Below are 144,179 nucleotides of genomic sequence, written 5' to 3'. Positions count from 1 at the left end.
AGCATGGACAGCACGCTTCACATCATTCCACAGATGTTCAATGATATTCAGGTCTGGGGACTGGGATGGCTATTCCAGAACATTGGAATTGTTCTTCTGCATGAATGCCTAAGTAGATTTGGAGCGGTGTTTTGGATCATTGTCTTGCTAAAATATCCATCCCCTGCGTAACTTCAACTTCGTCACTGATTCTTGCACATTATTGTCAAGAATCTGCTGATACTGAGTTGAATCCATGCGACCCTCAACTTTAACAAGATTCCCGGTGCCGGCATTGGCCACACAGCACCAAAGCATGATGGAACCTCCACCAAATTTTACTGTGGGTAGCAAGTGCTTTTCTTGGAATGCCGTGTTTTTTGCCTCCATGCAGAATGCCTTTTTGTATGACCAAACAACTCAATATTTGTTTCATCAGTCCACAGAACCTTCTTCCAAAATGTAACTGGCTTGTCCAAATGTGCTTTTGCATACCTCAGGCGACTCTGTTTGTGGCGTGCTTGCAGAAACGGCTTCTTTCGCATCAGTCTCCCATACAGCTTCTCCTTGTGCAACATGCGCTGTATTGTTGACCGATGGACATTGACACCATCTGCAGCAAGATGATGCTGCAGGTGTTTGGAGGTTGTCTGTGGATTGTCTTTGACTGTTCTCACCATTCTTCTTCTCTGCCTTTCTGATATTTTTCTTGGCCTGCCACTTCTGGGCTTAACAAGAACTGTACCTGTGTTCTTCCATTTCCTTACTATGTTCCTCACAGTGGAAACTGACAGTTTAAATCTCTGAGACAACTTTTTGTATCCTTCCCCTGAATAACTATGGTGAATAATCTTTGTTTTCAGATCACTTGAGAGTTGTTCTTAGGAGCCCATGATGCCACTCTTCATAGGAGATTCAAATAGGAGAACTACTTGCAAGTGGCCACCTTAAATACCTTTTCTCATGATTGCATACACCTGCCTATGAAGTTCAAAGCTCAATGAGGTTACAAAACCAATTTAGTGCTTTAGTAAGTCAGTAAAAAGTAGTTAGGAGTGTTCAAATCAAGAAATTGATAAGGGTGCCCATACTTTTGCACGGGTCAAGTTTAGTTTAAATACGGATTGCACATTTTCTGTTAGTACAATAAACCTCATTTCAATCCAGAAATATTACTCAGTCCATCAGTTATTAGATATATGAAACTGAAATAGCTGTTGCAAAAACCCAAATTGTTATAAAGAAAAAAGGTTAACATTAATAGGGGTGCCCAAACTTTTTCATATGACTGTATATCAGTAGTAGGGATTAGGGAAAGAGGGATAGCAGCAGTCACAGCATGGGATGGGATTGGGAAAGCTGGGTGCTGTGCTGAGGGAAAGAAGCTCTTTTCCTCCTAATCATCCATCTTTTCTATGGTCTGATAAATATCCATCTTGTCCTCAGCTTTCAGCTTTCCCATTCTTTGATATCAAGTGTCTTATCCTGTCCCCCCCCAGTCTCAATGTCATTATCCTGTATCCCCAGTGCCAGTGTCAGAATCCTGTACCCCCCAGTGTCATTATCCTGTACCCCCAGTGCCAGTATCCTGTACCCCCCAGTGTCATTATCCTGTACCCCCAGTGCCAGTGTCAGTATCCTGTACCCCCCAGTGTCATTATCCTGTACCCCCAGTACCAGTGTCAGAATCCTGTATCCCCCAGTGTCATTATCCTGTACCCCCAGTGCCAGTGTCAGTATCCTGTACCCCCCAGTGTCATTATCCTGTACCCCCAGTGTCATTATCCTGTACCCCCAGTGTCAGTGTCATTATCTTAGTTTATATGTAATTACTTTTCAAGGGGCCTCTATATGTGATGATCGTACAGGAGGAGCTTCAGTATAAATACTGTATATGTAAAAAAAAAAAAAAAAGCCTGATCTGTCTATAGAGCAGTGTTGTCAGAATACACAGGACTAGAGAAGGGTTTTATCTAGCATGTAAGACTAGTTTGGAAACTATAGTGAAGACGGACCCCACATAGCCCTCCATACAGAATAATGGGGGCCACATTGCCCTCTATGCACAATAATGGGCCCCATGTAGTCCCCTATGCAGAGTAATGGGCCCCACATAGCCCTCCATACACAATATTGGGCCCCACGTGGTCCCCTATACAGAATAATGGGCCCCACATAGCCCTCCATACAGAATAATGGGCTCCACATTGCCCTCCATACACAATAATGGGCCCCATGAAGTCCCCTATACAGAGTAATGGGCCCCACATAGCCCTCCATACACAATAATGGGCCCCATGTACTCCCCAATACAGAATAATGGGCCCCACATAGCCCTCCATACACAATAATGGGCCCCACATAGCCCTCCATACACAATAATGGGCCCCATGTAGTCCCCTATACAGAATAATGGTCCCCACATAGCCCTCCATACACAATAATGGGCCCCATATAATCCCCTATACAGAATAATGGGCCCCACATAGCCCTCCATACAGAATAATGGGCCTCTCATAGCCCTTCATACACAATAATGGGCCCCACATAGTCCCCTATACAGAATAATGGGCCCCACATAGCCCTCCATACAGAATAATGGGCCTCTCATAGCCCTCCATACAAAATAATGGGCCCCACATAGCCCTCCATACAGAATAATGAGCGCCACATAGCCCTCCATACACAATAATGGGCCCCATGTAGTCCCCTATACAGAATAATGGGCCCCACATAGCCCTCCATACAGAATAATGGGCGCCTCATTGCCCTCCATACACAATAATGGGCCTCATGTAGTCCCCTATACAGAGTAATGGGCCCCACATAGCCCTCCATACACAATAATGGACCCCATGTAGTCCCCTATACAGAATAATGGGCCCCACGTAGCCCTCCATACACAATAATGGGCCCTACATAGTCCTCCATACACAATAATGGGCCCCACATAGTCCTCCATACACAATAATGGACCCCACATTGCCCTCCATACAGAATAATGGGCGCCACATTGCCCTCCATACACAATAATGGGCCCCATGTAGTCGCCTATACAGAGAAATGGGCCCCACATAGTCCTCCATACACGATAATGGGCCCCACATAGTCCTCCATACAGAATAATGGACCTCACATAGCCCTCCATACAGAATAATGGACCCCACATAGCCCTCCATACACAATAATGGGCCCCACATAGCCCTCCATACAGAATAATGGGCGCCACATAGCCCTCCATACACAAAAATGGGCCCCATGTAGTCCCCTATACAGAATAATGGGCCCCACATAGCCCTCCATACAGAATAATGGGCGCCACATAGCCCTCCATACACAATAATGATCCCCATGTAGTCCCCTATACAGAGTAATGGGCCACATATAGCCCTCCATACAGAATAATGGGCCCCACGTAGTCCCCTATACAGAATAATGGGCCCCACATAGCCCTCCATACAGAATAATGGGCCCCACATAGCCCTTCATACAGAATAATGGGCGCCACATTGCCCTCCATACAGAATAATGGACCCCACATAGCCCTCCATACACAATAATGGGCCCCACATAGCCCTCCATACAGAATAATGGGCGCCACATAGCCCTCCATACACAAAAATGGGCCCCATGTAGTCCCCTATACAGAATAATGGGCCCCACATAGCCCTCCATACAGAATAATGGGCGCCACATAGCCCTCCATACACAATAATGATCCCCATGTAGTCCCCTATACAGAGTAATGGGCCACATATAGCCCTCCATACAGAATAATGGGCCCCACGTAGTCCCCTATACAGAATAATGGGCCCCACATAGCCCTCCATACAGAATAATGGGCCCCACATAGCCCTTCATACAGAATAATGGGCGCCACATTGCCCTCCATACACAATAATGGGCCCATGTAGTCCCCTATACAGAATAATGGGCCCCACATAGCCCTCCATATAGAATAATGGGCCCCACATAGCCCTCCATACACAATAATGGGCCCCATATAATCCCCTATACAGAATAATTGGCCCCACATAGCCCTTCATACACAATAATGGGCCCCACATAGTCCCCTAAACAGAATAATGGGCCCCACATAGCCCTCGATACAGAATAATGGGCCCCACATCGCCCTCCATACAGAATAATGGACGCCACATAGCCCTCCATACACAATAATGGGCCCCATGTAGTCCCCTATACAGAGTAATGGGCCCCACATAGCCCTCCATACAGAATAATGGGCCCAACGTAGTCCCCTATACAGAATAATGGGCCCCACATAGCCCTCCATACACAATAATGGGCCCCATATAATCCCCTATACAGAATAATGGGCCCCACATAGCCCTCCATACAGAATAATGGGCCTCTCATAGCCCTTCATACACAATAATGGGCCCCACATAGTCCCCTATACAGAATAATGGGCCCCACATAGCCCTCCATACAGAATAATGGGCCTCTCATAGCCCTCCATACAAAATAATGGGCCCCACATAGCCCTCCATACAGAATAATGAGCGCCACATAGCCCTCCATACACAATAATGGGCCCCATGTAGTCCCCTATACAGAATAATGGGCCCCACATAGCCCTCCATACAGAATAATGGGCGCCTCATTGCCCTCCATACACAATAATGGGCCTCATGTAGTCCCCTATACAGAGTAATGGGCCCCACATAGCCCTCCATACACAATAATGGACCCCATGTAGTCCCCTATACAGAATAATGGGCCCCACGTAGCCCTCCATACACAATAATGGGCCCTACATAGTCCTCCATACACAATAATGGGCCCCACATAGTCGTCCATACACAATAATGGACCCCACATTGCCCTCCATACAGAATAATGGGCGCCACATTGCCCTCCATACACAATAATGGGCCCCATGTAGTCGCCTATACAGAGAAATGGGCCCCACATAGTCCTCCATACACGATAATGGGCCCCACATAGTCCTCCATACAGAATAATGGACCTCACATAGCCCTCCATACAGAATAATGGACCCCACATAGCCCTCCATACACAATAATGGGCCCCACATAGCCCTCCATACAGAATAATGGGCGCCACATAGCCCTCCATACACAAAAATGGGCCCCATGTAGTCCCCTATACAGAATAATGGGCCCCACATAGCCCTCCATACAGAATAATGGGCGCCACATAGCCCTCCATACACAATAATGATCCCCATGTAGTCCCCTATACAGAGTAATGGGCCACATATAGCCCTCCATACAGAATAATGGGCCCCACGTAGTCCCCTATACAGAATAATGGGCCCCACATAGCCCTCCATACAGAATAATGGGCCCCACATAGCCCTTCATACAGAATAATGGGCGCCACATTGCCCTCCATACACAATAATGGGCCCCACATAGCCCTCCATATAGAATAATGGGCCCCACATAGCCCTCCATACACAATAATGGGCCCCATATAATCCCCTATACAGAATAATTGGCCCCACATAGCCCTTCATACACAATAATGGGCCCCACATAGTCCCCTAAACAGAATAATGGGCCCCACATAGCCCTCGATACAGAATAATGGGCCCCACATCGCCCTCCATACAGAATAATGGACGCCACATAGCCCTCCATACACAATAATGGGCCCCATGTAGTCCCCTATACAGAGTAATGGGCCCCACATAGCCCTCCATACAGAATAATGGGCCCAACGTAGTCCCCTATACAGAATAATGGGCCCCACATAGCCCTCCATATAGAATAATGGGCCCCACATAGCCCTCCATACAGAATAATGGGCCCCACATAGCCATCCATACAGAATAATGGGCCCCACATAGCCATCCATACAGAATAATGGGCCCCACATAGCCCTCCATACAGAATAATGGGCCCCATATAGTCCCCTATACAGAATAATGGGCCCCACATAACCCTCCATACAGAATAATGGGCCCCATATAGCCCTTCATACAGAATAATGGGCGCCACATAGCCCTCCATACAGAATATTGGGTCCCACATAGCACTCCAAACAGAATAATGGGCCCCACATAGCCCTCCATACAGAATAATGGGTGCCACATAGCCCTCCATACACAATAATGGGCGCCACATAGCCCTCCATACAGAATAATGGGCCCCACATAGCCCTCCATACAGAATAATGGGTGCCACATAGCCCTCCATAAAGAATAATGGGCCCCATGTAGTCCCCTATATAGAATAATAAGCCCCACATAGCCTTCCATACAGAATAAGGGACCACACATAGCCCTTCATACACAATAATGAGCCCCACATAGCCCTCCATACAGAATATTGGGTCCCACATAGCCCTCCATACAGAATAATGGGCCCCACATAGCCCTTCATACAGAATAATGGGCGCCACATTGCCCTCCATACACAATAATGGGCCCCATGTAGTCCCCTATACAGAATAATGGGCCCCACATAGCTCTCCAAACACAATAATGGACCCCATGTAGTCCCCTATACAGAATAATGGGCCCCACGTAGCCCTCCATACAGAATAATGGACCCCACATAGCCCTCATTACACAATAATGGGCCCCATATACTCCCTTATACAGAATAATAAGCCCCACATAGCCCTCCATACAGAATAAGGGGCCCCACATAGCCCTCCATACAGAATAATGGGTGCCACATAGCCCTCCATAAAGAATAATGGGCCCCATGTAGTCCCCTATATAGAATAATAAGCCCCACATAGCCTTCCATACAGAATAAGGGACCACACATAGCCCTTCATACACAATAATGAGCCCCACATAGCCCTCCATACAGAATATTGGGTCCCACATAGCCCTCCATACAGAATAATGGGCCCCACATAGCCCTTCATACAGAATAATGGGCGCCACATTGCCCTCCATACACAATAATGGGCCCCATGTAGTCCCCTATACAGAATAATGGGCCCCACATAGCCCTCCAAACACAATAATGGACCCCATGTAGTCCCCTATACAGAATAATGGGCCCCACGTAGCCCTCCATACAGAATAATGGACCCCACATAGCCCTCATTACACAATAATGGGCCCCATATACTCCCTTATACAGAATAATAAGCCCCACATAGCCCTCCATACAGAATAAGGGGCCCCACATAGCCCTTCATACACAATAATGGGCGCCACATAGCCCTCCATACAGAATATTGGGCCCCACATAGCCCTCCATACAGAATATTGGGTCCCATATAGTCCCCTATACAGAATAATGGGCGCCACATAGCCCTCCATACAGAATAAGGGGCCCCACATAGCCCTTCATACACAATAATGGGTCCCACATAGCCCTCCATACAGAATAATGGGCCCCACATAGCCCTTTATACAGAATAATGGGTCCCACGTAGTCCCCTATACAGAATAATGGGCCCCACATAGCCCTCCATACAGAATAATGGGCGCCAATGGGTTAATCTAAAAAAGAGAATGATAACAAAAGATTTGTATTTAGTTTCAAGTTTGGCCCCCTGGACAGTGCAATAAGGAAAGCCCTGAATAACAATTGGCATATCTTAGAGAGAGATCCAGATTTAAGTATGATGACATGCTGTAGACCCTTGGTTACCTATAGACGCTGCCATAATCTGAGAGATTGGCTCGTGAGGAATAGGTTAGCCAGCCCAGGGACTTGACTTGACAGACAATCCCCAGTGAGGAATTATCATTGTGGCCAATGCAGGTTTTGCAGCCTACACCTCACGGGCGACTCTATTCAGATAGGATCCCATACACACCAGGTTAGACATTTCATATCATGCAAAACCAAATTTGTGGTATATGTTGTATTATGCCCATGTGGAAGGTTTTACATTGGTAAAACCATAAGATGCATGTATACACGCTTTAGAGAACACTATAATTCTATTTCCACGGGCAAGGGCTCCCCGAGATTAATTGATCACATACGTGATGAACACGGAGGCAGAGTGGATACCCTGCGTTTCGCTGGCCTGGTGAGAATTAACTTACCTCCTCAAGGAGGTGATCACCATAAATTACTATTACAGATGGAGGCCAGATAAATAATAAAGTTTGGAGCGCAGGGGAACTTAGGGTTAAACGACCGCAATGATATGACAGTGTTTCTATGAAATATTATGATTGTATATAATCAAAACAAAAGATTTTGAGATACTACTGTGTTCACCCTTTCCAGTGTCGTTTCTCGTTTGTATGTATTTTTGTTTTTAAATTATGGTATGACATAAGTATGTACACTTTTAATGATTTTTTTTTTTTGCACAGTGATGAAAGTGTTAAAATACTGTTGACATTCCCCCTGCTTTTATGTGTGGTGACGCGACCTGGATGCACTCCCCTTTTTAAGGAGTGGAGGTCCGTCCTCACATGTGGACCCGTGGAAGCCTGATTGGCAGGCGAAACGGCCATCGTCCTCAGGTGAGGGACCCCGCATCCAGGTCTCCTCTCGCCTCTTTTACTATGCACCTTTGAACTTCAATAAAGTACCCCCAGCACTGAAGCTGATTGCGGTCAGATTTCTTTCTTCCATGGAAAAAAAAAGATATTGCATACTTGCAGCGACATCACCGCTGGTCCCTGCTCTGGCACTAGAGAATCCTCACAGTGCACAAGATGTGTAGATTCACAAGTCTGCAGTCACATAGAGCGACACATAGAGCAACTGCAGACTTGTCATTTTAGACCAGACAACCCTCACTTCCTCCCAGTGATGGGGCCAGACATTTTAACCCTACATCTGCATGTAAATAGCGGTTTTGTACATGATAGGTTCCATTATGCCGACCCTGGCACATGCCCTGAATGCTGGGGGCTTGTAATGAGAAATCTAGGTGTGTGACATCAATGAATCCAGGAAGAGCGCAGTCAGCAGGCGAGGGGTTTACCCTAAAGGCCCTGTCACACACAGAGATAAATCTGCGGCAGATCTGTGGTTGCAGTGAAATTGTGGACAATCAGTGCCTGGTTTGTGGCTGTGTACAAATGGAACAATATGTCCATGATTTCACTGCAACCACAGATCTGCCAAAGATTCATCTCTGTGTGTGACGGGGCCTTTGTACCGCCCCGCGGGCTTGGCTGCGACCACCGAGTCGCTCGGATCAGTGCTCGTACTGCGGGTGGTGGCTCGAGCCTCTGACGGACCCGGGGGTCACGTCGCTCTGCAAGGGAGTTGGCGCTACACGCGGGGACTTGGGTGAGGATTTCCACGGCCGGGGCCGCGGTGGTTTGGTTTGGGATGATAGTTCATGACGCCACCCACGGGTTGTGGTGATTGTAGACACCACCGCTGCGGTGAAGGTATGGGGGCTCCCGGGAGTGGTGTAATGGCGCAGCTAGGTGTTGACCCCTCTGTGGGTAGGGGGTGTTGGTCCTGGGGCCCGGTTGGCGAGGGCCGGGGTGCAGGGTGAAGTGTTGCGGTGTGGCGCGGTGCGCGGCCCGAAGGCACTGGTGTACTCACTATGACACAAGACACTGGAGTCTCTGGTAAACTGAACGGAGTGATGAACGGGGCCCGCAGCCGGCTGCAGCTTCTCCCAGAATAGGGTGGTGGTTTCCGCCTTTCTCCTGCACCACTGTGTGTAAATGTTTGACTCATAGTTTCATAGTTTCATAGTTTTTAAGGTTGAAGGGAGACTCTAAGTCCATCTAGTTCAACCCGTAGTCTAACATGTTGATCCAGAGGAAGGCAAAAAAACCCCAATGTGTCAAATAAGCTCCAATGGGGAAAAAAATTCCTTCCTGACTCCACATCCGGCAATCAGACTAGTTCCCTGGATCAATACCCTGTCATAAAATCTAATATACATAACTGGTAATATTATATTTTTCAAGAAATGCGTTCAGGCTCTGCTTAAATTTTACTAGTGAATCCCTCATTACAACATCATACGGCAGAGAGCTCCACAGTCTCACTGCTCGTACAGTAAAGAATCCTCATCTGTGATTATGATTAAACATTCTTTCCTCAAGACGTAGCGGATGCCCCCGTGTTCCAGTCGCAGGCCTAGGTGTAAAGAGATCTTTGGAAAGGTCTCTGTACTGTCCCCTCATATATTTATACATTGTGATTAGATCCCCCTAAGCCTTTGTTTTTCCTAACTAACTAACCCCAAGTTTAATAACCTGTCTTGGTATTGCAGCCCACCCATTCCTCTAATAATCTTGGTCGCTCTTCTATCTACCTGTAAGATTATGCTATTTATAACCTTCTATACTTTTGCTAACAAGAAATGCATCCATTCCTCTCTTAAATTCATTCAGTGAGTTGGCCATCACCACTTCCTCAGGAAGAGAGTTCCAGAGCCTCACTGCTCTTACCGTGAAGAACCCTCTTCTATGCTGATGTAGGAATTTTCTTTCCTCCAATCGAAAAGAATGCCCCCTTGTTCTTGTCATAGTCCTTGGTACAAACAGATCATGGGAGAGATCTCTATATGGCCCTCTGATATATTTGTACATATTTATTAGGTCTCCCCTAAGTCTTCTCTTTTCTAGAGTAAATAGACCTAATTTTGATAACCTTTCCGTGTATTGTAATGCACCCATTCCATTTATTATTTTAGTAGCCCGCCTCTGAACCCTTTCAAGTTCAGTAATGTCTTTCTTCAGCACCGGCGCCCAAAATTGCACACAATACTCCAAGTGTGGTCTGACTAGTGATTTGTACAGAGGGAGAATGATGTTTTCATCTCGTGCCCCCAGACCTCTTCTAATGCATCCCATCACCCTATTTGCTTTGGTGGCTGCTGCCTGACACTGGGCACTCCAATTTAGATTCTTATTCACTAAGATGCCTAAGTCTTTTTCCATGTCTGATTTCCCCAGCAGTTTCCCATTTAGTAAGTAATCGTAGCATCTGTTTCTCCTTCCCATGTGCATAACCTTACACTTATCTGTGTAAACCTCATTTGCCATTTTTCAGCCCAATTCTCCAATTTACTCAAATCCATCTGTAGTTGCAAACTGTCCTCCTTTGTGTTAACTACCTTACATAGTTTTGTATCATCTGCAAATACTGATATTTTACTCTGTAAACCATCCACCAGATCATTAATAAATATATTAAATAGTAGGGGGCCCAATACAGACCCCTGTGGCACCCCACTAGTAACCCTGGCCCAATCTGAGTATGCACCATTAATAACCACTCTTTGTTTTCTACCACTAAGCCAGCTACCTACCCATCTACACACATTTTCCCCGAGCCCAAGCTTTCTCATTTTACTTAGCAGTCTTTTATGTGGGACAGTGTCAAATGCTTTACCGAAGTCGAGATAAATGACATCCAATGATTCTCCTCGGTCCATGTGAGAGCTTACATCCTCATAGAAGCTGATCAGGTTAGTTTGACAGGAGCGATCCTTCATAAATCCATGTTGATATGGAGTTAAACAGTTATTAACATTGAGACATTCCATAATAGTATCCCTTAAAAACCCTTCAAACATTTTACCCACAACAGATGTTAAGCTTACCGGCCTATAGTTTCCAGGTTCCCTTTTACACCCTTTTTTGAATATTAGAAGAAAGCAGTGGAAAAATCCAGCTGGACTCCAAAGGGATAAATAAAAATGCTTCTTTATTTATATCAACTCGATTAAAAATATATATCCATTTCTCAAGTAAAGACACCGGCTTGTTCACACTGATGCATGGCAGATGTATACTACTACGCGTTTCGGCGGAACGCCTTCCTCAGGTCATAGTCAGTACAAGATTAAGAGGATATTTATAAATGTTTTTCCTGAGCAGCGAAGTAACTCACATGTTCTCAATAAATTAATTATATAGGGGAGTATACACTGCTCAGGTAAAATCACAAATTCACAAGAGGAAAGTACAAAAAGACCATGAAGTATTTATCTAACCTTAAATTACATAGGTATCCATCCAGATAAAATACAGAAAAAAATATATATATATCAATTAACATCTAGGTATGAAAATCTTATATATAGATAAATATACATATCTTTTTTTCTTTCTTTTTTTTCCCATAAATGGACATGAAAATCAATAGACACAATAAAACCCCACTTTATAGATGTAGATAATCACATTCGTTTGTCAAAACACATTATAGGAAGCAAGACATATAAAAAGGACACTGCCCACAGGTATAAGAAGAGAGAGAGAGAAAAAAAAAAAAAAATTATAATGTCTCGCAGTTGTCAGCCGATGCCTACCCGTATATGTAAGGCTCAAACAGAACACATGTCAATATTAATGAGCGACAGAAATATCAGTGTTGAGATCTACAACAACAAATCAACCACGCTCATACAATGGAAGTGTAAAGTGCTGTTGTATTAGTCTCGCAGTTGTCAGCCAAAAAAAAAAAAAAAAAGTTAAATTTCTCTCTTTTTTTCAAAAACCTCAATAGCATAAGATCAAATCATGTCTGTTCTTGCAAAGTCAGAAAATCTTGTGAGATCACTTGGGAAGTTGAGACTGTAGGGGCACATATCTCATTGCTTTTGTCAAAGTGACATTTGACTGTAAGGTTCCTCACAAATTTATTAATGTCACATAGAGTATTAAATATATCAAAGTCTCTGGATGGGGAAAACCCCAATCCCTTCGATAAAACATTAATTTGTGTTTGTGACAATATATAACTGGATATATTCCAGATTGGAACACTCACCAATTCTTCAGACTCCGAGTATGGTATTTTCTTCCTGTGTTTCTTGCCTCCCCTTCGTCGTTTTTTGCACGCTTGCGGTTTTTATTGCTGTGGTTGGGAAACCACTGGTTATTTCCCACAGAAGTGGAGGTAGAGGCATTGGATGTATCAGAGAAATCATCTGAAGCATTGGAAACTGTGTGCTCTGAGAGAAAGCTGGAACCGGCAAATGAAACTTTGTTTCTCATAGATGATTTTCTTTTGTAGGAAAAAGATCTCTTATTCCAGCTGTATACTTGATTATTAGCATAGTCATCTTTGTCTCTGATAAATTTCTTTTTCTTCATCTCTGTAATGTGTTCCTCTAATTTTGCAAGGTTATTTGAGATATTCTCCTGTAATTTGCCAAAATGCTTGTTACCACGTGGTTAGAAGTCAAAGGTTTTTTTAAGTGCGGTGCCGCTAAATGTAAATGCTGCAGTTTTGTTAGCAAGAGTGATACCTTTGTATCTTTCCACAATGGTAATAGCTTTAACATTAATACTTTCATTAACTGTAATAGTGATCATGTGGTATATCTGATAGAGTGTGAACAATGCCAGATTCAGTACGTAGGCTGTACAGTGGGGCCACTTAAAAAACGTATACGCAAGCACATGTCCGATTCAGTGAACGCTAATACCATTGGTATCTCTGCGGTATCTAGACATTTTGCCACAGTCCACAAGGGCAATTTGACAGCTTTTAAATTCAAGGGTATAGAGAAGGTTTTTAAACCATTGAGAGGAGGCGACTATAGGAGAAAGCTACTTAATCATGAAAGTCGGTGGATTTTTATGTTGGATACCCGCCTCCCAAAGGGATTAAATAGCAGACATGATTTGATCTTATGCTATTGAGGTTTTTGAAAAAAAGAGAGAAATTTAACTTTTTTTTTTTTTTTGGCTGACAACTGCGAGACTAATACAACAGCACTTTACACTTCTATTGTATGAGCGTGGTTGATTTGTTGTTGTAGATCTCAACACTGATATTTCTGTCGCTCATTAATATTGACATGTGTTCTGTTTGAGCCTTACATATACGGGTAGGCATCGGCTGACAACTGCGAGACATTATAATTTTTTTTTTTTTTTTTTTTTTTTCTCTCTCTCTCTTCTTATACCTGTGGGCAGTGTCCTTTTTATATGTCTTGCTTCCTATAATGTGTTTTGACAAACGAATGTGATTATCTACATCTATAAAGTGGGGTTTTATTGTGTCTATTGATTTTCATGTCCATTTATGGGAAAAAAAGAAAGAAAAAAAGATATGTATATTTATCTATATATAAGATTTTCATACCTAGATGTTAATTGATATATATATATTTTTTTCTGTATTTTATCTGGATGGATACCTATGTAATTTAAGGTTAGATAAATACTTCATGGTCTTTTTGTACTTTCCTCTTGTGAATTTGTGATTTTACCTGAGCAGTGTATACTCCCCTATATAATTAATTTATTGAGAACATGTGAGTTACTTCGCTGCTCAGGAAAAACATTTATAAATATCCTCTTAATCTTGTACTGACTATGACCTGAGGAAGGCGTTCCGCCGAAACGCGTAGTAGTATACATCTGCCATGCATCAGTGTGAACAAGCCGGTGTCTTTACTTGAGAAATGGATATATATTTTTAATCGAGTTGATATAAATAAAGAAGCATTTTTATTTATCCCTTTGGAGTCCAGCTGGATTTTTCCACTGCTTTCTTCTATTATCTTCTCGGCTTGCTGCCGTAATCCGTGCCGGACCAAAGGGGACTAACAGGAGGATATATTCAGGCTTGTCTCTGCAGTGGTGAGCGGTTTTGTTTGTTTTTTGTACTTGTCTTTTTTGAATATTGGTACCACATTTGCTAGCCTCCAATCCAGTGGAACAGACCCAGTTTCTATAGAGTCTTTAAAAGGAATAGAGGCCTGTCTATCACATTACTTAACTCCCTTAATACCCGAGGGTGAATGCCATCAGGGCCTGGTGATTTGTCAATTTTAATGTTACTAAGTCGGTTCTGCACTTCTTCCTGGGTTAGGAAGGTCATACTTAATGGGGCATTTACATGATCACTCTGCATTTCCCCTGGCATATGCTTTTCCTGTGTGAACACAGTTGAGAAAAAAGTATTTAAAACATTTGCTTTTCCCACATCGCTTTCTATGATTTTACCCTCATTATTCTTTAAAGGGCCAACACCATCAATTTTAATCTTTTTTCTGTTTATATAATTAAAGAATAGTTTGGGATTTGTTTTGCTTTCCTTAGCAATGAGTCTCTCAGTTTCTACTTTTGCTAAATGTATTTGTTTTTTACACATTTTATTTTTTTCTCTATATATTTTTAATGCTTCCTCGCTGCCTTCTTGTTTTAGCTTTTTAAATGCCTTTTTCTTATTATTCATTGCCCCTTTTACATCCTTATTTAGCCACATTGGTTTTCTCCTGTTCCTAGCCCTTTTATTTCCGTACGGTATGGCTAGCTCGCAGTGGGTGTTTAATACCGATTTAAAAATTTCCCACTTATTTTCTGTGCTCCCATTTTTGAGGACATTGTCCCAATCAATTTGGCGAAGGTCTTCTCTAAGCTGATCAAACTTTGCTTTCCTGAAATTCAGCGTTTTTATAACCCCCCTCCAAGGCACCTTACTAAAGGACAAGTGGAATTGTATTATATTGTGGTCACTATTCCCTAGGTGCCCATCCACTCGTACGTCTGTTATTCTATCTGGCCTGTTGCTTAAAATTAAGTCCAGAAGGACTGCCCCTCTAGTTGAGCCCGGCACAAGTTGGGACAGATAATTATCCTTAGTTACTGACAGAAGCCGGTTTCCTTTCTGAGATACGCAGGTTTCAGTTTCCCAGTCTATATCGGGGTAATTGAATTCCCCCATAATAATCACCTCATTGTGATTTGCTGCTTTGTCTATTTGTTTCAATAATATATTTTCAGTAGTTTCTGTTATATTTGGTGGCTTATAACAAACCCCTATGAGGATTTTATCAGTTTTCCCTCCTTGTATCTCCACCCATAGAGACTCCACCTCTTCATTTCCCTCTTGAATATCTTCTCTTAGTCTGGGCTTTAAACTGGACTTTATATATAGACAGACTCCACCCCCTCTCCTTTTTTTACGATCCCTCCTAAACAATTCATATCCTTGCAGGTTAGCCGCCCAGTCATAACTGTCATCTAACCATGTCTCAGTTATTCCTACTATGTCGTATTTCTCCTCATACATTACCAGCTCCAGTTCCTCCATCTTATTGGTCAGGCTTCTTGCATTGGTCAGCATGCAGGAAAGAAGTTTTGCTCCCCTTTTCTTAGCTTCCTTCTGATTACCCTGTCTTGGGTCCTCTTTACGGCATCTAGTGCCCTTGATTAGTTTGTCCTTCTGTTGCATGTTCTTGTCTGCTGTTTTTTCTCCCATCCCCTCTTCTTCTAGTTTAAAGCCCTCCTGATGAGTGTGGCAAGCCTTCTGGTGAACGTGTGTTTCCCAGGTTTTGTGAGGTGTATCCCGTCTCTTGCGAGAAGTCCATCGTAGAGGTAATTCACTCCATGGTCCAAGAATCCAAATCCTTGCTGCCTGCACCATCGTCGTAGCCAGTTGTTCAAATCTAGTATCCTATTCCATCTTCTGACACCATGGCCATCGACTGGGAGGATTGATGAGAAAACAACCTGTACGTTCCGTTCCTTAATTTTCTTCCCCAGAATTTCAAAGTCTTCACAAATAGTTGGTAGATCATTTCTTGCCGTGTCGTTTGTTCCTACATGTATCAATAGGAACGGGTATTCGTCCTTGGATCCGAGGATAGTTGGTATCCTGTTGGCCACATCCTTGATTTTTGCTCCCGGTAGGCAGCATACTTCTCGTGCGGTTATGTCCGGCCTGCAGATAGTTGCCTCCGTGCCTCTTAGTAGTGAGTCGCCCATAACTACCACTCTTCTTTTCTTTCTGGATGCACTGCATTTTGCTCCTGAGTGTTTTTGAGTGTCTTTTGTTTCTGCTTTTGTTGACAAAGTAACTGCTTTTGATGATACTGTGTCTTCTCCTGTAGAGACGGTATCATCCTGAGCTGTGCCATTTTCGTTCTCCAGCATGAGGGCTTCATATTGGTTGCTAAGCTGTGTGGGTGGTGCCGACCACTTGATCCGCTGGCTTCTTTTGGTCACATGTGTCCACTTTTCAGCCTCTGTATGTGTTCTGAAGCTTTTCTCACTTTCCATATCCTGAATTGTTGCTTCTGCCTCGTCCAAGAAGTCCTCATGTTCTTTAATTAGCTTCAAAGTTGCTATTCTTTCTTCCAGTCCCTGCACCTTTTCCTCTAAGAGGGCAACAAGTTTGCACTTTTGACAGGTGAAGTTGGATTTTTTGTGCGGCAGATCCGTAAACATGTAGCATGTGTTGCAGGTGACCATGTGGATTTTCTTCTCTTCCATAATGCTGATGTAGCGTATGACAGGCGAAAGTCGCGAGCCGTCAGGCGCGCGGTTTTGCGATGTCCTCAAACAGCGAGACCCGGCAAGTCCCAGCAATCGATCAGCTTACGGCGACTCTTCTCTTCTTAAACAGCTACAGTTATCACCACTATGAGATTGTGTTAAAACTATGCCACACTTATCTTCAGTCGCCTCCCTTTACTCCTGTGCCTAGACACCGGTAGTCCGCTCCCCGACTTGTATATGCCGTAGGAGCCCGTTTGCCCGCAGACGCTGGCCCTTTGGGTCTCTATGCCTTGGCGGTGGCTTTACCCTGTATGGTTGGGCTGTTGTCTTCTAACGGGGCTTGTGTGGGATTAGGCCCTAAAGTCCAGTCCGCAATCAGTTGATTTGACTCGGCCCTGTCGGTTCAGGGCTTTGTACTGGGTTTGAGTACCCCTCCTGGTGCCCCGGTTTCCAATAGGTTCCCCGGTTCGGTACCGGCAGGCCACCGCCCGACCCCGGTCCCTACGGTTCCACCGGCTGTAATCTCAGCTCCTGCAGGCGGCCACCACCGTCTGCCTCCTTGCCAATGGTGACTGGGCTCCGACCCAGCCACTGGGTAGTCTCTTGGCAGCCTGGACACAGGACTGCCTGTGAACTTGACTGCTCTCTACCTCCTCCAGACTACTCTCCTCTAGAACTTCAACTTGTCTGTGTTTTTCCGCCTCCAGGCCTGTGAACTCCTCGGTGGGCGGAGCCAATCGCCTGGCTCCGCCCCCTCTGGTGTGGACATCAAACCTGGAGGGTGGTGACAAGGTTTTTAGTTTGACTGATGTCACCTAATCGGGAGGGGGTGCATACCTCCCAACCGTCCCGGATACAGCGGGACAGTCCCTCTTCTGAGCCTTTGATCCCGGGTCCCGCCCGTGAGGCTGTTTGTCCCGGCTCCACCCACCCACTGTAGCCCTGCCTCGCTGTTTCTCCCTTCTACTATTCATTACAGAGCCGAGCGCGCACCTACTCCTGTGACTGCTGCTGAGGTATGAATCACCCCCTGCAGCAGAGCGACCCCCCTGCAGCAGAGCGACCCCCCCCTGCAGCAGAGCCCCCCCCCCCCCCCTGCACCAGAGCCGACCCCCCCCCAGCCCCGGAGCCTGCGTTTCTCTGCAGCTGTTCTCTGACTCCCCGTGTGCGGCTTCTCACTGCTGCAGACACGCGGGGAGTCAGGAAGCTGAGGAGACCGTGCAATCAGCTCTTCTCTCTCCTGCAGATAGCACTGGCCAGTAATAACCTATGCAGAGTGGCATCTGCAGGCTTCTATTAGCTTACCGATCAGTGGTCTCCTGCCTGTGGAGCAGAGCTGCTGGGTCCTAGCTTCCCAACAGGTTCAGCTCTGCTTTATCCTGGCTCCCCTACCAGTTAAAGGGAACATGTCAACAGAAATTTCACAATAAAAATAAAAGATTCCCCTCTGCAGCTCCTGGGCTGCTTCTAGAAAGGTTCCTGTTGTTATTGTGCCCCCTTTGAGACCTACAAAAATACTTTATGAAGTCTTACCTTTTTGTATGCAAATGTGTTTTTATGGTCACGGGGGCGGGCTGTCTGGCGTCCGTTATTCCCCCTCCTGCCGCTTTACGCAGTCCCCCATTGCTCATTTACATACACAAGAACGCCTTCCTCATGTAACTGTCCTCCCGAAGTTTTACGCATGTGAACGCTTTTTCAGGTGATTGCGCAGGCACGAGATTATGGGCGGCGCTGTGATTGTCATCAGCAGCGTTAACCAAGTACCCGCCCATAATCTCGTGCCCGCACTTTTCCCTCTGACTCCACCGTTATGCGCAAGTGCTGGCCATATGAACCATGTTACCTATTACTGCTTGCACGAGATTATGGGCGGGTACTTGGATGACTTTGCTGATGACAATCACAGCGCCGCCCATAATCTCGCGCCCATGGTAATAGGTAACATGGTTCATATGGCCAGTGCTTGCGCATAACGGTGGAGGCAGAGTGAGAAGCGCGGGCACGAGATTATGGGCGGGTACTTGGATGACGCTGCTGATGACAATCACAGCGCCGCCCATAATCTCGCGCCCACGGTAATAGGTAACATGGTTCATATGGACAGTGCTTGCGCATAACAGTGGAGGCAGAGTGAGAAGCGTGGGTACAAGATTATGGGTGGGTACTTGGATAACGCTGCTGATGACAATCACAGCGCCGCCCATAATCTCGCGCCCATGGTAATAGGTAACGTGGTTCATATGGCCAGTGCTTGCGCATAACGGTGGAGGCAGAGTGAGAAGCGTGGGTACAAGATTATGGGTGGGTACTTGGATAACGCTGCTGATGACAATCACAGCGCCGCCCATAATCTCGCGCCTGCGCAATCACCTCAAAAGCGTTCACACTTTGCACAGTGCTTACTCCCGCGAGAGTGGCACTGGGCATGCACAAAACTTCAGGAGGACAGTTACATGAGGAAGGCGTCCTCATGTATGGAAATGAGCAATGGGGGACGGCGTCCAGCGGCAGGAGGGGGAATAACGGACGCCAGGCAGCCCGCCCCCGTGACCATAAAAACAGATTTGCATACAAAAAGGTAAGACTTCATAAAGTATTATTTTAGGTCTCAAAGGGGGCACAATAGCAACAGGAACCTTTCCAGAATGCAGCCCAGGAGCTGCAGAGGGGAATCTTTTATTTTTTTTGCTAAATTTCTGGTGACAGTTTCCCTTTAAAGGGAACCTGTCAGGTGCAATCTGCACTCAGAGCCAGGAGCAGTTCTGGGTGTATATTGCTAATCCCTCCCTAACTGTCCCTGTATACACTAGCATAGATAAAGAGATCTATAGAAAAAGTATTTTTAAAGAGCTTATATCTTATGCTAATTAGCGCGGGGACTAGTCCCAAGGGCGTTACTTCACTTGGCTAGTCGGCTCATATAGCGTGTTAGTACTCACACAGGGGCGTAATAACATGCTAACATGCTATGCGAGCCGACTAGCCAAGTGAAGTAACGCCCTTGTGACTAGTCCCCGCGCTCATTAGCATAAGATATAAGATCTTTAAAAATATTTGTTCTTGATCTCTTTATCTATGCTAGTGTATACAGGGACGGTTAGGCAGGGATTAGCAATATACACCCAGAACTGCTCCTGGCTCTGAGTGCATATTGCACCTGACAGGTTCACTTTAAAGGGAACCTGTCACCAGATTTGGGGCCTATAAGCTGCGGCCACCACCAGCGGGATCTTATGTACACATTCTAACATGCTGCATACCTCCCAACCGTCCCGGATACAGCGGGACTTTCACGCTTTACGTTGTTTGTCCCGTTGCCACGGGCGGGACGGCCGGCTCCCGGGCTCCGCCCACCCACTCTCTCTCCGCCTCCCTGCTTTTCCCTCCTACCATCCTAGTAGACGTGGCATAGAGAGGAGCGCTGCCTGTGCTGCTGCTGGTACAGTAAACTAATCTCCCCAGCGCTGATTTCCCTCCCTCCCCCCTCACCCCCGGCCGGAGCCTGTCTGTGCAATCGGCCGGCCGCCTGTCTGTGCGGTCGGCCCGCCACCTGTCTGTGCGGGCGCCCCCCGCCGCCTGTCTGTGCGGGCGCCCCCCGCCGCCTGTCTGTGCGGGCGCCCCCCTGCCGCCTGTCTGTGCGGGCGCCCCCCTGCCGCCTGTCTGTGCGGGCGCCCCCCTGCCGCCTGTCTGTGCGGGCGCCCCCCTGCCGCCTGTCTGTGCGGGCGCCCCCCGCCGCCTGTCTGTGCGGGCGCCCCCCCGCCGCCTGTCTGTGCGGGCGCCCCCCTGCCGCCTGTCTGTGCGGGCGCCCCCCTGCCGCCTGTCTGTGCGGGCGCCCCCCTGCCGCCTGTCTGTGCGGGCGCCCCCCTGCCGCCTGTCTGTGCGGGCGCCCCCCGCCGCCTGTCTGTGCGGGCGGCCCGCCGCCTCATTGTGCGGGCGGCCGGCCGCCTCTCTCTGCGGGCGGCTGGCCGCCTCTCTGTGCGGGCGGCCCGCCGCCTGTCTGTGAAGGCGGCCGGCCGCCTGTCTGTGAAGGCGACCGGCCGCCTCACTGTGGCTGCCTGCGTGTCCGTGCTGGAGGCCCGCCGGCTGCCTGCGTGTCCGTGCTGGAGGCCCGCCGGCTGCCTGCGTGTCCGTGCTGGAGGCCCGCCGGCTGCCTGCGTGTCCGTGCTGGAGGCCCGCCGGCTGCCTGCGTGTCCGTGCTGGAGGCCCGCCGGCTGCCTGCGTGTCCGTGCTGGAGGCCCGCCGGCTGCCTGCGTGTCCGTGCTGGAGGCCCGCCGGCTGCCTGCGTGTCCGTGCTGGAGGCCCGCCGGCTGCCTGCGTGTCCGTGCTGGAGGCCCGCCGGCTGCCTGCGTGTCCGTGCTGGAGGCCCGCCGGCTGCCTGCGTGTCCGTGCTGGAGGCCCGCCGGCTGCCTGCGTGTCCGTGCTGGAGGCCCGCGGGCTGCCTGCGTGTCCGTGCTGGAGGCCCGCGGGCTGCCTGCGTGTCCGTGCTGGAGGCCCGCCGGCTGCCTGCGTGTCCGTGCTGGAGGCCCGCCGGCTGCCTGCGTGTCCGTGCTGGAGGCCCGCCGGCTGCCTGCGTGTCCGTGCTGGAGGCCCGCCGGCTGCCTGCGTGTCCGTGCTGGAGGCCCGCCGGCTGCCTGCGTGTCCGTGCTGGAGGCCCGCCGGCTGCCTGCGTGTCCGTGCTGGAGGCCCGCCGGCTGCCTGCGTGTCCGTGCTGGAGGCCCGCCGGCTGCCTGCGTGTCCGTGCTGGAGGCCCGCCGGCTGCCTGCGTGTCCGTGCTGGAGGCCCGCCGGCTGCCTGCGTGTCCGTGCTGGAGGCCCGCCGGCTGCCTGCGTGTCCGTGCTGGAGGCCCGCCGGCTGCCTGCGTGTCCGTGCTGGAGGTCCGCCGGCTGCCTGCGTGTCCGTGCTGGAGGCCCGCCGGCTGCCTGCGTGTCCGTGCTGGAGGCCCGCCGGCTGCCTGCGTGTCCGTGCTGGAGGCCCGCCGGCTGCCTGCGTGTCCGTGCTGGAGGCCCGCCGGCTGCCTGCGTGTCCGTGCTGGAGGTCCGCCGGCTGCCTGCGTGTCCGTGCTGGAGGCCCGCCGGCTGCCTGCGTGTCCGTGCTGGAGGCCCGCCGGCTGCCTGCGTGTCCGTGCTGGAGGCCCGCCGGCTGCCTGCGTGTCCGTGCTGGAGGCCCGATGGCTGCCTGCGTGTCCGTGCTGGAGGCCCGATGGCTGCCTGCGTGTCCGTGCTGGAGGCCCGCCGGCTGCCTGCGTGTTTGTGCTGAATGGGTGTGGATGGGGAGTGGATATGGGCGTGACTGTGAAATGGGTGTGGTTAGGGGGCGTGGCCTAAAAATTTGCTTTGTCCCTCTTTTCCTTCTTTAAAAGTTGGGAGGTATGGGGGTGTGGTGTTGTGTGTGACTACCTGGGACGACCTGATTAGTCCAGGGCGTCACACCTTAAGGCTCAACGTGGATAATTACCTGCAGCTCATTGGGTTTACCACCATATCCCTGTACTGCCAGGCAGAGGGGTAGCAGGGAATGAATTCTGGGGATCTGGTCTGTGGTATTAGGGGTCTGGTCTGAGGTCTGGAATCATTTTGCTGTTTAGGGAAATTATTTGGGGGTTTAATATTGTTGGGATGTATTTTATTTTTGGGTCTGGAGTTCATTATTGGGGTCTTATCCGCACAGTAAAGCCTGCACATATGACAACATGGGCAGATGTGGTGAGGACACAACTCTAGGACATGTAGTGTGACAATCAGTTGTGCCCTACACTCCCGACATAAATCTCAGTTTAGAAGGGGCCCCACCTTGACACTACCAGCTATTGGAACATGGGGCACCCTACACCCTCTCCTCCTAGCCTGGCACTTACAAGGAAGCTTCTGCGCATGTGCCGTAGATTCACGCTATTCTTTCTGCTGGAAATTGCGCAGACACGTAACAAAGTATGGGATTGCACAAATCCACGCGAGATTCTCCGTGCACGCCTGTAATATCGCAGCATTGACACTAGAGGGCGGGGGCGCTGGAATGTAAGAACTTATGTCCAAGGCCTCCGTGCCTGCACATGCGCCCAGAGAACCAGGAAGAGCCGTTTCCATGGTAACATGACGCCTCGCCGGCAGGGAGGAGAGTGGGCGGAGCCTCTACCACAGTCCCCGGCTGCAGTGTGGCCTGGCATTCGGCATGGCTCCCCCGTGCAGCTGGATGTGGCGCCTTCCTCGCTGCCCGCTGCTTGGCACAACTAGACGTCTGGGTAAGACTCGTATGGATAAAGCAGGGCATGGAACTACAAGTGCCAGCATGTTCTATTACCATGGCAGTATTGTGGTAATGCCCCTCACTGGCATGGCTGCCCTGCGCTCCAGGGCCATGTGCTTGTGCAGTGTATGTGTACACAGAGCTGATGTGATGTCTGATGTGCAGGTGCAGCGCGGACACTTTCCAGCAGCCGCCAGCCGCCCCGGATCTGTATAGTGGGCAGCGGCCCAGCCGGATTTTACACCGCTCAGCACCTGTTAAAGGTAAGACCCATCACCTGACAACCCGACACCCGCCTGGTGAGTGTCGCCTGGCATGTACTGATGGGGGAGATGTGGTCGGGCATCTCTGCCCTGTGTGTGGGCTGGCAGTAATACAGACCTCTGCTATCTATATCAGTCCTATAGATGTTCCTTTAAGAAGATTGTCCTACTTGCACTGATAACTTGGAGCACCAACCTGTGTGTATGGCAAAGGGGAAGGGTCAGTTTACACTATGGGATCCTTTGTCAGAAATGACCCCAAATCAGCAACATGTTTGCCATTTGACAGTTGTCTGATCTGATTTCCACAGACCAATTGCACTTGTGATGCACACAGAACGATCAGTGATAGATAGTGAGGAGTGAGCACTACCATGCTCTGGTGCTCTGTACTAGTGATGAGCGAGCACTACCATGCTCTGGTGCTCTGTACTAGTGATGAGCGAGCACTACCATGCTGGGGGGCTCTGTACTAGTGAGGAGTGAGCACTACCATGCTCAGGTGCTCTGTACTAGTGATGAGCGAGCACTACCATGCTCTGGTGCTCTGTACTAGTGATGAGCGAGCACTACCATGCTGGGGGGCTCTGTACTAGTGATGAGCGAGCACTACCATGCTGGGGGGCTCTGTACTAGTGATGAGTGAGCACTACCATGCTCAGGTGCTCTGTACTAGTGATGAGCGAGCACTACCATGCTCTGGTGCTCTGTACTAGTGATGAGCGAGCACTACCATGCTCGGGGGCTCTGTACTAGTGATGAGCGAGCACTACCATGCTCGGGGGCTCTGTACTAGTGAGGAGCGAGCACTACCATGCTCAGGTGCTCTGTACTAGTGATGAGTGAGCACTACCATGCTCAGGTGCTCTGTACTAGTGATGAGCGAGCACTACCATACTCGGGTGCTCTGTACTAGTGATGAGCGAGCACTACCATGCTCAGGGGCTCTGTACTAGTGATGAGCGAGCACTACCATGCTCAGGTGCTGGGTACTAGTGATGAGCGAGCACTACCATGCTCAGGTGCTGGGTACTAGTGATGAGCGAGCACTACCATCCTCAGGTGCTCTGTACTAGTGAGGAGTGAGCACTACCATGCTCAGGTGCTCTGTACTAGTGATGAGCGAGCACTACCATGCTCGGGTGCTCAGTACTAGTGATGAGGGAGCACTACCATGCTCGGGTGCTCAGTACTAGTGATGAGCGAGCACTACCATGCTCGGTACTAGTGATGAGGGAGCACTACCATGCTCGGGTGCTCAGTACTAGTGATGAGCGAGCACTACCATGCTCAGGGGCTCTGTACTAGTGATGAGTGAGCACTACCATGCTCGGGGGCTCTGTACTAGTGATGAGCGAGCACTACCATGCTCAGGTGCTCTATACTAGTGATGAGTGAGCACTACCATGCTCGGGGGCCTGGTACTAGTGATGAGCGAGCACTACCATGCTCAGGTGCTCTGTACTAGTGATGAGCGAGCACTACCATGCTCAGGTGCTCTGTACTAGTGATGAGCGAGCACTGCCATGCTCGGGGGCTCTGTACTAGTGATGAGTGAGCACTACCATGCTCGGGGGCTCTGTACTAGTGATGAGTGAGCACTACCATGCTCGGGGGCTCTGTACTAGTGATGAGTGAGCACTACCATGCTCGGGGGCTCTGTACTAGTGATGAGTGAGCACTACCATGCTCGGGGGCTCTGTACTAGTGATGAGTGAGCACTACCATGCTCGGGTGCTCTGTACTAGTGATGAGCGAGCACTACCATGCTCGGGTGCTCGGTACTAGTGATGAGCGAGCACTACCATGCTCGGGTGCTCGGTACTAGTGATGAGTGAGCACTACCATGCTCAGGTGCTCTGTACTAGTGATGAGTGAGCACTACCATACTCAGGTGCTCTGTACTAGTGATGAGCGAGCACTACCATGCTCGGGTGCTCGGTACTAGTGATGAGCGAGCACTACCATGCTCGGGTGCTCGGTACTAGTGATGAGTGAGCACTACCATGCTCGGGTGCTCTGTACTAGTGATGAGTGAGCACTACCATGCTCGGGTGCTCTGTACTAGTGATGAGTGAGCACTACCATGCTCAGGTGCTCTGTACTAGTGATGAGCGAGCACTACCATACTCGGGTGCTCTGTACTAGTGATGAGCGAGCACTACCATGCTCAGGGGCTCTGTACTAGTGATGAGCGAGCACTACCATGCTCAGGTGCTGGGTACTAGTGATGAGCGAGCACTACCATACTCAGGTGCTCTGTACTAGTGATGAGCGAGCACTGCCATGCTCGGGGGCTCTGTACTAGTGATGAGTGAGCACTACCATGCTCGGGGGCTCTGTACTAGTGATGAGTGAGCACTACCATGCTCGGGGGCTCTGTACTAGTGATGAGTGAGCACTACCATGCTCGGGGGCTCTGTACTAGTGATGAGTGAGCACTACCATGCTCGGGGGCTCTGTACTAGTGATGAGTGAGCACTACCATGCTCGGGTGCTCTGTACTAGTGATGAGCGAGCACTACCATGCTCGGGTGCTCGGTACTAGTGATGAGCGAGCACTACCATGCTCGGGTGCTCGGTACTAGTGATGAGTGAGCACTACCATGCTCAGGTGCTCTGTACTAGTGATGAGTGAGCACTACCATACTCAGGTGCTCTGTACTAGTGATGAGCGAGCACTACCATGCTCGGGTGCTCGGTACTAGTGATGAGCGAGCACTACCATGCTCGGGTGCTCGGTACTAGTGATGAGTGAGCACTACCATGCTCGGGTGCTCTGTACTAGTGATGAGTGAGCACTACCATGCTCGGGTGCTCTGTACTAGTGATGAGTGAGCACTACCATGCTCAGGTGCTCTGTACTAGTGATGAGCGAGCACTACCATACTCGGGTGCTCTGTACTAGTGATGAGCGAGCACTACCATGCTCAGGGGCTCTGTACTAGTGATGAGCGAGCACTACCATGCTCAGGTGCTGGGTACTAGTGATGAGCGAGCACTACCATCCTCAGGTGCTCTGTACTAGTGAGGAGTGAGCACTACCATGCTCAGGTGCTCTGTACTAGTGATGAGCGAGCACTACCATGCTCGGGTGCTCAGTACTAGTGATGAGGGAGCACTACCATGCTCGGGTGCTCAGTACTAGTGATGAGCGAGCACTACCATGCTCGGTACTAGTGATGAGGGAGCACTACCATGCTCGGGTGCTCAGTACTAGTGATGAGCGAGCACTACCATGCTCAGGGGCTCTGTACTAGTGATGAGTGAGCACTACCATGCTCGGGGGCTCTGTACTAGTGATGAGCGAGCACTACCATGCTCAGGTGCTCTATACTAGTGATGAGTGAGCACTACCATGCTTGGGGGCCTGGTACTAGTGATGAGCGAGCACTACCATGCTCAGGTGCTCTGTACTAGTGATGAGCGAGCACTACCATGCTCAGGTGCTCTGTACTAGTGATGAGCGAGCACTGCCATGCTCGGGGGCTCTGTACTAGTGATGAGTGAGCACTACCATGCTCGGGGGCTCTGTACTAGTGATGAGTGAGCACTACCATGCTCGGGGGCTCTGTACTAGTGATGAGTGAGCACTACCATGCTCGGGGGCTCTGTACTAGTGATGAGTGAGCACTACCATGCTCGGGGGCTCTGTACTAGTGATGAGTGAGCACTACCATGCTCGGGTGCTCTGTACTAGTGATGAGCGAGCACTACCATGCTCGGGTGCTCGGTACTAGTGATGAGCGAGCACTACCATGCTCGGGTGCTCGGTACTAGTGATGAGTGAGCACTACCATGCTCAGGTGCTCTGTACTAGTGATGAGTGAGCACTACCATACTCAGGTGCTCTGTACTAGTGATGAGCGAGCACTACCATGCTCGGGTGCTCGGTACTAGTGATGAGCGAGCACTACCATGCTCGGGTGCTCGGTACTAGTGATGAGTGAGCACTACCATGCTCGGGTGCTCTGTACTAGTGATGAGTGAGCACTACCATGCTCGGGTGCTCTGTACTAGTGATGAGTGAACACTACCATGCTCAGGTGCTCGGTACTAGTGATGAGTGAGCACTACCATGCTCGGGTGCTCTGTACTAGTGATGAGTGAACACTACCATGCTCAGGTGCTCTGTACTAGTGATGAGTGAGCACTACCATGCTCGGGTGCTCGGTACTAGTGATGAGCTTTCTTGTGTTTGTAGTATGTGCTTTGCTACCGCCGCAGTGAGCATCTTTCTTGTGTTTGCAGCATCACACACAAGCTACAGTGGATATTTATGAGAAACTGCCGGTTCCCTTTGGCTTGGTCCGTTTTGGTGTGGCACCGGATCATCCCGAAGTAAAAGTAAGTGTTTCTAAGCCTTATAATCTACAGCTGTAATATTCATGTTTGGTTGCAGTTAACCTGTCAGCAGAAATTTTGCACTAAACCTACAAGATTCCCCCTCTGCAGCTCGCGGGCTGCATTCTAGAAAGGTTCCTGTTGTTATTGTGCCCCCTTTTAGACCAAAATAAATACTTTATAAAGTGGTACCTTTTCGTATGCAAATCTTGTTAATCGAACACGGGGGTGGGCTGTCTGGTGTCCGTTATCCTGCCTCCTGCTGCTTTACGCCGTCCCCCATCGCTCAATTTCATACCTCATGACACCGCCCAGTGCTCCCGAGGTCTCGCGCATGCGCCGTGCCACTCTAGCGGGACTGTGCACAGTGTGACCGCTGGTGACGTGTTGCGCAGGCGTGAGATTATGGGCGGCGCTGTGATTTTCATCAGCAAGTACCCGCCCATAATCTCATGCCCGCGCTGTCCCCTCTGCCTCCACCGTTCTGCGCAAGCGCTGGCTTACATTTTAACAATTAATAAAAGAGTAGCAATTTTAAATATTTTTCTTATAATTAATGATGAGCGAGCACCTCCATGATCGGGTGCTCGATACTCGTAATGAGCAGTTGGATGCTGGGATGGGCGCAACTTGAGTACCCGAGTATAATGGAAGTCAGTGGGGAACTCAAGCATTTTTCCTGAAGATTTCCCAGAAAAATACATGAGTTCCCCATTGACTTCCATTATACTTTGGTACTTGAGTCGCATCCATCTGAGCATTAACTGCTCATTTCGAGTCCCAAGCATGGTAGTGCTCCCTCATCACTAATGAGTGCTCACCACTGCTCAATACTCGATCTAGGATTGGGGTGCTCGGACGCACTCATTGCTCAGCCGAGCATCGCAGGTGCTCCTATGTGTCATTCATGAACCACTGGGAGCCGACACCCCTGCTGAAGGCAGAGCACAGTACTGTAATGCGCAGGCACAGAGAAACATCAAAGACCACCCGCGCATGTGCACTACAATAGTTTGATCTGCCCTTAGTTGGGCAAATCAATATGCGCTTGTGCAGGAGCGCGATGGAGTCCTCTGTGTGGATGATGTAGGACGCACCATCCACATGGAGCTGGGAAGGAGGACGGCGACTGCACAGAAGAGAGGAGACACCAAATCAAGACCAATGATTCCCATTGGACCCGAATGCCCACAGGTGAGTATAATAAAGGTCTTTTTTGCATAATGTAGAACGACCTGGGTCTTATATACAGTATTCTAGAATGCTATCTATATAAGACCTCACCGGTGGTGGTCACAGCTCATACAGGAAAATCCTGGTGACAAGTTCCCTTTAAAAGATTACAATGTAGGGGCAATGAGGAGCCTTCAGTAAACCCCCTGGTTGCCATAGCAAACCACTGACACCTCATGATCTTGCCATAGTGGGACCTGAAGGGTACTGAAAAGCACCTCTATTCCAGGTGGATCCACTTAATTTACGGTATCAGAGATCCCAGGGACATTTAAGTAAAATCATAGAATTTGGAGCCAGCTCTGATCACTGCTATTAGAGGCTGGTGCTGGCTGTGTAACACTGCTGGTGCCTGCCGTGTATGGATCAGCCTCGCCTCCTGAGGCCACTCCATACAAACACACCATACATGTTGGGAAGGTTTTGGGTCAGCATTAAACCCAGTTTATTCATGTGGTTTTATCAATGTTTTGTGATGGGCACTGTCACAACTTCTTTTTCCAAGTAAAGGGTGCTTTGCACGCTGCGACATCACTAACGAGATATCGTCGGGGTCACGTTGTTGGTGACGCACATCCGGCGCCGTTAGCGACTGCGCAACGTGTGACACCAAGGATCGACGATCAACGATTGCAAAATCGTTAAAAATCGATGATTGTTGACACGTCGCTCCTTTTCAAAATATCGTTACTGCTGCAGATACGATGTTGTTCCTCGTTCCTGCGGCACCACACATCGCTGTGTGTGACACCGCAGGAACGAGGAACATCTCCTTACCTGTGTCCACCGGCAATGAGGAAGGAAGGAGGTGGGTGGGATGTTACGTCCCGCTCATCTCCGCCCCTCCTCTGCTATTGGCCGGCTGCCGTGTGACGTCGCTGTGACGCCGCACGAACCGCCCTTTTAGAAAGGAGGCAGTTCGCCGGCCAGAGCGACGTCGCAGGGAAGGTAAGTCCGTGTGACGGGGACTAACGATGTTGTGCACCACAGGCAGCGATTTTTCCTGTGTCGAACAACCGACAGGGGCGGGTACGCTCGCAGCGTGTAAAGTGGCCTGAACTCTAGGGACGTTTTCCCAGATCTGTAGTGAACACGAGATTAGTAACCACATCAGGTCACACAGGATAATGAAGAAAACCGGTCCAAACATCTCACACATTGTTTTCAGGGCAGGGTACTCATGAAGAACATCTTCTTTTATTGTGGAAAGTGTAAGTTAACCGTTCAATACATCAAGACTTTAAATGTTTACTGGTAGAAACGTATAAGCAATAATCGAGGATAGTGTGATACGGTATTAAAGGGACCCCAACAGCAGGATTTACCCCGATAATACAGTACCTACAAGTAGTCTTCAACCCCCTGCAGATTTAGCAGGTTTGATAAGATGCAAATAAGTTAGAGCCTGCAAACTTCAAACAAGAGCAGGATTTATTAACAGATGCATAAATCTTACAAACAAACAAGTTATGTTGCTTGGTTAAATTTTAATAAATTTTCAACATAAAAGTGTGGGTCAATTATTATTCAACCCCTCCCTAGGTTTAATATTTTGTGGAATAACCCTTGTTTGCAATTACAGCTAATAATCGTCTTTTATAAGACCTGATCAGGCCGGCAAAGGTCTCTGGAGTTATCTTGGCCCACTCCTCCATGCAGATCTTCTCCAAGTTATCTAGGTTCTTTGGGTGTCTCATGTGGACTTTAATCTTGAGCTCCTTCCACAAGTTTTCAATTGGGTTAAGGTCAGGAGACTGACTAGGCCACTGCAACACCTTGATTTTTTCCCTCTTGAACCAGGCCTTGGTTTTCTTGGCTGTGTGCTTTGGGTCGTTGTCTTGTTGGAAGATGAAATGACGACCCATCTTAAGATCCTTGATGGAGGAGCAGAGGTTCTTGGCCAAAATCTCCAGGTAGGCCGTGCTATCCATCTTCCCATGGATGCGGACCAGATGGCCAGGCCCCTTGGCTCAGAAACAGCCCCACAGCATGATGCTGCCACCACCATGCTTGACTGTAGGGATGGTATTCTTGGGGTCGTATGCAGTGCCATCCAGTCTCCAAACGTCACGTGTGTGGTTGGCACCAAAGATCTCAACCTTGGTCTCATCAGACCAGAGAACCTTGAACCAGTCTGTCTCAGAGTCCTCCAAGTGATCATGAGCAAACTGTAGACGAGCCTTGACATGACGCTTTGAAAGTAAAGGTACCTTACGGGCTAGTCTGGAACAGAGACCATTGCGGTGGAGTACGTTACTTATGGTATTGACTGAAACCAATGTCCCCACTGCCATGAGATCTTCCCGAGCTCCTTCCTTGTTGTCATTGGGTTAGCCTTGACTCTTCGGACAAGCCTGGCCTTGGCACGGGTGGAAACTTTCAAAGGCTGTCCAGGCCGTGGAAGGCTAAGGCTATGTCCGCACGTTGCTTTTTACCTGCTTTTTACCTGCTTTTTTGCTGCTTTTTCAACTGCAGCTTTTAATGCCAAAATGGTTGTGTTCTGCTTTTCAAGCAAAGTCTATGGGAATTTGGGTTTCTTGTCCGCACTATGCAGTTCAAACTGCAGCCTTTTTGTTGCAGAACGTTGGTCAAAAACTCAGCTTTGCACTGCAAAACCCAAATGGCAAAAACAATTGACATGTCAGTTGTTTTTGCCATTTGGGTTTTGCACTGCAAAGCTGAGTTTTTGACCAAAGTTCTGCAACAAAAAGGCTGCAGTTTGAACTGCATAGTGCGGACACGAAACCAAAATTCCCATAGACTTTGCTTGAAAAGCAGAACACAACCATTTTGGCATTAAAAGCTGCAGTTGAAAAAGCAGCAAAAAAGCAGGTAAAAAGCAGGTAAAAAGCAACGTGCGGACATAGCCTAACAGTAGTTCCATAAGCCTTCCACTTCCGGATGATGCTCCCAACAGTGGAGACAGGTAGGCCCAACTCCTTGGAAAGGTTTTTGTACCCCTTGCCAGCCTTGTGACCCTCCACGATCTTGTCTCTGATGGCCTTGGAATGCTCCTTTGTCTTTCCCATGTTGACCAAGTATGAGTGCTGTTCACAAGTTTGGGGAGGCTCTTAATTAGCCAGAAAAGGCTGGAAAAAGAGATAATTAATCCAAACATGTGAAGCTCATTGTTCTTTGTGCCTGAAATACTTCTTAATACTTTAGGGGAACCAAACAGAATTCTGGTGGTTTGAGGGGTTGAATAATAAATGACCCTCTGAATAAACTTTTCACAATTTAAAAAAAAAAAAATAAAAAAAGAAATAACATTCTTTTTTGCTGCAGTGCATTTCACACTTCCAGGCTGATCTACAGTCCAAATGTCACAATGCCAAGTTAATTCCGAATGTGTAAACCTGCTAAAACTGCAGGGGGTTGAATACTACTTGTAGGCACTGTATATTAGGGGCGCTTTATCACTCTCCTAATATCATTAATAATCCCTGTGTTGTGCCTACATGTTACATATGTGTGCTCCTACACTCCATTCTGTCTGTATGCAGATAGCTGAAGATGGTGTCCGGCTATTGTCTGCTGTCCTATAGAAAATGAATAGAGCAAAGATGCACATGCTCGACCTCCGCTCTATTCAGAGTGGGGCTCTACAGAACATTGTTCTCGAGATTGGTCCCAGCGACTGCGCTCCCAGTAACCAGCGAGAGATTCCCTATGAATAGGACTAATAATTTCTAAACATGGTATAAATTCCTTAGGCTGCGTTCACCAATGAGTATATGGCGAGTTTTTGATGTTACAGAATTTCTGTACATATAAATCAGATAGATAAATCAGGGTACTTGTATTTTTATTGTGCTTTTTTTTTTTTTTTTTATGCTGTGGTTTTTTTTTTTGTTTTTTTTTTTTAGCGTGTCATGCTTTAAATAAGCCTGCTTTGTTTTTTTTTTTTATATTTCCTGGTATTTGGCTTTGACAAATCTTTTTTTCATAGTCCTGTGTGGACTGTATGCATTTTAGTGCATTTCTGCAGTTTATGCAGTTTTATGTGCAGATTTTCTGTATCTACTGGAAAATCTGCACATAAAACTCAGCATACTTACAAGAGGAATTTGCATGTTGTGGATTTGAAACACACATCGTAGATCAATGATAAAATAAGAAAAAAAAAAACCCACTGAGTATGAAATTTTTACTGTATAAATCCCATTTACTTTGCTGGAGCTATAGAATGCTGCATATTTGACACATCAAAAATACGCATCAAAAACCCATAGGATCACAGCTTTACAGGAGTTGTCTCAAGAGCAAAGTACCGAATTTTTCGCTTTATAAGACGCACTTCTGTTCTCCCAAATTTTGGGGGAAAGTAGGGGGTGCGTCTTATAAGCCGAATATACGGGGGGTTGTGTGTGTGTGTGTATGTGTGTATATATATATATATATATATATATATATATATATATATATATGTGTATGTATATATATATGTGTATGTATATATATGTGTATATGTATATATATGTGTATGTGTATATATATGTATGTGTATATATATGTATGTATATATATATATATGTATGTATATATATATATATATATATGTATGTATATATTACTGCAGGGTCCAGGGGAGGTGGGGGCGCTGCTGGGGGCAGGTGAACGCTGCGGGCTGCAGCCTTTGATCTCCTGCTCCCACTCATATAATATGCACAGCCGCTGTCCATCTCCGGTGGTGCTGAAATCGCACCGCAGTGACGGGCTGGGGGAGCGGTGCATATTATTTGTCCCTGCGCCACCCCTGTGATTGCACATGCCCCCCTGTGATGGCACATGCCCCCCCTGTGTTAGATATGGCCCCCAGGCTGCTACTCATTCTAAAATAAAAAAGCTTTACTTACCCCCTCCAGCGTTTCTCCCCGTGTCCCTGCTTCCACTGTGATCAGGCACGCAGAGATCTCAGTCTGCTGTGCCGATCACATGACCGGCACGAAGAACCAGGAAGTGGAGGAAGAGAAGCACGGAGGGAGACAGGGGGGAGATCAGCGCTGGAGTAGGTAAGGAAAGAGTGTTTTATTTTACTATGGGCAGCAGTATGGGGGCGATATCTAACGCAGGGGGACTTGTGCGATCTATATAGGTGCCATGGGCAGCACCATGGGGGCGATATCTAACACAGGGGGACTTGTGCGATCTATAGGGGCCATGGGCAGCACAGGGGAACGTGTGCCATCACAAGGGGGCTATATTCAATATAAGGGGGCCATATCCAGATTAAGGGGGGCTAATTTTAGGATGGGGGCTATGAGGGACATATACCCTATATGATTTGCTAGAGGGACACTGGCATTATAAGATGGACCCCATTTAACATTAAAAAAAAAAAATTCTCTTTTCCTTCACCAAATTTGGGGGTGCGTCTTATAATCAGGTGCGTCTTATAAAGCAAAAAATACGGTACATTTTAATCAATAGATCTTGGAATAATAATAAGTTCCACAATTGGATGTGTTCTAAAAATGTTCCTGTACTGAGATAATCTTATATACAGTACAGTTCAAAAGTTTGGGGTCACGCAGACAATTTTGTCTTTTCCATGAAAAATCATACTTATGTAACAAATAAGTTGCATAACGAATAGAAAATATAGTCCAGACAGTGACGAGGTTAGAAATAATGATTTTTACTTGAAATAATAATTTTCTCCTTCAAACTTTTCTTTCGTCACAGAATGCTCCTTTTCAGCAATTCCAGCTTTGCAGACCTTTGGCATTCCAGCTGTTAATTTGTTGCGGTAATCTGGAGATATTTCATCCCATGCTTCCCCCCTCCCACTTGTTTGATGGGCACTCTTTGCGTACCATACGGTCAAGCTGCTCCCACAACAGCTCAATAGGGTTGAGATCTGGTGACTGGGCTGGCGACTCCATTACTGATAGAATACCAGCTTCCTGCTTCTTCCCTAAATAGTTTATGCATAATTTGGAGGTGTGCTTTGGGTCCTTGTCCTGTTGTAGGATGAAATTGGCTCCAATCAAGCGCTGTCCACAGGGTATGGCATAGCGTTGCAAAATGGAGTGATAGCCTTCCTATTCAAAATCCCTTTTACATTGAACAAATCTCACACCAGCACCAAAGCAACACCAGACCATCACATTACCTCCACCATGCTTGACAGATGGCGTCAGGCACTCTTCCTGAATCTTTTCAGAAGTTCTGCGTCTCACAGGGCAGGGCAGGTGACCTGGTGCCTCACAACACCCATGCTGCAAGGCAGAGCGCCCATGACTCCAGGCCCCACCGCCCCACTGACCCAAAACCACCATCACAGCGGACTCCCCTTCCACAAGCTCCCAGAGGTTCGCCGTGATGTGGCAGTGGGCTTAATACAGTCTGATCAGAATGTTAAACTAAGAACCTCATGTTCTAGTATTTAATTTTTGCCTAGCGGCTTTAGATCAAAGTATGACTTTGGGATGTGCGATTCATGTCTTTTTCTCCAGATGTGCTACATGGTTTGATTATACCACCTCTCCGGGGCCAGGGAGGAAGCAAAAGAGTATACAGACAGGATAACATGGGATTGCACCCCCTAACAGTTTGTTTTTTTTGTCACTGTTTAGTGGACTCTGGTGGTTTTCGTCCTGCTTTTTTTCCCTATCTCTTGCAATATCTGAGTCTAGATAGGACCATGATCGCCCTTTAGCGCAACCTGCACTTCTTTCACTTCTTTCTTTCTATGTATGTATAACTTGTAATACTAAGTTTTCCACCTTTCAGTCTGCTGCGAGTGAATCGGATCCTCCAGCCACCTAGTACTAGTATAGCCGTCCCAAATTCGCAAATGTTGTCTCTAGACGACCTCAAATTTCATCCTCATCCCAGTCTCCTGCACATAGGAGGCGCCCAAGTTCCCTTTTCCATCCTCATGGTCCTTTCTCTACACAGCACACAGATTCTAGTTTTAGTTTGAAGTACAGCTACGCCACCCTCTCCTGTTACTGAAACAGGGTAATTTAGGAGGGGTAAACGTGTGACTAGGTCTTTTTCTAACCATGAAGAATTTTTAGACGTTTTTCAAAGAATTTGGGAGCACCCAGACAAAAACACTTCCAGAAAAATAGTGACATGGAGGTGTTATATCACTTCCCAGCAGAGCTGGTGAGCTCTTGGTCTACTCCACCATAGACACCTCGGTATCTCACTTTACAAAGTAATTACTCTGCCTCTGGCAGAAGCTACGGCTCTAAGACGGGCTTTGCAAACTACGATATCGCAGGTGCAATGTCGGTGGGGTCAAATCGAAAGTGATGCACATCCGGCGTCACTCCAGACATCGTAGTGTGTAAAGCCTTTTACATACGATTTTAACGAGCGCAAAAGCGTCGTTATCGTATGATCGGTGTAGGGTCCGCCATTTCCATAATGCCGCTGCTGCGACGGTCCGATGTTGTTCCTCGTTCCAGCAGGCAGCACACATCGCTGTGTGTGAAGCCGCTGGAGCGAGGAACATCTCCTACCTGCGTCCCGGCCGGCAATGCGGAAGGACGAAGGTGGGCGGGATGTTTATGTCCCGCTCATCTCCGCCCCTCCGCTGCTATTGGCTGCCTGCCGTGTGACGTCGCTATGACGCCGCACGACTCTCCCCCTTAGTAAGGAGGCGGGTCGCTGGACAGAGCGACGTCGCAGGGCAGGTGAGTGCATGTGAAGCTGCCGTAGCGATAATGTTTGCTACGGCAGCAATCACAAGCTATCGCACCTGCGACTGGGGCGGGGACTATCGCTGCAGCGTCGGTAACACATTGTTACCAATATCGTAGTGTGCAAAGCCCACCTTAGAGTTCCATAGATAGATGTATAGAATCTGTGGTGAAGCCCACTTTTGAGGGGGAAGGTTTTGTCCTTTGTCCAACTTTGTCTGCCACTTGGATCTCAAAGGTGGTGATGGCATCGGCTAAGCATTTGCGTCAAAGTTTTTTGGGTAGCTCTCAGAATTTGGAGTTGGTTGAGATCCCTGATCTGTTTGCACACAATGTTCAGCAACTTTACAGGCAGCGGAGTGCTCTACCCAGGCGACAAGTAATTCCATGGTGATCTGCTGCATGCTCTGGCTTAAAGTGTGGAGGGCAGGCATAGCTTTGAAAAAATCTAATCACTAGCAGGTTTGCCATTCCAGGGTTCTCACTTATTTGGAACCAGGCTAGATAAAATAATTTCAGAAGCTAAAAGCGACAGAATAACCCTGCTTCCTCAGTCCAGAACCAGTCGTCCCTTTTGGAGGCAGGAGGCTTTTCAGGTTCGCCCCTCTTGTCAGTTTGCAGTCAGGTCGGCAGGTCAGACTGAACGTTCCTCAGTAGCATAGAATGACTTTTATATCCACTCCAGCTTGATACCCTTTTGAATCAAAGTCTAAGCCATCCAAAGGCAGCAGAAAAATAGATCATTGTTTGACGGGCAGCCCCCACTGTGGAGTTTCTCCCGGGTGGGTGGCCTGCTTCCTCCTTTTTCTGGAGACATCGCTTGGGGCAATCAGCGATCTTTGAGTTAGGGAAGTTATCTCTTCGAGTTACAGGATAGAGTTCAAGACCCTAACTCAGGATCCTTTCGTTCGTTCTCACCCTCCCAAGTCTTCCAGCTTGAGAGTCTGTTTTGACCAAGCCATAGTTTCCCTATTTTGGGCAAGGGTGATTGTTAGAGTTCTCTTTCAGAGCTTTTAAGGAGGTTTGATTTATTCAAACCTATTCATTATCCCCAAAAAGGACAGCTTGGTGCTGCCAATTTAAGATTTAAAGCATCTGAATAAATGGGTTCGGCTTTTTTTCCACTCTGGGAACAGCTTTAGGATGTCCCCCAATGAGATGAACGAGAAAAGAAGATTTTTGGTACTCCCTAAACAATCTGTTTTACAAAGTCTTCATTGGGGGACACAGATCCTCTCCATTGGTTGTCTGGTTGGGCATGCGTTTATATATTTTTCTTATCTTCTTAATTCTTTTTCCTTTTTTATTTTCCTCTTATTGCTTTCTCGCCTCTCAAAACTGAAGAGGTTTGACTTCAGCAGGCGAGGTATAGTCTTCTGGGGAGGAACTAATTTTTTTTAGCTTCAATAATAGTGCCAGCCTCCAGATGGCGGCAGACTATCCTACGGTTCTGTGTCCCCTAATGAAGCCTACAGAAACAGTTTTTACGGGGAGTACCAAAAATCTACTTTTTGTTCTTTTTTTTTTGTCTCCCTAGAAGACTGGTACCTTTTGATCACTTATTCTGTATACTGCAACACTATAGTATTTATCAGCATGGAAAGAGGTCATTTTATATTAAAGGACTCTCCCAATACCAAATATAGTTCAAATATGAGAAAATACACATCTATTTCCTCAAAAAGGAGAACCCATGTCCATAATAGATTAATTTTTATTTAGTAAATAGAAACAATCAATATTCAATGCACCACACAATAAAAATCTATATATATATATCTATATATATAATTGCCTTATTCTGTCTGTCTGTCTGTCTGTCTATCTGTCTGTCTGTCTGTCATGCTCCAAAATTGTGTCCTTACGGTGACACAAAGCTGATTGGCCGCTGGGCTCGCGATGGCCCCGCCCCCCGCACGTATTGGCCGCTGGCCTCGGCTCCTCCCCCCGCATGGATTGGCCGCTGGGCTCGGATCCGCCCCCCCCCGCACGGATTGGCCACCACTCACACTCAGGCGCACACTCAGACTCAGACGCACACTCAGACGCACACTCAGACGCACACTCAGACGCACACTCAGACGCACACTCAGACGCACACTCAGACGCACACTCAGACGCACACTCAGACGCACACTCAGACGCACACTCAGACGCACACTCAGACGCACACTCAGACGCACACTCAGACGCACACTCAGACGCACACTCAGACGCACACTCAGACGCACACTCAGACACACACTCAGACACACACTCAGACACACACTCACACGCACACTCAGACTCACACTCACACGCACACTCAGACTCACACGCACACTCAGACTCACACGCACACACACTCAGACGCACACTCAGACTCAGACTCAGACTCAGACTCAGACTCAGACTCACACGCACACTCAGACTCAGACTCACACGCACACTCAGACTCACATGCACACTCAGACTCACATGCACACTCAGACTCACACGCACACGCACACACACTCAGACGCACACTCAGACTCAGACTCAGACTCAGACTCAGACTCAGACTCACACGCACACTCAGACTCAGACTCACACGCACACTCAGACTCACATGCACACTCAGACTCACATGCACACTCAGACTCACACGCACACGCACACACACTCAGACGCACACTCAGACTCAGACTCAGACTCAGACTCAGACTCAGACTCACACGCACACTCAGACTCAGACTCACACGCACACTCAGACTCAGACTCACACGCACACTCAGACTCAGACTAACACGCACACTCACACTCAGACTCACACGCACACTCAGACTCACACGCACACTCAGACTCAGACGCACACTCAGACGCACACTCAGACGCACACTCAGACGCACACTCAGACTCAGACTCACACGCACACTCAGACTCACACTCAGACTCACACGCACACTCAGACTCACACGCACACTCACACTCAGACTCACACTCAGACTCAGACGCACACTCAGACGCACACTCAGACGCACACTCAGACGCACACTCAGACACACACTCAGACGCACACTCAGACACACACTCAGACACACACTCAGACGCACACTCAGACACACACTCACACGCACACTCAGACACACACTCAGACACACACTCAGACGCACACTCAGACTCACACGCACACTCAGACTCAGACGCACACGCACACTCAGACTCACACGCACACTCAGACTCACACGCACACTCAGACTCACACGCACACGCACACACACTCAGACTCACACGCACACTCAGACTCAGACTCACATGCACACTCAGACTCACACTCAGACTCACACTCAGACTCACACTCAGACTCACACTCAGACTCACACTCAGACTCACACTCACACTCAGACTCAGACTCACACAGACTCACACTCACACTCAGACTCACACTCAGACTCACACTCAGACTCACACTCAGACTCACACTCAGACTCACACTCAGACTCACACTCAGACTCACACTCAGACTCACACTCAGACTCACACTCAGACTCAGACTCAGACTCACACAGACTCACACTCACACTCAGACTCACACTCAGACTCACACTCAGACTCACACTCAGACTCACACTCAGACTCACACTCAGACTCACACTCAGACTCACACTCAGACTCACACTCAGACTCACACTCAGACTCAGACTCAGACTCAGACTCAGACTCACACTCAGACTCAGACTCAGACTCACACAGACTCAGACTCACACTCAGACTCACACTCAGACTCAGACTCACACTCAGACTCAGACTCACACTCACACTCACACTCAGACTCACACTCAGACTCACACTCAGACTCACACTCAGACTCACACTCAGACTCAGACTCAGACTCAGACTCACACTCAGACTCACACTCAGACTCAGACTCACATGCACACTCAGACTCACATGCACACTCACACTCAGACTCACACTCAGACTCACACTCAGACTCACACTCAGACTCACACTCAGACTCACACTCAGACTCACACTCAGACTCACACTCAGACTCACACTCAGACTCACACGCACACTCACACACTCAGACTCACACGCACACTCACACACTCAGACTCACATGCACACTCAGACTCACACTCAGACTCACATGCACACTCACACTCAGACTCACACTCACACTCACACTCACACTCACACTCACACTCAGACTCACACTCACACTCACACTCAGACTCAGACTCAGACTCACACTCACACTCAGACTCACACTCACACTCACACTCAGACTCACACTCAGACTCAGACTCACACTCAGACTCACATGCACACTCACACTCACACTCACACTCAGACTCACACTCACACTCAGACTCAGACTCAGACTCACACTCAGACTCACATGCACACTCAGACTCACACTCAGACTCACACTCAGACTCACACTCAGACTCACACTCAGACTCACATGCACACTCACACTCAGACTCACACTCAGACTCACACTCAGACTCAGACTCACATGCACACTCAGACTCACATGCACACTCACACTCAGACTCACACTCACTCAGACTCACACTCAGACTCACACTCAGACACACACTCAGACGCACACTCAGACGCACACTCAGACACACACTCACACGCACACTCAGACACACACTCACACTCAGACTCAGACGCACACGCACACTCAGACTCACATGCACACTCAGACTCACATGCACACTCAGACTCACACGCACACACACTCAGACGCACACTCAGACTCAGACTCACACGCACACTCAGACTCAGACTCAGACTCACACGCACACTCAGACTCAGACTAACACGCACACTCACACTCAGACTCACACGCACACTCAGACTCACACTCAGACTCAGACTCACACTCAGACTCAGACGCACACTCAGACGCACACTCAGACGCACACTCAGACGCACACTCAGACGCACACTCAGACACACACGCACACTCAGACACACACGCACACTCAGACACACACGCACACTCAGACTCACACGCACACTCAGACTCACACTCAGACTCACACGCACACTCAGACTCACACTCAGACTCAGACGCACACTCAGACTCACACTCAGACTCAGACGCACACTCAGACGCACACTCAGACGCACACTCAGACACACACACAGACGCACACTCAGACACACACTCAGACACACACTCAGACACACACTCACACGCACACTCAGACACACACTCAGACACACACTCACACGCACACTCAGACTCACACGCACACTCAGACTCACACGCACACGCACACTCAGACTCACACGCACACTCAGACTCACACGCACACGCACACACACTCAGACTCAGACTCACACTCAGACTCACACTCAGACTCACACTCAGACTCACACTCAGACTCACACTCAGACTCACACTCAGACTCACACTCAGACTCACACTCAGACTCACACTCAGACTCACACTCAGACTCACACTCAGACTCAGACTCAGACTCAGACTCAGACTCAGACTCAGACTCAGACTCACACACACACTCAGACTCACACTCAGACTCAGACTCAGACTCACACTCAGACTCAGACTCAGACTCAGACTCAGACTCAGACTCACACTCAGACTCACACTCAGACTCACACTCACACTCAGACTCACACTCAGACTCACACTCAGACTCAGACTCAGACTCACACTCAGACTCACACTCACACTCACATGCACACTCACACTCAGACTCAGACTCACACAGACTCACACTCACACTCACACTCAGACTCACACTCAGACTCACACTCAGACTCACACTCAGACTCACACTCAGACTCACACTCAGACTCACACTCAGACTCACACTCACACTCAGACTCACACTCACACTCAGACTCACACTCAGACTCACACTCAGACTCAGACTCACACTCAGACTCAGACTCACACTCAGACTCAGACTCACACTCACACTCAGACTCAGACTCAGACTCACACTCAGACTCAGACTCAGACTCAGACTCACACTCAGACTCAGACTCAGACTCAGACTCAGACTCAGACTCAGACTCAGACTCACACTCAGACTCAGACTCAGACTCAGACTCAGACTCAGACTCACACTCAGACTCAGACTCAGACTCAGACTCACACTCAGACTCACACTCAGACTCACACTCAGACTCACACTCAGACTCACACTCAGACTCAGACTCACATGCACACTCAGACTCACATGCACACTCACATGCACACTCACATGCACACTCACACTCAGACTCACACTCAGACTCACACTCAGACTCACACTCACACTCAGACTCACATGCACACTCAGACTCACATGCACACTCACACTCAGACTCACACTCACACTCAGACTCACACTCACACTCAGACTCAGACTCAGACTCAGACTCAGACTCACACTCAGACTCAGACTCAGACTCACACTCAGACTCAGACTCAGACTCAGACTCAGACTCAGACTCACACTCAGACTCAGACTCAGACTCAGACTCAGACTCAGACTCACACTCAGACTCACACTCAGACTCACACTCAGACTCACACTCAGACTCAGACTCAGACTCACACTCAGACTCACACTCACACTCAGACTCACACTCAGACTCACACTCAGACTCACACTCAGACTCACACTCAGACTCACACTCAGACTCACACTCAGACTCAGACTCACACTCAGACTCACACTCAGACTCACACAGACTCACACTCAGACTCACACTCAGACTCACACTCAGACTCACATGCACACTCACACTCAGACTCACACTCACTCAGACTCACACTCAGACTCACACTCACACTCACACTCACACTCACACTCACACTCACACTCAGACTCACACTCAGACTCACACTCAGACTCACATGCACACTCACACTCAGACTCACATGCACACTCAGACTCACACTCAGACTCAGACTCACACTCAGACTCAGACTCACACTCAGACTCACACTCAGACTCAGACTCACACTCAGACTCACACTCAGACTCACACTCAGACTCACACTCAGACTCACACTCAGACTCACACTCACTCAGACTCACACTCAGACTCAGACTCACACTCAGACTCAGACTCAGACTCACACTCACACAGACTCACACTCAGACTCACATGCACACTCACACTCAGACTCACATGCACACTCAGACTCACACTCAGACTCAGACTCAGACTCAGACTCACACTCAGACTCACACTCACACTCAGACTCACACTCAGACTCACACTCAGACTCACACTCACACTCAGACACACTCACACTCAGACTCACACTCAGACTCACACTCAGACTCACACTCACACTCAGACACACTCACACTCAGACTCAGACTCAGACTCACACTCAGACTCAGACTCACATGCACACTCACACTCACACTCACTCAGACTCACACTCAGACTCACACTCAGACTCACACTCAGACTCACACTCAGACTCACACTCAGACTCACACTCAGACTCACACTCAGACTCACACTCAGACTCACACTCAGACTCACACTCACATGCACACTCACACTCAGACTCACACTCACACTCAGACTCACACTCACACTCAGACTCACACTCACACTCAGACTCAGACTCACACTCAGACTCACACTCAGACTCACACTCAGACTCACACTCAGACTCACACTCAGACTCACACTCAGACTCACACTCAGACTCACACTCAGACTCACACTCAGACTCACACTCAGACTCACACTCAGACTCACACTCAGACTCACACTCAGACTCACACTCAGACTCAAACTCACACTCACACTTACACGCACACTCACACGCACACTCACACGCACACTCACACTCAGACTCACACGCACACTCAGACTCACACTCAAACTCACACTCACACTTACACGCACACTCACACTCACACGCACACGCACACTCACACTCAGACTCACACGCACACTCAGACTCACACGCACACTCAGACTCACACTCAAACTCACACTTACACGCACACTCACACTCACACTCACACTCAGACTCACACTCACACGCACACTCACACGCACACTCACACTCACACTCAGACTCAGACTCACACTCAGACTCACACTCAGACTCACACTCACACTCACACTCAGACTCACACTCAGGCTCACACGCTCACTCAGACTCACACTTAAACTCACACTTACACGCACACTCACGCACACTCACACTCACACTCAGACTCAGACTCACATGCACACTCACACTCACTCACACGCACACTCACACTCAGACTCAGACTCACACGCACACTCAGACTCACACGCACACTCACACGCACACTCAGACTCACACGCACACTCAGACTCACACTCAAACTCACACTTACACGCACACTCACACTCACACTCACACTCAGACTCAGACTCACACGCACACTCACACGCACACTCACACGCACACTCAGACTCACACTCAGACTCACACTCAGACTCACACTCAGACTCAGACTCACACTCAGACTCACACTCAGACTCACACTCACACTCACACTCACACTCACACTCAGGCTCACACGCTCACTCAGACTCACACTTAAACTCACACTTACACGCACACTCACGCACACTCACACTCACACTCAGACTCAGACTCACATGCACACTCACACTCACTCACACGCACACTCACACTCAGACTCAGACTCACACGCACACTCAGACTCACACGCACACTCACACTCACACTCAGACTCACACGCACACTCAACGCCGCAGACACACAACACCCAACACACAAACACCGTGGCACACACAAATATACGCACATACCGCACAACACACACATTGCACAAAACATACCTCCCACCAAAACACACACACACACGCACACAAACCGCGCAACACACATACACAACGATAGACACACAGCGCTCCACAAATAACGACACACAACGCAACACACAAACAACACCGCTCTCACCCCCCCGCCACACCCAGACAACACCCAGAACATGTACAGCGCCCTACACAAACACTTGGTAACTACACACAACAACATCTATATATATATAACAAAAATCATACATGAACTACACAATACGTAAATTCTAGAATACCCGATGCGTAGAATCGGGCCACCTTCTAGTATATATATAATTGCCTTATTCTGTCTGTCTGTCTTGCTCCAAAATTGTGTCCTTACGGTGACATGTCCTTACGGTGACAAACAGCGGATTGGCCGCTGGGCTCGCCATGTCCCCACACGGATTGGCCGCTCGCTTCGGCTCCTCCCCCCGCACGGATTGGCCGCCCCCCCGCACGGATTGGCCGTTCGCCTCGGCTCCGCCCCCCCCGCACGGATTGGCCGCTCGCCCAGGCTCCGCCCCCCACACGGAATGGCCTCTCGCCCCGAGGTGAGCGCATCAAGGTCCTGCAGCGGCGGAACACACACACACACGCACACACATAAGAACAGACACACACACACATCAGATCACACTCACTCTCACACACACCTCACACACACATCAGATCGTATCCACATACTCACAACATCCCGTGATATCGCTTGCTTCTCGGCGGCGATACTGTGCAGTGACCTTCCAGGACCTGCTGGAGGATCACATGGCCGGAAGCATGTGGTATCTCCGGATGTTGTGATTGTGTGAGCGCGTATGTGCGATATCGTCAGTGTGTGTGAGTGTATGCGATCGGATGTGTGTGAGTGTGTTCTGATGTGTGTGTGTGAGTGTATGCGATCGGATCTGTGAGTGTCGGCAGAGGAGCACGGCGTGCAGCACAGCTGCTGGGACCGCCCACCGGTGGGCACAGGGAGAAGTAGGGTGTGTGTGTGAGTGTATGCGATCAGATGTGTGCGTGTATACTGTCTGATGTATAACTGTGGAGCACGATGGGGAGTGTGCAGCATGGGGGATGGAGCACGATGGGGAGTGCGCAGCATGGGGGATGGAGCACGATGGGGAGTGCGCAGCATGGGGGATGGAGCACGATGGGGAGTGCGCAGCATGGGGGATGGAACACGATGGGGAGTGCGCAGCATGGGGGATGGAGCACAATGGGGAGTGCGCAGCATGGGGGATGGAGCACAATGGGGAGTGCGCAGCATGGGGGATGGAGCACAATGGGGAGTGCGCAGCATGGGGGATGGAGCACAATGGGGAGTGCGCAGCATGGGGGATGGAGCACAATGGGGAGTGCGCAGCATGGGGGATGGAGCACAATGGGGAGTGCGCAGCATGGGGGATGGAGCACAATGGGGAGTGTGCAGCATGGGGGATGGAGCACGATGGGGAGTGCGCAGCATGGGGGATGGAGCACGATGGGGAGTGCGCAGCATGGGGGATGGAGCACGATGGGGGGTGCGCAGCATGGGGGATGGAGCACGATGGGGGGGGTGCGCAGCATGGGGGATGGAGCACGATGGGGAGTGCGCAGCATGGGGGATGGAGCACGATGGGGAGTGCGCAGCATGGGGGATGGAGCACGATGGGGAGTGCGCAGCATGGGGGATGGAGCACGATGGGGAGTGCGCAGCATGGGGGATGGAGCACGTTTGGGAGTGCGCAGCATGGGGGATGGAGCACGATGGGGAATGCGCAGCATGGGGGATGGAGCACGATGGGGAGTGCGCAGCATGGGGGATGGAGCACGATGGGGGGTGCACAGCATGGGGGATGGAGCACGATGTGGGGTGCGCAGCATGGGGGATGGAGCACGATGGGGGGTGCACACCTCCCCCCAAAACACACACACACACACACACACACACACACACACACACACACCGCCACACACGCACTGCACAACACACCACACACACACTGGGAACCACAAACACTGCTCTACACAGACACCCACACACATAGACAACGCCGCACACACACAACACTCAAACACCGTGGCACACACAAATATACGCACATACCGCACAACACACACATTGCACAAAAAATACCTCCAAAACACACACACACACACACACCCCACACCCCACACCCACACAAACCGCGCAACACACACACACAACGCTACAGACACACAGTGCTCCACAAATAACGCAACACACAAACAACACTGCTCTCACCCCCCGCCACACCCAGACAACACCCAGGCAACACCCAGAACATGTACAGCGCCCTACACAAACACTTGGTAACTACACACAACAACATCTCTATCTCTAAAATCATACATTAACTACACAATACGTAAATTCTAGAATACCCGATGCGTAGAATCGGGCCACCTACTAGTGAGATATATGCAGGAAAAATACCAATACAAAGGGCAAGCAGCATTATCTATATTGCACATGACATTGGCCATAAATGAACATATAAAGTGACTGGTGCCAAAGTCCACTTGAAGCTTACGGACATAAAAAGTTAAACCAGTAGCCATACCATAAATACAAAGTGTCTTAGTGCATATGCATTGCACATATCCCTTACATAGGCTACTACAGTATGTAACCGCAATTCCAGAACGGAACTATGGGCCCGTCACTGCTAGTACCACAAGTAAAACACGTGCTACCACCAAGCACGTAAGAAATCCATGCTGGCGGCATAAACAGCTGATACTGAAGAGCTATCCCAGCTCCGATGCATTTGCCGTCAGAATGGATTCCACATGGCTAAATTCAATATGTCAACAGTATTCGCAAGATTGCAATAATAACTATTAATTAAACAGAGTTCAAATTACCTGGGTGGAAGAGTGTGCTCGTGCTGCCGTCCTATTCCCCAACGTACGTTTCGCTAACTCTGCTTCTACACTATAGTATTGCATTTTACTGTGTAATGGAGATTCTCCTTTGACACTCATAGGAGGCTGAACGTCCCAGTAGAGCTGAGATTGCAGCCACAGTGTCTGTCTAAGAAATTAGCTACACATCCAAGTTTGATCCGATAATTGGATCTCTGTCAGCCATTTAACTCAATGAGTGATTTGCAAACATCGGACTGCACTCGGATGACATCTGAGAGAATCTATAGCCATCTTCCCGAGTCCTTAAAGTGACATCGCACTTGCAGCCAAAATACAGGGTGGGTCATTTATATGGATACACCTAAATAAAATGGGAATGGTTGGTGATATCAACTTCCTGTTTGTGGCTCATTAGTATATGGGAGGGGGGTGAAAATTTTCAAGATGGGTGGTGACCATAGCGGCCATTTTGAAGTCTGCCATTTTGGATCCAACTTTATTTTTTCCAAAGGGAGGAGGGTTATGTAACACATCAAACTTTTTAAGAATTTCACAAAAAAAACAATGGTAGGCTTGGTTTTAACATAACTTTATTTGTTCATTAGTTATTTACAATTTTATGACCACTTATAAAATATGTTCAAAGTGCTGCCCATTGTGTTGGATTGTCAATGGAACCCTCTTCTCCCACTCTTGACACATTGATAGCAATACCGCCGAAGAAATGCTAGCACAGGCGTCCAGTATCTGTTGTATCCTTGTATCTTCACAGCATAGACAATTGCCTTCAGATGACCCCAAAGATTAAAGTCTAAGGGGGTTAGATTCTTGAGACCTTGGTGTCCATTCAACTGGCCCACGATGATCAATCCACTTTCCAGGACACTGTTCATGTAGGAATGCTCGGACCTGACACCCATAATGTGATGGTGCACCTTAGGGGAATGATATGTGGATGTCATGTTATCACTCCTCTACCAATCAATAGAGAGGGATAGAGATGAGTAGGAAGGTAAACAGTTGCTCCTCAGTAGGACATTTTATTATACATGACTCTGCTATATCATAGAGTTTAAATTATGGAGTCTGATCTGCTTAGATGAAAAGATATATGAATGTAGTTCTAGCGGAAAGTTAAAGGTGTAGAGGCATACACTCTTCCATCAGTTCCCTATGTCAGTCTACCCAATATATGTTACCAAAGGGAATCTAGCAACAGGTTTTTGTTATGTAATCTGAGAGCAGCAAGGTGTAGGTGTTGAGACCCCCATTCCAGGGACTTGTCACTTACTGGGCTGTCTGCTGTTGTTTCAATAAAATCAGCGGGAGATTACACTGGAGGACTAGGTGCCACGTGCCCCCTAGTCAACTTGTTCTGTGTAACCCAGACCCACCTCTGATTAGCGGTATTGTCAATATGCAGTGCACAAAAATAACTGGTACTCAGTGATGTGGGTGGGTTACACAGAGCTCAGCATTCAGGGCATTGCTAGATTTGGAGCAGAGTAAAGTGATTTGATCACAACCGCTGCACCTAGTAAATTGGGGAAGATTGTCAGCATCTTAAAAGTAATATTGCTGACTACTTCATTGGAAACAGCCGACCATCTAATAACTGTTCCCCCAACAGATGAGAGAAGGGGAAATAAGGATCTGGCAGTTTGTATACAAACGCCCCATCTTTTGTTCCTCACTAAATGATTGTTAGTGCCTACTCTGCTCTCCCCATAGAGGACACATAAACCCTTCCAATCTTAGCATTAATTTAACCAACTATTGCCCAACATGTCTTCAATTGAACTTGCTCCCCTTTATAAATACTAGTAATGGTCCAGTAATGCAGCCCTGAAGTGGGGGTGTCACTGGTTGTACTCGCGGATACCAGTGCTTGTCTCATCATTGCTTTCTATTAAAATCATCAAAGCTTTTTTGAAGTGCACTAATACACATAACTTACAGACAGTGGGCACCGCAATCTGTCTGAAGACCTTCTTTATTAATATAACTGTGAAATTTGCATTAGATGTACATGAAATCTGCAGAACTAGTGTGGTGTATCACCTTGAGCTGTCCAGAGATCGGATCTGATTCCTCTCCGGTATTTTGGGAGCAGCTGGAGGGTTTGAAGCTGATATGAAAGGCTGTATGTGTGAGATAAGAAGAGCCCTTGAACAGTCTGTGGAGATAGAGTGGCCTTGCAGATAAGAGACAGACCTTTTGCAAGGACTCACGTGGGGATCTGAGGTGTCTCATTACGTCACACAGCCCACTCAGGGGCCATGTCCGAAGGTTGAGCAAATTTCAGACGGGTATGTCAATGTTAAACATACAACCGCCAGAATCAAAAATCCAATGTCAGATCGGTTACAGTCAGATTGTTTTTGTGATCTGTTAGTGATGCCCTATTACCAAATCCATGTAGAAATTACAGCGAAGAGCAACATGCCAGGTTCACATCACAGACTGTCCATGGAGCACTATAATGGGGTTTCTTCAGCGTTCTGATGGAGTCGCTGTGGACACTGACTGACCTCCATACTGACCGTATTCAGCTTTTTCAGAAAACCCTGGGGCTCTGATGGGTTTCTCTTTGGAGTATTGTTTTTCAGGGATTCCGACAGAAACCACAATGGAGAGCACTGTATTAGGCTATGTGCACACAGTGCGTTTTTCTCGGCGTTTTTGCGCGTTTTTCGGGTGCGTTTTTGGCCTCAAAACTGCATGACTTTGCTTCCCCAGCAAAGTCTATGAGTTTTCATTTTTGCTGTCCCCACACAGCGTTTTTTTTCAGCTGCGTTTTTGTGGTGACCACAAAAACGCAGCATGTCAATTATTCCCGCGTTTTTCACTGCGCTTTTCATCCATTGAGTTCAATGGGATGTTGAAAGACGCAATGAGAAACGCAAATAGCTGCATTTTGGTGCGTTTTGAAGACCAAAAACGCAGCTATAAACGCAGGAGGTGGGTAGTAAAGTGACGTGTACAGGAAGAGGATTCCTTCTGTCAGTATATACAGAAGCGTGAATCCTCCCGGTACCGTCACCGCCGCTTCCACCTCCCGTCCTGGGCATGTATGCTGCCGTGCGGCGCCATGTACAGGCAGGAGGTGGAAGCGGCTGCGAAAACAAAAGTTAACAGTAGAAAAAAAAAAAAAAAAAAGTTATACTCACCTGTCTGCAGCCTCCTGGTGCCATGCCCGCTCCCATCTCCTCTCACGGTATCGCCACCCCCGCTCCGGCTGTGTGCAGACGGCCGGGAAAGCTCCGATGGATGCAGGACCTGGCGATGGATCACCTGATGCAGTCACCTGACGCATCAGGTGATCATAAGTATCGCGGTGACGCGGGCGCCCGGCCAGTATCAGCGGATGCGTCAGGAGACTTCATCCCTGATTACCGGCAGCTGCTGCAGCGATCGGACGGGATCAGACTCCCGCCCCATCGCTGCAGGAGCTGCCGGTAATCAGCACATAAGTGAGTATTATTTTTTTTATTTTTTTTTGCACCGATGCATCAGCGGATTGTATAAAAGCCGATTATACAATCAGCTGATGTGTGATGTGCTTCAGCCCCTAGAACCTGACACATCATCTGATCACTTTGCCTTCCAGCAAACCGATCAGATGATATTGGATCCGGATTGGACGGCGCGGGACCCTAACCCAGGATTACTGCGGAGGGGGGTTCTTTATTTCAATAAAGATGGAGTCACTAATTGTGTTTTGTGTTTTATATCTAATAAAAATATTTTTCTGTGTTGTGTTTTTTTTTTATCTTTACTAGAAATTCATGGTGGCCATGTCTAATATTGGCGTGACACCATGAATTTCGGGCTTAGGGCTAGCTGATAATATACAGCTAGCCCTAACTCCATTATTACCTAGCTAGCCACCCGGCTTCAGGGCAGCTGGAAGAGTTGGATACAGCGCCAGAAGATGGCGCTTCTATGAAAGCGCCATTTTCTGGGGTGGCTGCGGGACTGCAATTCACAGCGGGGGTGCCCAGAAAGCATGGGCACCCTGCACTGTGGATTCCAATCCCCAGCTGCCTAGTTGTACCCGGATGGACTCAAAAATTGGGCGAAGCTCACGTCATTTTTTTTTTAAATTATTTCATGAAATTCATGAAATAATTTAAAAAAAAAGGGCTTCCCTATATTTTTGGTTCCCAGCCGGGTACAAATAGGCAGCTGGGGGTTGGGGGCAGCCCGTACCTGCCTGCTGTACCCGGCTAGTATACAAAAATATGGCGAAGCCCACGTCATTTTTTTTGTTTGGGGGGGCAAAGAAATCCTGCATACAGTCCTGGAAGGAGGATGCTGAGCCTTGTAGGTCTGCTCCCCCTGACTCTCCCTCAAGCATATAGTCCTGGATGGAGCATGCTGAGCCTTGTAGTTCTGCAGCTGCTGTCTGCTCTCCTGCATACACTATTGGATGGAATATGCTGAGCCTTGTAGTTCTGCAGCTGTCTGCTCTTCTGCATACACTAGTGGAGAATGAAGAACACATTGAAGAAGGAAATTACATCAGACCTTTTTTTTTTGTTCACTGATAAAAAACGCATAAAGACGCAGTGAGCAAAAACGCAGCAAAACGCAGCAAAAAAACGCACCAAATCGCGGCAAAACGCGTGCGTTTTTTGCCGCGTTTTTTCGACGCAGGTGCGTTTTTAGCGGCCAAAAACGCAGCGTCAAAAAGACGCAGTGTGTGCACATAGCCTTAATGTGAACCTAGCCTAACCCCGACGTAAAGCACTGTATTAATGTGAACCTAGCCTAAACCCGACGTAAAGCACTGTATTAATGCGAACCTAGCCTATCCCCAACGGAGAGCACTGTACTAATGCGAACCTAGCCTAACCCCAACGGAGAACACTGTATTAATGTGAACCTAGCCTAACCCCGACGTAAAACACTGTATTAATGTGAACCTAGCCTAACCCCGACGTAAAACACTGTATTAATGTGAACCTAGCCTAACCCTGACGTAAAACACTGTATTAATGCGAACCTAGCCTAACCCCGACGTAAAGCACTGTATCAATGCGAACCTAGCCTATCCCGAACGAAGAGCACTGTATTAATGTAAACCTAACCTAGTCTAAGAGATGGAAACTGCATGTATGTATTCCAAGTGTGGTCTAACTAGTGGCTTCTATAGAGGCAAAACTCTACTTTTTGGAACGTGCTCCTCTGCGACATTGATGCATCTCCATGATTTTTATTTTTATATTGCCAGTAACTGTTTGATGTAGGTAAAAGATTATTCCTTTCCTATCTGTTCAGGAACATGGCACTCCACAGCCACCAGATGTCCTGATGGCTGGAGAAAGCTCGCGATCCTGCTTGTTTAAGGCCCTGTGCGCACTTACCGGATTTGCCTCGGATTTCCTGCGGTTTTGCTGCATGTTTCGCTGCAGAAAATGTTCATAACATCTCTGCAGTGAATCACCAGCAAAACCTATGGGAAAAAAAAAATCCTGTGCGCACTGGGCGGAATTTGACAGCTGCATGTTTTGCTTCGGGATTCCCGCAGCAAAAACAATTGCATGTCACTTCTTTTCCGCACATCGCTGCGGGATTTCAATCCATTGACTGCCATGTAATCGTGAAATCCCGCAGTGAATAACGCAGGCAGCAAATTCTGTGCGGTTCACTGCGTTTTCCTGCGTTATTCCCTGCGGTATTTCGCGGTTTTCCTGCGGTAATGTACATCGCTTGCCTGCGGTTTTGCAGGGAAGTGATGTCATTATGACAAGAAGAGGAAGCGGAGCAGAGAGTAAACACACACACAGATCACAGACACACACAGACATCACAGACATAGAACATAGACACAGACACATAGAACACACATAGAAAGCAAACAGAAATATAGAAAACAAAACACGTGGGCTCCGCTGTGTATTTACCGTCCAGTCGAGGTAAGCACACATCGGCGGCTCGGTATTCTCAGGCTGGGGAGGGAGACTGGCAGGGTTAATGTCCCCCGCCTCCCTCCCACCTCCCGCATCCGAGAATATCAGCCGCAGCTGCCCCGGGACTGTCGCATCCATTATGCGGCAATACCGGAGTGTCCCCGACTCTTCCTGCTGCCGTGATGCAGTGGCAGTCAGGGTAATACAAGGAGTTAATGGCGGCGGATCGCCGCCACTAAGTCCAGGCTTGATCATGGCCGCGTCTATGAGACAGCTGACATGATCAACCCGTAAGTAAAGTGAAAAAACACAGACAACGAAAAATCTTTTATTTTAAATAAAACACAAATAAGCCTTGTTCACCCTTTTATTAACCCCTCCCGAAACAAAGCTCCGACGTAATCCACAGCTCCTGCGCTGCTTACATCCAGCCGCGACTGACACACAGCGCTGAATGCAGCCTCGCAGCGAGACAGCAGAGGTAATTACCGGTCATTTCCCACGGCCGGTAATGTGAACTCACTGCCGACCGTGAGAAATGAAGCGATCTATCTATCTATCCCTCTATCTATCCCTCTATCTATCCCTCTATCTATCCCTCTATCTATCCCTCTATCTATCCCTCTATCTATCCCTCTATCTATCCCTCTATCTATCCCTCTATCTATCCCTCTATCTATCCCTCTATCTATCCCTCTATCTATCCCTCTATCTATCCCTCTATCTATCCCTCTATCTATCCCTCTATCTATCCCTCTATCTATCCCTCTATCTATCCCTCTATCTATCCCTCTATCTATCCCTCTATCTATCCCTCTATCTATCCCTCTATCTATCCACTATCTATCTCAGAAGGAAATTATTTTTTTTACTTTTTTTTTTCAATGTGCTTTATTGCATTGAATGCAATAAAGCACATGTACCAACCCGCACGCGGCAAAACCGCGGCAATACCATGAACAATACCGCGGCAAACCGCATGCGGCTTTCGGGTGCGGTTCGCCGCGTTTTTTTTACCGCGGGTGCGGTAAGCTTTGAATGCCTGTGGAATTTTCTTGAGAAAATTCCATTTTCCAGTGCGCACATAGCCTTATAGTTCGGACCAGCGGCACCTTTGCATGGCTGACCAAAACTTTGCGCTCCCGATGCTGCAATGTGAGACAGCTTCTCCTCTGCAGCATTGGAGGAGCGTAGTGAAAATGAAGCTAGGTGGATCGTAAGCTAACAGTTCGCTCAAGTGATCCTGGCTATCTTCAGAGGAGCTCTTACAAGCCATTTTGTAAAGGGCTTGTAAGCACTGCGCATATTTGGCTATCACTCTTACACTGCAGTGGTGGCAGGTGTCCTAGGCAACATTCTGTTACCACTAAAATAAATTACCATTAACTTCAGAACAGAGAAACTTTTATATGAACAAGTAAATTGAAAGGCTTCAAGCATAAAGGGAATTTGTAACCAGGTTTGCTATTTAACCTGAGAGCTGCGTGAAGGAACCCTGATTCCCACTTAGTATTGCTTAATTTACTGGTGAGAGATTCCTTTTAAAGTGTTATTCCCATTCTCTTAGATGGGAAAACTTGCAAAATATACTTGTCTGTTAAAAAATAGTTTTGGCACATTAGAAAGATTGGTGAAGGTCTACATGTAGAGACCCCACCCTAAGGGTTTACTTACATTAGCGTATAAATTGGACGAGAAAATTTCGCATTACACTTGGACCAATGTTAGTTAATGAGGCAGACCGATTCAGCATGAGAAAACAATCACAGCAGTCTATGGGTGCATGTGAAACATTGGAGTGCACTGATGTCATCCGAGTGCAGTCCGATATATACGCTGAGACAGGTGGAGAAGATGAAGAGGTTAATCTCTCTTGTTCCTCACCATTGCTCCAATTTTCACATATGGGACAATCAGATCACATGTGAGAATGATACTCTGCTTACACAGAATTTGAGCTGAGTGCCATTAACATATCGCATTGGATAAATCAATAAATCTTTATTTTTATATAGTGCGAACATATTTCACAGCACTTTACATACATCAGGAACACTGTCCCCATTGGGGCTCACAATCTAAATTCCCTACCTATATGTCTTTGGAGTGTGGGAGGAAACTGAGTACCCGGAGGAAACCCACGCAAACACGGGGAGAACATACAAACTCTTTGCAGATGTTGTTGTTTGTGGGATTCGAACCCAGGACCCTAGCGCTGCAAGGCTGTAGTGCTAACCACTGAGCCACCGTGCCGCCCATGGATGTTCTCACATTAGAGAATATATGACGTGTGACCCTGGCTTAATTGCTAGAATGTAGAAGCCAAAAAAATTCTTCTGAAATGAAACTATGGCGGAATAGAAAGCCTACAGAGCCCTTCTTAAAGGTGTCATCCCTTCTCAGAAAGTCCTTGTTCCTGGGTGCAGTATATTACTGACTGTGCCCGGGCCCAGGTCCGAGTCTCCGCCACTGCTCCCAATGTCAGTTATTGGCTGTAACACTGACATCACACCAACACAGGTGCAGTCAATCAGTGAGCTTAGCGGCTCTCTTTGTGAGGATGGAATAATATTCTCAGTCTTTGAGCCCACTGGCTGTTGATTTATTCTCAACGCTGCAGCCAATGCTGCAGCCAATAACAAACACTGGGAGCAACGGAGACTATTTTGGATCCTGCGATTGGTGAATAAAGTGCCCAGGGACTGGGACATTCTTAAAAGGGACAACCTTTTTAACAATCTAATACGCACTTATTGGGCTGCCTGTCAGCATAACAGTGCCAGTCATGACACCGCAGAAAAGAAATTCAGGGCATTATACATTTACATGTTTAAGTAGGATTAAAAAATAACAAAGTCATGCAAAAATTGTGTGAGTTTTTTTTGTTAGTTTTTTTGTTTGTTTTGTTATCACCTCCTCCCAAAAAAAGGAACAAAAATGATGTAAAATTGTTTTTACCAAAACAATGTGCCAATGAGAACTTCATATTGTCCCAAAAAATAAGCCCACTTAAGGCTATGGTGATAAATCCTCCCATAAACTATATACAGTACACTGTGTGCCCAAAAATAGTGCCACCTCCATACAGCTGAACAAGCCTCCATGCAGTTCTGTTAATTTTTTTATTTTTTTTTTTTAAATTGACTTTTGATAGGTGTACAAATCAAAGCAAGAAATCATTGCATCTTCAGTGTACAATTTCACTGTGTCCCCAATGGATTTATTGCAAACCATGAAATATCGGTATAATTGTCTGTAAATAAAATTGGGTTACACACTCTGAATAAAGAACCAGTTTCACATTGTGCTTTCCTTTTGTCTGTGGGGTTAATGATGTTTACTTGATTCATGAACATCCTCCAACTGTTATGTGGGGTCAGGGAGGAATTTTTTTCCCCTTGTATTGCATACTTGTCTAAAGATTGCTTGGTGGGTAGTTTTGCCTTCTTTCTGATACATATATACAGTACAATTGAAACCAGACGTTTACATACACTATCTAAGAAGACACATCTGCATGTTTTTCTCACTATCTGCCATGAAATCAGAATGAACCTTTCCCGTTTTAGGTCAATTAGGAACTAAAATTATTTATATTTGCCAAATGCCAGAATAATGAGAGAGAATGTTTTAAGGCATTTGTATTACTTTCTGCAAAGTCAAATGTTTGCATACATTTCATTAGTATTTGGTACCATTGCCCTTAAACTGTATGACTTGGGTCAAACGTTTGGATATCCTTCCACAAGCTTCTCACAATAGCTGGTAGAAATTTGGGCCCATTCCTCCTGACAGAACTGGATAACTGATTATATATATATATATATATATATATATATATATATATATATATATATATATTATATATATATATATATTTATATATATTAGTACAGACCAAACGTTTGGACACACCTTCTCATCTCTGGAACAACTGTTAAGAGGAGACTTTGTGCAGCAGGCCTTCATGGTAAAATAGCTGCTAGGAAACCACTGCTAAGGACAGGCAACAAGGCAACTGTAATATATATATATATATATATATATATATGTATATATATATATATATATATATATATATATATATATATATATATATATATATATATATATATATATATATATATATATATATATATATATATATATATATATATATATATATATATATATATATATATATATATATATATATATATATATATATATATATACACACACACACACACACATACATAAAAAAGATGCTGTGGTAGCCATGCTGGTTCAGTATGCCTTCAATTTTTAATAAATCCCCAACAGTGTCACCAGCAACACATACCCACACCATCACACCTCCTCCTCCATGCTTCACGGTGGGAACCAGGCATGTGGGGTCCATCCATTCATCTTTTCTGCGTCGCACAAAGACACGGTGGTTGGATCCAAAGATCTCAAATTTGGACTCATCAGCCCAAAGCACAGATTTCCACTGGTCTAATGTCCATTCCTTGTGTTCTGTAGCCCAAACAAGTCTCTTCTGCTTGTTGCCTATCCTTAGCAGTGGTTTCCTAGCAGCTATTTTACCATGAAGGCCTGCTGCACAAAGTCTCCTCTTAATAGTTGTTCTGGAGATGTCTGCTGCTAGAACTCTGTGTGGCATTGATCTGGCTTCTAATCTGAGCTGCTGTTAACCTGCGATTTCGGAGGCTGGTGACTCGGATAAACTTATCCTCCGCAGCAGAGGTGACTCTTGGTCTTCTTTTCCTGGGGCGGTCCTCATGTGAGCCAGTTTCTTTGTAACGTTTGATGGTTTTTGCCACTGCACTTGGGGACATTTTCAAAGTTTTCCCTATTTTTCGGACTGACCGACCTTCATTTCTTAAAGTAATGATGGCCACAAGTTTTTCTTTACTTAGCTGCTTTTTTCTTGCCATAATACAAATTCTAACAGTCTATTCAGTAGTACTATCAGCTGTGTGTCCACCAGGCTTCTGCACAACACAACTGATGGTCCCAACCCCTTTTATAAGGCAAAAAATTCGGCTTATTAAACCTGACAGGGCACACCTCTGAAGTGAAAACCATTTCTGGTGACTACCTCTTGAAGCTCATCAAGAGAATGCCAAGAGTGCGCAAAGCAGTATCAAAGCAAAAGGTGGCTACTTTGAAGAACCTAGAATATAAGACATATTTTCAGTTGTTTCACACTTTTTTAAGTATTTCATTCCACATGTTTTAATTCATAGTTTTGATGCCTTCAATCTACAATTTTCAGAGTCCTGAAAATAAAGAAAACTCTTTTACTGAGAAGGTGTGTCCAACCTTTTGGTCTGTACTGTATATTATACTTGTATAGTAGCTTCATACTCAACAGCACTTTACAAATTTAGTAATCACTGGCAGCTCACAATATAATTCCCTATCAGTATGTCTTTGGAGTGTGGCGGTAACCGGAAAACCTGGAGGAAACCAGAGCACTGGGAGGAAACCCACACAAACACAGGGAGGACATAGAACCTTCTTGCAGATGTTGTCCGTTGTCCTTGGCAGGATTTCAGCCCAGGACCTCAGTGCTACAAGATTCCAGTGCTAACCACTGAGCCACCGTGCTGTCAGTTTAATCCATATTGTGATTAGTGGGAAAGCATACATAATCAATACTGTATACTAAATACATTTTTACTGTCACATTGTTTTTTTTTCTCTCTATACAGAATGTTATTAACACTTTTACACAAACTGCCCACTCTGAACGCTGCAGCTTCTTAGGAAATGTGACTGTGGGGAGAGATGTAACCGTGGAAGAGCTTCAGGAAGCCTATCATGCTGTAGTGTTGGTAAGTGCTGGACCATTAACTACAGTGGAACCTTGGTTAACGAGAACAATCCGTTCTGGGACTGTGCTTGTTAACCAAGTTACTCGTTCAGCAAAGCAAGATTTCCCATAGGAAATCATTGCAATGCAGACAATTTGTTCCACAACTTGTTAAATGTCCCATCCTGGGCCCCTATTGTGTCATTCCGCACACATACAAACACATGCTGAAAAATCTGAAATCCTTCCCTTTTTTCTAAACAATCGGGTCATTAGCAATATAAAAAAAATCAATCATCTTTTAAGTGGTTAGAGGGGTCCTTGAACTACTTGGGAATTAAAATTACAAATAATTTCCTATCTCTAATAGATATAAACATGAAAGATTTCATTGACAAAGTCCAAAAAGAAGCAACTAATTTACAAAAACATGAAATCACTTGGTTGGGGAGAGTTAATGCATTCAAAATGATGATTTTACCAAAGATATATTATTTTAGATGCATTCCCCTCTTATTCCCCCCCCCTATTACTTGAGTAAATTACAAACCATCCTGAAATGCTATGTCTGGAACTACAAGAGGCCGCGGATTGCTAGGCATGTTTTATGAAACACAAAAAAAGAGGAGGTTACAGTTTACCAAATATATTAAATTATTACAAAACAAACATGATTAGACAAAGCATATACAGGACTCAGAACAATCAATCTCACGCATGGATGGATCTGGAACTAGATTATAATAACTATGCATCTCTAGGCCATCTTATTTTACGCCATTTGCAAAATACTAACCTTCCTGTACACCCCACCCTGGCCTCTACAATCGCAATCTGGAAAAACCTTAAGGGAAATAAAAATAAACTGGACACTACTAAATTTGAACAGATAAAAGAATTCCCTCTTAGGCTGGGTTCACACATAGCGACAGCGACAACGACGTCGCTGTTACGTCACCATTTTCTGTGACGCAACAGCGTCGCTGTTATGATCACTGCTTAGCTGTCAAACACAGCGACGCAGCAGCGATCATAACGTCGCTACATGTGCAGAGAGCAGGGAGCCGCACACACTGCTTAGCGCTGGCTCCCTGCTCTCCTAGCTACAGTACACATCGGGTTAATTACCCGATGTGTACTTCAGCTACATGTGCAGAGAGCAGGGAGCCACGCACACTGCTAGGCGCTGGCTCCTTGCTCTCCTAGCTACAGTACACATCGGGTTAATTAACCCGATGTGTACTGCAGCTACATGTACAGGGAGTCGGCACTGGCAGCGTGAGAGCGGCGGAGGCTGGTAACGAAGGTAAATATCGGGTAACCACCTTGGTTACCCGATGTTTACCTTGGTTACAGCTTACCGCAGCTGCCAGATGCCGGCTCCTGCTCTCTGCTCGCTTCATTTCGGCGCTCTCTCGCTGTCACACACAGCGATCTATGCGTCACAGCGGGAGAGCAACAATAAAAAGAACGAACCAGCACTGTGTGTAACGAGCAGCGATCTCACAGCAGGGGCCAGATCGCTGCTCAGTGTCACACACAGCGAGATCGCTAATGAGGTCACTGCTGCGTCACAAAAAACGTAACTCAGCAGCGATCTCGCCGTAGGTGAAGCACCCCTTACATTCCTGGCCTATATAGCCAGAGAAAATATTCCCACAAATTGGAGAAAACAGGGTCCAAAAAAGTTAAAAGAGTTATATAATGGAATAGACTTTATCACCTTCTTGGATATCAAGATAAAATATAATATCTCAATGACTTCAGGATAATTATTGCTTTACGATCCACCATAAAAAACCTACTATCCTTCAAACATCCAATTCCAGAAATTGTTAGTATGTTATACAGTAACTTGGATAATAAGCAAATATGGAGCACTAGGAGCATTTACAACAACTTCAACGAAGATATTAGTTTTAAAAAAAATGGACTACATGATTAAATGGGAACATAGTTTAAAGCAACAATTTTCTGAAAGGGAATGGGAAAAAGCCCTAAAAGCGACTTATAACTCAAACATTTGTGCTGCACTTCACGAATCCTACTATAAACTCCTGAGCCATTGGTACTACTCCCCCTCAAGAATAAGCAAATTCAACAAAACGTGTCTCCTCTCTGTTGGAGGGGGTGTAACCAAATAGGCGATATACTCCATATTTTCTGGAAATGCCCAATAGTTAAAACTTTATGGTCTGAAGTTTTTAAATTTCTGAACCGAGTTACAAAATCGAATATCTCTATTTCTCCACATATGGCCCTGTTGTCTCTAGGAACTGAAAATATCGATCCATCCCATGTTCCCATCGCCATCCACCTCTTTTTAATTACTAAAAATCTAATAGCAGCAAAATGGAAAACAAAAGAATGCCCAAATATTAATGAAATCATTAACATACTATCCAGCCATCATAAGTATGAAGAAAGACATGCAATTATAAACAATACATTTTCCTCCTACCACAAATGCTGGAGTCCATGGATCAGTGACACAATCAGCATTTCCTGATTTAAAGGCAACCTTTTTCCAAGGATATTTTAATCTAAGATTTGAATTTTAATTCCCCCCCCTTCCCCTTGCTGATTTCCCTTTCTTCTTTCCTTTTCTTTACTTTTCTCCCTTTTCTGTTTTCTCTTTTCTTTAATAGGCCATATAGAGTTAAGAGTTATATTATGTATTTTAAACAATTGTTTTGTTAATATTAATAAGCGATAACAATATTTTACATGAACTAAATAAGCAGGAATGTTTTCCCAACCTCCTTCCCTATTACCCACTTACCTTATTCTTCCCCTGGTTTCTCCCCCAATAAAATATTCTTTTTTTTAAATCAGATCTTTTTTTATTAAATCATTAGGGATCAATACAGAGAGTATTTCACTTTTCATATAACTGATAACAATAAACAGATAAACACATGTGATTTATAAATCAGGTTCTTTCTCTGCATGTATGTAAATATAATAATAGAGTTCTCAAATCATAGTTATATTATATAGCTTGAGCCTACAAACCTCGTGGCTCTACAAATAAACAAAACTTAAATTATGCAATAATGCCTCAGACTAACAGGAACACCTCCTCCATCAGCCGTGTCGCTCCACATCATATTGCTATACTCTCCTGCCCCTCCCTCTCCGTGCAGTCATCCATGAAACCGTTCCAGTCCTCTCTCACCTCTTCATTCAAAGTCCACTTCGTCACAGAAAAAACTAGTTTTAATTCCCTTCCTCACACATGCCATCACTGCAGGCACAACAGTAACCGGTCCAGCATTGCATCCCGAACCAGTGCACTAGAGGGTAGGCCCGGCAACTCCATCCATGGCCGCCAAATGTTGTAAAACTTTTTCAATGTTTTTCTTTTTAAATAAACTCCCCTTTCCAATCTTATGACGTTATTTAATTTGTTTTTGAGCTCTGGTAATGTTGGTGGTAGAGGGTCTAACCAGTGATATGCAAGTAGCTTTCTTGCTTGGTACAAGATACGGGCTATTCCCAGAGCTGTTGGAGAATCCGGATCCACTTCTCCTTCCCATAGACTCAACAGGCACAGGCGGGGCGACGGTGGTATTGTGATATGATATATTTGACCTATAAGTCCCAGGGTTTGGTTCCAGAAATCACCAATGTGTCCACACTCCCACATAACATGCATCAAATGGGCATCATCCTGTCCACACCTAACACACTGTGTGTTTGGTCTGAGTCCCATCTTAAATAGTAGACTGGGAGTTTTATATACCCTGTGGATGAGATATATTTGAGACAGCTTTTGGCACTCCGATACCGCCAGTTTAGGAACTTGTTCCAATATATCAGACCACTGGCCTTCCGTCAGGGGACCGACGTCTCGTTCCCATTTGCTTTTAACAAGCAATGGATGTGTTTCCAGATGGGCAGGTAGTAATTTTTTATATAGTTCCGAAATAAGACCCTTAGAGGACTCAGATGTAAGCAGCCTATGTAATGTTTGATTATGTGTCACTGTGACCGGGTTTGTCCTCCCCTGTCTTTCCAGTGCGTGTCTCAGCTGCAAATACTGATAAAAGAAGACATGCGGAAGGTGAAACTCCGCTCTCAGTTGTTCAAAGCTTTTAAGAGTATTATTTTGTAGTACTTGTGACACTAAATGGATCCCTTTATCCTCCCATCCTCTGAACCCTACTAATTTTTTAATTTCTGGCAAGTCGGGGTTCTGCCACAGTGGCCAGAGCTCTGTAGGTCCGCTTATCCCCAAAAGAGACTTACCCCTGTCCCACACCCGGAATATCATAGCCAGTGTGGGATATCGTGCCCCATTTATCTGTCTTTGTCCTACATCCAACCGGCAACCTGGGTACTTCCATACTGATCCCTCTCTCACTATATCACCACTGGTATCATACCCTCCTTCTTTGCCCCAACCCCTCAGATGTTGCATCTGGGAGGCTATATAGTATATATATGGGTTTGGTACCGCCAGTCCTCCCTCCTCCTTTCCCCGCTGTAGCACTTCCAGTCGAATCCTAGCTTGCTTTTTCTTCCAAATAAGTTCCCGGAATATCTCATGAGCCAGATCAGACACCCCCATACTTTGCACTGACGAGGGGCAAGCACCCCGAAACACCGTGTCTGCAAATTGGGATTCTGATCTGGCTTATATATCCTGAGTCATATTGCAAAGGATTGTTGAAAATCCACTTGTGACTTTTAGGATCGCTACTTCCAATAGGTGGCGCTGTGCTAGAGTTTGTCTCCTTTACTGGAGAGACAATCGGAATATTGTATTAATTTTTACAAAAAATTCCCTACATATCCACACTGGAGAATTATGTATAAGGTATAGTAATTGTGGCATCATTACCATTTTAATTAAATTGGATCTGCCGATATTTGATAGCGGCAAACGGCACCAGGTATGCACTTTTGCTCTGAATCGCTGTAACAGGGGTTCCAGATTTAGGGCCTGGAAATCCTTCGGGATTGGGCTGACAATTACTCCCAGATATGTAAACTCCCGGACCACAGGAACTGGAATCTGTAAGTCCGAAAAGTCCCCCGGAAGGGGGTCCAACGGCATTAAAGCCGACTTGGACCAGTTGATTCGTAGACCAGACCTCTGTCCAAATTCCCGAATGATATTCATTGCCGGCAAAATCGAGGAACGTACCATGTCTAAATATAAGAGTAGATCGTCTGCGTATAATGATATCTTTTGTTCCACGGCTCCACACCGAAATCCCTCTACCTCCCTGGATTTCCGTATAGCCACTGCCAACGGCTCCACTGCAGTCGCGAATAGCAAGGGTGAAAGCGGGCACCCCTGTCTAGTACCTCTTCCAAGAGGAAAAGACTCGGAGACCCTGCCATTAACCCTAACCTTCGCCACCGGTGAGTCATATAGCAGTTTTACCCAATTTATGAATCTATGTCCAAAGCCCATTTTCCGAAGTACAGCCCACATATATTCCCATTCAAGGCTATCGAACGCCTTAGCGGCGTCTAATGACAAAATTGCCCTTTCCCCCGGTACCTCAGAACTATGTTGAATTCCCAAATATAATTTCCTGAGATTCATAGATGTGGCTCTGCATGGAATGAATCCTGTCTGATCACTCTGCACTATAGATGAGATGACTCGGGACATCCTATTGGCGAGCACCTTGGCCAGCAATTTAATGTCTGTTTGTAGGAGAGAGATTGGGCGATACGAATCCGGGATCTCTGGATCTTTTCTGGGTTTTAATATTAAGACTATTAAGGCTTCCCTCATAGAGGGCGGGAGGACCCTCTGCCTTTCAGCCTCTTCAAATACCTTAAGTAGTTTGGGTAGCAGTAAGGGTGCATACGTTTTATAAAACTCTCCAGGCAGGCCATCCGTTCCCGGAGCTTTTTCATTTTGTGTCTGGCCAAGCGCTTCCTCCAGTTCTTCCAATGAGATGTCCCGGTCCAGCAATTCCCTGTTTACATCACTCAGTGTAGGAAGAGAGAGAGCATCCAAATACTGCTCAATCTCCGTCTCCGTGAGGTCACAGTCTGATGTGTATAGCCGCATATAATACCTCTTTATTTCTCTTATTATATCCTCGCTTGCTGTTACAAAGTCACCTGATTCCGTCTTTAACCTATTTATATAAGAAGATCCTTCCTGTGCTCTAATGACTGTGGCCAGTAGGTGCCCCACGCCCTCCCCCGCCATAAAATAATTTTGTTTAAGGAAATAGCGTTTATTTTCTGCCACCGACATGAGATTTTCTTTGAGTGACGTTTGTGCCTTCTCTAGAGTGTTTTTAGTTCCTACTGTCGGGTTGAGCACCACCGCAGCCTCCGCATCAGATACCTCCTGAATCAAACTCTGGGTGTAACATTTGGTTTGATTTTTGCGTATGCATCTTTCTCTAATATATATGCCCCTTACCACAGCTTTCATAGAGTCCCAAACTATGTGTGGTGGTGCAGAGCACTCATTAAGATGAAAGTATTCCAGAATGTTATCATATAAAGATCCCCCAATAAGCTGGATCCAGAAGGGATTAAGTTTCCAGATAGGCCTGGGCAGAGTGAGGGGGTTTCCCCATGCAAGCGTAACATGTAATGGTGAGTGATCAGATACGCTTCTAGGTAGGTAGGCCACCTTTTGTGTATATGAGGCCATAAGTGCGTTTCCAATAGCCAGGTCTATTCGTGACATGGTGTGGTGGGAGCTAGAGTAACAGGAGAATTGTTTGGTTGTGGGGTGTTGGGCACGCCAAAGATCTACAAAACCCAGCTCCGTTAGCATTCTAGCAAATGAAGTCGGGGCGGCGTTCTCCGATATGTTTCCCGAGTGTAACTTATCTAGATAGGGATGTAAGTAATTATTAAAATCCCCTATCAAAAGCGTTGGCACAGATGGAAGGGAATCTAAAATAGGCAATATCCTTTTTACCGGTTCGACTGAATATGGTGGAGGGATATATATCGCAACCAGAATAAATTGTATACCATACAGCGTGCAAAGCAAACATACAAATCTGCCCCCGGGTCAATCACTGATTTGGTACATGAGAACGGGATGGATTTGTGCACCAACACACTCACACCCCGTGCATGGGTCGAGTATGTGGAATGATATTCATGCGCGATCCATCCCTTCCTCAGCCAATGAACATTATCCCTGACCATGTGGGTCTCGGAGAGACATAAAATAGCCGGTAACAGTTTCTGTAGGTGAGTAAATATAGCACATCTTTTGTTCGCATCTCCGAGCCCTCTAACATTCCATGCTACAATATTTAAAGATGTCGCCATAAGCGTAGACTAAGATATGATCCGGACGCATACTTCATACCTGGAGGAGAGAGGCGTTCTCCACCGATTCTCAAAAACATTAGGTTGAGCGACACGACTGAGGCACACCACACTTCCCAAACAGATTGCATCATACAACAATAAACAAGAAAAACATGGAGAGAGATAGGGCTCCGCACACCAGTGCGCAGTGCCCCTGCCCTCAAACTCAAGTGTATCTTACACATTTCTCCCAAATAGAGAGAATCAGGGCTAAAAACACGCCCCAAGTCCATGCAGGGAGGGGGTCCACAACTCGCTAGTGCAGCGGGTGTCCACAATGAACCGGCCGTCTCCCAACCTGGATCCTAGATGAATTTAACTGTAATGAGCTCACCAGCATAGCGTCCCAAACAAAAACAACGCCTGGCGGCAGAAAGGGAAGTCTCAGGTATTCTTCCTCCTCAGGGACCTCTCATTGATATCCAGCCAAGACAATGCCGCCCCAGCCGTATCAAAAAAATGAGTCTCTCCGTTCGCAGCAATCCGCAGCTTAGCAGGGTACATCATGGAGTATGGCACTTGCAGGTTGCGCAGTCGTTTTTTGATCTCAATAAATTGCGCTCTTTTACGTTGCACTTCCATGGAGAAATCAGGAAATATTGATATCTTCCTCCCATCAATTGCAAGTTCTTTGATATCTCTGGCTCTGCGCAGGATAGTGTCCCTATCTTTATAGTGCAGTAGTTTAATCAGAATAGGACGTGGGGGTGCTCCCGGCTGTGGGGCACGCGCAGGGACCCTGTGCACCCTTTCAATGGTGAAGAAAGAGGATAGTATGTCTTTTCCCATGGTGTCTTTAAGCCATTTTTCAAAGAAATTCAGTGGGTCATTGCCCTCCATCCTCTCTGGGACCCCCACCAGTCGCAAATTACTTCTGCGGGAGCGATTTTCCAAATCATCCACCTTGTTTAGCAGTGTGGAGATATTTTGCGTGGCCTTTCCCAGCTCTCGTGACATTGGTGGTAATTTATCCTCTGTTGTACTCACTCTTTCCTCCAGCTCCCCCATTCTGACAGTCACCCCTTGCAGCTCACGTTTAATACAGGCCATATCTGAGGTGACAGTTCCCATCTGGCTGCTTAGAGTGGCCAATGTGGTATTGCAAGAGTTAATTGCTGCCAGAATGTCTCTCAGTATGGCCTCAGTGAAAACAGGTGTTGTTTGCTCCACATCTCCCCCTCCTCCCTCTGCCAGCGCAGGCCTGTGTGTCTGCATACCTTGTGCTGCTGAACATGCAAGGCCCAGGGTACTCACAGTCTCACCGTCGGGTATGTTTTCTCCCTGCTCCAGGGCCCGTTCAGCGCTGCCATCGGGTGCCTCGTTGCAGGTAGGCTCTGTGCCAGGGGCCACTCTGGCAAACCGCTGCAACCTGCTTGCTACTCCCACTGCTCCAGCTCGGGATGGTGTGGATGCCGGCGGCGCCATATTGGATTCTTCAGAGGCACGCTCCTGCGCGTCTCTGTCGCTTTTATTGCTGCTGCGGGTCGGCATATCCTGGCTGTGCTCGCTTCCCTGGGTGTTATAAGTAGTGTTGCAGCCCTCCAGGGTCGGTAGTGCCTGTCAGCAAGGCCGGTGTGCAGGATAATTCAGGATCCAGGCAGGAGCTCACCCACGCTGCTTCCTCTCTACATGAGGTCCAGGCCACGCCCCCCCCCCCAATAAAATATTCTTACCCCTCTCATCCCTCCCATCTTTTCCTTTTCCCTCATATAAAATAAAATTATAAGCATTTATACTGTATGAGATATATGTATTGAAAGTTTGAAGCCTATTCATAATTCATGAATATTGTTAAATATACTTTCTTCATGTAATAAAACATTATTGAAAATCAAACACGTACAAACGCGTACAAACACACACAAGCACGCACACACACACGCACACACACATATTAGGGGTGCTTCACACATAGCGAGATCGCTACCGAAATCGCTGCTACGTCACGGTTTTGGTGATGCAACAGTGACCTCATTAGCGATCTCGCTGTGTGTGACACTGAGCAGCGATCTGGCCCCGCTGCGAGATCGCTGCTCGTTACACACAGCCCTGGTTCGTTTTCTTCAAAGGCGCTCTCCCTCTGTGACACACAGATCGCTGTGTGTGACAGCGAGAGAGCGATGAAATGAAGGGAGCAGGAGCTGGCATCTCGCAGCTGCGGTAAGCTGTAACCAGGGTAAACATCGGGTAACCAAGGTGGTTACCCGATATTTACCTTAGTTACCAGCCTCCGTAGCTCTCACGCTGCCTGTGCTGCCGGCTCTGCTCTCTGCACATGTAGCTGCAGTACACATCGGGTTAATTAACCCGATGTGTACTGTAGCTAGGAGAGCAAGGAGCCAGCGCTAAGCAGTGTGCGCGGCTCCCTGCTCTCTGCACATGTAGCGATGTTATGATCGCTGCTGCGTCGCTGTGTTTGACAGCTAAGCAGCGATCATAACAGCGACTTACCAGGTCGCTGTTACGTCACAGAAAATGGTGACGTAACAGCGACGTCGTTGTCGCTGTCGCTATGTGTGAAGCACCCCTTATACTCACCTTACCTTCGGTTCCATCGCCGGTCTCCTGGGACTTGCTGTTTGCTAGTACGGTCTGTGTATCGGGTAACCATGACGACGAGGGAGAAACTTCCGCTGCCAGAGCGCTGACATCAAAGGCAGGAGCCGCTTGCCTCTGATTGGTCAGCGCGCTGCCTTTGAGTAGCGGTTGACAGAGGAAGTTCTTGCTTCGTCGCTATGCTTGCCGATGCACAGCCTATAACGGCGAACTACAGGACCCAGGAGGCCGGCGATGGAACAGAAGGTACACATATTATCCTCACCTTACCTTCCATTCCATCGCCGGCCTCCTGGGTCCTGTAGTTCTCCGCGAGGATTCCCCCCTCGTTGCAATGTACCGGGGAACTACAAGAACTATGAGGCCGGCGATGGAACGGAAGGTAAGGTGAGCATAATACTGTATGTGTGTGCGTGCGTGTGTGTTTCTGTGGACTGCAAGAGCGGGTTAGAGCGCGGTGGATGTACAGAACCAGAAGTATGTGCGGTGAGTATTTTGCTCGTACAGCAAAGCTTTCTCGTAAACCAAGTTACAAATTTACAGAAAGCTTTGCTTGTTAAGCGAAATTCTCGTTAACTGGGTTACTCGTTAAGCGAGGTTCTACTGTACCTCAAATCCTTCTGTCACTTTGACTTCTACTAGAGATTTAAAGGCTGTAGACATGGCTGGCAGATCATTCACTACCATTGCCAGTCCGACCGCTCCATGCCCGAAGCCTTTTCTGCAACGATCATATGAGATGTTCTTGGCAGCAGCGTCCTATAAGGAGCATCTGTCACCAGAGAGCTGACGGCGTGGGTGCACCTGTTTGGAGTGCAGGGGGCATACGGTTACCTGTGGAGAAGCAGCATGTCAGCTATTCTTGATGACTTATAACCTGCTTTTATATTTGACTTTTAGCTCTCTGACTCAGCCTATTAATGGCCTCAGCATCAGTGTTTGTCCTACTTGGGATCTAGAACACAGCCTAGGTGACTGCTAGTAATCCGAGTAATAAAGGAAAATCTCATAATGTGCAGTGTATACCTTCGGCAATTCTCATAGACTGGCTGAACAGTAGGACAAAGCGAAAGTCTCTCAGGACCAGAGGGTGAAGTCTGTCAAGTTAGAAAGCGCCTCTGATATAGTGATGACGGATAACTTTATTATTTTTAGGCTCCCTGGAGCATCTCTGTCTTTTATTTGAGTTTCACAATCCTGAGTGCTTTAACTCCAGTAGTTGTTGAGTGCCAATTACACTACTCACTAAAACTTAGGGATATTTAGCTTTCGGGTGCAATTTCAGGACGATCCTAAAATGCCCTCTAGCCTTTTCAGGTGAACTTAATGTGACATTTTCTAAAGCTTTGAATGCACATGTCCAACTGTTAAGTGTTTCAGTATTTTATGCACAACTTGCTGTTCTCTAACAAGGAGCTTAAATGGCAAAATTCATAGCAGGTGTTTGATCCAAGGATCGCCTAATAAATTTCGGGGTTCAATTAGAATTGGTATTTAAACAATCCTCTTCATCACGCTGTTCACATTTAAACATCATGAGACCAAGACGACACCCAACAATTGATCAACTTTGCTTCGACACTTGAGGCTTCTAGCAGGATGTTCTCAGACGGAAGGGGACACTTAGAATGTCACAGAGTGTCATCACTAGGTTGCAACAGAGATACATAGAGACTGGAAGATTAAAGGGAACCTGTCACCAGGTTTTTCCCTATTAAACTAAAATAATCACCTTCTGCAGCTCCTGGGCTGCATTCTATGAAGGTGCACCTTGTTCCCTGACTCCCTTTCCAGATCCCAAAAATAACTTTATGAAACCTGGCCGTTAGGTATGCTAATTACCTGTGTTGGCCAGATAGGCGGACTCATTTTCTGATTCTGTCCCCCCTCCTGCCGCTGATCGCCGTTCTTCTTTCTTGATTGACGTGATGACGCCTCAGTCATCATCCTCATTGCATTTTCAAATCTTGCGCCTGTGCTGTTATGTCTTCTCGCGCAGGCATAGATCGCTCTGCCATATCGCGGGTAGAGCAGAAAACATAGCTGCCCTCGGTCGCGCCAGTGAGCTAAATGCGCAGATGCAAGATTATAAGCGGGTACGAGGATGGCGCTGGTGAGGTCATGCACAGCGCCGACCAGAATCTCACACCTGCGCATTTAGCTCACTGGCGCGAGCGAGGGCAGCTATGTTTTCTGCTCTGCCCGCGATATGGCAGAGCAAACTGCGCCTGCGCGAGCCGAGAACTGCACAGGCGCGAGATTTGAAAATGCAATGGGGATGATGACGGAGGCGTCATCACGTCAATCAAGGAAGGAGGAGGCGACAGGAGGGGGGACAGAAGCAGAAAATGTGCCTGCCCATCTGAGCTACACAGGTCATTAGCATACCTAACGGCCAGGTTTTATAAAAGTTATTTTTGGTGTCTGGAAGGGGAGTCAGGGCCAAGGTGCACCTTCATTGAATGAAGCCCATGAGCTGCAGAAGGGGATACTTTTAGTTTAATAGGGAAAAATCTGGTGACAGGTTCCCTTTAACAGAAAGGCATAGAAGTGGATGTCCTTTGGCCAAATGACACACTGATGACTGCTTTATTGTGAATAATGCCCTTTGGAACCGGAAGCTCAATGCCACACAACTCCAGGCATGTTTAAGGGAGGTGAGTGTCACATTGGACCATTCAAATCCATTTACATTAGTGTGGTCTGCGTGCTAGATGACCTGCAAGGGTAACTGACCACACCACCATGGGAAGGCGTGATTCTATTGCTGGATGAGGGACCAGTGGGCCTCAGTGCTGTTCATTTATGAAAGTGTATTTACGCTGAGCAGAAATGATGACCGCTAGAGATATTGGACACATCAAGGAGAGCGCCATGCATCAGCCACTGTTGTCACCAGACGAGCCTTTGGTAATGGTGTTACAGTGTGGGCATGTGTGTCCAGTCAACACAGAACTGCCCGACATTTTATGAATGGTACAGTGACAAGCTCCTGCTACTTGAACAACATCATTAATACAGTCATTGAGCATCTGTATGAACAATACAGGCCTAATTTCTTTTTCATCGATAACAATGCTCCAGCTCATCGAGGTTGCATCATTAGGGAATGGCTGCTTGAGACTGGGGTATTGCAAATGGAGTGACCTGCACTTTCTCCAGACCTGAATCTCATAACAAACCTATGGGATCAGCTGAGTTGCCGTGTAGAAGCTCATAACTCTGTACCCCAGAACCTCAATGACGTGAGTGCTTCCTTTAAAGAAGAGTGGATGCCATGCCTCTGCAGGCAATAACTCCACTTGTGAACAGCATGAGACGTTGTTTTCAAGCTGTAATTGATGCTCAAGGCCACGTGACAAGTCATTGAGACATTGACATTCTTGGGGGGTATACCTACTACTGTTTTTGACTAGTGATGGGCGAACCCAAACATGAGTATTCCTGGGAAACCCGAGTTAGGCTGGCTTTACACGTTGCGACATCGCTAACAATTGCTAGCGATGTCCAGCGCGATAGCATCCGCCCTCGTCGCACATGCGATATGTGGTGATTGCTGCCGTAGCGAACATTATCGCTACGGCAGCTTCACATGCACATACCTGCTCGGCGACGTCGCAGTGACTGCCGAACAACCCCTCCTTCAAGGGGGAGGTGCGTTCTGCGTCACCACGACGTCACTAATCGGCCGGCCAATAGAAGCGGAAGGGCGGAGATGAGCGGGACATAACATCCCGCCCACCTTCTCCCTTCTGAATTGCTGTCGGGATGCAGGTAAGGAGATCTTTGTTGTTCCTGCGGGTTTACACACAGCGATGTGTGGAGCTGAGCTGCAGGAACGACAAACAACATCGTTCCTGCGGTCAAACCGACATTATGGAAATGAACTACGTTACACAGATCAGCGATATTGTACGCTTCTGTGCTCGTTCATCGTCGCAACTAGGATTTACACGTTGCGATGTCTCTACCGGCGCCGGATATGCGTCACTAACGACGTGACCCCGATGATATATCGGTAGCGATGTCGCAACGTGTAAAGCCCCCCTTACAGTTCGGGTCCAGGGGCTGTAATAAAAAAAAAAGCACATTATTAAGAAAACATTATGATTACACTTACCGGTTCTGCGACGCGTCCTGCAGAGCCAGTGTCTCCCGGCTGCTTCTGCTTCCGCGTCCGATCATTAACTTCTGGTGGAATTCACTGCACGTCACTTGGCAGTCTTCGGCTTCTTTCGGCCGTGTTCACAGTGACGTCAGGGTTCACCTGAGTCCATGGCTTAGCCATGGACTCAATTGAACTTTGACTGTCAGTGTTAGCTTGCTTCTCACTTTATAGAGACGCTTGTCTGTACAGAGCGATGAAGCAGAGCTGCCATTGCTGTCCCTGATGGCGGTGGCACGCTGGGTAATAAAGGGGTTAGGACCAGCTTTGTATTATCAGCTGGTACTAAGCCCGAAATTTATGGTGCCACGCCAAATTAGACATGGCCACCATGAATTTCTAGTAAACAGTAAAAAAAAAAAAACAACACAGAATTTTTTTTTATTAGAAATAAAACAAAAAAAATTAGACTCCATCTTTATTATAAAAAAATCCTTAGTTCGACGTAGTCCACAGGGAGAACAATGTTAGCTCTGCTTCATCACTCTGTACAGACAAGCGTCTCTGCAGAGCGAGAGGCAGGCTGAGGGTACGATTCCACTTGCGTATGACTCCTGCGAGTCACACATCAGGATCACCCAGCATGGCCTGACGCTCTCTGGACACGAGTGTGCAGCTGCATGGAAATACATGCGACGACCCGCTCCTGTCAGGAAAGTGTGCCGCCATGCTGGGTGATGCAATGCGAGTCATACGCAGTAGACGCTTGTATGTACAGAGCTATGAAGCAGAGCTGACATTGCTCTCCCTGTGGACTACGTCGGACTAAGGATTTTTTTATAATAAAGATGGAGTCTCTAAATTTTATTTTTTGTTTTATTTCTAAAAAATATTTTTTGCATTGTTTGTTTTTTTTTTTTTTTTACTGTTTACTAGAAATTCATGGTGGCCATGTCTAATTTGGTGTGACACTATGAATTTCAGGCTTAGTACCAGCTGATAATACAAAGCTGACCCTAACCCCTTTATTACCCAGAGTGCCACTGCCATCGGGGCCGCTGGGCGAGCCGGGTAAAGCGGCAGAAAATAGCGCTTCTATGAATGCGCCATTTTCTGGGGCGGCTGGGAGCTGCAATTTGCAGTGGGGAGGCCCAGTATGCTTGGGCCACCCTGCACTGAGGATTCCAGCCCCCTTGCTGGTTTTACCTGGCTGGCCATCAAAATATGGCGAGAGCCCACACAACTTTTTTTGTAAACATTTTTTTAAATAATTAAAAAAAATATATTGGGCTTCTCTGAATTTTGATTGTCAGCCAAGGTAAAGCCAGGCAGCGGGGGGCAGGAATTCTCAGCGCAGGGTGGCCCAAGCGTTCTGGGCCTTCCCCGCTGCAAATTTCAGCCCCAGCCGCTGCTGAAAATGGCGCATTCATAGAAGCGCTATATTCTGGCGCTTTACCCAGCTTGTCCAGCGGCCCGTAGCTGTCCGCTTTATCTGTACGGAGAATCAAAATACAAGGAAGCCCATTAATTTTTTTTTGTTAATTGTTTAAAAAAAATCATTAAAAAAAAATTGCGTGGTGTCCCACCGTATTTTGATCGCCAGTCAGGTAAAACCCAGGCAACTGGGGGCTGGGATTCTCAGCGTTATAAGGGCCAAGTGTTCTGTGCCCCCCCATGCTAAAAACCGCAGCCCAGAGATGCCCCTGAAAATGGCGCATTGTTTCTTAGCGCCATTTCCAGACGCTTTACCTGGCTCATCCAGTGGACCTGATGGCGCTGGCACATTGGGTAATAAAGGGGTTAATACCAGCTTTTTATTCTCAGCTGGTACTAAGCCAGAAATTCATGGTGTCACACCAAATTAGACATAGCTACCATGATTTTCTAGTAAATATTAAAAAGAAAAACACATTAGAAAAAACATTTTTTATTAGAAATAAAACAAAAACATTTAGACTCCATCTTTATTATAAAAAATCCATAGCACACGGAGAGCAATGTCAGCTCTGCTTCATCGCTTTGTACAGACAAGCGCCTCTACAGAGAAAATCAGGCTGACAATGACAGTCAAAGTTCAATGGTTTAGCCATGGACTTGGGAGAACTCTGATGTCACCTCGAACATGGCTGAAGACTGTTGAGTGACGAGCAGTGCAGTGAATACTACCGGAAGTTAATGATTGGACCCAGAAGCAGAAGCGGCCGGGAGACAGCGGCTGAGTGGGTCTGCAGGACGCATTGCGAGACCGGTAAGTATAATGACAATGTTTATTATTAACTATATTCTTTATCTTGCAGACCCCACCCCCCCCTTCCTATCCCCTGTCCAAGCTCGGGGTTTGGCCAAAAGGAAGTACAATACTATATCCACAAATGCAAATTGATCGACATCCTATATAGTGTATACAGTGCCTACAAGTAGTATTCAACCCCCTGCAGATTTAGCAGGTTTGATAAGATGCAAATAAGTTAGAGCCTGCAAACGTCAAACAAGAGCAGGATTTATTAACAGATGCATAAATCTTACAAACCAACAAGTTATGTTGCTCAGTTAAATTTTAATAGATTTTCAACATAAAAGTGTGGGTCAATTATTATTCAACCCCTAGGTTTAATATTTTGTGGAATAACCCTTGTTTGCAATTACAGCTAATAATCGTCTTTTATAAGACCTGATCAGGCCGGCACAGGTCTCTGGAGTTATCTTGGCCCACTCCTCCATGCAGATCTTCTCCAAGTTATCTAGGTTCTTTGGGTGTCTCATGTGGACTTTAATCTTGAGCTCCTTCCACAAGTTTTCAATTGGGTTAAGGTCAGGAGACTGACTAGGCCACTGCAACACCTTGATTTTCTCCCTCTTGAACCAGGCCTTGGTTTTCTTGGCTGTGTGCTTTGGGTCGTTGTCTTGTTGGAAGATGAAATGACGACCCATCTTAAGATCCTTGATGGAGGAGCGGAGGTTCTTGGCCAAAATCTCCAGGTAGGCCGTGCTATCCATCTTCCCATGGATGCGGACCAGATGGCCATGCCCCTTGGCTGAGAAACAGCCCCACAGCATGATGCTGCCACCACCATGCTTGACTGTAGGGATGGTATTCTTGCGGTCGTATGCAGTGCCATCCAGTCTCCAAACGTCACGTGTGTGGTTGGCACCAAAGATCTCGATCTTGGTCTCATCAGAACAGAGAACCTTGAACCAGTCTGTCTCAGAGTGCTCCAAGTGATCATGAGCAAACTGTAGACGAGCCTTGACATGACGCTTTGAAAGTAAAGGTACCTTGCGGGCTCGTCTGGAACGGAGACCATTGCGGTGGAGTACGTTACTTATGGTATTGACTGAAACCAATGTCCCCACTGCCATGAGATCTTCCCGGAGCTCCTTCCTTGTTGTCCTTGGGTTAGCCTTGACTCTTCGGACAAGCCTGGCCTCGGCACAGGTGGAAACTTTCAAAGGCTGTCCAGGACGTGGAAGGCTAACCGTAGTTCCATAAGCCTTCCACTACCGGATGATTCTCCCAACAGTGGAGACAGGTAGGCCCAACTCCTTGGAAAGGGTTTTGTACCCCTTGCCAGCCTTGTGACCCTCCACGATCTTGTCTCTGATGGCCTTGGAATGCTCCTTTGTCTTTCCCATGTTGACCAAGTATGAGTGCTGTTCACAAGTTTGGGGAGGGTCTTAATTAGTCAGAAAAGGCTGGAAAAAGAGATAATTAATCCAAACATGTGAAGCTCATTGTTCTTTGTGCCTGAAATACTTCTTAATACTTTAGGGCAGGGGTCGGGAACCTATGGCTCGCGAGCCAGATATGGCTCTTTTGATGGCCGTATCTGGCTCGCAGACAGGGCTCCTACCTGTCTATGGGAAGGATCAGGGCCGGCGCCAGCACCCGGCTACTCAGGGGGGCCCGGTGGCCGTGCTGTCACCGCCCCCCGCCGAGGATCGAGCTTTCAATTGCATCGGCATCGCAGGTGCCGATACAATTGAGAGCAATGATGAGAGAGTGAGCGGCGCGCTCCCTCTCTTATCATTCTCCCCGCTGTGACTGTCGGCGTTCTTCTGACAGCTCTGCAGCGAGCGCGGTGACGTCATCACTGCGCGCCTGCTGAGAGGTCAGCGAGCGACAGCAATGGACGATGCGCCGAGGAGACCGGATCAGCGGGGGAACGAGAAGTGAGCCACCCCTCTACTGACACTGGGCTCCCCTGACTCACAGGCCGGCCACTACACAGCGGCACTACACATAGGGGCCCGGCAGCCACTCTGCGTAGTGCCGCTGTGTAGTGGCCGGCCTGTGAGTCAGGGGAGCCCAGTGTCAGTAGAGGGGCCCCTGACCTGGAGAGGCCACCAGCCGTGTCTGAGCTGCAGGAGAGCTCCTGACCTGCACAGCAGACGGAATCTCCATCCTGCAGGACCTGCGATGATGTCACGCCCATGTGACTGTGTGGGAGGAGACACAGGATGCCGGGCAGAAAGCAAGATACTGAATCCTGAAGGAGATGTGGACACATGACTGGTAATAAGAAAAGAGGGGACATGAGGGTGAGGGGGGCTGCAGGGTGAGGGGCATATGAGGGCTGCAGACTGTGACAGAAGCATGTGAAGGGGTGCAGAGTGTTTGAGAGGGGTAAGTTGGGGTACAGGCAGGGTGAGATATGTGAGCAGGGTGTGTGAGATATGGGGGTGTATTGTGTGTGATATGGGGGGTGCAGGCTGTATGGGAAGCAGGGTATGTGACATATGGGGGTGTAGTGTGTGAGATCTGGGGGGTGCAGGCTGTATGGGAAGCAGTGTGTGTGTGTGTGGGATATGGGGGGTGCAGGCCGTATGGGGAGCAGTGTGTGTGTGTGTGATATGGGGGGTGCAGGCTGTATGGGAAGCAGGGTGTGAGAGATGTGGGGGTGTAGGCTGTATGGGAAGCAGGGTGTGTGAGATATGGGGGTGTAGTGTGTGTGATATGGGGGTGCAGGCTGTATGGGGAGCAGGGTATGCGACATATGGGGGTGTAGTGTGTGGGATATGGGGGGTGCAGGCTGTATGGGGAGCAGTGTGTGTGTGTGATATGGGGGGTGCAGGCTGTATGGGGAGCAGTGTGTGTGTGTGATATGGGGGGTGCAGGCTGTATGGGGAGCAGTGTGTGTGTGTGATATGGGGGGGTGCAGGCTGTATGGGAAGCAGGGTATGTGACATATGGGGGTGTAGTGTGTGAGATCTGGGGGGTGCAGGCTGTATGGGAAGCAGTGTGTGTGGGATATGGGGGGTGCAGGCTGTATGGGGAGCAGTGTGTGTGTGTGATATGGGGGGTGCAGGCTGTATGGGAAGCAGGGTGTCTGGGCCACTGACAGATACAATTGCTCCAGCGGTCACTTAGTACACAAAGGAGTGTTCCTCTCTGCTGCACTAAGCCACCGCTGGACCTAAACAATAATTCGCTGTAAAATAATAAAATAGATAATTGACATAACTGACAATGCGTTGTGTGACATGTCCAATATTCCAGCTTCTTTCTTCTGCGAATGCCTCAAAGCTGGCATTCTCTCAACATCAGGTGGGAAGAATGCCAGCTTCCAGTCATGCGCAGGAAAAAGAAGAAGCCAGACTGCTGGACTGATGTCATGCATCGCAAGTTCACAATGTAAGTTATTTATTTGATTTTTTTACTGCTAATTACCATTGTTTCAGTCCAGTTGTGGATTTATACAGCAGGGAGGAGCATTCCTTGCTGTACTAAGTGAACATTGGAGCGATTGATCTGTCAATGGCCCTTTAAACATATTGTACGGCTCTCGCGGAATTATATTTCAAAATATGTGGCGTTTACGGCTCTCTTAGCCAAAAAGGTTCCTGACCCCTGCTTTAGGGGAACCAAACAGACTTCTTGTGGTTTGAGGGGTTGAATAATAAATGACCCTCTGAATAAACTTTTCACAATTTAAAAAAAAAAAATAAAAAAAGAAATAACATTCTTTTTTGCTGCAGTGCATTTCACACTTCCAGGCTGATCTACAGTCCAAATGTCACAATGCCAAGTTAATTCCGAATGTGTAAACCTGCTAAATCTGCAGGGGGTTGAATACTACTTGTAGGCACTGTATATACAGGTACAGAAAGTTACCTCCAGAGTGGGTCAGAGCGTGGTGAAAGGAGGGATCCCCAGAAGTGTGCACGGTGAGGATTTGCTCTTCTTGCAAAGCATTGCTCTTAAACCAAGTTACAAATTTGTAAAAAGTTTTGCTTGTCTTGCAAAACATTCTCAAACCAAGTTACACTTAATCCAAGGTTCGACTGTAATAGCAAATAGCAGAATTCCTAGCTGCATAAGTAAAAGACACTCCTCCCTGTGTCCCCTCCCCCAGCTTAATCATACCCCTCAACAGTTCTGTGTTCTGGATTCTTCTCTGAAAGCTTCTACATCCTGTGATATTTGGCAGGTCTAAAGACACTAATCCCTTCTTTATGCAAGCGACTAGATACAATGCAGTTATAATTTGACTTAATTTTTCCCACAGAGCTATGGAGCGGAAGAAAAGAGGGATCTTGGGATACCCGGAGAACAGCTTCAGGGCGTATATTCAGCCAGAGACTTTGTGGGCTGGTACAATGGACTTCCAGACAATAGATATGTGAGTAGCTGGGATGTAGAGAACAGGACAAAGTGTGTACAGAAAAGCACCAGAAACTCTAAATGAAAGAAGCACTGCCAACTTGTATGAATGACATGCCACCATTTATTGAGAAAAATCCAAATATAAAAACATTTAAAAAAGATGAGATCTAGGGAGAAAACGCCCACTGACTTCCCACTAGCCAAAATGACAAATAACATACCATGGAAGATACAAAGACAAGGGTCATAGATGCAGTATAATACATATAAAGAGATCTACATACGGATATAATATTCTCTACTAAAGACCATGCAGTGCTGAAGGCAAATAACCAAAGTTGAAATATTTAATCAATGATAATATTGTTAGCAGATAAGCCGTATTACCAAAATAAAGGACACAGAAATAGGTGATGCAAGCCCCTTGCGTTTCGCCAGCAAGTGGCTTATTCAGGGGTAATAAATGTTGTCACATTGTTTATACAGGTTAGCAGTGCTTCTTTCGTTGAGAGTTTCTGGTGCCTTTTCCATGCACACTTTTTCTTGTCTTCTTTTGTGCATTGCACAAAACTCTATGTAGTGCCGATCCATCTCTGTTCTTTTCTGTAGCTGGGCTGTAGATCAGCACATGAGGAATAGCCCCGGGGGTGGGGGGGGGGCTTGTTCCTTTTTTTTTTTTACATATTACTAGAGGTCATGACTTGCAACCATAACTGTTGGGTGTAAATAAATGTAGTATCTTTTTGGGTTAATGATGTTGAGGGTTTAGGTGCGTAACTGTAACGTGATGTAGGAGTCCAGAAATTCAGTAGGTTTTTGTACCGTTATGTTTCATATCCAACATATCATTAGAGTAGATGTTATATATGTGTTATATGCGCTCTCTATCAATGGCTTTTACAAAGGAAATCCCTTGTCTTCAGATGGAAATTTGATTGGGCAACAATGGGTTTTTGTGATTAAATGTTAGTTCTTACTAATCCTGACAATATTACAATGTGAGATGTAATATAGTTGGTGCCAAGCTCTGATCTTGGGGTGCACAAATTATTATACTCTTTATGACAGTGGAGTATATCAATAAGGATGTACGAGGTGTACATATCCTGTAGATTTGAGTGTAATCTACCAATCTTGTCCCTGCAGCAGTGTCACCTGATATCAGAGTCGGGGGACTACATTATATGCTCCTGTTCTATATATCCTGTTTGTTTAGATTGTTTTTGTAACATATAGCATCTTTTTAACGTAAACCCTCCGGTCTTCATACACACTGTAAAGCAGGGGTGGGGAACCTTTTTTCAGCCGGGGGCCATTTGGAAATTTCTGCCAACCTTCGGGGGCCGCACAAAATTATCAATGTGAAAATTACCCGGCTATATTTGGTCAATTAACTCACCCCTACTGTGGCGGCCGGAGCGGCTTCTCTTTGGTGCGGCTGTGATGTTGGATGATACTAATCATGTTTCTTCTCACAACTGCTTTTCTCTCTCTGTCTGAAGCGCTGGAGGCACACACAACACATAGGAGACACTGGAGGCACACACAACACATAGGAGACACTGGAGGCACACACAACACATAGGAGACGCTGGAGGCACACACAACACATAGGAGACGCTGGAGGCACACACAACACATAGGAGACCCTGGAGGCACACACAACACATAGGAGACGCTGGAGGCACACACAACACATAGGAGACACTGGAGGCACACACAACACATAGGAGACGCTGGAGGCACACACAACACATAGGAGACGCTGGAGGCACACACAACACATAGGAGACGCTGGAGGCACACACAACACATAGGAGACCCTGGAGGCACACACAACACATAGGAGACCCTGGAGGCACACACAACACATAGGAGACCCTGGAGGCACACACAACACATAGGAGACGCTGGAGGCACACACAACACATAGGAGACGCTGGAGGCACACACAACACATAGGAGACACTGGAGGCACACACAACACATAGGAGACGCTGGAGGCACACACAACACATAGGAGACCCTGGAGGCACACACAACACATAGGAGACCCTGGAGGCACACACAACACATAGGAGACGCTGGAGGCACACACAACACATAGGAGACGCTGGAGGCACACACAACACATAGGAGACGCTGGAGGCACACACAACACATAGGAGACACTGGGACTGCTCTATATACATTACAGGAGTCACTGAAGGCACATACATCACTGGAGGGGCTGGGGGCATATACATCACATTGAAAACGCTGGGACTGACGTATACACAACAGAAAGGAAACGCTGGGACTGCTGTATATACACATCACAGGAGACACTGGAGGCACATACATCTCATGAGGAGCTATATATGCTCCCAGCCCCTCCTGTGATGTAAATGCCCACAGCCCCTCCTGTGTTGTGTATGTCCCCAGTGTCTCCTGTGATGTATATGCTCCCAGCATCTCCAATGTGATGTATAAGTCACAGGAGACGCTGAAGGAAAACAACACAAGAGGGGCTGGGGGGGCATACACATAACAGGAGACGCTGGGGGGCATACACAACGCAAGAGGTGCTGGGGGGCATACACAACGCAAGAGGTGCTGGGGGGCATACACAACGCAAGAGATGCTGGGGGGCATACACATAACAGGAGACACTGGGGGGCATACACAACACAAGAGGGGCTGGGGGGCATACACAACGCAAGAGGGGCTGGGGGGCATACAGAACGCAAGAGGGGCTGGGGGGCATACAGAACGCAAGAGGGGCTGGGGGGCATACAGAACGCAAGAGGAGCTGGGGGCAAAGCCATCACTGAGGGGGGCACAGACATCACTGGGGGAACACAACACTGGGGGTGATGCACAGCATTGGGAGGGCACACAGCACTGCCCCCCAGTAATGTCAGGGCTCTGCACACAGCACCTGCAGAGCCCTGACATTACTGGGGAGCCACAAACCTGAGGTGATAGACAGCATGGGGTGAGGGACACAGCACTGATCGTTGCACACAACTCTGGGTACACAAAGTACTGGACGGGGAGCCGGATGCAGGCGCGCGCACACAGCGCTGGAGACAGTGCAGGCCGGAGGGCAGAGGGGCGGGCAGATCGCTCTGAAGTTGAAAGGTGTGGTCACACCACACGACAGGACATAGGGGCGGGCACATCGCTCCGGAGGGCAGAGGGGGCACATCGCTCCGGAGGGCAGAGGGGCGGGCAGACCGCACGAGGGAAAAGAGGGGCGGGCAGACTGCTCCGGAGGGCAGAGGGGCGGGCAGACCGCACGAGGGAAAAGAGGGGCGGGCAGACTGCTCCGGAGGGCAGAGGGGCGGGCAGACCGCACGAGGGAAAAGAGGGGCGGACAGACTGCTCCGGAGGGCAGAGGGGCGGGCAGACCGCACGAGGGAAAAGAGGGGCGGGCAGACTGCTCCGGAGGGCAGAGGGGCGGGCAGACCGCACGAGGGGAAAGAGGGGCGGGCAGACCGCACGAGGGGAAAGAGGGGCAGGCAGATCGCTCCGGAGGGCAGAGGGGCGGGCACACCGCACGAGGGGAAAGAGGGGCGGGCAGATCGCTCCGGAGGGCAGAAAGGAGGGCACACCGCACGAGGGGAAAGAGGGGCGGGCAGATCACTCCGGAGGGCAGAGGGGCGGGCACATCCCTCCGGAGGGCAGAGGGGCGGGCACACACAGCACGAGGGAACAGAGGGGCGGGCACACACCGCTGATTACGCTACCTGACAGCGGGAGAGCCCATTGGTTCTCCCAAACAGTGCATGTAGTCATTTAAAGGGCTGGCGGCCCCAGCACTGCAGCCCCCGGGAATGTGCCCGGGGGCCGCATAAAAGGTCATGGCGGGCCGCATGTTCCCCACCCCTGCTGTAAAGGATGAAATAGCTTGCAGAAATACTGATAAGCGAACGTTACTTATTCCCTTCTATGTTATAGTTATCTCCAGACCTGAGCAGCGAGACAGCTGTCATCTTAGGACAAGGAAATGTTGCTCTGGACATTGCAAGAATGCTGCTCTCTCCAATTGAGTTGTTAAAGGTCAGTATAAATTGAAATTTAACTTTTTGGATCTTCATATACAGGGCTGAGCCTCTATAATACAAACCACACTCCGCAGACATACAGATAGGGACCTTAGATTGTGAGCCCCAATGATAAGTCCCTAGACGAAGGTCTAATTAACTAATTTTTTAGTTTTGGGGGGTGAAGACTCTTTTGAAAGGAGGTGACCAAGATGTGATAAAAATGTCTGCTTTATTTAAAGGGTTAGTCTCATCTCCAAGATTTTATCCCAATATGTAGTAGGTATAATAATAATATTAGCAAATATCTCCAATTAGAAATGTAGTATAGTTCTCCTGATATAGCCATGTCTCTTACCTCATGTGTAGGTCATTGCAGTTTAGGCATCAATGATCAACTAATTGTCACTGTAGGAGTGGATGTAACCAAGGAAACCTAAGCTGCAATGCCCTGCACATGAGGTAAGAGACATGACTATATTAGGAGAACTATACTGAAGTTCTAATTAGTTATTTGCTAATATTTATTTTTATTATGCCTACTACATACTGGGATAGGATTTTGGAGATGGGAATAACCCTTCAAGTTAAAACATTGGCCAAAACACTTCTGTGGTTTCTTTAAACAGAAAACTGATGTCACGCAGCCTGCCCTCGAAGCCCTATCTAAGAGTCAAGTCAAGAAAGTCTGGCTGGTTGGACGCCGCGGGCCCCTACAGGTGGCATTTACGATAAAGGTACATTTTTGTTATGATATATTTCGTTATATTACTTGTAATTCTCACTCAAGACGCCATCTGATTTTATAACACAGTAGAACCATTGTCAGAGCAATACGGCTGCAGCATATTGCTCTTTTTCTGTTTCCCTGCAAATTCAGAGGACGTTTGGGACCGAGCAAGTAGATAGGGTTTTCTGCTTTGTGATACAGCAGATGAAGCCTCCTACCAGTGTATATACACCTTGAATAAACTAAAGTTTCCTATCTATAATTAATAAAAGTTAGCATTCTACGATTTTAATGTGGTTTTACCTGAATAGAAAAAAATAAGTAACTAGAGGAAATGTCATGATACAAATTAATTACCAAATTCTTTTAATTAGTGAATCACACTCATTTTGTCTATAAGGTTATCACTATAGAATTGGATTAGCCACGGCCTTCCTTATTACACTGACAGAAGCCTGTCCTAGAGTGGTAAGACAGGAGCCTGTGAGCATGTGCAGTAGGAGGCTCCACTGCTGTGACCTGGACATACCTTGACCGTATGTGATGGTGTAACATATGTTGGCGATATAGAAATACAAAATATTATTACAGGGTATCTCCAGGTTCCAACAGTGGAGCTTCCTAATGCACATGCTCACATGCTCTTGTCTTACTAACATTTTTGGACATATTCTTTTAGTGATTATCTGCTTAGAAAAAAAGCCAAGTGATTAGCTAACTAAAGGGATTTAGGAAATTATTTATAATGACATTTCCTTTAATTAATATTCTTTTTTTTCTATTCACAGAGAACACCATTGACTAATGCTATTTACTTGCAAGAGCTATAATTTATTAATTCTAGTATCAAGCAAAGTTGTAGATTTTAGTTACTTGAGCCCTTTACTTCCTCCCTGCTGATGTCAGCAGCCAAATTTTCAAAGCCCTGTGATTACAGCAGCCCTGGCAATGACTCAGACAGCATCTCTTTCAATGTTATGGGTGTACTGCTGTGGGATGGGTGGAATATAAATTTATAAATCGTCATGCAAGCTTGTTTTTTTTTTGTTTTTGTTTTTTTTTTTGTACAATTTATTATTTGGACATTTAAATGTCATAATCCAAGAAAATAGAAAAATAATCCTGCTCTTAGACATACAGGGTCTTCTTTATTGGATTTGGATAAAGTGCATTACATAGTAGACAGTGAGCTCATGAGTAGCACAGTTTCAACACTAAAGCCTGCTTTACACGGGACGACCGATTGTGCGATTTCACAATCGATCATACCCGCCCCCGTCGTTTGTGCGTCACGAGCAAATCGCTGCCCGTGTTGCACAAAGTCGTTTACCCCCGTCACACGTACTTACCTGCTGAGCGACCTCGCTGTGGGCGGCGAACGTCCACTTCCTGAATGGGGAGGGACGTTCGGCATCACAGCGACGTCACATAGCCGCCGGCCAATAGAAGCGGAGGGGCGGAGATGAGCAGGATGTAAACATCCCGCCCACCTTCTTCCTTCCGCATAGCCGGCGGGAGCCGCAGGACGCAGGTAAGCAGATTTCATCGCTCCCGGGGTGTCACACGGAGCGACGTGTGCTGCCACTGGAATGATGAACAACCAGCACAAGTAAAAATAAACGATATTATGAAACTGAGCGACGAGTACACGACTCACGATTTGTGAGCGATACTGCGTCGCTCAGAGGTGTCACACGAGACGACGTCGTGTATGATGCCGGATGTGCGTCACGAAAACCGTGACCCCGACGATGCATCGCACGATCCGTCGTCTCGTGTAAAGCACCCTTTAGGCCTCTTTCACACATCAGTTTTTTAGCATCAGTCATAATCCGTCTTGTGACTGATGCGACGGATATGTCGCAGAACGTGGTAAATACAAAATGGATACAGCTGCACACTAAATGCCATCAATGTATAAGGGAACTCTGGTACTGCATTACTGCTATATGAAAAAATGAGATTTTTAGTTTATGAATTGGCCAATGCATGTAAGCATGGAAACCAAACGGCAAGGTAAATCTCAATATTCCGGGTCCCTAACTAAAAGGTTAGTTAGGGACCCGGAATATTGAGATTTACCTTGCCGTTTGGTTTCCGGGCTTACATGCATTGGCCAATTCATAAACTAAAAATCTCATTTTTTCATATAGCAGTAATGCAGTACCAGAGTTCCCTTATACATTGATGGCATTTAGTGTGCGGCTGTATCCATTTTGTATTTGCTAGGTTTTTTCAGCTGGCACCTATACACACTTGTAGGATGTGCAGGTCAGTCTTTTGAAATATTTGCAGAACGTGGTAAAACTGATGCGATGAGTCCAGTAAAAAAACAGATCCGTCTTACCATATTTTTTTTATGGCAAAGGTCATTTGCTATTGAAAACTTATTGGGGGAGAGAGAGATTGTTCATTCAAACACTGTTTTACCCCATCTGAGCATGCTCTCTTTAAAAAAACAGAATCAGTCGCTGAATTCCATCATAGGACGGATCGTGCGCCCATAGGCTTCCATTCTAAAAGACGATGGACGGCGACGGATCCAGCACCGTCCGTTTTTTTGACGGTGACAAAAAAAAACGTTCATCTGGACGTCGCTTTCGTCGGCCGCAAACAGATTTTTCAACGGATCTGTCGTATGACGGATGTAACGTCAGGCCATCCGTCGTTAATACAAGTCAATAAGAAAAAAAAGCTGGATCTGTTTTTTTCTCAAAACGACGAATTGCGACTGATGGTAAAAAACTGATGTCTGAAAGAGGCCTTAGTCTTGAAACGCGTTGCGACTGTGCTACTCATTAGCTCACTGTTTACTGTGTAATGCACTTTATCTATATCCAATACAGAAGACCTGGTATCTCTAAGGCTATGTGCCCACGGGGACATTGTCCTGCGGATATATCCGCAAGACATTCCGCAGGTGCTACCAGAAATCCGCAACAGAACTTTCTCTGTTTCAATGCTGCGGATGCACAGCGGAATGTCGTGCGGATATGGTGCGGGCTTTCTGCATTGAGGATACAGTACCATGGCTTCGGCACTGCATCCTCAATGCAGAACAAGTGCTGCAGTGATCGGGGTGCTCATACTTGCCTCCATCATGCAGCACCTCGCTTTCCGGCGGTCGGGTCACTGTCAGGCAGCGTCTGGTTCACTGTGCTGGAGGTGGGCGGGCCTGAACTAGCTCCGGCTGTCACATGACCGGAGCTTGTGCAGGCCCCGCCCACCTCTTCCTTCCTGTACCTGGCTGGATCCACCGCGCTGCTGCCGCTGCTGTACACTGGACGGAGAAAGTGACTCGGGTCTCTATCAAGGCAGGTAAGTATATGGGACCCTGCGGAGAAATCCGAAACAATAATTGACATGCTGCAGATTTTTCCGCACGAAAATCCGCACGATTTCCGCTGCGGAAAAATCCACAGCGTGGGCACAGCATTTCCTAAATGCCATAGAAATGGCTGGGGAGTAGCTGTGCTGCAGATTTCTGGAAAATCCGCGGCTTTTCCGCGAGAAATCCGAGGCAAAATCCGCGCATTTTCCGCAGCGTGGGCACATAGTTTTAGAGCCGGATTCTTTTTCTCTTTTCTTGGATTCTGCTGCTGGCCATGGCGAGGCTGAATTCCGGGCTTCGTACTGAGGTGGGATGGATAATATGGTGAGCTGGACTTTACACATACTTAAATGTCATAACATGAAATAAGGAAAGTTTAAGCTTGGAAAGTGCAATCCAGTATTGCAGCATTACAAATCCTTGGTGATTGGCTCTTTAGTATACAGTTAGGTCCAGAAATATTTGGACAGTGACACAATTTTCGCGAGTTGGGCTCTGCATGCCACCACATTGGATTTGAAATGAAACCTCTACAACAGAATTCAAGTGCAGATTGTAACGTTTAATTTGAAGGTTTGAACAAAAATATCTGATAGAAATTGTAGGAATTGTACACATTTCTTTACAAACACTCCACATTTTAGGAGGTCAAAAGTAATTGGACAAATAAACCAAACCCAAAAAAAAAATTTTTATTTTCAATATTTTGTTGCGAATCCTTTGGAGGCAATCACTGCCTTAAGTCTGGAAACCATGGACATCACCAAACGCTGGGTTTCCTCCTTCTTAATGCTTTGCCAGGCCTTTACAGCCGCAGCCTTAAGGTCTTGCTTGTTTGTGGATCTTTCCGTCTTAAGTCTGGATTTGAGCAAGTGAAATGCATGCTCAATTGGGTTAAAATCTGTTGATTGACTTGGCCATGGCAGAATGTTCCACTTTTTTGCACTCATGAACTCCTGGGTAGCTTTGGCTGTATGCTTGGGGTCATTGTCCATCTGTACTATGAAGCGCCGTCCAATCAACTTTGCGGCATTTGGCTGAATCTGGGCTGAAAGTATATCCCGGTACACTTCAGAATTCATCCGGCTACTCTTGTCTGCTGTTATGTCATCAATAAACACAAGTGACCCAGTGCCATTGAAAGCCATGCATACCCATGCCATCACGTTGCCTCCACCATGTTTTACAGAGTATGTGGTGTGCCTTGGATCATGTGCCGTTCCCTTTCTTCTCCAAACTTTTTTCTTCCCATCATTCTGGTACAGGTTGATCTTGGTCTCATCTGTCCATAGAATACTTTTCCAGAACTGAGCTGGCTTCATGAGGTGTTTTTCAGCAAATTTAACTCTGGCCTGTCTATTTTTGGAATTGATTAATGGTTTGCATCTAGATGTGAACCCTTTGTATTTACTTTCATGGAGTCTTCTCTTTACTGTTGACTTAGAGACAGATACACCTACTTCACTGAGAGTGTTCTGGACTTCAGTTGATGTTGTGAACAGGTTCTTCTTCACCAAAGAAAGTATGCAGTGATCATCCACCACTGTTGTCATCCGTGGATGCCCAGGCCTTTTTGAGTTCCCAAGCTCACCAGTCAATTCCTTTTTTCTCAGAATGTACCCGACTGTTGATTTTGCTACTTCAAGCATGTCTGCTATCTCTCTGATGGATTTTTTCTTTTTTTTCAGCCTCATGATGTTCTGCTTCACCTCAATTGAGAGTTCCTTAGACCGCATGTTGTCTGGTCACAGCAACAGCTTCCAAATGCAAAACCACACACCTGTAATGAACCCCAGACCTTTTAACTACTTCATTGATTACAGGTTAACGAGGGAGACGCCTTCAGAGTTAATTGCAGCCCTTAGAGTCCCTTGTCCAATTACTTTTGGTCCCTTGAAAAAGAGGAGGCTATGCATTACAGAGCTATGATTCCTAAACCCTTTCTCCGATTTGGATGTGAAAACTCTCATATTGCAGCTGGGAGTGTGCACTTTCAGCCCATATTATATATATAATTGTATTTCTGAACATGTTTTTGTAAACAGCTAAAATAACAAAACTTGTGTCACTGTCCAAATATTTCTGGACCTAACTGTGTATATATATATATATATATATATATATATATATATATATATATATATATAATCTACTCAATGTAATTAGCAATTACCGAATCAGGGCTATGACTAGAGATATAAGCCAAGTTTGTGGCATTGAACATAATACCAAAATAAAAAAGGACATGAAGGCAGTAGGGGGCATATTAAAGGGGAAAGGCTTGGAATACAAACAGCCTTCTGAAGGGAAAGACTTCACAAAAATAATGTACATGAGCACTGTAAGGGGTTCTTCTTTCTTCCGGAGCTATGTTTTAAGTGCCTATTAGTAATGCTTGATCATAGTCTCAAATTCCCTGTGTGTATCCTGACCTCCTACTGGTACCGAGACATATCCTGAATCATAATTCTTGCAATGCTTTTCCTTATTCCTGGCAGAAAGTTCAACTTCTTCTGACTTTATCTAGATTTTGCTGCTGTGATGGTAACCCCTGTGAGGAATTGTTATCCTACTGTATAGGTTTAGTCGTCTTGAAGATCTCTCTGAAGACAATACAGTACAATGAACTGATTTATCACTTTTTATATGTCACAACATTTTAAGTCTGTGCTATACAATGAGTGCCCTATAGTGCTGTGATTACACCTGCTTTCCATACTCCTCGTGTAGTCATGATTTCAGTCCTGGCGACACTATTGAGACAGCCTGGAACTAGATTAAATTCCAAAATCTAACTCTTAAGGCCCCGTTACACGCAACGCCGTCTCTAACAAGATGTCGTTGGGGTCACCGAATTCGTGACGCACATCCGGCCTCGTAAGCGACGTCATTGCGTGTGACACGTACGAGCGACCGCTAATGATCAAAAATACTCACCAAATCGTTGATTGTTGACACCTCGTCCATTTCCCAAATATCGTTGCTGGTGCTGGAGGCAGGTTGTTCGTCGTTCCTGAGGCAGCACACATCGCTACGCGTGACACCCCAGGAACGACGAACAACAACGTACCTGCGTCCTCCAGCAAAGAGGTGGGCGTGTCTTTCATGCGGCTGCTCTCTGCCCCTCCGCTTCTATTGGACGCCTGCCGTGTGACATCGCTGTGACGCCGTACGAACCGCCAACTTAGAAAAGAGGCTGTTCGCCGGCCGGCAAACAGCCTCTTTTCTAAGGGGGTGGTTCGTGCGGCGTCACAGCGACGTCGCTAGGCAGGTAAGTATGTGTGACGGCTCCTAATAGCAATATTGTGCGCCACGGGCAGTGATTTGCCCGTGACGCACAAATGACTTGGGCGGGTGCGACACGATGTCGCTGCTTGTAAAGCCCCCTTTATGTGGACCTTAAGGCATTCTGGTCTGTATCCAATGGTCCCGTTGGGGATTCTATCTGAATCCTCTGCAAAAACGTGTTTCGGATGCATGCGGCGACGGGGTCACTGACTATAATGGAGCAGTCACCGTTTGCTGTTGTGCACCATTTTCGGGAGTATACGCTTACTGGAGACAGACACCCAGTTGCAGTCTACTACTTCTAGCTGTCCATTGTCGGAAAGCCTATACGCCCCAAAATGGTGCACGACAGAGCACACGGTGACTCCGTGAATCAGGCTGATTCTCTACATACCATTAGTTGTCACCTCGGATGTTTAGGTTTTGAAATCCAAGAAAGTTAAGTTTATAAGATCAGCAGCTTCTTGAGTGACAGCAGCTACAGAGCAGATAATATCTGGAGGTTATGCATACTTATCCCCTCCCCCTGGTGGAATTAGCATAAGTATTATACCATCAATTTAACTTTTCACTAGCAACTTTCTGTGATGTCATACCCATGTGACCAGAAGGGGCGGGGCCTCAGCCAACAAAGCTGATACTATGAAGCAACATTTTTTTTTCTTCTTAAGGAACTACGAGAGATGATTAATCTACCAGGAACTCGCCCTATCAATGACCCATCTGATTTTCAAGGCTTGGGGGAAGTTTTAAAAGGTAAAATATAGAACTACAAACATTTACAGCCATACATAAAGACCACCACATCCAGAAGCACACAAGTGTATTCACATATATGTCTAAGGCTATGTGCACACGCCGCGTTTTTTTGATGCTGCGTTTTTGTGCGTTTTTGGCCGCTAAAAACGCACAAAAACGCACCCGCGGCAAAAAACGCATGCGTTTTTACCGCGATTTGGTGTGTTTTTGGCTGCGTTTTGGATCTCTGCGTTTTGCTGCGTTTTTCCAATGCATTGTATGTGGGGAAAACGCAGAAAAACGCAGGAAAGAATTGACATGTCCATTTTTTTTTTTTTTAAGCTCAAAAACGCAGCTTAAAAAAAAAAGTTGTGTGCGGACAGCAAAAATGAAAACTCATAGACTTTGCTGGGGAAGCAAAGTCATGCAGTTTTGAGGCCAAAAACGCACCCGAAAAACGCGCAAAAACGCCGCGAAAAACACACTGTGTGAACTTACCCTAATTGGGTATTGCACCTAGTTGAAAAGAAGAACACAACGTTGCTGATCAAGTAGAGACAGAAGCTAGCGCCGACCGTTGAGCGCTGTTGTCAGTAGCAACTTGTTAATATATCGGTCAGACTTGTGTGCCGTTCCGTGCACCTCTTGCCCCTCACACAACATATTTGCATGGATGCCATAACTGCTGGAGGCCTACGGAAAGAGAATCTGTCATCAAGAATTGTCATCTAATCTGAAAGCAGCATAATGTACAAGCAGAGACCCTTATTCCACTGATGTCACTTATTGGGCTGCTGCTGTAGTTTTGATAAAATCACTGTTTAATCCGCAGGAGATTATCACTATAGGACTAGTAAGTCTTCTGCCAGGTAGTCCTACATATTCACAAGATGTGTAAAACCCACACCCCCACCACTGATTAGCAGCTTTCTACTGATGCATATTGTACATAGCCAATCAACCATATGGATGAAGTTATGCAGAGCTCCGCATTCAGAGAACTGGTGGATCTGCAGCAAAAAAAACAGCGACTTTATCAAAACTGCAACAAGCAGCCAAGTGAGAGCCACAACGCTGGAGTCTGGGTTTCTGGCTCTGCATCATGCTGCTTAGATGTGTTAGTTAGCAAAACATTGACTACTATAGTTGGGTGGATCGATTTGTGGAATTCTGGGTCATCGGTCAGGTTAGTAGTCTCTAGGTGCTGAACGGGAGGCTCGGAAATTCCTTACCCTACAGGATCTCTGGTGCGGCTAATCAAAAGCCGAATTGGGGATCTTGGAAATCAAGAGTTTTGTGACCCTTCCGTCTAGTGGCTAGAGACTAGTGACCTGCTCGATGGACCAGAATCCTGCAAACTGATCTACCTAACTGTACTGGTGATAGATTCTCTTGTAAGGTCTATGTCACTGCCTTGTCACCTTTGCCTCAGTTTCAGAATAGATTGTTAATTTCCTGCTTCAATACTGTATCATTGCTGTAATATTCCAGTATATAGTGCAAGCGATCAAATGATCCCAAGTTCAAGTTCCCACAGATGGACTAAAAATTAAAATCTAACAAAAGGTTGTTTTTTTTTTCTAATTCAAAAATAAATAAAAATAGGCATATTGCAGTTTTACCGCATCTGTCAAATATGATATACCGTATTTTTTATATTATAAAATGCACTTTTCTTCCCCAAAATTTGGGAGGGAAATGAGGGGTGCGTCTTAAAATCCAAATGTAGCTTACTGAAGAGTGTTGGAGAGGGGTCACAGCGTCAGGCAGGGGCAATGCTGTGCTGGGGCTGCGGGCGCTGCACTGTTTGGCGGGCAGCGCTGTTCTGTGCAGGGAGCGGCATTGCTCTGTGCGGCGGGTGGCGCTCCTCTGTGCTGGGGCTGCGGGTGGTGAGGCATGGGCCATTCTGAAGATGTCGGCGGTGAGGGCTTCAAATGATGGCGCCCAGAGTCGGCGCGCGCGCATTTGGAGCTCTCTGCTCCAGCTCTCATCTGCGCACATGCCGCCAACGTCCCATTGATGTACCAGCAGCGGACTTAAGGAACATGGCGAATGGAGGTGGCGCGTGCGCAGATGAGATCTTGGTTTGTTATTGAGCTGATAACTCAATCTGCGCACTTGCCAACTCTGGGCACCATTTCTTTGAAGCTCGCAGCGCCATCATACTCAGAATGGCCCGTGCCTCACCGCCCGCAGCGAGCACCAACACAGAGCAGCACCCACAGCCCCAGCACAGCGCCGCTGCCCGCAGTGAGCATCTGGGCCCCCCCTCTGTACCGCCCGTGACATTGCTGTACTCTAGCACCGCCCATGCCACTGTGTGTACTCTAAAATTCTATCAATAAAAACGGATGCGCACCATGCAAAAAGACAGATGCTCACAAATAAGTCTTAAGGTGGCTTTACACGCTGCGACATTGCTAAAGCGATGTCGTTGGGGTCACGGATTTTGTGACGCACATCCGGACGCGTTAGCAATGTCATTGCGTGTGACACCTATGAGCGATTTTGAATCATTGCAAAAACGTTCAAAATCGCTAATCGGTGACATGCCCCCCTAATCTCAATTATCGTTGCTGCTGCAGCACACATTGCTACGTGTGACACCGCAGGAACGAGGAACCTCCCCTTACCTGCGTCCCGCCAGCAATGAGAAAGGAAGGAGGTGGGCGGGATGTTCGTCCCGATCATCTCCGCCCCTCCGCTTCTATTGGGCGGCCGCTTAGTGATGTCGCGGTGACGCCGAAGCATGTAAAGCGGCCCTTTAGGGTATATACACACGTTCAGTATTTGCAGCAGATTTTTTTTCCTACAAATACTGATGTGGTGGCCGGAAACAGGATCAAATACAAGCATTTTTTTATGTGTACTCACAGCAAAAAAGGGGCAACCAGTCCAGTTAGCCCAGGCCAACACATCTAATGCACAAACAGGATGCAGACAAGCCTCTCAACATGATGGACACTTCACAGGTGCAAGGTAAATTGCACACCAGTGGCGCGCATAGGGCACTGTTCACACTTGTATGCGCATGGTGTCCAGCCAGCAACCTATTACCACGCCCTTACTATTAGATTAGGCGGGTTACTCGGACACTACTCACTGCAGCACGCAAGGGACAGAAATTCCACTATGCACGGCCGTATTAAGAGGCCCGGCTGCACCCCGCATAGTCAAAGTGCAAAAAATACATATAAAATATATGTGAGGTATTAGTTTGTAAATTGGCCAATGTACGTAAGCCCACAATCCTCATCACGGATCCTCACGCTTGCGGGTCCCTACACTGATAAATATCAAAAATAGCAACAAAAAGAGGAGATAAAAACTCCCCCAAAAATGTATTATAAAATGTACTCACAGCAAAAAAGGGGCAACCAGTCCAGTTAGCCCAGGCCAACACATCTAATGCACAAACAGGATGCAGACAAGCCTCTCAACATGATGGACACTTCACAGGTGCAAGGTAAATTGCACACCAGTGGCGCGCATAGGGCACTGTTCACACTTGTATGCGCATGGTGTCCAGCCAGCAACCTATTACCACGCCCTTACTATTAGATTAGGCGGGTTACTCGGACACTACTCACTGCAGCACGCAAGGGACAGAAATTCCACTATGCACGGCCGTATTAAGAGGCCCGGCTGCACCCCGCATAGTCAAAGTGCAAAAAATACATATAAAATATATGTGAGGTATCTCCTCTTTTTGTTGCTATTTTTGATATTTATCAGTGTAGGGACCCGCAAGCGTGAGGATCCGTGATGAGGATTGTGGGCTTACGTACATTGGCCAATTTACAAACTAATACCTCACATATATTTTATATGTATTTTTTGCACTTTGACTATGCGGGGTGCAGCCGGGCCTCTTAATACGGCCGTGCATAGTGGAATTTCTGTCCCTTGCGTGCTGCAGTGAGTAGTGTCCGAGTAACCCGCCTAATCTAATAGTAAGGGCGTGGTAATAGGTTGCTGGCTGGACACCATGCGCATACAAGTGTGAACAGTGCCCTATGCGCGCCACTGGTGTGCAATTTACCTTGCACCTGTGAAGTGTCCATCATGTTGAGAGGCTTGTCTGCATCCTGTTTGTGCATTAGATGTGTTGGCCTGGGCTAACTGGACTGGTTGCCCCTTTTTTGCTGTGAGTACATTTTATAATACATTTTTGGGGGAGTTTTTATCTCCTCTTTTTGTTGCTATTTTTGATATTTATCAGTGTAGGGACCCGCAAGCGTGAGGATCCGTGATGAGGATTGTGGGCTTACGTACATTGGCCAATTTACAAACTAATACCTCACATATATTTTATATGTATTTTTTGCACTTTGACTATGCGAGGTGCAGCCGGGCCTCTTAATACGGCCGTGCATAGTGGAATTTCTGTCCCTTGCGTGCTGCAGTGAGTAGTGTCCGAGTAACCCGCCTAATCTAATAGTAAGGGCGTGGTAATAGGTTGCTGGCTGGACACCATGCGCATACAAGTGTGAACAGTGCCCTATGCGCGCCACTGGTGTGCAATTTACCTTGCACCTGTGAAGTGTCCATCATGTTGAGAGGCTTGTCTGCATCCTGTTTGTGCATTAGATGTGTTGGCCTGGGCTAACTGGACTGGTTGCCCCTTTTTTGCTGTGAGTACATTTTATAATACATTTTTGGGGGAGTTTTTATCTCCTCTTTTTGTTGCCATTTTTTTATGTGGTTTTCCCATTCATTAGTATGAGAGAAATTTGTAGCAAAAACACTAAAATAATTGACATGTTCTGCTGCAAATCTGTAAGAAAAAAATAAACAACACAAGACTTCAGGAATCTCACTCCCTTTGCTGGGACTAGGAAAGCCTTCAGGTTTTGTGACAAAATCGGAATTTGTCTTACAACTCACAGACTTTGCACTTCAAACCAATTTATTTTTTTTTATTTATTTTTTTTACAAAGTTCTGAATTTTATTTACCTTTTTAAAGTAAGAAATAAACTATATAAGTTTGGTACCATTTTAATAGCACTAACCTATACAATAAAGGTCATTTTTACTGCAAAATAAATAGCATGAAAACAAGTTCCAAAAAACATTGTTGTAGTTCAATTTATTTATTCTTCATTATTTAATCACACTTGGATTTTGTTTTTGAGTACAATATATATATATATATATATATATATATATATATATATATATATATATATATATATATATATATACAGTCAGGGCCAGAAATATTTGGACAGTGACACAAGTTTTGTTATTTTAGCTGTTTACAAAAACATGTTCAGAAATACAATTATATATATATATATATATAATATGGGCTGAAAGTGCACACTCCCAGCTGCAATATGAGAGTTTTCACATCCAAATCGGAGAAAGGGTTTAGGAATCATAGCTCTGTAATGCATAGCCTCCTCTTTTTCAAGGGACCAGAAGTAATTGGACAAGGGATTCTAAGGGCTGCAATTAACTCTGAAGGCGTCTCCCTCGTTAACCTGTAATCAATGAAGTAGTTAAAAGGTCTGGGGTTGATTACAGGTGTGTGGTTTTGCATTTGGAAGCTGTTGCTGTGACCAGACAACATGTGGTCTAAGGAACTCTCAATTGAGGTGAAGCAGAACATCCTGAGGCTGAAAAAAAAGAAAAAATCCATCAGAGAGATAGCATACATGCTTGGAGTAGCAAAATCAACAGTCGGGTACATTCTGAGAAAAAAGGAATTGACTGGTGAGCTTGGGAACTCAAAAAGGCCTGGGCGTCCACGGATGACAACAGTGGTGGATGATCGCCGCATACTTTCTTTGGTGAAGAAGAACCCGTTCACAACATCAACTGAAGTCCAGAACACTCTCAGTGAAGTAGGTGTATCTGTCTCTAAGTCAACAGTAAAGAGAAGACTCCATGAAAGTAAATACAAAGGGTTTACATCTAGATGCAAACCATTCATCAATTCCAAAAATAGACAGGCCAGAGTTAAATTTGCTGAAAAACACCTCATGAAGCCAGCTCAGTTCTGGAAAAGTATTCTATGGACAGATGAGACAAAGATCAACCTGTACCAGAATGATGGGAAGAAAAAAGTTTGGAGAAGAAAGGGAACGGCACATGATCCAAGGCACACCACATCCTCTGTAAAACATGGTGGAGGCAACGTGATGGCACTGGGTCACTTGTGTTTATTGATGACATAACAGCAGACAAGAGTAGCCGGATGAATTCTGAAGTGTACCGGGATATACTTTCAGCCCAGATTCAGCCAAATGCCGCAAAGTTGATCGGACGGCGCTTCATAGTACAGATGGACAATGACCCCAAGCATACAGCCAAAGCTACCCAGGAGTTCATGAGTGCAAAAAAGTGGAACATTTGCAATGGCCAAGTCAATCACCAGATCTTAACCCAATTAAGCATGCATTTCACTTGCTCAAATCCAGACTTAAGACGGAAAGACCCACAAACAAGCAAGACCTGAAGGCTGCGGCTGTAAAGGCCTGGCAAAGCATTAAGAAGGAGGAAACCCAGCGTTTGGTGATGTCCATGGGTTCCAGACTTAAGGCAGTGATTGCCTCCAAAGGATTCGCAACAAAATATTGAAAATAAAAATATTTTGTTTGGGTTTGGTTTATTTGTCCAATTACTTTTGACCTCCTAAAATGTGGAGTGTTTGTAAAGAAATGTGTACAATTCCTACAATTTCTATCAGATATTTTTGTTCAAACCTTCAAATTAAACGTTACAATCTGCACTTGAATTCTGTTGTAGAGGTTTCATTTCAAATCCAATGTGGTGGCATGCAGAGCCCAACTCGCGAAAATTGTGTCACTGTCTAAATATTTCTGGACCTAACTGTATATATATATAATATAATATAATGTGTGTGTGTGTGTGTGTGTGTGTGTGTGTGTGTGTGTGTGTGTGTGTGTGTGTGTGTGACTCCAAAACTTCAACTAGTCTCTCAAAAGACTAGTTGTAATATGGCTATGTCGTCACAAAAAAAAAAACTTAATCTGACTCCTATAAAGTATGACTAGCACCAAATTGCTGATAGGTACATTCTAAACTCTCAACCCACGCGTTTGACTGTTCAGTAATCCTTTCTATAGTATGGCATGAATTTGCTTGTCGTAAGAATATTATGTTCTGTATGACCCATCCCTTGAAATTTAGGTGAAACTTTCTGTTTTCTACATAATTCTTCGTAGACCTCCCTAGGCCAAGGAAACGACTTACAGAACTGCTAGTAAAGTCATCGCTGGAGGCACCAGGAGAGAAGGAGGCTGTTCGTCGGGCCCAGTGTGATAGAGAATGGGGTCTACGTTTCTTCCGCAGCCCTGTAGCAGTGCTTCCCAGTGAGGATGGGAAAAGAGCAGCCGGGGTCCGGCTATCAGTCACTCGACTTGAGGTATGAAATGGCATTTGCATTATAATATTTCTATGTTGTTCTCCATGATTTTAGATAGTCTTTCCTGTTCTTCAGGGATCTGGGGAGAGTGCGGTAGCGGTTTCTACAGGTGAAATGGAGGAGCTACCTTGTGGCCTTATTCTCAGCAGTATTGGGTATAGAAGTGTTCCCATCTCTCCAGGTGTGCCTTTCCTTCCGAAGCAGGGTATCATTCCAAATTGTATGGGCAGAGTGCAAGGGGCTACAGGTAAGTGTTTCTAACCATTCATCACTGGAACGCTGGGGAATGCCATAATCGCAGTTTACTCTCACTTTATTGGTAGGACTGTATTGCAGTGGATGGGTAAAAAGAGGTCCCACTGGTGTCATCGCAACTACAATGACGGACAGCTTTGATACATCTGAAGCTTTGTTGGAGGACATAAAATCAGGGGCATTGAACATTTCAAATCCTCGAACAGGAGCTTCAGCAGTTAAAGAGCTTCTTCTTCTCAGAGGTGGGATTTACGCTGCCCTTGTGTGATTTTTTTTTTTATGACTTTTACCATTTTCCCTTTTTTTTTTCTCTCTCTCGATCTTGATCTCTCTCGATCTCTCTCGATCTCTCTATCATATCTCTCGATCTATCAAATCTCTCTATCATATCTCTCTCTCTATCATATCTCTCTCTCTATCATATCTCTCTCTCTCTGTCGCTCTCTCTATATACCGTATATATACACACACATACAGTATATACAGCTCTGGCAAAAGTTAAGAAACCAATTGTCAGTTTTTCTGATTTTTCTCTTTATATTTTTGAGTAAAATGTAAATTGTTCTGTTATTCTATAAACTACTGACAATATGTCTCCGAATTTCCAAGCAAAAACATTTGTATTTATTTTCTGAAAATGAGAAATAGTCAAAATAACAAAAAAAATGCATTGTTTTCAGACCTCAAATAATGCAAAGAAAACAAGTTCATCGTCATTTAGAAAAAACAATACTAATGTGACTAAAGCCACATACAAGGTTTTCCTGGACAAACAGTTGCTTTCTTCTGCTCAGGCAATGTTCCCCAACTCTGTTTTTCCAACAGAACAATGTGCCATGCCACACAGCTAGGTCAATCATTGTGTGGATGAAGGACCACCACATTAAAACCCTGTCATGGCCAGCCCAATCTCCAGACCTGAACCCCATTGAAAACCTCTGGAATGTAATCAAGAGGAAGATGGATAGTCACAAGCCATCAAACAAAAAAGAACTGCTTACATTTTTGCTCCAGGAGTGGCATAAGGTCACCCAAAAGCTGTGTGAAAGACTGGTGGAAAGCAGCCAAGACGCATGAAAGCTGTGATTAAAAATTATGGTTATTTCAGAAAATATTGATTTCTGAACTCTTCCTGAGGTAAAACATTAATATTGTTCTTTCTAAATGATTATAAACTTTTTTTTCTTCGCATTATTTGAGGTCTGAAAGCAATGCATTTTTTTGTTATTTTGACCATTTCTCACTTTCAGAAAATAAATACAAAATTTTTTGCTTGGAAATTCAGAGACATGTTGCAATGCCGGAGAATCTTGACAGCATGTGCACTGCACACTGTCATGATTGAGAAGTCACATAGACAAACCGCAGACTTTTATCCCAAGTCTGCAATATCCTTTTAAAAACATTTTATTTTCTATTACAGGAGTTCAAACTGTGTCATTCTCTGACTGGGAAAAGATAGATGCAGCGGAAACAGCACAAGGGTTGGAAGCTGGAAAACCTCGAGAAAAGATTTTGGACACAGAAGAGATGCTGCAGTTAGTTTCTCGATGATAAGTTCATGTGCATTAAGCATTCACGGGCTCGACATTTTGGACTTGTAAAGAACAGAAAAAGAATTGCTGTTTTTTCCCCAGCTTCTTCAAGTGCCACTTTATATATTTGTAAATAGCATTTTCTTTGTCGCTCCATTGGGAGACCCAGACAATTGGGTGTATAGCTATTGCCTCTGGAGGCCACACAAAGTATTACACTTAAAAGTGTAAGGCCCCTCCCCTTCTGGCTATACACCCCCAGTGGGATCACTGGCTCACCAGTTTTGTGCTTTGTGCGAAGGAGGCAACACATCCACGCATAGCTCCACTTTTTAGTCAGCAGCAGCTGCTGACTATGTCGGATGGAAGAAAAGAGGACACATATAGTGTCCCCAGCATGCTCCCTTCTCACCCCACTGTATGTCGGAGGTGTTTGTAAGGTTGAGGTACCCATTGCGGGTACGGCGGCAGGAGCCCACATGCTGATTCCTTCCCCATCCCTTTTTACAGGGCTCTGGGTGAAGTGGGATTTACCGGTCTCCAGGCACTGAGACCGTGCTCCATCTACAGCCCCTGGAGAAGATGCTGGATGGAGCGGAGTACATCAGGGACATGGCCCTGCTTCCTCAAGGTACTCTGTGTCCCCGTGCATTTGGCGCTCACACCGCAGCATGCTGGGTGTTGTAGTGCGCCGGGGGACATCAGCGCTGCGGCGCCTGTGCCATGGCCTCATTCAGCTTTGCTGAAGCAGGCTCACTTATGGGATTTGGTCGCGCCGGCCGCTGGGACTGCGGCGCGGCTGGCACTTGTAGTGCGCCGGGGACTTCAGCGCGGCCTGCGCTTTTACGGCGGCCGCGCTGATAACTAGAGTCCCCGGCTTTTGCGGCCTGCTTCCGTTCGTTCCCGCCCCCAGACCTGCCAGTCAGGAGAGGGGCGGGACGCTGGCCACTTCCAGGAATCGGTCGCGCCGGCCGCTGGCAGCGGCGCGGCTGGCACTTATGGTGCGCCGGGGACTTCAGCGCGGCCCGCGCTTTTACGGCGGCCGCGCTGATAACTAGAGTCCCCGGCTTTTGCGGCCTGCTTCCGTTCGTTCCCGCCCCCAGACCTGCCAGTCAGGAGAGGGGCGGGACGCTGGCCACTTCTATGAATCGGTCGCGCCGGCTGCTGGAACTGCGGCGCGGCTGGCACTTGTGGTGCGCCGGGGACTTCAGCGCGGCCCGCGCTTTTACGGCGGCCGCGCTGTTAACTCGAGTCCCCGGCTTCTGGGCCTAGTCTCCCTTCGTTACCGCCCACAGCCCTGACAGTCAGGGTAGGGGCGTGACGCTGCATAGAGCAGAGCTGAGAGCTGGAGTATGTTTTGCATACTCCACCCCTCTCACTGTGTGCACTGTGAATCCGGATTCCCGCACTTTCTCAGGCACGCCCACGGCTTCCTTCTCTACAAGGACGCCGGCAGCCATTAGTGTCAGTTTCTGTACGATACAGAGACAAGTGTGGAAGACCCTGGCATTCTGATAGTCACACAATCGCTGTAACAGGCGTTAAGCAGCACCTGTGGTGCTAACCCCACTAGTGCAGAAGTGCACTTATAGATATGCTTGTACTATATACATTGCACTGTTTGGTCGCACGTTGTATATACCCTCCTGGATTATGCGGAGGAGTTATCAGCATATTCTCTGTGTAAAACAAAGGTGCAGAACCACATGTTTTTCTATACAGCTGGTACAGCATGTACGGCTATACGGCCGGCAGGTACATGGACTCCCATTGTATGCACTAATGGCCAGGGGATGAGGACGGTGTCTGCAGTATTTACTGACAGTTTTTCTGAGACTATGGCTATGATACTAGAAGCCTAGCAGTCCGGACATGTCTCTCACAATATGGGCACTGTTGAATCATTGATCCATGGCCCCCCTCAGTGTGAATAACTAACAGCTCCGGGAATGTCACACGCATCCCAGAGTCACGGCTCTGCACGGACGTTAGTCCCAGACAGCCTAAGTGGGCTCGCTATGAGCGGCCTCGGTTTCATCAGGGTCCTAACAGAAGGACTCGCTGTGTAATGAGGCGGAAGTAGCGGCTCAGGATTCTGATCCTGAAACCGCTCTCAATCTGGATACACCTGATTGTGACGCCATAGTAAATAATCTTATAGCGTCCATCTATAGAATGTGGGTTATTTCTCACAGCTCCTCCAGTGGAGGAGTCAGCTTCACGTATTTTTCTGGACCACTCTGCCTTCAGAGAGGCAGTCCAGGAACACCACGCTTATCCAGATATGCGCTTCTCCAAACGGCTTAGGATACACGTTATCCCTGTCCCCTGACTTGGTCAAGGACTGGACCCAATGTCCCGAGCGGCATCCTCCAATCTCCAGGCTTGTAGCTAGATCCATAGTTGCAGTGGGAGATGGAACTGCAAACTCAAAGATGCCACTGACAGACAGATGGATCTCTGGTCGAAAGCCATCTATGAGGCTGTCGGCGCACCGTTGGCTCCGGCATTCTCTCCCTTGGGGCACTCCAAGCTATTTCAGCTTGTCTTACACAGATTGACACGGTTACACGTACATCTGTGCCGCAGGTGGCATCCTTAACCTCTCAAATGTCTGCATTTGTTTTCTTACGCGATTCAGGTTGTCCTGGACTCTGCGAACCGTGCGGCGGTAGCCTCCGCTACTCCGTGTTTTTAAGCAGAGCCTGGTCTGCTCGTTAAGTGAATGGAAGGCAGATTCTGCTTCCAAAAAAGGTTGCCTAACCAGTTGCCTTTTTCTGCTGACCGACTGTTTGGTGAGCGTTGGATGTAACCATCAAACAGTCCAGGGGTAAGGATTCATCCTTTCCTCAGCCCGGACACAACAAACCCCAACAGAGCAAGAGGCAGTCGGGGTTTTCGGCCTTTTCGAGGCTCGGGCAGGTCCCATTTTTCCTCGTCCAATGTGGACTCAAAAGGATCAGAGGAGCTAAGATTCTTAGCGGGCTCAGTCTCGCCCAAAAAAGCGACAGTCTGAAAACCCGCTTCCAAGGCGGCTTCCTCATGACTTGCGGCCTCGGTCGGTAGCAGGCTCTCCCGCCTTGGCGATATTTAGCTGCCATAGGTCAATGACCATTGAGTGTGAGACATTCTGTCTCACGGGTACAAGATAGAGCTCACTTCTCGTCCTCCAACTCGATTCTTCAGAATTTCTCCACCTCCCGGCCGGGCCGCTGCTCTTCTGCAAACAGGGTGCACTCTATAGGCAGAAAGAGTGATGACCCCCGTTCCTCTTCAGGAACAAGGTCACGGTTTTTACCCCAAATTCTTTGCGGTACCTATAACAACGGGCCGTTCCGTCCCGTTCTGGATCTAAAAATGCTCAGCAAGCTCGTGGACACCAGGCGGTTCCGGATGGAATCCCTCCGCCATGTCATCGCCTCAAGGTCCCAAGGATATTTCCTAGCATCATTAGGCATCAAGGATGCTTATCCACACGTGCCGATTGATCCAGAGCACTAGCGTTTCTACGCTTCGTTATAGGAGACGAACACCCTCTGTTCGTAGCGCTACCTTCCGGCTAGCGACAGTCCAACTGGTCTTCGCCAAGGTCAGGGCAGCAGTAGTCACAGTCCTGCACTCTCAGGGTCACTCTGTGGTCCCGTATTTAGACGATCTACTTGTCAAGGCACTCTCTTAGGAAACATGCCAACACTGCCCGAACGTTGCGCTGGAGACTCTCTAGAGTTTTGGGTGGATCATCAACTTTTTAAAGTCAGATCCGACCCCGACCCTATCGATAACATATCTAGGCATAGAGTTTCTTACTCTCTCAGCGATAGTGAAGCTGCCGCTAGACAAACAGCATTCACTACGGGCTGCAAGCTCTTCTTTAAGAACCAGTCGCACACATTGAGACGCCTCATGCACTTCCTACGTAAGATGGTAGCAATGGAGGCAGTTCCTTTCGCGCAGTTTTACTGCGTCCACTACAATGGGACATTCTCCGCCAATGGGACGAGGAGTCGACGTCCCTCAACAGAGTCGTCGTTCTTTCTCAGGCGGCCAAGGAATCTCTACGGTGGTGGCTTCTTCTCACCTCTTGGTCAAAAAGAAGGTCCTTCCTATCCCCGTCCTGGGCGATAGTTACGACAGACGCGAGTCTATCAGGGTGGGGAGCAGTTTTTCTCCACTACAGCGCTCAGGGTACGTGGACTCAGCAAGAGTCCACTCTTCAGATCAATGTTCTTGAACACAGAGCAGTGTATCTTGCCCTACAATCCTTCCAACAGCGGCTGGAAAGCAAGCATATCCGACTTCAGTCGGACAGCTCCACAGCGGTGGCATACATCAACCACCAAGGAAGAACGCGCAACCGGCAAGCCTTCCAGGAAGTCCGGCAGGTTCTGATGTGGGTGGAAGACACGGCATCCACCATATCCACAATTCACATCCCAAGTGTGGAAACTAGGAAGCTGACTTCCTAAGTCGCTGAGGTGTGGCCGAAAGAGTATGGTCTCCTCACCCGGACGGGTTTCAGGAGATCTGGCGCCGCTGACAGAGGCCGGACGTCGATCTAATGGCGTCACGGCACAACAACAATGTGCCAGCTTCATGGCACGGTTTCACAATCATCGAGCTCTGGCGGCAAACGCCTTAGTTCAGCATTGGTCGCAGTTCCAGCTACCTTAGGTGCCACCTCTGGCATTGTTGCCCAGAGTACTGCGCTAGATCAAGACCGACTGCGGCCGCGCCATCCTCGTCGCTACAAATTGGCCGAGGATGTTGTGGTACTCGGTTCTGTGGTGCCTCACGGTAGGCTAACCGGGGGCACTACCAGACCAATCAGACTGGCTGTCTCAAGGGCCATTCTTCCATTTGAATTCTACGGCCCTCAACCGGATGGTGTGGCATTGAGTCCTGGAACCTAGTGTCGTCAGGATTACCTCAGGACGTGGTTGCCACCATGAGACAGGCTAGCATACCAACGTCCGCCAAGATTGACCACAGGACGTGGAAGATGTTCTTATCTCGGTGCTCGGCGCAGGGTGTTTCTCCCTGGCCGGTTGCATCGTCTATGTTTCCTTCCTTCCTGCAATCTAGGTAGGAAAATGGGTTGTCGCTCAGTTCCCTTTAGGGACAAGTCTCAGCGCTATCTGTATTTTTTCAGAAACGACGACTTCCTCACACGGGAAGTGGCCTTCTAGTAACGGTCTCGTCTCTTAGGAGAGTTTCCGAGCTAGCAACGCTCTCATACAAACTCCCTTCCTGGTCCTTCACCAGGACAGGGTAGTTCTGCGTCCGGTTCCGGAATTTCTCCCTAAGGTGGTATCCCATTTTCATATCAGTCAGGATATCACCTCACCTTCTTTGTGTCCTCGTCCAGTCCATCAATTTCAGAAAGATTTGCATCTGTTGGTTCTGGTGAGAGCACTCAGGTTCTACTTCCCGCATGGCGCTCCTGCGCCACCCGGATGCACTCTTTGTCCTTGTCGCTGGTCGGCGTAAACAGTCGCAAGCTTCCAGATCCACCCTTGCTCGGGGGCTCGAGGAACCAATTCTTGAAACCTACAGTTCTACTGGGCTTCTGGTTCTCTCAAGGCCGAAGGCCCATTCTACCAGAGCCGTGGGTGCATCCTGGGCATTACGGCACCAGGCTACGGCTCAGCAGGTGTGTCAGGCACCCACCTGGTCGAGTCTACTTACTTTTACCAAGCATTATCAGATGCATACCTACGCTTCGGCAGACGCCAGCCTAGGTAGATAAGTCATTCAGGCGGCGGTTGGCCACCTGTAGGAGAGGGCCGTTTGACGGCCCTATCATGAGGTATTCTTTTACCCACCCAGGGATTGCTTTTAGACATCCCAATTGTCTGGGTCTCCCAATGGAGCGACAAAGAAGAAGGGAATTTTGTTTACTTACCGTAAATTCCTTTTCTTCTAGCTCCAATTGGGAGACCCAGCACCCGCCCTGTTTTCTCGGGGTTTTTCTGTTTTTTCGGGTACACATGTTGTTCATGTGGTATGGTTCAGTTCTCCGATGTTTTCCTCGGATTGAATTGGTCTTTAAACCAGTTATTGGCTTTCCTCCTTCTTGCTTTGGCACTAAAACTGGTGAGCCAGTGATCCCACTGGGGGTGTATAGCCAGAAGGGGAGGGGCCTTACACTTTTAAGTGTAATACTTTGTGTGGCCTCCAGAGGCAATAGCTATACACCCAATTGTCTGGGTCTCCCAATTGGAGCTAGAAGAAAAGGAATTTACGGTAAGTAAACAAAATTCCCTTCTTTTAGGTATGAAATACATAAATTATATATTAATTACTGTAGTATACAGCCTTTTCTGTGTATTCTCAAGGAAATAAATAAATGTGTTCTCTTCCAGAGGAATAAAATTTGTTTTTCTAGTGGCATGTATTGGCTTGACTTGTAAGTCAATGTACAATCCTTATTGAGGACCTGTCAACTGGCCAAAAGTGGGCAATTTTTGTTCTTATTTTATTGTTGCTCCTCCTCCTAGTATTCCAGGTATTTGTTTTTTATTATTTTATTTTATTTATTTTTTTAGAATTTAAACATTTATGATCCATTCGTTACATATGCCACAAATGTTACCACCGATGGAATCTGCACTTGTCTCCAGAACAAGTGTCTCCTGACTCCTGTTCCATTTGATGAACTTGCAAATGAATGGATAGATGACTGTGCATTAGTCTCCAACAGCAGTGGATGGACAAATATGTGGACGTGCTCAACCGGCCGTTTGTGGAGCCCTTTTTAGTTGATGAGTATGGATACTAGAGGCGGTGCCTGCATCTATCAACCATTTATGGCTCAAACTGTAAATTTATGAGAAATATATATTCTTAACATTTGAACAAAATTGACATTTCAAAAGTTTTGATTGGTGGAATACTGGTTCCTAACATCCTTAAATCAAGGGCCAGAAGTGCTCAACTGCTTCAGCTGTGTTTGTCCTTGTTGCTCTCTGTAGGGATGAAACCAGTATGATGTACACTTAGTGAACCTGTACATGGCTCTGCCCTTGTCTACAAGAAGAGACCAATCATGGATGAAGAGGCTCATTGCTCTTGTGTAGGTACTTCTGCCCTTTAATGTTAGCCATTGGTGTGGGCCCTGGTCCAATCAAAAAACTCCACCAATCAAAACTTTTGGTGTGTCACTATATTCTGTCTTGGAACACTAAGGCCACGTGCACATGTTGAGCATTTGGTGAGGGTGAGGGGTTTTTTTTCCCCAGGAGACGGTAAAAAATACAGAACTGGTGTTTATATTTCTTCTATGCTTTTCCTCTGATTGTTCCACTCCACATTTCGATACTGAGGTAAAAAAACTCATCAAATACACTGTGTGCACAGGACCTAAGGCTGCATTTACACCACCCGTAAAGCTGCGATAATGACCACCAGTAAATACTTACTGATCAACAATTGTTTAATAGCCTGTTTACGCCGCTCTTCAGATGAGTACTGAATGGGCTGTAATAGATGGGATAAGTGGCAATAGTCATCTCTAACATCCTATATTTTAAATGGAAGACCCATGGACAGTCATTGAAACTAGTATAGCTTAACTATAATCCGGACTGTTTCGTTTCAATTATGGTGTTTGGCAGATGCCCTAATGGAAACTTAACAGAGCCTATTATAGATAAAGTGAAATGTTTGATGGTTTTTGCATCCATCATGCAACAAATACAGCTTGCAAGAAAACTGATAGTGGGTCTGGGGCCATATTGCTGTACTGATAATGGTTCTGATGACATATCCATGTACTGATGGTGATTCTGGTGAAGTAATACTTTTTGGATAGTGGTTCCAGTGACATAATGTAGTGATGGCTGTTCTGATGCTTTATTAATTTAGTACTGATGAGTAGTACATGAATACATCACCAGAACCACTATCAGTACATGACATCAAGGAATCACCATCAGTAAAAGAATTCATCACCAGAACCACCATAAGTACTTGAATACAAGAACTAAGCATAGTGCAGCAATCGTATTATTATGTTAAACTCATATACATTTGTATAGTATGAATCTTTAACTCCCAGTATATCCTTAACAATTGGAAGGCGATACTGGAGTTGTTGTTAGCCATCATCAGACTGTGGACCATACAGGAACTACAGTAGTGATGAAACACAGTCAGTAACTCAAATAAACATTTACATACAGGTACTTTATAGGTGACATCTCTGATTTGAGTCTCTTTATCTTCGTTTCCATCTTGTTCCGACACCAAGATGACTTCTCACAGCCACAGCTAGTGTCTGCAGACTCCCATCTTCTCCATTCTTCTGCAAGGCATTCTGGCACGGTGCTCTTATAAATAAGTATTATTAAAATGCCTACGGCATAAAAATATATGTATTGTTCACACTCTGCCGTAAATAAGCATCCTATGGTATATGACCTCCAAACTGTCTACCTTTATGAGCTACACCTACTAAACTATCCGGCCTTAAAGAGCAATAACCACCACACTGTCTGCCTTCATGAGCTATAACTGGTGCTCCATCCACCCTTATGAACCACAACCTATACCATGGCTGTCCCATCTCCACTGGTTTCCTTTACTCTATATCTCCACATTATCCCCCCACCATGCTAATCTATCTCCATACTGTTCCCCTATTTCACACTAACTCACCATATGGATTCTGTGATCCCTCTTGACACTATGGTCTCATATTGCACACCATGCTGCCTTCTCCAAACTGTACATTTTCCTCACACTGTCCACACAGTAGGATAGTCCCCATTTACGATATGATATCCACAACAGCCCCAATATACAATATTTTGTCGACCACAGCCCCATATACACAGTATGATGGCCCACACAGCACCTCATACAACATTATGACCTCCACAGTGCCCCATGCAGTATTGTGGCCTTCTGTCACCGATACAGCATAATGGCCCCCACGACCCCTTATACACTAACTATAAAATGAAGGTAGTCTCACGTTCAAAGCTGTAGTGGATGGTGAGATATGGAGCTTGAAAGTCAAAACTTCAACACATTGTTACCTGTTTGTTGTTTGGCAGAAAAACCGGTCCTTGAGCCTAGAAAAGCATTGTGTGCTGAGATTCTCACAAAGAATTTTTTAATCACCTTGCGCCATTTCTGTTTTGGAGTTTAGGTGGGAACCACTCAGCAAACAATTAGATCCATAACAATATAGTCACCTCAAACCCGAGTATGTTGTCTCCCACAGCTGTTATAACGTATGATGACCGCCATATATTATGATGCCCCCACAGCCCCCATTTACGTCTGTGAAGCGCTGTGGAATTAATAGTGCTATATAAGAGAAAAATAATATTATAAGAAGAATTAAAAAAAAGCCTAATCCAGCCTCCCCGTCCACCAGCTCTTCTTCCTCTTCTAGGTGATACAGCAGTGAGTGTTGAATGTTGCGATGCAGTGACATCATTGCGCTACCTAACTTCCCCTACGCCGTTTCCAACAGGGCTCAGACCGAAAGTAGCTTGCGTCTTACTGTATTTACCAGCAAAGCACAGAGGAAATTACAGTTACTCTGCTCCTGTCCCAGTACTCCCATCAATTTTATTTGCATCTAAAGCATGCTTTAGACTTTGCAATTTCGCATACGATATCGTATGCGATTTGCAATGCCCCCATCGTATGTGTGGCACGTTCAATTTGTTGCACAAACGATTAACACCCGTCACACGTACTTACCTTCCATACGACCTCTATGTGGGCGGCGAACGTCCACTTCCTGGAGTGGGAGGGACGTTCGGCGTCACATCGACGTCACGCGGCAGCCGGCCAATAGAAGCGGAGGGGCGGAGCTGAGCGGGACGTAAACATCCCGCCAACATCCTTCCTTCCGCATTGTGGGCCGGCAGCCGCAGGATGTAGATAAGATCTGTTCATCGTTCCCAGGGTGTCAGACACTGCGATGTGTGCTACCCCCGGGTACGATGAACAATCTGAGCAATTCTAGAGAAAGGTACGATGTGTATGCGATGAACGTTTTAACGTTCAATCGCAATCGCACGTACCTGTCACACACTACAATGTAACTTACGATGCCGGATGTGCGTCACTTACGACGTGACCCCGCCGACACATTGTAAGATACATTGCAGCGTGTAAAGCGGGCTTTACAGACGTGAATACAATTGAGTGCAGGGAAGGAGCGACCGCCCGGTCGCAGGCAGTTAGAATAATTAGTGGTGTCAGTGACTCACTGAAACTTCATTTGTGTGCCTGCATCCCAAATATCGGTGTGCTGAATGCCGGAAGAAGGCGTCGGGTGGCTGCAGGCAATCAGCAATAGCTGTTGTTGTTTTTTTTTTTTTTTTTTCTTTTTCAAACTGTGCCTTCCCTCAAGGAGGCAAGAGGTAGCGCCCTAGGCGTGTGCCTACTCTTCACACCAGCCCTTCTTACATTCTCTGTACCAGGAGTCCAGGTTCCACAGCAGGATACAAGATTGTCGTGAAGGAGAGTTACCTAGGAAGACTCGTTCGCACTAATTTTGTAGTGTAAATAGACCTTAACGTCAGAGTAACTGGAAGTATATGCACTAACCGTATGAACTAAATGCATGTTCAATGAGCTCTGCCTTATTGGCACTGCAGTTAGCCACAGGGTTTTCATTTCATTAACTGCAGTCAGCCATAGGGTTATCATTTAATCATACAACTTTGTCATAGGGAACAGGATTTGTGGCTACATATGAGATAATTGGGTTTCAACCTCTAAGAAGGAGTTTTCTAAGGCTATGTGTGCACTTTGCTTTTTACCTGCTTTTTTGCTGCTTTTTCAACTGCAGCGTTTAATGCCAAAATGGTTGTGTTCTGCTTTTCAAGCAAAGTCTATGGGAATTTGGTTTTCTTGTCCGCACTTTGCAGTTCAAACTGCAGCCTTTTTGTTGCAGAACTTTGGTCAAAAACTCAGCTTTGCAGGGCAAAACACAAATGGCAAAAACAATTGTCCTGTTTTTGTTTTTGCCATTTGGGTTTTGCCCTGCAAAGCTGAGTTTTTGACCAAAGTTCTGCAACAAAAAGACTGCAGTTTGAACTGCATAGTGCGGACAAGAAAACCAAATTCCCATAGACTTTGCTTGAAAAGCAGAACACAACCATTTTGGCATTAAACGCTGCAGTTGAAAAAGCAGGTAAAAAGCAGGTAAAAAGCAAAGTGCGCACATAGCCTAAGACTTGGAGAGTCTGGGGGAATTTTGCCCATTCATACACAGGAGCATTAGTGACGTTACACATTGATGTTTGATGAGAGGGCCTGGCTCCCAATTTGCTTTTTTAGTTCATCCCAAAAATGTTAGAATGGGTTAAGGGCAGGGCTCTCTGCGGGACAGTCATGTTTCATTACACCAAACCTGCCCAACCATGTCTTTACACCCCTATGTCTAAGGGTGGAAACACATCTATGCGAGTAAAATCGGTCCGACTGGGCTGAAAAATACTCGGCTGATTTTAGTTCACGTTAGGTGCGAGTGCAACGCAAGTGCGATGCTTTTTGCTCGCGTGTGTGTTGCGATTGCGATGCTAGTTTAATGCAACATCTTAATTAGATAAAAGCTATTACACATGTGTCATTTAATTAACCTATGGGAATGTGCTGTCACATTCATCTAATGTGCGAAGTTACTGCCACACTCGCAAATGTGAACGCTGGTGCGCGTGTGTGATGCTACTTTTAATCCCCTTCCATAGGAAATCATTGGGACAAATGGTGCGAGAAACTCGCAAAAAAGCAGCATGCTGCGATTTTTTTCTCGGTCCGATTTGGACTGAGAAAAAAATCGCAGATGAGAGCTGAATCATTGACTAACATGTGTCCGATTTCAATGCGAGAATTCTCACATTGCTCTACTGCGAGAAACTCACAAGTGAGAAGCAGCCCTAACACATCCAAGCGCTTAGTAAATTAAGGCTTGCATGGAGCTGCTTGGTTATGGAAGCACATGCCAGGAAGCTTCTGGCACACAAACGTTCTGCTGATGTAAATGCCAGATGAGGTTTGTAAGGCTAAGTTCACACAGTGCATCTTTTAGGTTTTGTGCGCTGCCTGGGGCCCTGATCTACAGCAGCTGGGGGATACGGAGGGGTATAATCTGGCCTAGGCCAATTTATACCCCGGGTATAGTTTGGGCTAGGCCAATATATACCCGGGGTATATTCTGGCCCAGAGGGGTATAATCTGGCCTAGGCCAGTTTATACCCCGGGGTAAAGTTTGGCCTAGGCCACTTTAACCCCAGGTATATCTGGGCGGGTGGTTAGTCTGGCCTGTTACACCGGAATCCCAGGGCTGGGTCGGGCACCCCGGCATCTTTGAAACCGCATGGATCCGGACTTTTACAGTCCAAATCCGCTCAGCCCTACTCATCAGTCCAGAGCACTTGCTGGCATTTTTTGCACCTTAGTTCTTATGTTTTTATGCATAAATGAATTCCTCTTTATAGAAGGAATTGACTTTTCTCTGTAATTGTTCCAATAAGACCACTTCTGGCCAATGTTCTCTAAACAGCAGATGAGCGTAAAGCGGGCTTTACACGCTACGATTTTGCTACAGCGATCTCGTTGGGGTCATGGATTTTGTGACGCACATCCGGCCGCTGTAGCGATCTCGTTGTGTGTGACTCCTAGGAGCGATTTTGGATCGTTGCAAAAACGTCCAAAATCGCTCCTCGTTGACATGGGGGTCCATTCTCAAATATCGCTGCTGTCACGTGTGCGAAGTTGTTCCTTGTTCCTGCGGCAGCACACATCGCTACGTGTGACGCCGCAGGAATGAGGAACCTCTCCTTACCTGCCACACGCCAGCAATGAGGAAGGAAGGAGGTGGGCGGGATGTTCGTCCCGCTCATCTCCGCCCCTCCGCTTTGATTGGCCGGCCGCTTAGTGACGTCGCGGTGATGTCGCTGTGATGCCGAACGTCCCTCCCCCTTGAGGGAGGGATTGTTCGGCAGTCACAGCGACGACAACGACCAGGTAAGTGTGTGTGACGCTGCCGTAGCGATAATGTTCGCTGCGGCAGCGATCACCAAATATCGGCATAACGATAGGGGCGGGTGCTATCACGCTCGCCATCGCTAGCATCAACGATGTCGCAGCGTGTAAAGCTCGCTTTACTGAATCTTACTAGTTGCTGCAAGTTTTGAGCTGATGGCACTACTGGACTCCGTATTCCAATTTCAAATGGACGAAATCATGAGGTGTCTCATCTCATGTATTGTTTCCTTGGACGATCATCATGTCTATGGACTTTATCGTTATCCAGTTCTTGGTTGTATTAAAAACCTTGAACCGCACAGTGTGAAACCTGAGTCTAGTTTGAAATCTTTGTGGGAGAGTCCTTGCTGATGTACTATAAGTACCTTGTGTCTAGTTGCTGTGCTCAGTCTTTCCATGGTGCATCTTTTCTTTGATTGGCCTTCAGCTCGATCTCGGGCCATGGCGACTTGATGGATGAACGCTCTGCAGGAAGATAAATTTAGTAAAAAGAACTTTTGCATTCTTTTTCCAATTTAAAGGTAGAGTTCTATTTATTGTTCAGCAATCTAAAAATATGACATTTCGGTCAGATTATGAACTGTCTCACACATCCTATTTCAGGAGCAATGTAGAAAAGCTCAGAGTGACAATATAACCGCTCTAGTGAGTATGTTCTGTTTTAGGAAACCTTCTTCCACATCATCACATCTGTAGTAGAGTTTGACTATTCCTCACCCCATTTTAAGCCTCCAACATAGCTGTTTCTGTTTCAGTTAATGGCTGTGTTCTGTTTTACATATGAAAATGACTATACACGTAACTAAAAGAGTACAAAATCCCTCGCTTTGTGCCACTGTACCTGAAAGAATTGACGCTGTTTTGAAAGTAAAGGGTGTCACACCAAATACTGATTTGTGTTCATTCACATTACATTTTAATTGATAAAAATAAACTACTAACACTTCTATTTTTGAAAGCATTCTCAATGTAAAACTTGGCAGAGTACTGTGTATGTATATATGTATATTTATGCAGCTGCCATCCTGCCCTAGATATATTTTGTCTTGGTTGGCATGATAAGACTCCTTTTTTTATCGTTTAACGACAACCCAGGCAATTGTCTTATCGGACTTATTGAGGGATTTGCAATAAGTTCAGGATTATGAATTACAATAATAAGGTTGGAGGTAGCCATAGGGCAACAGTCAGGATGGGTGATGGCAAACAAACCTTTTTGTGAGTAGTTAACAGTTCCACTCTTTACTTAGAAGTGATGTAGAAGCCATATAATGCTAATAGGCTGTGTGAAATATGATGTAGGAGAGCAGCAGTGAATTGGGATGAGTCGGGTAATGATATGCAGACACATGTATTAACTGAATCAGGTGACATATCGGGCTAATGTCATGTAGAGCAGCATAATAATATACAGTGTGTCCTCATTAGAATTCCAGCCTCAAGTTCACAGCTGTAAGTATGTTACAGGGACGAGATCAGCTCAGAAAATAGCTCCTACTGCTTTACACACTTTGTTTTTCTTATAAGGGGCTATGTCAGGTGCATTCCATGTCTTTGACCTAGACCACAGCAGGTGTATAGGACCCCTACTGTGATTCCTCCTTAAGCATGACAATCAATCAAAACAGATATACTTGAAAAAAAAAAAGGTTTTTCTGACTGCACAGTTTTTTAACTCTATTTTGCATTGATTGAATATACAGTACATAAAATTGTAAATGACACTGTTTCCACCTGGAATCTGTATTTTTGTGCTTTAGTTTGACTACATAGTTAGTTTTGATCCCTATGCATAAATCAGATGGCAGGTGCCCTCAAATAAATATACACACATACACACACACACACACACACACACACACACACACATATACATACATACATTTTAGGCTGGTCTATTCAGAATTGGACATTGATATCTTGGGGCCCCTGTGTAAGAAATATGTATGCCCCCCTTCTTCTACAAAGCTGCAGTTGATATATTCAGTCTGTATGTATGTGTGTCGAGGTATAAATTTGGGTGAAGATAGCTAATGGTATCTTCGTTTAGGATATTCAGAGGCCGGTGCCATATTGGCTATATATATCAGTGCCGATATTAATGTATCAGACAATGAACACATGAGACATGTTCTTTTTGAGCCAGCGTCACCAACTGAACAACTCTTGTATTCGATAGATCCAATTATATAGTATTACAGTATGCATCAATAACCTTGAAGCCAGAACACAGTGTTTAGGGAGGATTCTACACCCCAATTTCTTCCAGCATGTTATGAAACACATCTTTGTTCATTAAAACATTCTTTCTGTGTGAAAGCTACTGATAAGACTTTTGCTCATCATTATAAAACTTTCACTGTTTGTACATCTGTTCACTTATCCTTGGTAACCCCTTAATGACTATACAGCTTAGAATCATATTATGGGTCTATGCGATTGCTACATAGACAGACAGATAATTATGCTACTACATCTATATCTTGATTCTTTACATACACAGATATTCTTATTACGTTTAAACAAAAAAGCTATAGCTTAGGCAACCTCCACATGTGTAGCTCCCCACAGGGCAGGTGGTTAAACCTACTCGTCGCCGTTTCGGATCGGATCAGGCGTTGTCATGGGGTGGCCTTGCCCGGTTCCGTTGCCCCGAGGCGTACAGTTAAATGGTGGGGGAGGGAAGCAGGGTATTTGGAAAAGAGTTTGTCGTGGCACCACCTGTGGTATGCGGCCAGAGTATGGCCACCGCTGCCGGGTTCCTCTCTGGGGCAGGTGTTAAGGCAGCCGGGATGGTGTCGCTCCCTACAGGTGTAGTGGGCGCCGGGTGGATGATGAGGGTAGTGTTGGGCGCCGGCGCCGGTAAGGACGAGCCAACACAGTCTCTGCAGGTTCAGGGTGTAGTTTAATCACAACTTCAGCTGCCAGCCTGGTCACACTGGTCACTGCCGTGATGGGCTCACGTCAATCCCAGATCCGGTGAGGGATCACCATCAGTGTTTTGAGAGAGAAGGAGTGAGAGTCCTATTTCTAGGGTGTCCTCCTCTGCTGTTAGGTACCCGGCTCAGCTCCCGCCCCAAGCTCCTGGGCCCTGCGAAGTCCCGCCCCAAGCTCCTGGGCCCTGCGAAGTCCAAGTTCTCCAGAGATCTGTTGCCAGAACTATAGTCCTGACAGGTCTGCCTGGCCATGATTTGCGTGTGTAATGCCTATATATACACTCCAAGTGGAACCTGCCCCCAGGTGGCTGGCTTCAGTGACCGAGAAGTCCATGTTCGTATGGCCACCCCCCTGCAAATCCTGAGCCAACCCAGTCTGCGTGAAGATTCCTAGGCTGTGTAGTGTGTGAATGTGGAACACCGGTGATTAACCCCCTTCTTGCCTGAGATAGATAATGCACCCTGATTAAGGCGCAGTACCCTGTGGCGACCAGAGACTCAGGGATGCCACATTTGTATGTGTGCGTATATATATATATATAAAAATACTCTGGCCGCATACCACATATATATATAAAAGTTTCTAGGTAAATATATTTCTAAGGGCGCCAATGATATGAATTTATCCCCAGATGTCAGTAACAATCCATCAAAACCACAAAGGCAAATAAATCAATCCATAGATGTCCATAAGTTAAGTTATGTTTAATACTTTTTCCATGCATCATTTCTTATTATTACACACATGATGAAAAAGAGGTTAAAAAAACCCATGGAAAATCATGACACCAGCTGAAATATCAGTAATTAGAAAGGAAACTTGCCACTTAGTGAAAAATAATATCAGCTGGTTCAACTGATGACCTATAAAAAGGTGTCTCATTACCAAGGTGCCACACAAGAAACATCTCATGATGGGTAAAACCAGTGAGTTGTCTCAACACTTGTGCAACCTTATTGTTTAAAAACATAATGATGGCATTGGTTACAAGAGCATTTCTAAACCACTGAAGGTGCCAGTGAGCACTGTTGGGGCCATAATCTGGAAGTGGAAAGAACATAATTTCGCCATAAACCGGTCGCAACCAGGTGCTTCTCCCTAGATTTCAGAGAGATGAGTGAAAACAATTGTCAGAAAAGTTGTTCAAGAGCCAAGAACCACCTGTGAAGAGCTACAGAAAGACCTGGGATCAACAGGTATACAGTGGAACCTCGGTTTATGAGTAACCTGGTTTGCGAACATTTCGCTATACGAGCAAAGCTTACTGTAATTTATAACTTGGTTTACGAGCAATGCTTTGCTTTACGAGCTAATACTCACCGCACACACTTCCGGTTCCGTACTTCCACCGTGCTCTAACCCGCTCTTGTAGTCCGCACAAACACGCAAAAACATGCATGCACACACACATATTATGCTCACCTTACCTTCCGTTCCATCACCGGCCTCATGGTTCTTGTAGTTTGCCAGCACAGGATATGTATCGGGTAACTATCATGACGATGGAGGAGCTTCCGCTGTCAGCTGCTACTCAAAGGCAGCGGAAGGTCCGGCATCGGTCGTGATGGTTACCAGATACACATCCTGTACCGGTGAACGTCAAGAACCATGAGGCCGGCGATGGAACAGAAGGTAAGGTGAGCATAATATGTGTGTGTGTTTGTGTATGTGTGGAATGGCACAATAGGGAACCAGGATGGGACATTGAACAAGTTGTGGAACGAATGGTCTGAGCTTGCATTATTTCCTATGGAACGTCAAAAGGAAAACTGGAGAAAAAACAGGTTTTTTGCCACGCTTGAAGACCACAGACATTGATGTCAAAACAGATGATTCTTTTTATTTCATTCCTACGCGTTTCAGAGACCCCAACTGTCTCCTTCTTCAGGGAAAAGAACTTCTTTTTACCTAGAAGATGACAGCAGGTTTCCACCTTTGCAAAAAAACTTTCTTCTAGAAAGTATGCATTTTATTCTTCACAACAATTTTTTTACTTTCTCTGAAAAACTGTATCATCAGCGGATCGGTACGGCTATGGGCTCAAAAGCCGCATGTTCTTATGCAAATTTGTTCATGGGGCTTTTTGAAATGCTTTTCATTAATGATATTTCACATGATGGTGGTATTATCTTGTATCTTGGTTCATTGATGATTTGTTCATAATTTGGGATAGGGACCGTTCGGACATCAGAACTTTTCTAGATGGACTGAATAGAATTGATTGGGATCTGGATTTCACGGCAACTATATGTGAGATAGAGATTAATTTTCTGGATTTAACCATCTTTCATGATGATACTAAAATTCTCACCAAGACCTTTTTTAAGCGAGTAGATGCTAACGGCTACATACATTTTGGGAGTGAACATTATGTGAAATGGCTATATAATATCCCACTTAATCAGTACAAGAGAATTAGGAAAAACTGTTCACGTGATGCTGATTTCAGAGACCAAGTGGGTATTTTGAAAGGACGTTTCTCAGAGAAAGAATATATCCCGAGTCCCTAGTTCGGAAAGCATATCAGGAGACTGCTAAGCTTAAACAGTCCGACCTCATCAAAAGGAAAAAAGATCCCCCGAGTTCCATACAGGCAGCTAATGGGAACGTGTCAGATGCCAATAAGGGTGGTTTTGCATGTAACTTCATCACCACGTTCAGCAGTGACAACATCATTATAAGAGATACCCTGTTTAAACATTGGGCTCTCCTACAAAAAGATCCCATCCTTAGCTCCGTTTTGCCTCCAACCCCCGGAGTTACCTTCAGACGAGCACCTACCATCAAAACTATTGTGGCCCCCAGTAGACTCAGAGCACCAACACTGAGCCAAAAAAGGAATACTTCAGTCATGGGGGGAGCATATAGATGCGGTATAAAAAAATGCTTGTGCTGCAAAAGCATATACCACGGAAAGGACCTCCTTCAGTGCTCCAGGAATTACTGAGATTTTTCAAATAAGGATCATTTGACATGTCAGTCTGATCATGTAGTGTATCTGGTGGATTGTGTTTGTGGGAAGCAGTACGTGGGTAGAACCAGTCAGGAGCTCCATAACAGATTAAATTCCCATAATTTTAACATTACAACTGGCTTTCTAAAACACGGGTTGTCCAAACACTGCACGCTTGTACATAATAAAAATTTAGATTTTAAAATTACACCTATAGAGCAAGTCCCTCCTAGTACTAACAATAGGGCAGAAACCCTCAGTAGAAAGGAGTCCTATTGGATACACAGGCTAAATACACTTAAACCCTTTGGTCTTAATGAAATCACTGATTTATTTTATTAATTCAGGCAAATATGTTTTATGATGTTCGGTAACCTTAATGTCTGCATTTTAGTCTTTTATATTTTTTTAAATAAAAATTGTTTATATCCAAATATTTTAAAATTTTATATATATTTTTCTATTTTAATGGATTTAAATATATATTTTTCTATTTTAATGGATTTAAATAAATATATATAGGTATGTTTTAAATTCACGCCCCCCCCCCCCCCTCTGTTCATAAATGCAGACATCAATGTTAAAAATACCTCATGTTGATGGTTTATAATGATATTCTATAGTTTCATATACTGGTAATTATACTGAAAATGTATGGTTTGGTTACATTTCCATGTTATTTTACTGTATTTTACTATCGGGTTTTTATAGGCATCACAGCGCGTTTCAAATTTTATACCCCCCCCACCCTTGTTACCCTCCCACTGCCTTGTTTTGTGGTGCAAAGATGAATTCTTTGCCTGATCATCCTCTTTTTCGTTACTTGGAATGTTCTTTTTGTTTAGAGTTTAAATGCACCTTTTTCTACTTTTTTTTCTACTTTCAGCACGGTCGGGCAGGGTCCCGTTCCATTTATTCCCGATCATTATATTATACACCTTATTTATGGCACGATTACGTGCAATTCCTGTTTTTCCCTTCAGTTTGCTGTGGTACTATGTGCGCGCACGTGCGCTACAGGTGGTTCCCACGCTTCTGAACTTATTTGACCTCACTGTGAGGATCCTGCTACTTTCCATGTGCAGCGCGCCTGCGCCTTGCTTTTTTTCCCACGGCTTGAACTCACTTCACCTCCCATGGTAAGAGAATCTTCTCTATTTTCACGCATGCGCACAATACTATTTTTTGGTTTTTCTTTTTTTGATCTTTAAGATTTGTTCAGTAGTGTCCGAAATGTACACTTCATCATTTTTTTTGTAAATGCATTTTTTGTTTTATTAAAATCCTAAAAAAGAAAAAGTTCTTTTCCCTGAAGAAGGAGACAGTTGGGGTCTCCGAAACGCGTAGGAATGAAATAAAAAGAATCATCTGTTTTGACATCAATGTCTGTGGTCTTCAAGCGCGGCAAAAAACCTGTTTTTTCTCCAGTTTTCCTTTTGACGTTCCACTTGTGCAACAGGGCTGCTGCTGGACCGCTCAGGCGCTCATTCTTTGCTGTTAAAGGAGTTGTGACTGGCACAACCCGATCAGGTGAGTGCACCACTTCTATATGTTTTTGCCCAATATATCGGGTAAGACCCTATTGCACCTTTTCTCTCCTATTTCATTATTTCCTATGGGAAATTTTGCTTTACTAGACGAGTAACTTGGTTTACAAGCACACTCCCAGAACGGATTGTTCTCGTAAACCAAGGTTCCACTCTATATGTTTAAAAATAAACAATAAAAAAACAGCAATAAGTAATGGATTCAAACTCCATGGCCTGTATGCATGCTCACCAGGCAAAACTGCATTGCTGAGCAATAATTTCTTTGCTTATGTGGATCGGATGGGTTGTTACCGACAACTGGGGAGAATTTCATGTCAATGGCAACTTTAGAAATATAATTAAGTAGAAAATTGGTGTTTAACCCCATCACGAACGAGGACGTACTGGTATGTCCTAAATCATGTTGGGGAATTCGCCGACTGCTACGATGAGCCGGCGGTGATCCCTGCACATCTCTGCTGATTTGAAGAACAGCAGACATGTGTGGCTAACAGGCGCAGGTGGATCCGCAATCCACCTGCGCCTGTTAACCCCTTAGATTGCACTGTCAATGCATTTGAGCTGGATGTGTGTCCTTGGACGCACATTGAGCTGAAGCAAATGCTGGGTTCAGTGGGCTCCTGAACTGCGCACTCCATTCTTAGGCTGTGCCATGCAGTGAAACAGATTACAGTACAGTCTATCAGGGTGAGTGGCACCCTGAATGACAGGCAGCCGGGGGTCACATGATTGGCACTGAGCTACACAGCTAGCACCGCTAAGTGCCAAAATTGATAACCGAATTTATTTGACAATACAATTAATTTATTGAATACAGTTGATGTGCAAAATATATAAAATAGTGTCCAACCTCTTTAAATTGGTATAATTGAAATAAGTTACTATGTGAGTGTTTTTTACTTTCATTTCATCAGTATATAAAGAGCATTTAGAATAAAAAAATATATATAACGCGGGATACCTTATTAACATTCATTAAGGGTTATACAACTAAACACATACTGTGTATGTGAAGCACAGCCAACACTTTGTGTAGATGATACTCTTTTGCTCATCATTATGGACAAAGAAACCTAATGGGACTAAAAAGAATTTTGGGAAGCATTATACAGTTAAGAAATAGTTAATGATATTTCATTGCAGTGTATCTCTTAGCACCTGAATGCTGACTGATTGCAATGAGAACCTCAAGTGCTACTGGAAAACTTAATGAGATATTCTTCACTTTATATATTTTAGTTTGCATTTTAAAGTTAAAGTGTACCTGTCCTTTCAAGTATTGTCCTGTCCATAAGTCTAGGAGCTGCTGTCCCAATAATACTCTGTAACTTAGCTTCCACCCTTTATTTAGTGGCTTATTTCTCTTTATCAGAGTCCTGTCAGCACAAGGTATGCAAATGTGTGCAGCGCAGCGCGGCAAATTTTGACCACGCCCCAAGCCACACCCATTTGGCAGTGAGGGATGTTCAGCAGAAGCCCTGTTCATTCATTCATAGTCATATCAGCCAGAACTATCTCATATTTATATAAGCTTCACTATATATGACACAGTGGCGTATCGTCAATAGAGGCAGACCACGTGGCTGGTACGAGGCCCGTGACCTGAAGGGGCCCGGATCGGCTGCCCGAGGTGTGTACTTTTACTTTCCTCATACCCAGCACGGGCGGGATGCCCCGGGACCGTCATCAAGCAGCTGATTAAGGGGGGCCCGCACAGCTTGTATAGCTGCAGGCTGCCACCAGACAGAGGTGCAGAGTTCGAGTCACCCACACTGCACACAGCACGGCCTCTGCTGTAGAGGGGGGAGTGGTCAGGCAGTGTCTTCTACCAGTCAGAAAACTGAAAGAGCTGCCAGGAGAACAGCCAATAAGGGGAAGGGGCGTAGCTTGTTCAGTACCGCCGCAGAAAAATGAAAATATGGAAAGCTAAACAGAGCAGGAGAAGGAGCAGAGACCTGACATGGAGAGACAACAGACCGGAATAAGCAGAGACCTGACAAGGAGACAACAGAGCAGGAGATGGAGCAGAGACCTGACAAGGAGAGACAACAGACCGGAATAAGCAGAGACCTGACAAGGAGAAATAACAGAGTGGAATAAACAGAGACCTGACAAGGAGAGACAACAGAGCATAATAACCTGAGGAAACTGAGACAACAGAGCAGGAGAAAGAGCAGAGATCTGACAAGTAAAGACAACAGAGCAGAATAACCTGAGGAAACAGAGCTAAGCAAACAAGAAGGGAGAGCAGAAGCACCAGAGCGAAAAAGCAGAGGACAGGATCTGAACATAACCAGGAGGAGCCACAGGAAGTGAAGGCAAAAGCCACTAACATCATCTCTCACAGCACAGGAGCAAGTGAGTATAATAATGTAAATGTCTATCTGTAACACTACAGAAAGAACCTGCCCTGTGCTGTGTCATTCCTGTGTGTAATATCTCTGTACTAAAAGGGAAACCATCAGCAAGCCGTAAGTAAATGCTCTGTGCAGAGCTGTGCAACAGAGCATGAAGCAGAGCCAATATACCAGATGTGGCACTGTAGAGGGGTATCAGAGTAGGAGGGAAGCCGTCAGGAAGCCCAATTTATCGCTGCCATAAATATGGGGCTTCAGTCCTAATCTGATACCCACTCTGCAGTGCCACATCTGGTACATTGGCTCTGCTTCATGCTCTGTTGCAGAGCACTGCACAGAGCATTTACTTAGGGCTTGCTGATGGTTTCCCTTTTACTATAATACTCTTTTGCAGTACCTATATCAGGCTCTTCAGGACTGCTTTATGCTTTACTGCACAGAGCATTTATCCCAGTCCTCCACACCCTTAGCCCGACACATGTATGTTTCTGTTCTTTTTGGCATATTTTTGCACTTGTTGCCCCATATCTATATCTGTACAGGGATTGATAGTTCCTGGTTCAGTGGATTATCATACTGGGTATAGGATCCTATGTATTACTTTTTTCGTTATTTGATTGGATCACATAGATGCCCTGACATGTTAGCAGTGAGCTATAATAACCTGTAATTAAGCTATACGTATGGCTCTGTACTGGCTATGTAGCACGACGCATATTTAATATATGTATTGAATTGCTATTGAACATACTGTATATAAGAGCCTAGGCTGCTGTGTAGAACGTAAATATCACTTTATAATACTCACCTAAACGGTCGCTGCGGTGCAGACTACTGGTCGGACAGGCGTCTCTGTTCTCCAGTATCGGCGCCTCCTCTTTCCGCCATCTTTGACCTTCTTCTTCTGAAGCCTGTGTGCATGATGCGTCCTACGTCATCCACACTCGCTGGCATTCAGGTCTTGCACAGGCGTACTACAATACTTTGATCTGTTCAAAGGCAGATCAAAGTGCGCCTGCTCAGGACCTCAATGCCGGTGAGTGTGGATGACTTAGCAGCACAGGCACACAGCACTGCCTAGACTGGTGCTCTGCAGATGGGGCTGCAGTCGGTAATAGTCTACTTAATGGACTGATAGATGTATAGCCTGGCTAGAAAAAAGATTAATTCATAATTTGTGTATATATGCCCCCTCAATAACTTGTATGCCCCCCACTGGCCCCTAGTAACTTGTATGTTCCCCCAAGTAACTTGTATGTTCCCCCAGCAATGTTTGTGCTGTTTATTATGTTAATATTTTATTGTATTTTTTTAATGGGGGGGCCCCTGTTATGATCCGGAACCATGGAAGACAACCATAAATCAGTGGTAAAAGGTGACAAGAGCATTGGCAACTAATCTGTCCGCCATCCCCTTACTAACCATCACAACTAGAAGTAGCCGAGGGGTGAACTAACATCCTGTGCACCGCGAACCCAGCCGGAGAACTAGCTATCCTAAAGGAAGGAAAGATGAATAACTCTGCCTCAGAAAATAGATAAAGAATAGCAAGCCCCCCACATTCAAAGACTGCGGTGATATAGGAAAACACAATACACAGATAGATGATAGGATTAGCAAAAGGTGAGGCCCTACTGACTAAATAGGACAGGACAGGAAAGGGACTGATGGTGGCCAGAGAAAAACCCTGCAAAAATCCAACAACCTGATAGTAGAAAAAAGCCCTCAGATCGCTAGATCTGAACTCCATCCTATACCAGGCGCTCTTGTCATACCAATGAACAGAAAGCAGGAACCATTACAAATTCAAGAAGCAACACACACATGGACTTATAGGAGCAATACTCCAAACATAGCTGTAGGGAGCTTCCTAGCTAAGCAACTGAGAGGGAAGATCCCTGCATGCAAATAAACTGAAAACAACCACAGCAAATGACAAACTCAGATAAGAACAAAATTAACCAAACAAAAATAAAGAGCCAAGCACTTATCTGGGGTAGATGTGGTGTGGAGCAGGATGAAGCAGGCTGGTGAACAAAGAACAACTGACATCCGGCATAGCCTGCTATCAGACCAGGGTTTAAATAAGCAGAGAGTTAGCAATGGAAACGCCCATTGCTCAACACACCTGGTCTCTGTCCAAACCATTCCTGGCCACAAGAGGGAGCCTCACAGTAGCCAAAGCATAACTGACATACACAACAGGCCCCATTCAGACTTTTGCTATAGGGCCCCATGATTTCTATGTACATCCCTGATATGACATGCTGCTTTTTTGTGTCTATAAGGCCGTGTTCACATGTTGCAGAAATCCGGTGTTTTTTGTTTTCTGCTGCCGTCGGCACCAAATTATACAATGACAATCTTCTCTGATTATTGCATTTTTGCTGCATTTTTTATGCCTTTTCCCCCTTTTTTCAGACGTTTTTGAGTCTGCATTTTTAAGTGTTTTTATAGTGCAGAAAAGCTTGGATTCTGCACTTAAAAAAGTCACTGTAATTTTTTCCATGCTTTTTTTTTAAGTTCCACATAGAAGCCTCTAGAGAAAAAAAAAAAGCACAGAGTTCAGCGGCGTCTTTTCATGAAATCACATCCACTTTGCTTGGACATTTAAACACAGCAGATTTTTTGTTAAAAAAAAAAAAGGTAGCAGAAAAACACGGCATTTACACTACATGTGAACACGGACTAAATGTCCAAGCAAAGTGGATGAGACGTAATGAACTCTCCACCTTCGGTGCATCTAAAGACACTGCTACAGCGTGAAATTTTGGTGTTTTTTTCTCTATAGGCTTCTTTGTGGAGCCTGAAAAAAATGCAAGCAAAAAAAGGCAACTGAGAATGAACGCTTTTCTGTAGCATTAAAATGCATTTAAAACCAAGATTCACATCTGCACCAAACATGTATCAAATATTTGGGAAAACGTATAAAAATGCAGCAAACACGCAATAATTAGAGATGGGTAGACTCACACATAACCGGGACCAGCAGATCCCTATGATTCAATTTTTAAAATCTGATTCTCAACCGGATTCCTATCCCCATAAAAGTCTATGGGGACCAGAAACTGGCGATTACAAATGTTGGTAGAAGGGATAGAGGGATAGGAGCAAGCGCACTGTATTTACCGAAGCTCCGCACAGCTGTATACTACTCCCGCGGCCAATCATTCCCTTTCGAGGCCACGCATTAAGCTCATACATATGCACTGCTTTCCCTGCCTACGAGCATCTGTGATTGGTTGCAGTCAAATGCGCCCCCACCCTGAGTGACAGCATATCTGACGCTTCCAATCACAGGCGCTGCGTTTGTCTATCGTGGTATAAAAATAAATAAATAACTAACATATTTGGGGTAGGGTTGCCCCATATTATAAAACCCAGCACAGATAAAGCATACAGCTATAGGCTGCAGCCCCCAGCCATGCGCCTAACTTGGCTGTGTATCAAAATAGGAGGAACCACATGCAGCTTTTTTTTATTTAATTCTTTAAATAAATAATTAAAAAAAAACAAATGGTGTGCAGTCCCCCCCAATTTTGATACCCAGCCAAGATAAAGCCCGACAGCTGGGGGCTGGTATTCTCAGACTGGGGAGGCCCATGGTAAGTGAGCCGCCACCCAGTCTAAAAATAATCAGGGTATTCACAAAAACAAATGACAAAAAGGTCATAAAATAAAATCAATTTTATTAAAATAATTAATAAAAAAAAACAGGGTGGGAAAAATAATCACACAAACATGTTATAAAAACGAGGGCGGTGTGTAATATATTATATACAAATAGTATATACGGTAAATAAAAATTACTGTTTGCATAATATAGAGATTAATGATATAATGTCCAATGCAAAAATCATCCATATATATACATAGTTTATATTCTGTCATCAAGTGGTATATATAATTTATAGTAAGTATTGTGGCAATACAGAATTAATACAAGTGCTAATAAATATAAAGTGCAAATATTTGGGGAGATTAATGAGATTAAATATAAAGTACAAAAATATAATAAGGATAAATTATAAATTAAATATACGGTATGTTATATCTATATATATATATATATATATATATATATATATATATATATATATATTAGGTTTCAATAACAATTTTATTCACCCCCATATTGCACCGCCAAGTGTAAAACCACTACATCCCCAAACATATATCACATAATCATCAGGGGGTACAACAACTCCACAAAAAAGATGAACACATATGTTACAACCAAATAATCACCTATATGTAACAAATTATTAATCAAATGATAGATACTGCTGTAAAAGCATGGTCAGTTAATAATGATGGACCACATTATCTATTAATTAACATCATAATATATTTGTGACTTGCACTTTATTATTTATTAATTTAATAGTGATGTTATTATCTATTATAGTCTCTGCATATACCACAAGACCACAATTACATGCAAAGTGTCACTAACCGTTAAAGAGAAATCTGTCAGCAGATTTTTGCTACCTCATCTGTGAACAACATGATGTAATCAAAGAGATCCTGAATCCATCTATGTATCACTTAGTTTACTGGGTGCAATAGTCTACTGTTTGACCTTTTGCATTATTTTCCTTCCCCAGCAAAGTCTATGAGATTTCAGATTTGCTGTGTGCAACGTTGTTTCTTTTTTGGCTTCAGTTTTCTGGTGACCAGAAAACTGCAATATGTCAGTTCTTTTTTTGTTTTTCCCTGTGTTTTTCGCCCATTGGTGTTAAAAACCACATGGAAAAAACGCATCAAAAAAGCACTCTTTTTTGACTACAAGATATGTATTTTTGGCCACAAAGTGCATTTTTGTGGTTATAACAAACCTGCAGGTGCAATAGGGGCGGGAATATGTGGGTTGGCGTTATCTTAGGTATGGATCAAAATAAGAGGGACCCCATGCATTGCTTTTAAAATATTTAATTAAATGTTGTGAGGTACCCCCCAATTTTGATACCCAGCCAATATAAAGCGGACAGTTGGGGGGTGGGGGTAATATTCTCAGGCTGGGGAAGCCCATGGTTATTAGATGAGCCAATTCTCATCCAGACTGCCCTGGTACTGTAGAAATTGTGGTAACATAATATTAATAATAATATTTATTCATTCATTTATATAGCGCTATTAATTCCATAGCACTTTACATACATTGTCAACACTGTCCCCATTGGGGCTCACAATCTAAGGTCCCTAACTGTATGTTTTTATTGTGTGGGAGGAAACCCATGCAAACACGGGGAGAACATACAAACTCCTTTCAGATGGTGTCCTTGGTGGGAATTGAACCCAGGACCCCAGCGCTGCAAGACTGCAGTGCTAACCACTGAGTCACCGTGCCGCCATGAGGGGTTAATAACAGCTGTACTTTTTCAAAAAATGATAGCTGTCATTAAACCCGAGGTTAGTAATGGGGAGGGGTCTATGAGACACCCCCAATTACTAATTGTGTAAGTAAAAAGAAATAAGCACAAAAAACACAGAAAAATCCTTTATTTAGAAAAAAACACACCCTCTCTGCAATTTGTTAACACACAAAACACACATGCAGGTCCGACATAACCCATAGGATGTCCCATGATGATCCCAGCTCTGCTACACCCTGACAAGGCGAACAATGACGTCACTAAGTTCACCGGAGGTCATACCCGGATTCCCACAGTGTGACCTCTGGTGACCTGAAGCACTGTGGCTTAAAGTGCGGGGCTGTGCCCCACACTCTGCCAGCCCTTTAATACTATAAAACTAAGAGAAAGAGAGCGCAAAATAGTGTCTTACCAGATATTAAAAACAGTGTGTTACTGTACAGTCACCTAGTCTGGATGTGAAAGTCACAACCAACACAAAAAGCACACAGGTAATAGGCATCTGCCTCAGCCCCACGTATACTTATCTTCAATGCTGGAAAGTAGAAGGGGTTAAAGCCGCGCTGTCGCCCAAGGATGAAAATTTTTTTTTGTTGATTTAATGAAAGATAATTTTATTCCATATGTCTACACGTTTCGTGGTGAGGACTTCTTCTTCACGACCACAAAAATCAGAAAAATATAGGTATTGTTGAGTCTTCTGATATTTGTGGTCCTGAAGAAGAGGTCCTCACCTCGAAATGCGTAGCCGTAGTTAACAATGACAGAGCTGGCCAGGTGATGGAGAGGGTGGGACAGCCCCTCACCCCCGGCTGGCACTCTCACTGTTAAAGTGCAGGGCCACGCCCCGCACCATGCCAGTGTGTCGCCCTGGGCAAGCCAGGGGACACAGATAACAACACCACTACACCCCACACTCCAGGTAGGCACACCTGCTAACCAGAAACCCTTGTTGCCTTCCTCCAAGAGTCTGTTGATGCACACCAGGGGGTGGGCCAGGCGGTTGGCTCCGCCCACCAAGGAGCTCACAACTCTGGAGGCAGGAAGTACCAGGCAGTTTAGCTCAGGAGGAGCTTGAGTGAACATCGAGATTAGCCCGGGCAGGGCAAGAGTGCAGTTGAGCCCAGGCAGGGGCTAGAGTAAACAACAAGAAGTGAGAGTAAGGAAAGGAAAGTGGAAAAGGAGGAAAGCAAGAAGTGGAGAGAGCGCAGAGAGTGCGCAGAGCCTGAGAGCCCAGCTGTGTGTAGGGCTAGAACAGCAAGGTCAGCGACGGCGGTGACTGTCCGGAGGGGGACCGTTTGGAAGTTCCTGGAAGGACCCCGTTGGCTGTGTGCCCGGTGGTCTGGAGCAGTGTTCCGAAGGACAGTCAGCACCAGGGCAGGGGCCTCTCGGACCCCGGCAAGGCTAGGAGTCGCCCAATTTGCCGAATCCGTCAGTGAAGGGGACGCAGATCCCCCAGCAACAAAGTCCCGATTGACGGCAACAGCCCGACCATTACCGGGGAGACACCGCCACCGCCAAGGCACCAGTTTCCCCAGGGCCAGCGCCTGCGGGCAAAGTGTAGAGCTCCTCCGGCCCAGATTGCAGTCGGGGAGCGGGTAACCGGAGGGAATCCACCGCTACCATCAGTCAAACAGGTGCAAGGAAGAGAGACGTCACCGTCACCTACCGGGAGTGCAGGTGCAACCGTCTGTGGGACCGTCCTACCAGCCGTTGGTTTACCGTACAAACTGTGTCCGTGTCTCAGGCTGAGTGAGTACCACAGTGCCGCAAGGCACAGCGCTGCCCCCGCGTCCCTGCGCCCTCCAGGCTCTACACTTCACATCTCTTCACCGGGCCCCGGGATCACCAACCCCTACCCACGGAGGGGCAACACAACACCTGGCTGCTCCCATCACCATCCCCGGGACCCCCACACTGAGCAGCGGTGGTGCCATCACCACAACCGTGGGTGGCGTCACGAACTATAATCCCAACAAACACCCCCCCCTTTCACTCACGGGCGAGGAGTGTCGCTCGAGACACCCCGGGATCCGGCCCGCAGCTCGAGCCACCAGGAGCAACTGCCGGACCCGAGCAGAAGGGGTAAGCGCGGTGTGCTGACACCCTCCTCCCCGCCCGCGACAACTTGGCGTCACGAACAGGATCTTACCGCTCTGCCGTCTGGTAGAGGTGCGCCTTGTTACCGCCGGAGGTATCCGGCAGAAAAATTTCAGAAGCCGCCATCTTTGGCGCGAAAAGTTCCCGCTCGAGCGTCTTCTCGAGCAGTAGAGGCGCGAAGGCCAAAACTCCGCCCCGAGAGAGGAGGGGCCGGAAAGAGCTAAGGGGGACGCGATGGCGGTTGGCGGCATGTAGTCGCCGCTATAAAAGCAAGGACGCCAGGACCTTGCCAGAAAACCGTTCCTGGAAGCAAACAGCAAAGTCACCATGTGGATGCCGTCCCGAAACACCGTGGCCCCCGCACCGGGAACCGCAGCGTGGGTGGAGATCCGGACCACGCAGCTCCATCTAAGGCTGCAGGTCAAAATGCAGCTCCTCCTGGAGGAGTGGGAGACCGACATGGCGGACGTTTTGGCAGCCGTGCGGAGACGCGAGGAGGAAGCGGAGGAAGGGAGGGTGAGTGACCCACGCCCCTATGTCCCGGAGGGACCGGTCGCTGCGGCTGAGGGACCCGGTCCAAGCCCTCTCCCCCCGTTGCCTCCCTCGCCACCCGTCTCGGAGGCCGTGACCCCGCCACTAGGCCCGCTGCCACCGCAACCGGTAGCGATACCCAGACCGTCCGCCACAGCGGACCGACCTGTAGCCGGAGCCCGAAGCAAACCGGAGGCATTGCCATGGAAGGCCCCGAAGATTGTGCCAGAGACAGTCCCCGAGCAGTTTCCCGAGCCGGAGCCGGTGACCCGCTCCGAGCCGAAGGCCCAACTGCGGAAAGCCCCTGTGCCCATCCCCCACACCTCGGCTGAGGTGGTGCCGGGTTGTCGCTGCAAGGCAGCGCCCAAGGCCATGACACCGCGGGATACGCTGCCCACCTTCCTGACAGTGGGTAACGTGCTGGATGTCCCGCGGGGCTCAACCCGTGCGCCGGAGCCATACTGGGACAGGGAGCCGACCAAGCTGGGCCTGGAGATCGCGGAGAGGGAGCGGAGGAAAGCCGAGCTGGTAGCCCGAGCCATCCGGGAAAAGGAGAACTTGCGGCAAGCGACCTTCCGTGTCCGGGGCCCGTTCTACGAGGGGCAGGTGAGGCGGTTTGATATCCGCCGGGGCTATGGGTTCATATACGAACCGGGCCTGGAGGCCGAGGTGTTTGTAGCCCGGCGGGATGTGCATGCTCACCTGCCCGAAGAGCATCCTGGCCGCAATCTTATCCCGGGAGACATGGTGCGGTACACTCGGCACTGCGGAGAGAGGGGGTGGTTTGCCCTGGATGTAAAGCTGAGGGGCAGCCCGGAGAGCAAGATGAGCTCTGCACCCCCTCCCTCGGATGAAGCAGCAGCAGGACCGGAGTAGGGCAATGGAGGCCCGCAGCACCGTCCCCGTAGGGACCAGCACTTTGTTTGTTTGAAAGTTTGTTTGAAAAAGTTAAAAGTTGAAAGGTTTTGCCAAAAATGAAAAAGATGATTATCCGAGTTTTCACCTGATTCACCGTGTGATTAGCAACCGGCTGGAGCCGGCACCGTTGTCCCCGTGGGGACCGTTTAAAGTTTAAAAATGCATGGGAACTAGCCATGGACAAGCCCGTGAACTCTGCAGGGCAACCACAAACGTTAGTGGCTTGTAAATATGTTGGGTACCGTTACCGTTTCCGCAATGCCGCCTCCGGAGAGGCAGGTTGGAGGGAGGGCCCTGAGCAGAGCAGGCCAGGGCCCAGCCACCAAAGGGACCGGTGGCTACCCTCTGGAGGGAAGGACAGATCCCGCTCGGGTGACTTGTGCTGGACTGTGGGTCAAGGGGTGCTGCCTGGGTTTTAGGGGCAGCATCAGGGCCAGGTTACTTGGGTGGGAGAGAGCGGAAACCGTGACCGTACACCGTTGAAACGTTAAAAGTAAAATGTGCCTCCCGTCTTGGGAAGAGTTGATTAAAAAAAAAAATGTTATGCATGTTTGTTTAACCCTGTTATCCCCTTTTTACAGAAAAATAAAACCGGTGTAGGACGGCAGCCCGCGGACGGTCTGCATTTTGCTAAGGGGGAATGTGTCGCCCTGGGCAAGCCAGGGGACACAGATAACAACACCACTACACCCCACACTCCAGGTAGGCACACCTGCTAACCAGAAACCCTTGTTGCCTTCCTCCAAGAGTCTGTTGATGCACACCAGGGGGTGGGCCAGGCGGTTGGCTCCGCCCACCAAGGAGCTCACAACTCTGGAGGCAGGAAGTACCAGGCAGTTTAGCTCAGGAGGAGCTTGAGTGAACATCGAGATTAGCCCGGGCAGGGCAAGAGTGCAGTTGAGCCCAGGCAGGGGCTAGAGTAAACAACAAGAAGTGAGAGTAAGGAAAGGAAAGTGGAAAAGGAGGAAAGCAAGAAGTGGAGAGAGCGCAGAGAGTGCACAGAGCCTGAGAGCCCAGCTGTGTGTAGGGCTAGAACAGCAAGGTCAGCGACGGCGGTGACTGTCCGGAGGGGGACCGTTTGGAAGTTCCTGGAAGGACCCCGTTGGCTGTGTGCCCGGTGGTCTGGAGCAGTGTTCCGAAGGACAGTCAGCACCAGGGCAAGGGCCTCTCGGACCCCGGCAAGGCTAGGAGTCGCCCAATTTGCCGAATCCGTCAGTGAAGGGGACGCAGATCCCCCAGCAACAAAGTCCCGATTGACGGCAACAGCCCGACCATTACCGGGGAGACACCGCCACCGCCAAGGCACCAGTTTCCCCAGGGCCAGCGCCTGCGGGCAAAGTGTAGAGCTCCTCCGGCCCAGATTGCAGTCGGGGAGCGGGTAACCGGAGGGAATCCACTGCTACCATCAGTCAAACAGGTGCAAGGAAGAGAGACGTCACCGTCACCTACCGGGAGTGCAGGTGCAACCGTCTGTGGGACCGTCCTACCAGCCGTTGGTTTACTGTACAAACTGTGTCCGTGTCTCAGGCTGAGTGAGTACCACAGTGCCGCAAGGCACAGCGCTGCCCCCGCGTCCCTGCGCCCTCCAGGCCCTACACTTCACATCTCTTCACCGGGGATCACCAACCCCTACCCACGGAGGGGCAACACAACACCTGGCTGCTCCCATCACCATCCCCGGGACCCCCACACTGAGCAGCGGTGGTGCCATCACCACAACCGTGGGTGGCGTCACGAACTATAATCCCAACAAACACCCCCCCCCTTTCACTCACGGGCGAGGAGTGTCGCTCGAGACACCCCGGGATCCGGCCCGCAGCTCGAGCCACCAGGAGCAACTGCCGGACCCGAGCAGAAGGGGTGAGCGCGGTGTGCTGACACCCTCCTCCCCGCCCGCGACACCAGCCTTTTAACACTGACAGTGCTGACCCCTGGCAAACACCGAAAAAATCCTTTATTTGGAATAAAAAACAAAAAACACCTTCTTTCACCACTTTGGTTCTGAAATGTCTGCACCAGATTTCAGCACTAGATTTGCACCTCCTGGCAGAAAAAAACGTTTTTGTTTTTTTTTTTATTTTTGGGCCAAGACGTGCAAATTTGGTGATTACATATTTACACCATATTCATGCACGTAATCTACATCTTCTGGCAAAAAATGCACCAAAACTGCATGAGGTATGATGCAATAGTGTTGCCATTTTTTTGCCAGGAGGTCTAAAATGGGTGCAGAAATATGTAAAAATTTCAGCACCAAATCTGTTTCTTTTGGCAAATAAACCCCGCTGTTTTCTGCCAGGAGAGTTCACGGAGTTTAATGAGGTCATCAGAGGTCCTCTGAGGTCAGGTTACCTGTGGTCACAGGTGGAGGACTCTAGCTGTGACTGCAACTAACCTGAATGACGTCACTGCTGATCGCTGCGGTTCATTTATTCTCTGGAGCTCACAGTGGGCAGTCATGTTTCATGATCGCGCACTGTGAGGTTCAGATGTAGCAAAGCTGAATCGTTGTGGAACTTCGTGTTGATCACTTACAGATTAAAGATGGGGCGGGTCTCATATACGCCTGTCATTACTAATCTAGAGCTTAGTGACTGCTGTGGGCTATTCTTAACCTCTTATATTACCCCGCTTGCCACTGCACCAGGGCAACCGGGAAGAACTAGGTAAAGCATCGGGCTTGTCGCATCTAATGAATGAAACAATTCTGGGTGGCTGAGGCTGATATTTTTAGGCTGGACCTCTCCACCCTGAGAATACTAGTCCTCAGCTGTCGGGCTTTATCTTGGTTGGGTATCAAAATTGGGGGGGCAGCATGTTGTTTTTTTGAATTATTTATTTAAATTAAAAAAAAAAAAAAAGCCGCATGTGGTTCCTCTAATTTTGATACACAGCCAAGATAGGCTGCAGCCTCTAGCCATGGACTTTATTTGTGCTGGGTATCATAACATAATATGGGAGGAACCTATGCAAATTGTTTTATTTATTTATTTTTATTTCACGATACTGACCCACAGACAGTTGCACTGTTTTCCCCATCCAACGGCCATCCTAGTGCCTGTGACTGGTACAGCATGCTTTCTCCCATCCCCCTAAACCTTCTACCACCATTTTTAATTGCCGGATTCTAGTCCCCATAGAGTTATACGGGGACTGGAATCCGGCCTAAAACCAAATTTTACAAACCAGATCATGGGGATCAGCTGCTCCCAGTTATCTGCAAGTCCGCTCATTACTATTTAGGACACATCAATAAGCCCTCACATAGCCCCTTATATCCAAAATTTAAGTGTTATGGATCTTGGAAAATGGCAAGCAAATTTATTTTCATAAACACTTTTATGCCTCAAAATGACCAAATTATTCTAGGAGTGATACCTTTATTGGCTAACCAGAAAAAAAATATTTGCAAGCTTTCAGAGCACACATATATACTCCCTAGGTTGTGTCCCTCCCCCCGGTAACTGGATGAGGTGAGACCACTGAGTTTAATGAAGTCACCTGAAGTCAGATTACCTGCGGCCACAGGTGGAGGGCCATGGGAACCTATTGGTCCAATGTCTTGTGGATTAATGAGACCAAAACTGAGCTTTTTGGTCTAAGTGAGAAACATTATGTTTAACCCCTTAACGACCGCAGACAGTAAAGTTACGTCCAACCGGACATAGTGTTAATCTAATCTAATCAGCAGCCGGGGGAGATCGGCACACATCTCAGCTGATTTATACTACTAGGCACGAGCAGAATCGCGTTACGCCTGTGCCTTTTAACCCCTTAAATGGCGCTGTCAAGATGTGACAGAGCCATATTAACGGCGATAGCGGTAGTTCTATACTCACCGCCCGATACTGAAAGTCACGTGACGTGATCACGTGGATCTGGGGGTCGTCATAGTAGCAGAGGGTCATGTGATGACTTCTGTGCTCATATGACTCAGGTCCTGTAAGAAACAGCTGAGTGCTGTTTGTTAGATAATTGTTGTGAGATAATTATTTCTCCCAGTCTGAGCGATGCTGCTCTGATCGGGAGAAATGAATGAGCGATCAGACTGCTGATCGTTATAGTCCCCTAGGGGACCTAGGAAAAAAAAAAAAAGTTTTAAAAACATAAAAAAAATAAAAGTTCAAACCTCTTTCTCCCCATTGAAAATTAAAGGGTGAAAAAAATAAAAAATATAAAGAAATTTTGTATCGCTACGCTCAGAAATACCCGATTTATGAAAATATAAAATAAATTAATCTGATCGGTAAATGGTGTAGCGGCAAAAAAATTCCAAACGCCAAAATACGTTTTTTGGTTGACATAAATTTTGCACTAAATGCAATAACATGCGATCAAAATGCAGCATCTGCACAAAAATGGTACTGTTAAAAATGTCAGACACAAAAAATAAGCAGCCAGTGAGCCATAAATCCTGGCAAATGAAAATTCTATGGGTCTTGGAAAATGGTGCAAAACGTACACCCCTTTTTTCGGACAAACTGTTGATTTTTAACCCCTTAGATAAAAGTAAACCTATCCATGTTTGGTGTCTACGAACTCGCACCGAGCTGAGGCATCACACTGACACAGTTTTATCATATAGGGAACATAATGAAGAAAATATCTCAAAAATAATAGTGCAATTGCACTTTTTTTTTGCAATTTTTCTGCATTTGGAATTTTTTAGCCGTTTTTCAGTACACTGTATGGTAAAACTCATGGTTTCATTTAAAAGTACAGATCATTCTGCAAAAAACGAGCCCTCACATAACCATATTGAATGAAAAATCAAAAAGTTACGGCTCTCGGAAGAAGAATGGCGAAAAAAATGGAAAGCGCAAAATCGGCTGGTCGCGAAGGGGTTAAATAAAGAAAACTGCTGCATTATAGCATAAAAACATCATACCATCAGAGAAATACAGGCATTGGGGCTGTTTTGCTGCATCTGGGTCAGGACAGCTTGCCATCATTGATAGAACAATGAATTCTGAAGCTTATCAGTAAACTTTAGAAGAAAATGCCAGGACTTGGAGATCTGTCCATGATCTGACTCTAAAGTGTATGTGTATTATGCAGTAAGACAATGACAAAAAGCACCAAGAAGTTCTACAAAAGAATGTTCAAAGAAAAATAAAGTTTAAGTTTAGGAATGGCCAAATCAAAGTCTTGACCTTAATCCTATAAAAATGTTGTGGAAGGACCTGATACAAACAGTTTATGGGAGAAAACCCACCAATGTAATAGAGTTGAAGCTGTTTTGCAGGGGGAAATGGGCAACAATTCTTCCAAGTCAATGACTAATCATCAAATTACCAAAAATGTTAAGATGCAGTTAGGCTATGTGCGCACATTGCAGATTTGGTGCAGAAATTTTCTGCATGAAATCTGCACCTTGTGGCAGAAAAACACAAAACACCTGCGTTTTGGTGCGTTTTTGTGCTATGCTTTTTTTAATGAAGTCAATAATTAGAAGGGTTAAAAAACGCATGAAAGAAACTCACCAACACCGGACACGCTACAGATTATTTTATGCACCAAATCTGCAAGTAAAAAGTAAGCACTGCACTTCAGAATTCACATTGACTTTGCTGACATGAAGAGAGACATGCAGATTTGGGACATAATCTGCACCAAATCAGCATAAAAAAATGCAATGTGTGAACAAGGCCTTTTAGGAGTAGAAGGGGATCGCACCAAATGCTGAAAGCAAAAGTTCACTTTTTTTCCCACTCAAACAATATAATGGATAATATTCTTCACTTAAAAAAAATTACAAAGTCCAACATTTCTGTCTTGTTTGTTTGATTTGGTTCTCTTCTACTACTTTTAGGACTTTAGTGAAAACTTGATGTGGTTTAGGTCAAATTTATGCAAGAATATGTACAATTCTGAAGGGTTAACAAACTTTAAAGCACCACTATATGTCCAATATGGACAGGTGCAGGCATCAAAAGGGTTATTCAAGAGCTCCGGCCGAAAGTGTGTCGCCCAAAGTTATGGGGTACTCGGTCCCGGGCAGTGCACAACTGGGGAATGCCACTTTGGTTGCCCGATTCCATGCCTTGGGTGCTTTTTTTGAAAGGGGATATTTACAGGGGATTGTTGAATAAAGTTTATATGTGACGCCACATGCGGTGTTGCGGCTATGTGGATTGAGCCGCACCTGCACAATGTTCACTACTGGGGCTGGTGTTAGTGGCAACCTGGATGTTAGGCCCTCCACAAGCAGGGCTGAGCCCCAGAGGATAGGTGATGTGACGGGTGTCGGAAGAAGGTAGGCCACACAAGGGTTTCAGTGCAACTGGTTCTTTACTCACTTTCTGGTGTTAACTGGTCACCCGAGGCTGGCTGATCTTAACCGCAGGTCCCCTTAGTCCCAGTGCCGGTTTAGTGACCTGGTGGCTTCTTTCCCCTGCACCTGTCTTTGGTTTGTGGATCCCCGTGACGTAGAGCAGCTTGGGGTCTCCTCCTGGTTGTCTTCTTCAGCAGTCCGTATGATGGTAGCGTGAACCCTGTGGGGTTGGCGTCTCTGGTACTGTCCCCGGTTCTCCCTTTGCTACTGAGTCCCGAACTTTAAGGTCAGTGAGGTCCTTGATGGTCCCCTCACTGTGCAGATTTTATCAGGTCTGCCTGGAGCTTTTGCCTGACCTAGGATTCTGTACCCCGTTGGTGCATAGTTCCGGGAGTACTCCACCGTACTCCACTGGCAACTAACTGCCTGGGCCCTCAGGTCTTTGTTCCCTCCGGTCAGTCCATCTGCTCACTTTCACTGTCAAACTTTCTGACTGTCTGTCTACTGTCTGCCCCTCCCACTTGATTGTCTAGTGGACTGGAGTGGCTCCACCTCTAGGTGGCCATCCACCCATAGGGGGTAGGCCTTGCATCCCGGTGGGGATGCAGTACCTTGTAGTTCCCTGATGGCTTCAGGTGCGCTACAAAAGCTTCTGTGGATACCAATTGCGCACGCAGAAAACAGCGTGTGGTGTCATTTTGCTTGGTTCTATCAGGGCTATGGAAGCCTATGAGAGCAAAAACAACTATGTCTTATTAATCCCTGATGAAGAAGGTACATCAGTCTTTGAAATGCATAGGATTTTTTGTCTCTGATAGGCTTCCATAATCCTGATAGGACCAAATATATTGACATTACACGATCTTTTTTGCGTGCACGATTGGTATCCACAGAAGCTTTAGCCCGGAGCTCTTGGATATCGCCTTGCCTCTGCTGCCAACTTCCCCTCGCATGCACCTGTTGCTCTCTGCAAGCATTGTCACTGCGAGAGGCTCCAACCATCCCATACCATCATCTTACAGCACTCAACAGGCAACTGCTAGTCAAGCTATCTTTATTGTTGCATAGATATTGATTTTATACCCATCTGCAGTTATATCTTGAGGATCAACACATTTCACTGTTATCCTCCCAGACACCAACACGCTGTAAATCCAGCCCATACCTTGTTTCTACCATCATATTGGGATTCTAGGATTAGCCAGCTACATTATCCCTGTTAGGCTACATTAGGTTATGTTTTCTAGCTTCACAGCACCAGTACTTATAACTAGTGATGAGCGGGCTCGCAGATAACCGGGACCGGCGGGTCCCTGTTATATGGTTTTTAAAATCCTAATTCGGGCCAGATACCGGTCCCCATATAAGTCTATGGCGACCAGAATCTGGAAATTAAAAATGTTGGTAGAAGGGATTGGGGGATAGGAGCAGGTGCACTATACTTACTGAGGCTCCGGGGCAGCTGTATGCTACTTCCAAGCTGCATATTCACTTTCTGAGCTGCTCATTACTTTCACTGCATATGCACTGCTTTCCCTACTTTCCTCACTCATCGGCCATCCAAGCATGTGATTAGTTGTGGTCAGACGCACCCCCATCCTGTGTGACAATGTCTCCCTGCAACCAATCACAGGCGCTGTCTGCTGGTCTATACCGTAGAGTAAAAATAAATAAAATATTTGGTGTAGGGTTCCCTCATACTATGATACCCAGCACTGATAAAGCATATGGCTACAGGCTGCAGCACCTAGCCGTGCGCTTATCTTGGCTATGTATGAAAATAAGAGGAACATCATGCGGCTTTTTTATTTTTTAAATTATTTAAATAAATAATTTAAAAAACAGCATGCGGTTCCCCCCCAATTTTGATACCCAGCCATGATACAGCCCAACAGCTGGGGGCTGGTATTCTCAGGCTGGGGAAACCCTTGGTTATAGGGAGCCCCCCCCTTAAGCCTAACAATAGCAGCCTGCAGCAGCCCCAAAATTGTCGCATCCATTAGATGTTAAAGGGCCGTCAGGGTGTGGAGCATGGCCCTGCACTTTAACAGTGACAGTACTGGACGTGGGGAGGGGGAGCAGGGCTGTCCCACACTCTCCAACCCCCAGCCGGCACTTGCAGTGTGAATGAGCTGGAGGTAGTGGTGTAACTAGAGTTTGATGGGCCCTGGTGCAAAATTTGAACCGGGGCCCCCCTCCACATACACCGACACTTAGGGTACGGGATAATGACACTGACACTTGGGGTACAGAATCATGACGCTGACACTTGGCTCTTACCCTCAGCACCCTGCTTTCCCATGATCTGATAGCCATCTTCTCCTCGGCACCCAGCTTTCCCATGCTCTGCTATACATCTTTCCCTCAGCACTCAGCTTTCCCATATCAGAGCATGGGAAAGCTGGGTGCTGAGAGATGTACAGCAGAGCATGGGAAAGCTGGGTGCTGAGGGAAAGAGCCTTTTTCCCTCAGCAAAAAAACATTTCCATCCCATGCTTGTAACTAGAGTTTGATGGGCCCTGGTGCAAAATTTGAACTGGGGCCCCCCTCCACATACACCGACACTTAGGGTACGGGATAATGACACTGACACTTGGGGTACAGAATCATGACGCTGACACTTGGCTCTTACCCTCAGCACCCTGCTTTCCCATGATCTGATAGCCATCTTCTCTTCGGCACTCAGCTTTCCCATGCTCTGCTATACATCTTTCCCTCAGAACCCAGCTTTCCCATATCAGAGCATGGGAAATCTGGGTGCTGAGAGAAGATTATAGCAGAGCATGGGAAAGCTGGGTGCTGAGGAAAAGAGCCTTTTTCCCTCAGCACAAAACGTTTCCCATCCCATGCTTGTATCTTTGTCCCCCATAGTGTATAGTTCTCCAAATACTGTAATGGCCCCCACATAGCCTTCCATATAGTATAAAGGGTCCCACATAACCCTTCATATATTAGAATGCACCCCCATAGTCCTCCATGTATTATAATGCATTTCCCATAGTCCTCCATGTTTTATAACGCACCCCCATAGTCCATGTATAAGGTAGCCTTCATAGTCCTCCATATATTATAATGTAGCCCCCATAGTCCTATATGTATTATAATGCAGCCCCATAAATCATCATATTGTATTATGCAGCCCCATACTCCTCGATGTATAATGCACCTCTAGTCCATGTATAAGGTGTCCTTCATGTTTATTATGCAGTCCCATAGACCTCCATGTATCATGCAGCCAGCCCCCCCAGGGCTTCCATGTGTCATGCAGCCAGCACCCCCAGGGCTTCCATGTGTCATGCAGCCAGCACCCCCAGGTGCTCCATGTATCATGCAGCCAGCCCCCCCAGGTCCTCCATGTATCATGCAGCCAGCCCCCCCAGGTCCTCCATGTATCATGCAGCCAGCCCCCCTAGGTCCTCCATGTATCATGCAGCCAGCCCCCCCAGGGCTTCCATGTGTCATGCAGCCAGCACCCCCAGGTCCTCCATGTATCATTCAGCCAGCCCCCTCCCAGGTCCTCCATGTATCATACAGCCAGCCCCCCCAGGTCCTCCATGTATCATGCAGCCAGCCCCCCTAGGTCCTCCATGTATCATGCAGCCAGCCCCCCTAGGTCCTCCATGTATCATGCAGCCAGCCCCCCCAGGGCTTCCATGTGTCATGCAGCCAGCCCCCCCAGGGCTTCCATGTGTCATGCAGCCAGCCCCTCCAGGGCTTCCATGTGTCATGCAGCCAGCCCCCCCAGGGCTTCCATGCGTCATGCAGCCAGCCCCCCCAGGGCTTCCATGTGTCATGCAGCCAGCCCCTCCAGGGCTTCCATGTGTCATGCAGCCAGCCCCCCCAGGGCTTCCATGTGTCATGCAGCCAGCTCCCCCCGGGCCTCTATGTGTCATGCAGCTAGCAAAATAAAAATCAAGTACCTCTCTTCTCCTCCCGACCCCTGCGACCGCGGTAGTTGCGCCCCTGCCCCATGTCACACACCCTGCTCCCCATACAGCCTGCACCCCCCATATCACACACACTACACCCCTATGTCACACACCCTGCCCC

At 46.7% G+C, this 144,179-nt stretch overlaps 1 protein-coding gene across 1 annotated transcript; it reads left to right on the top strand.

Moving 5' to 3' along the window:
* Window positions 1-23,161: 23,161 nt before the first annotated feature.
* Window positions 23,162-102,345, top strand: FDXR (ferredoxin reductase). The gene is made up of 12 exons (XM_075349660.1): window positions 23,162-23,354; window positions 23,525-23,622; window positions 27,874-27,969; window positions 60,142-60,264; window positions 80,724-80,837; window positions 84,764-84,865; window positions 85,479-85,586; window positions 92,870-92,954; window positions 100,131-100,330; window positions 100,406-100,577; window positions 100,654-100,827; window positions 102,009-102,345. Exons 1-12 carry the CDS (start codon window positions 23,285-23,287, stop codon window positions 102,137-102,139), a joined length of 1,473 nt encoding a protein of 490 aa, XP_075205775.1. The 5' UTR covers window positions 23,162-23,284; the 3' UTR covers window positions 102,140-102,345.
* Window positions 102,346-144,179: the final 41,834 nt, after the last annotated feature.

This window comes from Anomaloglossus baeobatrachus, chromosome 5 (genome assembly GCF_048569485.1).
Source record: "Anomaloglossus baeobatrachus isolate aAnoBae1 chromosome 5, aAnoBae1.hap1, whole genome shotgun sequence".
NCBI lineage: Eukaryota > Metazoa > Chordata > Amphibia > Anura > Aromobatidae > Anomaloglossus > Anomaloglossus baeobatrachus.
This window is presented reverse-complemented; position numbering and strand designations above follow the sequence as displayed.

Bases quoted from the DNA above. Each gene is read 5' to 3' on its own strand.
- FDXR (XM_075349660.1), top strand. From the start codon at position 23,285: ATGGCTCCCCCGTGCAGCTGGATGTGGCGCCTTCCTCGCTGCCCGCTG. The intron at 100,331-100,405 runs GTATGAAATGGC...CCTGTTCTTCAG, and splicing joins TATCAGTCACTCGACTTGAG to GGATCTGGGGAGAGTGCGGT. The intron at 100,828-102,008 runs GTGGGATTTACG...TTTCTATTACAG, and splicing joins AGAGCTTCTTCTTCTCAGAG to GAGTTCAAACTGTGTCATTC.